Genomic DNA, 120,444 nt, shown 5'->3' with positions numbered 1-120,444 from the left:
ATGGTGTAGGATATATGATTTTGGTTTGTATTGAAAATCTGTATAATATTCAAATGATCTATTTTGAATATTGATACGTATATTTAAGAAAATAATATTTTCATGTTGTTAATTTATTTATAGTACATAATATATTTATACTTATATTAAATTTAAAGTTAGTATATCTTTTAAATATATATATAGGCCCATAATTTATGGTGTATATGTAGGCCCAAAACCAAAAGACTTAAATGCCATTAATGAATTTTAATAATTCTTTGTAAAAATAAAGGTATTTTTGAGAAAAATGCAATCTTATATATTAAAATAGAAGTCATGACTTCTTTTCATGTGTGATTTTTTTAGTTTGGACCATTCCTAGAAAATATCATATTTTACATAAGTTTATTATTATATCTTTTAATTTCTTTATCTTTTTATTTGAAATACAAATGAATATATTTAAAATGTTCTAACAAAATCTTTTTAAATTTACTTTCAAAAATTAGTTAGTTTTAATTTAAATTATCATAAAATATAATTAGAAATTAAAATTAAATATAGTTTTGGTTTATAAACGAAAATTTAAATAAAATGAAATTAATTAATTTCACAAATACATTTACTAATAATTTTTAAATATTTTTTTAGAAATAAATATTTATTTTAATTTTATTTTTTTTTCAAATTTGTTTTCTAATAAAATAAAAATCATGATTTTTTGATGAGTGATATCTTTATTTGGACCATCATTTAAATTTTATATTAAATGTATATCACTAATGATAATATACATAATATTTTTAACTACTTTAATCATAATATCTTTTACCTTTTTTTTAAAAAAACTAAAATTCTAAAAAATCTCTTGAAAAAAATTATAATAAGATCTTAATTGTCATAAATTTAATATAAATATTTTCAACTAATTTTGTAATTAGTAATGAAATTTTACTAAAAGAATAAAATTATATCCTATTTTATCAATTTTATAATAATATCTATCGTTTTAAAATAAAAATGTTATATTGAACAAAATATGATAAAATTATTTTAAATTGATAAGTTAACATATTTTATTTTCATAAATATAAAATATTTATGCTAAAAATATAACATGTTGGTAGAACGGGTTAATATTAGTAAACTATATAATACATGTATAAAAATTTAACTTATCTTAAACTTTTTAATATACAGTAATTTATTATATAAAATTAATAAACATTAAAAAAATTACTAAAAAAATTTAGCGATTTGAATTACGGACCATGATTATAATAAATTAAATACAAAATTGTTGTCATATATGTTGTTTCATGCATTAAAAAATTTAGTTTAGTAATCAAACGCAAATTCAATAAGACAAATATATAATAAACAACATATATATGTGATGATTTTAATTTACAGCATGAAAACTATAAAATTATTATATTTAGCATAATTATACAAACATTTAAATATGTGAGTAACATTAAAATATATAATAATTATGTAAAACAAATATCTATATATATAAATGTGAAAATATATACCCGCACGGTTGTGCGGGTGGAAATCTAGTTTTCATTAATGGTATAATTTGGGAATGATCCTGTTTTAATGGTATTGATGAAACTATTTAGTTGATAAATCAAATATATTTTTTTAATTTGAAACTTTGATTTTTTTTTTTTTTTAGCCCTTTTTCAAAAAAAAATCAAAGTTTCAAATTAAAAAAATATATTTAGTTGATAAGAATAAATGATATGATCGATCAAAATTTCGAATGAATCATATTTAATTGGGGCTACTTTTGAGGGGAAAAAAAATCTATATCTAGCTTCATTGCAAGATTTGTATAACAACTTGACTCAAAGGTACTTATGATTTAGTAATCATAAGTTCGAACATTTTGGATTCGTTGTTGAAGAAATGTATAACTCGGGAAAATGTCGACGGTTTTACTGCAAGTCAAGTCTTAGTATGCATGTGGCCACAACAATCATTAGATATACACAATTATTTGATCAAATTTAATTTACTAATGCACCTCTTTTCATATAACATTATTTTATACATCTAACCCAACCAATCTAGTGATGTCCAATCTTATATATTTACCAAAAAAAATCATTCATCTTTTTTTGTTTGTTTGAACAGATATATATAGAGAAGAAATTGAGTATCAATAGTATATTAAGTATTTTTTGTCAGAGTATGATAAGTTTAGGAGATTATGTTTTGTAGTGTTTTGCTTAATTACAGCGCCAGCTTCTTATAGGCAAAGTTGATACAAAGAAATTACAGAGAAAAAAAGTCGATATATGTTGGGATGAATCGAACTTGGCTTTAAAAATCGTTATGACTTATAAACTGTTATGTCTAGGTTTCAGTGTGATATGTTTCAGTCTAGTTAATCAAGTTGTAATCATTACACTCCTATGTAAACCTATTTTGTGTTCATTGCATACTTTTTGCATAGAGAAACTGGTGATGCAGCTTACTTTTGATAAACCAGTTGCTGTTGTTACAACACAATACTATATGCCTATATTATCCATGGTTTTGTTAATGTAGTATTAAATAAACGTAGTACTAATTGAGGAACATACAATAAAAATCTTACTATTTAACAGCTTCTGGTTTATTTTTGCAAAAAAAAAAACATTCAGATATAACCTGGATTTAATAAATCTTACAAATATCTGTACACTAATGATTTTTTGACAAAAAGAATGGCCAAGAGATTACCCAGCGGTTTAGGGAGTGACAAGAAAATAATCTCTAATGGTTCGTCTTTTGACAGAGGAAGGAGGGTTTAGGACAGACAATGGACTGTCAACCGCGGTTTCTGGTGTTCTCTCGCATGTTTTGTCTTCCTCTGAGGCTGAGAATGACAATGATGATAACGATGTTTTCTTTCTCTGAGTCTCTGGAGTTCTGATGATAGGCATTGACTGATTATCATTATTGTCATCACCATCATCTGATGAATGCTTTTGGGGACTCTCAGGTTCTCTGTTCATCTCAAGTCTCTCTTTGGTTGCTTCAGTATTTGACAATGCAGTTACTCTGCGTTTAACTCTTGACGCTGATGCGTTTGCGGTTGTGCAACGGTTGTTTTCTATGTTCCACAGTCGTACCTGATTAAAAACAGAGGAAGAAGTCAAGCAAATGGAGAAAAACAAAACATAACTTTTTTGTTTCTGATCAACATGTGAAATGTTTTGTTACCGTGAAATCATCTGAAGCTGTTGCTACCTTCCCAATCTCTGACGGAGACCTGCACAAGAGATTTGAGTTTATTATTATCAAATGAAGTAAGAGCGAGGTAAGTATAAAAGACTCGGTGAAGTGGAGTTACCAATCTACTGCGGTTACTTCAGAGTCATGGCCTTTCAAGATTGTAGGATCTACTTGAGGCTTATTGACCTGTAATTGTAGCGGTTCTTTAAGCATCACTGAGTTATTAGAGAAAATGTCAAACTAAGCAACAGAGGATCGAACCTGCCATATGTATGCGTTACCGTCGCTTGAACCGCTTAAAATGTATTCACCATCAGGACTAATCATTGTCTGCAAAGCAAGATTTCAATGAAGAGTGAGCTGGTGAAAATGCTAAGAATCAAATCAGTTGGCAAATTCTGGACAATGCATTATTACCCTTACGAAAAAAGAATCTATTCTGCAACCAGAGAAAGATTGTACAGGTCCTTTGTCAAGCTGCAGTATGTTGTATAGATAGATTCTGCAACAGTTTATTGAAAAGGAGATAACATATTTGATTAGAGTTGGATGTTTTAACAAGGATTTTCTCATAGTACAGGGCAATTACTACGAAAAGTTTGTGTAAATTATTAAAAGTCAAACCTGTTGTCCTTGCATGATGCTGTGAGTAAGGTCCCACTTGAGTCCTGGGACAATGATACTATACCATGTGCTCTCTTTTCCTGAAAGCAAAAATAATAACCAGATTGCAGATTAATCTAGTTTCCATTTGAACAGTTCCGAAATAACATGTGAATGTGTTATATCATCTGAGGAAGATTAGCTTACCTTAGTGTTTGTTGAGTCTGGCTGTGGAGATGCTTGAGCAAAAGGAACTTTCAGCTTTCTTGTATCCCAAAATTTCAATGCGCTAAGAGAACAGAAGAAAAAAAAAGCAAAAAGTATGTAAACAACATTGCTATAAACTTTATGGACTAGCAATACCCTTTACATGAACTCAATTAATGTTGTGCAAGTACCTATCTGGTGCTCCAGATGTGGCAATTGTGATCTCGTCCTTGAGATAAAGCACAGATGTAATGCTTGATGAAGCAGCCTGAAAAACACGAAGCCATTAGCGGAAAAGATAGGATACTTATAAAGTGAAAAGTCGCAAAAATGGATAGTAGTAAAAAACCTTGCTACGTCTGATTCGTTTCGAAAGAGGAGATAGATGAGCTCCTTTAACCATGCCAGTATAGCTGTGCAAAGGCCAAAACAACAATCAAATACGGTTCGAAGAGAACAAAAAAAAAGAAGCAGAGAAAGATCTTGACAACTAAGTTTAGAGAAAATAACTTTACTTGATGCAAAACTCCTCTTTGTGAGAGCTACTTTTGCATCTAAAATCCCATAGCGCAAAACATCCATCTCTGGAGCCAGAGACAAGAAGATCTGCAAACACCAAGAGTTAAGATGGAAAACAAACAAAAAAGAGAAAATTCACAAGAAACAAACCAGAACGTGTTGGATGTGAGCACATTGATTTAACAGTTCCTGTGTGTCCTATAAGGACTCCAGTACATTTATTCTCCTCAACATCCCATACTTTAATCTGCACTCACATCAAAAAAAAGAAGCCTATCTTAACTTCTGTTATTCTCACAAACTAGTCAACTGATAATGTTGTTCTCACTACTTACAGTTTGATCACCAGAAGCAGTCAGAAGACAACTATCTCCCTAAAAAAAAAAAAAAAAATTCACATCAAACAAACTTTCTCTTAACTCCAATAAAAGATTCATGAATATAGATTTCAATGCAGAGCAAACGGCACACCTTGATCCAAGAAATGTCAAACACCGCATTATAATGAGCAACCCAGTCACTAAGCCTGGCATTATCTGAAGCAAACACAATTCAATATTCAACTAAGCCTCCCGCCATAAAAAAAAAGTTAGGGTTTATCAAGGGGAAAGGAGGCAATCAATACATGTATTCTCCTGGTGAGTTGCAGAAGAGTCAAACTTGTGATTCGAATTAAACAAGCTCACATGCCCATCCTCATCTGACACCGCGAATAACTGAGACTTCCTGCTACCCTGTAACGGTAATTAGAGTATATATCTCTTTAAAATTAAACTAAAATTGCAGAAATTAATCAGATATTTTCATCCGAGACTTGAGATTGGATCTAAATATATACCTTACAGAACGAAACGGCCAAGGGAGGAGTCCGATCGCCGTCGTGTTCGACAGCTACGCCGGCTATCTCTCTGCAAACCAGCTCGGAATCTGCGAAGAAGAACGGCCGCTTCCTTACTGAAACCAACAACAACAGCAAAAAGAAGTTTAGTCAAGAGAAGGTTAAACTCGTCAAGTATAGAGGTTACAACTACCTCGAAATCCGTTGAGCTCTCTTAGTCCGATGTCGACGAAGACGGATCTGGATCTGGAGTTTTCCATCGGAGCTTCTCCGCAAATCGAATCGGAGAAAAGAGAGAATGATGGACACGTACGCTGCATCAGAGAAAGATGTTAAAAGGTGTGTAGAGTGGTGGCTCTTTCACGCGGGAAAATTAAAAAACTCGAAATGTTTTGCTTTGACTTCTTAGAACAAAGAAAGCCCGATACATCTTTAAAGCCCATTAATTTTGTAATAAGGCTTTAAATTGTGGCCCATTAAACAGGCTAACGCAGAAAGTGGCGGGAAAGAGAACCGTTGTGAGATAAGATTCTCAACACCATGGCGCCAAAAACAAAATAAAACACGTTATTTAACTTCCTATTTTACCCTTCCCTCTGCTTCCTCTGTAAGCTTTCCTCGTCTTAAAATTCCTGGGGAAGCAAGGCAATTACAAGACGTGTGTCTTTGTAAGTGTGAATCTTTCTCAGACTTTTCACTTATTCCTTCTTCTTCTTCTTCTCCGTACTCTCCTTCCTCCAATCTTTTTCTTCTTTTTGTTTTCGCAACTCCTTGATCGGGACTAATAGAAAAATTATGGGATCTTCGAAGAAATCTCAAGTCGGTAAAGGATTAGACACTGCTGGTGAACAATGGGTCATTGCCGAAATCTCTATTCGGGCTTCTTTGAAACCGGTGAAGACGAAGTTGAGAAAGCCGGAGAGAGAAACAGAAGCAGAAGACGAAGGGTACTGCATCACTCCCACAGCGAAAGGAGACAAGGCCTCTGAGAAACTGAAATGTCCGCCGGCGCCAAGGAAACGCCGACCGGCGTTGAAGTGTCGGAGCAATGTCGGTATAGAGTACTTCGTGCCTCCGGAGGATTTGGAGACGGTGTTTATCCGACGCGGTTAATGTAAAACGATATGTATTCTCAAGACTATAAACTTAGAATAGATTCTTTAATCAGATTATTTATGGGCTTTTAATTTGTCTTTTAACTCTTCAGCAATTTGCTTGCTTTCATGATCAGTTTGGTTTGGTTTTATAAATAAACCAAAATCTAAAAAAAACACTAATGGAATCGAAATCAAATTAGACTGAACACTCTTGAATCATCTCTGCTATGGTGTCTTGTGGGATAAGCTGTCGCTTCTTGAATCAGAATTTGGTTCAAGAACGAAAATTAGTTAAAGGTTCTGAACTTGAGGCTGAGTGCAGAAGATTTACCCAGGGAGTTAGGGATGATTGTTACTTCATGCGGGAAAGAAGATCCTAACGAACGGCCAAAACTTCACTGAGATCATTCAAACGCTCCTCCTTTACCTCTCCACTGTTTCGCCGCCCAAAATAAAAAAATTACGCCGTTGCCGGGGATCGAACCCGGGTCACCCGCGTGACAGGCGGGAATACTTACCACTATACTACAACGACACTGTTGTCCAGGCAATTAATATTAAGTTTATAAATGTTAAATGATCAGAATTGTCTTCTAAAACCCTCAACCCCCCATTACAGTGAGCTCAAGTATTCAAGGGATGGTCTCGAGCTATGTCGACATCGAGAGGAAGGAGTAAAGTGGAGAGTAGGATGCGTAAAGAGTCTGGTAAGACGTTAAGAGAGATTAGAAGAGCTAAAAAATTGATGAAGAAAGACTCATTTACAACCTCAAAAGGGTATATAAGTCTTTTGCCTTTTGGCATATTGTATTTGTTTAAGTTTGAGAGTTTATGTGTGGTTTTGCTTACTGTGAATAGGTTGAGATAGGGTTGAGTTAAAAGTGTGGTTCCTGCAGGATGCCAGGAGCTTTCAGTGTTATTCTGTCGGCATGGAGTTATGTTTCTCATTTGTTTTCTCGAAAATGTTCTTGTGTGTTTGTATTATACAACTTGTATATGTGAATAGGTCGAGTTAAAGTGTGGTTCTGTAGGAACTTTCAATCTTTTTCTTTCGATAAGGAGTGGAATTGCTATTGTTTCTCACTCTTGTGTGTTCTAGGCAAAGAAGAAAATTGCGCTTCTTATTACAAAAGCTCAAGAAATGCGATCTCCCTGAGCTGCCCTCACCAGTGCATGATCCGGAGATTTTCACACCAGAGCAGACCCAAACGCTCTGTATACTGCATCAGGTTCTAGTTTTGTAATGACAGATTAAAAGATGATCTGTATTTTCAGTCAAAATATTCTTTTGGGTTTGATTAGTTAGTTCTCTTTATTAAGTTGTAAAAGTTGACCTGCGAGATTGTAAATGAACTATACGTATTCCACGAGGCTACCGTTAAAAGCAGTTTCATGAATAACAGACACATAACAGATTCCTTCCGAAGAGAGCAAAGTAAAAACTAACTAAACGACTTGTTGGTGTGTTTGGGTTAAGAAGAGAGCAAAGTAGAGAAGCTAACTGCAAAACTGATAGAACTAGGAGTTGATGTTGATAAGCTAAATCTGAAGAAGACGAACACTAAATGTATTGTAAAGATCAAATCCTCTCATCAGGTAAAATCTTAAAAGAATTAGTCTCAACCATATAATCTTCTACCTTCCAACATCTTTAGATTGTTTGAAACATGTTACATTGTTACACATACATATAACACTATGTGATTCGTAAGTTAATGCTGCAGATGTTGTGTTTATTCACATCTTGTTAATACAGTTCGAACACAAGACAGGAATGTACAGAGCAGAGGGTTCAGAACTAAGTGTTTAATCAGCACAAAGCGACGCCATTAGATTCGTCGGTGAGCTCCAAACATCAAGATCAAATAATAACTGCCTCTCTTCTTCTTCTTCCACTCTAGTTATGTTCTCTGCAACTTCGCACATGTTCGAGACATCATTGATTATCACTTCTTGTGCCTCCGTCTGTAAATTCTCAAACAAGTACAGTTAATTTAATGCGTAAGACAAACCATTTCAACATTTTTACTAATTACCACAGAGAGAAGTTCATCGAGGTAAATAGACGCGGAAGAGGAACCATCGTGAAACGACGTCGCTTCGTTAGCGTTTAACCTCTCTTCTTCTCTCTGCGACGTTTGAAACTGAGCAGCTTTCTCTTGCATGGTGTTGAATCTGTTCGACAGAGCTTCCCACTGCTGGATCTCACTCCGGTACTTGCGTCTGAGCTTCGACAGCGTTCTCTTCTTCCGCATCCTTCGATTCCTCTCCTCGGCGGCGGGATCTAGCTCCGGATTCACCGGATTGGATGTTTCTCCGGGGTTTGAGATACGGCTCCGCTTCTCTCGCTTGAAAACGAAGCCGTCGTCGTTGCATAGTTCCCACTCTTCGTCCTCTCTTTCCATCGCGGTGGAGCGAGAGAAGATTCAGTGGGAGTCTGTGGATTTGGTTTAGATCTTAGCAAATAGAAATGTTTTTTTTTTACAGCTCAGCTTCGATACATGGGCCCATAGCTTTGATACATGAGGCCGAGTACATATAATAGGCCCAAAAAAGCCTGCAAAAGGGGAAAAAAGATGGGGCGTTCCGAGAATTGAACTCGGGACCTCTCGCACCCTAAGCGAGAATCATACCACTAGACCAAACGCCCTCTTGTGTTTGTGAGCTTGAGTTAAACTATTAGTCAAATTCTTAACGTTCGACCAGCTCTACAATGGTGTTTTCTGTTGATTTTAGCTAACCTCCAGCTTCATTTTTTTTGGTTTACAATTGATTTCAGAAGGGATTTTTGATAAACAAACTGTTAAGCCAAAAGTAGCCGTTTTTCTTGAGTTAATCAAATTTCCAGCTTAAATTCAGTTAATATCAATCTTTCTATGTCCAAGTGTGGATGACAACGTATTCGGTTGTTCTTTTCATTGTTTCATAAAAGAGCATATCTAGTATTAGATCCATATGCTCTTCTTGGGCACTAGAACCCAATACTTGAAGATGTGGTAATCGTGTTACTTCTGATGTGTTAGCCAACACCTTTCATTGAAGATTTTTTTAATATAGCTCAATTTAAAAAAGTGATATAAGTAAGAAGCGCAGACCAAATATTTATCTATATTTTCCTGCGGGATTCTCATACAATACTATGATTTAACAAAAGAAAATAAAGTTAATGAATGTGCTTAGATATTTCATATTTCGTTAGCAGATAGGATGAAAGAGACTGCTCTTTTCCACAAACACAAAATGAAACCAGCTGAGTGGAACTCAGAAAGAGACAGTTTTTGTCTTTGGTTACCGGTGAGGTCGTGAAGAAGAAGAATTGTTGTGAGCTGATGCTTCAAAGTAAGCTTTCTCTGCCTCATCCAATCTGTCTTGGAACATCGTCCACTCTCTCCTGCACCGTTCCCTCACCTGAGGTAGCAGATCAAAAGTCAAAGAGTTTTTTTTGTCATATCAAAAAAAAAAACACACGATAGAATCTTGCATGGATAGTTACCCCTTCCCATGGCTGTTTCCCTTCCTCTTGTTGTCCCTGTCAGGTTTTAGATTCATCAAGAAAAATGGTTAACTCTGTTCAATGTAGTTTACATCACTCCGCCAGTGATGAAAATATTCAATATACTAATCTTTGTATTGGTTTTGACATTGAGAAATGTGACTACATGATTTATACAGTGGAGAAACTGTGTAATATAGTTTCTAAAGGTAGCCCACAAAATGTAAAATCTTAGTTTAGTAGGCCATAAAATAAATGGAAGAGGAAAGTTGTGAACATACTTGGTTCCCTAGTGATGGAACACCTTGATGAATAATCCACTGAGCATCTACCACTCCAATGTTCTCATGCGCGTTCTATTAATTGCAAGATTATTGAGAAGCATATAAAGAATCCATGACAGAGATATCTAACTATGGATATAAGTGTGTGTCCAAAAGGCATACCTGAACGCATTTTCGAACCGCAAAATCCAGACCCCATCCGTGAACTAAATCGTTCTGCGGTTATAACTTAACAGTTAGAATTTGCTGAAGGGAAACAAAGATGACACGGAGTTAGGTTCCTTTTTGTCATACCTGAATCATATGCCACACACATCGCCATGCTTTACGGGAGAAAACAGGAGCCATGATCTCAACGAATCTGCATGTCATTTACATAAAGATACTCACTAACCATCAGTTAAATTTCTAAAGAAAAAGTTATATTGATATGTGTATAAAGTAGCATACGCTGCACAAGGGGGTAGATTTGGATCACTGCACCACCCATTCCTCTCCTCAGCATGCCTACGAGAACATGCAAAGCCGTTGAATATGATACATTGCAATGGTAAAGAAAGTACTTAAGAACTCACTTGTGGACTTCAGTGTCGTCTCTTTTCTTTGTCATCTCCCATGTGAGACCTTCATATGGTTCCAACCCAGGCTGTGAGATCTCCAACCCATGTTTTTTCACCACCGCCAGATATCTATCATATCATTTTAACTGTTAATAACTTAGCAAAGCCATTAGAAGGAAGTCAAAGCTTTAAAAAACATACTTCTCAGAATCAAAGTGTTCCACGCCAAGATCCTCGTCCCATATGAAGATATAATCATACGGAGCAACTATGTCCGGATGAAGAAACCGCTTGGCGTACCACCTTCATGGAAAATTCATAGTCAGTACATAGAAACTCTTATTAGGAGGAAGATTGGTGATTAGCTCGCTAACCATTTCGTTTGTTTGCGAATGCTCACATGAATGGCTCGCTTGGACCATTCAAACTCTTCCCACTCGCTGGCCCGGCCATCGTAGTGAAACAGCATTATAGTGAAGTTATCTGAGAACTGAGAGATGCAAAAGTTAAGCTATAGAAAGAAGATTACAAAAAAAAGAAACACAAGGAGGCAGTATAGTATACCTTCTTCAACGCAGCGTCTATGTTTTTCCTCTGACCATAACCAACCGTAAACGTTACTAGATACCGCTGCTTGGTTTTCAAATCCTACACGCCATAACCAAACAAAATGTATAACATGATCTTAAAGCCATACAACAAGTCAGTAGATCCAACCTCATTAGGGTCACCCCACAAACGACGGAGGTATAAATCTGATTCGGGTGTGACTATATCTGGAGGCAGCCTCTCAGCGCCACGGGGATTACTAGGAACCCATATCTGCAACACCTCTAAAAAGTTCCATCATTGCATAATAAAAAACATAGAAAGTCTAATAAGATATAGCTGACCCAAACCTTAGTGTCATTATAAGTATAGGGTGGATCAGGGATGTCATTCTTGGGTTTGGAGCTCTTTGTGGAAGACCAAGAGCTAAACAGTCTTTTTCTTGATAAGTCCGAGTATTTATCCTCAATGTATGCCAGATCGATGGAGGGAAACAATGTGGATGGAAGATTCATCTTAACCATTACAAAAAAAAAACAATTACAGTGTAAGCAAAATGACATAATCAAGTTGGATAGAGGTATAGAGATAGAGACATGGTGCCACCAAGAGTTAGCTCTTACCTTAGTTAAGGTGAGAGTTGGAAAAGTAATACCCATAAGGAAACCAACTATAACCCCGAAGAAGGATGCTACAAGTAGCTTCATCATTTGGCTGGGTCTTCTCATGTTTCCCACTGTCCTGATGATATCTACTGTCTATGCAGGTTCAAAGTTGGGCTACAAAGAAGTGCACATGTTCATTACTTCGCTTTCTTCACAATTGCATCCTTCGATTCGATGCATCTAACTACAACAAAAAAAAAAAGAGTAAAGATAAAATGATCAACTTAAGAACAATCCTTGAGGATCTTGAAAGATAAAAGCTTTATAAAAGCCTACACTATATATACTAAGAGAATAGCTTTCCCCCCAGCTATAACACCATATCAATGGATATATAAGTCCTGTTCGTTTGGTTGCCGCAGGTTTTGGCGTCAGCAGCGTCAATGAGAACAGTTGTTGTTCGTTTCGCAGACGCTGCCACATATTATATCGCGACCGCAGGTTTTATCGGCGTTCGGACGCAGCGTCAGACGCAGCTTCCTACGTCAACGAAACGTTGACACAGAATGTCGACGCTGCCGCTGCCGCTGGTACCTGCGGCAACCAAACGAACAGCCCTATACTCTTCTTAGGGTACGCTACTGTAAATCACTACCAGAGAATCTTAAATTGAAATTCCCCAAGGATCACACACCAACACAACAATAATTTTCGAAATTAACAAAGTTTTGAACATAAACGAACCGACAACAATTCCAAAAATAAAATAAAAGGGAAGAACATGCGATCGCATACCGAAACAGAAAGAAAGAAACCAGTTTCCGGTCCTGTCTGATGACTATTGGCGACAGAGACGAAGACAATGAAACTTAGAACTCGTCAAAGCGCCGATCAGAAAGAGCAAAAACGCGGTCTGGTTCAACGTTTGCGAGATCTTCTCTCCTTAAGCTTTGAATCCCACAGCGATGGTCCACGCTTCGACGAAATTACTGCCAAGGGAAGCGGTAAATTCGGCTGCCTTCCTTTCACCTTCGTGTATTGATTATTTAAGGCCCATCAAAAGCCTAATGTATCTTAGCTGGGCCTTTCGTTCAGGCCCATTTAAATTAGGCATGATATGCACACGTGGCAGAGTGTAAAGTAAATCACTGGCAAGGTAACCACGTGGCAGCCAGATGGAGATTCATGGCATGTTTCATGTTTGTAAAGTGTAGCACAAGGGAACTAGGTTTTGTCTGAAAATCTTTCGTTGCTCTTCTTCTTCTACTTCGTTTGTCGTCATCGTCGTCTGCAAGTTCTCAGAATTTGAAGCGTTGTAAGACTCGAATCTCTCTCTCTCGCATTAGAAAAAAAGAGAGCTTTTGAAAAATGAGACTGGTATTGAATAAGGGACATGAACGTCCGTTGACGTTCCTAAGGTACAACATGCTATTCTCCTGCGCTAAGGATCACACTCCCACTCTTTGGTATGCCGATAATGGCGAACGTCTTGGAACTTATACCGTGGTCACAACGGCGCCGTTTGGTGCTGTGATGTCTCACGTAAGCCTCGCTATAGTAACCATTTTTTTTTGCTGCCTTTGGATTGGTTCTTTTAATTTAAAAGCTGGTTTGCAACGACAGTATTGGTTTTGAAAGACGCTGCAATGCAATGAGATGATTGCTTCTTATTTTCCCGGGTATTATTACCTATCTTGTATGTATTTTATTCAAAGCTAAAATAAACCAAGTATCGTATATACCATAAGCAACTATAACATGTGATTGAATATATAATGTAATGTGTACGGGATAGAGAAACAGAGAATTAAACGAATGTTGGCAAACCAGAAAAAAAAATGAGGTTGGAAGAAACTCAGGATGTATTAGAAGGTTATTTATGAAGGGAACATCACATTCTTTTAATTAAGAAGTATGAAAAAAAAAAACAGCACATCCTTTTAGCTTACTTTGAGATTTTCAGACCAGCTTGAAAGTTTTTCGAGTTGTCAGTGCCAAAGTAACGGTCTGCGAATTCTCCAAGGCCTGGAATCACACGCGAGTCCTCATTGAGCGAGGCATCGATTTCAGAAGTCACAATCTTTACCATTGGATGTTTCTTGCACAGCGCGTGAATACCTTGAGGTGCCTGCATTTTTATTCTTGCATCAGTAAATAACACGAATGAGGAAAAGTAGACAAGAGGTTTTGTTTGGTTGGTTGTTTACTGCTATAAGGTTGAGAAAGATGATATGTGATTCTGGAACTCCCTTGCTGATAAGCAAAGATATAGCCTTCACTGCAGAGTTTCCTGTTTAGCACACTCTTAAACGTTAGACATTGAATGTTATAACCTTTGTTTTTGTCTTTTTGTGTGGGTATTACTACGAACCTGAAGCTAGAACAGGGTCAAGGAGGAAGACATGTCTGCTTGCGATGTCTTTTGGTAACTTCTCATATATCAACTGCACGGAAAAATCACTCAAATCATTGGAAGCTGAGATGTGTGAGGAAACGTATTCTCAGAGAAAGGAAACGGACCTGACGACCATCGTTATTCTCTCTGTGGATTAAGATTTTACCGATCTTGATTCCGTTGCAGCAAGCTCTTAGTGCGTTCTCCATGCTTTCTCCACTGTAAAATACCATAAACAACATAGAGCTCTGAACTACAAAGCAGAGAAACTAATGTAATAGATACCTTCTGATCACTGAGACGCCACACAATCTCTTGCAGAAGTCTACTCCAGTGTACACTGATCCTGTTAAGTTTTAAAACATGCAAACACTTAGTACTGCTAATCCCACCCCTTTCTCAAACTTGTTAGTATTTTTTTCTTTTAATCGACATCTTAAAATTATTTTATCCAAAATGGGAATATAGTTCAGTTACAAGCCGACTCTAACAAAATCACCCAAATTAAATGTTTCCTAATCTAGCTTCGACCCATCACTCTTCTTCTAGACCAAATCCAAAAAAATTGGGTAGTTTAGTTACCTGTTGGAGTAGTTATTTGTTTCTCTGTGAAAGGAAGATGACCAAGTCCATGTTCCACAACCTAAACACATACAACACCTACTCTTTAGTTTTGTGAATGTGAAAGCCTATATGTTTTTGGCTTTTACCAGTCGAATCAATCGGTCAGCGTAGAAGACGAAATCATGCTTTGTAGTGTTGACATCGCGGATAAGAGTATGCATTCCTTTGATCTGGAAGGTAGAAGATATGATGAAAATGTTTGAGTATATCTTACAGAGATTGTGTTGGCACAGCTTTGTACGGATATGTTGAACAATGAGATCAATGGCAACATCGTTGTCCCCTCCTCGAGGTATGATTATATCAGCATACTTCATCGATGGCTGGATGAACTCATCAAAGCTCGGCTTCACAAACTTGGTGTACTGTAAAATGAAATAAACATTCACATATATTTTCCATTAAAAAACAAGAGAGAGAGAGAGAGAGAGAGAGTTTGACAAAAAAAAAAAAGAGAGAGAGTGTGTATACTGACTTGCTCAAGCACGTTTTGGATGTTTCTTCCTCTCTGAACGGTATCACGTTGTATCCTCCTCGAGAGACGTACATCAGCATCTGCATCCGTGAATCTTGTCAGCATATAAATATTTTTTTTGGTATGCCCTATCAGATTTCGGTCGGGTCCCAATAACGCACTTATTAGTACAGAGTAGACTAGCTATTACATTGCCTAATCCAAGTTTAGAATGCCTTCGACTAATGTTAGGGTAGCCAAATTATATGTTACTGAACTATCATGTAAACTGCATGGAATTGACCGAACTGGCCATGGATTTACATCGTGCCACAAGTCTTTTCTCTAAGCTACTACTACTTGGTTAAAATAATTCATCTTGAGCTAAGAGGATATACAAACAAACCTGTATCAACAAAGATCTTCATGTTCATGAGGTCACGAACTTGAGGATCATTAAGAACCAATATCCCTTCTAAGATGATTACGTCAGCTGGATTAACCGGACTAGCTGATTCAATGCTCTGGTGGGTTTTGAAATCGTAGCTAGGGATGCTCACTGGTTGGCCAGACCGTAGTTTCTCCATACAAGAAAGCAAAACCTCCGTGTTGAACGCGTCTACGTATACGTAGTTGCATGTTAAAACGTGAATGAAACAAACAAAAAAAACAATCGATTTGATTTACTAGTTATACCAGGATGATCGAAATTGTATTCGTGAACCTTCTTTAGTTTCTCCGCACTAAGCGAATGATAAAACGAATCCTGAAACCAATTTTGTTAATACACATTTTGAAGTTTCCGATAGGATCGTGACAATATGATGGAAATAGAGTATGGTACTTGGTTCACAAGGACGACACGTTGATCGTGTAACTGAGACATGATCATGTCGCAGACCGTTGTCTTCCCGGAGGCGGTTCCACCGGCAACACCTGGATGAGTAGAGATCGGTTAGATCAAAATTCTAACAAAACTGATGGTTAAAAAATGTATTGCGACGGAGATGAAGACGTACCGATCACGAAAGGCTGTTTAAGAGGAGCCGGAGCTGAAGGGAAAATATTGTCAGTGATCGAGCCATTAGATAATTGCTCCATTTTCTTCTTCTCCTCAATCTGATAGTTTAGACTCTATAAACGCTTTACACAGTAATAAATCAAAGAAAAAGAAAACAAATCTGACTTTTTTTTTAATTAGATAAACGGTTTGCTATATATATATAATATGTATCATGTAGGCTGTAGCTTAGGTTTTCACCTGATGTGCATGGTAGGTAAGGCGAGTTTAGAGATATAGCCGGGAACAAAACGACGCCGTATTGTAAGCCATGTTCTTGTAAATTTGGACGCTTCGAGTATCTTTTAGTTAATTTCTTTTTTTTTTTAGATTTTTACCAAATAAACGTGATTTAGAAAACCGGTATAGAGAATTTGTTAAAATAGCCGGTATGTTTTGCTACGGTTTGCATAAACCAATGTTGAATGAATAACTTGCTGAAATAAACAAATCTCTAGGGTCTCATGGGTGCGCTTCCACTGAAATTCTAAGATGGCACAGAGCCACAAGATTCTGAATAATCCAAAAACATTGGTGAAAAGGACAAGACAGATGTCTCACGCACACGCTCTTGGTGGAGATGAATGCAAATGCAGATACTTGAGAGTCATTCATTCTTCCATAGCTTGACCAACTTCTATGATTTCAACTCGCTCCATCAATGGGGTGATCTTGGTGCGAAGAACATCTGTTTCCACAACGGTTGTATTTGGATTTAACTTGAATGTAACGGAACGTAGATCAATTTTTAATCCTAAGTATTTTACCTTGGTCCTGATGAAATTTAACTAATTAGTTAGTACAAAGTCACTACTCTTCAAGCGTTCTCTCTTGAAAGTTGTAATTAGCATCACCACATGCTCTCTCTTTTACTAACAAAAGATGAAACCAATAAAATTTTGTAAGGCTAGTGCCGTTGGACTCGGTCAACCAAAACTTCGGTCAATTCTTCTATAAATTAAAAACCTGCGTCTTGGTTAGTTTTCCTCCATAATCACTCTTTTTCTTCCCTTTTCAAACTTTTTTACGGTTACCATAAACCACACACGAGACAAAAAAAAACAAGAAGTCATTTATTACTCAATTACAACACAAAAGAAACTCACATTAGAGCACCATTAACCCTAAAACTTCATTTGAGATTCTTAACTTTAAAAAAAAAAAAAAATCAATCACGGCCATATCAGTGGAACCCACAAACAGTACAAAAATCCTACCAAACTTGCTTCTTGCAGAAGAGAAAAAAGAGATGGTTTTTAATAAAATTGTGGAACCCACTCCTAAAAACCCTCTTCACATTGAAAATGACAATGACCTTTAGGCTATTGTCTCTAGCCGTCGCTTTATTGGCCGTAACCGCCGTATTCGCGGCCGATCCTCCACCACTTGCCGGCGCGCTGATATCTAATGGCGATAAGAGCTCAACCTCTCCTTCCCCCGCTGCCACCGGTTCACCAAAATCAACCGCATCCGCCCCAACCTCGCCGCCAACGGCTTCTGCTCCGACCACCGCCAAGAAGAACCCCACCACCACTCCCAGCGCTTCCCCGGCTTCAGGTGGTGCAAAGCCTCCTAAATCTTCGTCGCCCAAATCTCCGGCTTCAAGCCCCGACTCAAGCTCAGGCGATAACTCGGAAGGTCCCACCAACTCGTCCGAAGGACCCACTAGCTCATCCGAAGGTCCCACCAGCTCGTCTGACTCACCCTCCACCTCGTCTCCACCAGCTCCGACACCAGACATGTCTCCGTCGTCATCCGCCGACGAAGAAAACACCAGCGAAGGCCCTGAAGCTTCAGCTCCGACGGGAAGAGCCTCCTCGCTCGAGCTCTCAGTCTCCGGATCTGCTCTCGCCGCCGTTGCATGGTTCTGCTTTGTAGGATTGAAAATTTCATATTACGTTATATTCGTGCATAGTACGGAGGTTAGGGTTTGATGTTGTAATAAATGTTTAGTTTGTGTTGTTTATGATTAACTGATCATGTAATCTTAGTCGCTATGTAGTAATTATAACCATTAAATTCTTATGGTTAAAGGAATTGTTTCAGATAGAATGTTGGATATATTTTCATATAAAAATATTTAGAATAATCATATATATAAGGGACATCTAATGTATATATGGTTTTGTGTTGTTTTAGTTATCAGATACGAACAATTGCATATGAAAACATACAACTGGTTAGAAACACCCTAACAAATATTCTAGAAATAGTTTTATAGAGAGAAAAAGAATTAGCTGACATGTACTCACATGGGTAAATATAAAAACAAAAACCGTAACCCTATTCAACTCACCTAATAAACACTTAACCAAATAAGTCCATCTCCCTTGCAAGTTTATTTTTATTTTTTAATTCACCTACAATTCTCCTTGAAGATTTTATCGATCTGCTCTGTGAACCTCACATTCAGTTGGCCATAAGTGAATGAATCCAAATATTTTATATATTACTTATAATATTTTTTTTGTTTTTCTAATTTGAGATTTTTTTATACCATTCCTCGAGATAATGATTTCTTAGTTAATATATTACTTAAAATTCAGTTAGCTCTTATTCTAACTATCTTGATCGAATTAATCATTCTTTGAATCATCAATTAGTAAGACGATCAACAATATTTCCGATCGGATTAATAAGACAGGTTGTGGAACGAATTTGATATCATGTTAAGTTTCCTAAATCCCACAAGATCAGAGGATTAATATCAGCATCTTCAACTATAAACCATGGGAAGCATTTTTCCTTGTGTTTCTTGTCTTGATTCTAACCATCGCTAATGGAAGATTAGCAGCTGATACTGATAAACCTCTTTGTTCCGAAAACAAATCACCAGCAGACAAATCTACAAAGAGCTTGATAGATATAGCCTTGGCCCGTCTCAAGGTTATCCCGATTATGAAATCCCTAAGCAACTTGCAGCGGACGGTGTCGAGATGGTGGGTGATTACGTGCCCATTAGCCCTAGCGGAGGAGTAGCGGTCCTGATATCAAGCATCAGAAGCTTCAGCTTCCGGCCCAGAATAATATCAGTTATTATTCGGCCTTTATTTTTCAAAATTCTTTCATAGCCTGGTAGTATAAGTAGTAGTAATGGTGTCCATGAAGGCTTGAGTTCAAAACCACTCCTCTATAAATCACTTTTATTACCTTTAATATTTTAAACATATTTATTACCGGCTCATAATTTTATTTGGGGCTTCTTGTCCTAATACTTACCGGGCCGGCACTGCGGAGGAGAAGACAATGTTTGCACAACCCGAAGCGGATATGAATGTCAAAACCACGCCATCTAGCTCCACCTCTAGAATTTCTTCAACCGTTTTGTCTGTTGTTGTTGCTGCGGTTGGAGAAGCCGGTTTATTTTTCTTTTGAAACGGTAGAGATCGAAAATGTTGTTGGATTAACCCTATGGCCTATAGAGTGTTGTGGCTTTTTATTTGGTAACAAAAGTTACATATATTGATGGCTACTAATTTTTTAGGAATTCAAACTAGGATTGGGAATTTTAATCAAAACATGTAGGTCCTACCTTGTTTGGCCTGCTGCGGATCGTGTGAGTCAACCTATTTGAAATTTTTGAATTGCGAATACGGATTGAACTTATTTTAAACAGAACAAGTGAAAATCAACCGGATTTGAATTGCGTGCGGGTATATTCCAACCCGTAAATTTAATTAATTTTTAAATATTTTTTAAAATATATATAAAATATTGAAAATATTTATTATATTTTAATTATAAATATATATATTTTATATGATTGTTTTAAAATAATACTATATAATTTAAATATTTATTTTTATCATAAGTAATAATACCATGAGTCCTGAGGGTTTCATGCAAATTTTGATGGATTGGGTGTGGTTATAGTAAGAAACAGAGTTGGACAGGACAAAACTGCCCTTTAAGAAGCACATATATAGATAGACAAGAGATTATTTTGCCATTATTTAATGTTTACCGCAAAATAACTAAGATATGAATTTATTTATTTTCAGTGCGATCATATTTGCCATTTTACCTTTTTTTAATACACAGATAGGCCTGATATAGAAAACAACACCGCTATACTTTTATTAATCAAATTCAAAAGAAACGTTTACAACGAACATAAGAGGAACAATGAAGCAAAAGGGCCATTAAACAAATGAAGCAAAAGGGGAAAGAACTTGCAGATTACACACACAACCCCCATAATACATTGTTGCATGAGAACGTGACGTTCATCATTTTATTCAACCCAAGAAAATCACAAAAGCAATCACTGATTATAAGAAACAAGAAAACTACGCAATAAGTTCAAGACTTTGAAACCATACGATATTTCTGTCCTTTAGGTATGTCTTTATATGTCTGAAGTATTCAATAGACGCAATGGTAAGATGTTGGAGTTGGTCGGCCACAAACATTGAGGAGTACGTTGAGAAAGATGGGAAGGTTAATTGAGGTGATGCCAGGAATGTCAACTTTGAGTGCGCTACAAAGACAGGCTGCAGCCTCAAGGTCAACCAAGCCATGAATGAGTGAGCAGCATGGCGGTACAGATCGGTTTCCCAATGTTAGTTCAACTACATTGAGAACATTAGCGCATAGACTGATCTGCAGGGAATCTTTAGGACAAGAGCCTTGAGCAGAAGTGTAAGTGAAAAAGAGGAGGTTCAGGGAAAGGAAGAGTGCAAGAGAGATTCTTGGAGCCATTTGTTTGTGTACCGGGAAAAACTCTAAAACAAAAGCTCAGGAAGTGGTAGTGTGTTTATATTTTTTGAGAAGGGTGGAGATAACTTATGGGGTTTTAGTGGGTATTTATAGAATTTTCTGTAGGGGGGAAATTAGTTGACTAAATTATTCATATTTATGAATTATGAGTCGACTATATTAAGTAGACTTAACGGTCATTTTCTGAACTAATTATGAGCTACCATTTTTGTGTATAGCTGATCTACAACTCTTGCAAGCGTTGAAGGACAAGGAGGCACGAAACGAGGTGATAGAAAAGTCAAACAAGGACGTTGCGAAGTAAAATGCTGCAATCAAAGCTCAGAAAGAGGAACTTTTAATGATTTAATGATTATCACCATTATTCTAAAGCATTATTGTCTACGCCTAATCTCCCATGACGACAAATTGATGGCTTCGTTTAGCATATATTCATGCCGTATAGGACTAATTTTTTTTTTTTGGTAAAAGTATAGGACTAATTATATCCGCATGTTGTGAATAATATATATTAGTAACTTTCAACGAGAGTAATAATGCAATGAAAGTTACATAAAACATTATTTAATAATCAGTTTTAGGGTTTAAGAACTCGTAGATTAAAGATAAATGGAATAAAAAAAGATCTTTGAGTTTCCAGAGTCGTCGAAATGCCAGGGCTGTCTTGAATTATTAGTTCGTTCTTATGGGTTTGAAATAAAATTTAAAAATATAAGATAGTAACAATTTAAGTTTAGTTTGTCTCTGGTTTTCGAAAGTTTCATATATTTTATGAATACTTGTACGGCCAACTACAACTTCTTTTAGCAATAATATTAATTGTACCAAATGCAAGTTTTGAAAATACAGGCATTAGGCAAGCATGTTCAGTATGATTGATATAGTTTAATAAAAATCGTTAGATCCAATCCTATTATATATAAGGTGTTATATAACGATCAAATTATCGATGTTATTCATCAATACAAAGAAGGCATACTATAATTATTAAACAAAAACTGATTTAACATTCGCACCCATAAAACAGAAACAAAAACTTGTTCCAAAGCTAGAATTCAAAATTATCTCTAAGAAAAAATTTAAACATAAAAAATCTATCTAAAATTAGCCTAAAAAAGGCTTAAATACAATAGATATAAGTGAAAATCACGTTAAAGACAAATTTAAGCAAAACTAAACCAAAAATAAAGAAACAAAACAATTATTTTTCTCGTATTTAACCAGTAGACTGAATAGTATTCAGTGTAACGCTCATAACCTTCAACATAGCCATTTGATCAACCTCAAACTAGTGACATTATAAGTCTAACTCAATTCTCTAACCTATTACATATGAAAGAAATTGAGCTCAGGCACATAATGCGAAGTCTTCAATCCATTTATAAACTTCTAACGTTTTTTTCACAATTCAACACCTTTAATTGCTCAGCTGCACTCAATTCGATATTTTATGTTTCTAATCAGCCTAAAACCTAAGAAGAATCAATAAAAGACTAAAAGACTCTACAAACACACATTGACTCGATAAAAGACTCCAAATAGTTGGAAACCGGTAATTAGATCGTTTATAACTCTTTAAAACTTAAACATTTGTTTGTGCTCGAGTAAAACATCAAGCAAAGTATAAGGAAAAGGTTTGAAAATATGAGAACACATTTATCATTTAGAACATCGCGTTACCATTACAAGTTGCAATTCACATCAAAAACACCAATCTTTGAAGGTACTTCCATGTATTTGACCTCCATTTAGTAATGTAACCATTTTCAACCTACAACTCATAAGAGTTCTCCAAATTCTCCACCAATCTCATCTAAGATTAAGTTGTGCATTATCATCAAGGGAATCTCGATCAAAGGACACATGGATTCTTATTCGGTCAGTTTTCTGATTACACATAGAGTCTTACAATTGGTTTCTTTCCTTTCATTCTTTTTCTCATTTCTCTCAGGCGAGTCTCACTATCTTTCAGAGAGTTAATTTATTTTTTCGATTGAAAGAGTTTGAGAGGCTTCCATGAGACGCGAGCACTGATGAGAATAAGAACCAGATTCTCGGTTCACTTATCTTAATATATAAAAGTCATAATTGTATCCATTTGTTTTGTATTTTTGATTATTAAATTTTAAATAGTTTACATGAAATGAATTTTAATTACACTAAATAAAAAAGAATAAATAACAATAAATATAGTATACTACCGTATAAGTATATTACGATATTTCATAAATATTCACCTAATATATATAAATATACTATGATCTTCTGATATATATTAATTTTATTTTATCTAAGTAACATCCAATTAGTTTATTTTGAATTCTCATAAATAAGTTTGCATCAAATTGATTTATTTAGTATTTTACTTATTTGATTCTAAATACATCTCGAAACATCAAAATTTTATTGTTTTCCAAGAATTTAATTATATTCTCCTTAAAATAGCATTTATATAAATACTTTTTTTTTGCTTATAGAAATATATACTGTTTCATCTTTAATGAAAATTAGGGTCTGTCATGAAACAGTTTATGTACATTCTTTACGTACTTTTCCAACAGCAGTTTTGGTTTGGAGAACGTACGATCAGATTAAACCCGATTAATATACAGCTCAGATAAGTACATGCCATTATTTAATGTTTACCGCAAAATAACTAAGATATGATTTTTTTTTATTTCAGTGCGTCATATTGCCATTTTACCTTTTTTTTTAATACACAGATGGGCCTGATATAGACAACACCGATTGCTATACTTTTATTAATCAAATTCAAAAGAAACGTTTACAACGAAGATAAGAGGAACAATGAAGCAAAGGGCCATTAAAAATGAAGCAAAAGGGGAAATAACTTGCAGATTACACACACAAAACCCCATAATACATTGTTGCATGAGAACATGACGTTCATCATTTTATTCAATCCAAGAAAATCACAGAAGCAATCACTGATTATAAGAAACAAGAAAACTACGCAATAAGTTCAAGACTAATTTGAAACCATACGATATTTCTGTCCTTTAGGTATGTCTTTATATGTCTGAAGTATTCAATAGACGCAATGGTAAGATGTTGGAGTTGGTCGGCCACAAACATTGAGGAGTACGTTGAGAAAGATGGGAAGGTTAATTGAGGTGATGCCAGGAATGTCAACTTTGAGTGCGCTACAAAGACAGGCTGCAGCCTCAAGGTCAACCAAGCCATGAATGAGTGAGCAGCATGGCGGTACAGATGGGTTTCCCAATGTTAGTTCAACTACATTGAGAACATTAGCGCATAGACTGATCTGCAGGGAATCTTTAGGACAAGAGCCTTGAGCAGAAGTGTAAGTGAAGAAGAGGAGGTTCAGGGAAAGGAAGAGTGCAAGAGAGATTCTTGGAGCCATTTGTTTGTGTACCGGGAAAAACTCTAAAACAAAAGCTCAGGAAGTGGTAGTGTGTTTATATTTTTTGAGAAGGGTGGAGATAACTTATGGGGTTTTAGTGGGTATTTATAGAATTTTCTGTAGGGGGGAAATTAGTTGACTAAATTATTCATATTTATGAATTATGAGTCGACTATATTAAGTAGACTTAACGGTCATTTTCTGAACTAATTATGAGCTACCATTTTTGTGTATAGCTGATCTACAACTCTTGCAAGCGTTGAAGGACAAGGAGGCACGAAACGAGGTGATAGAAAAGTCAAACAAGGACGTTGTGAAGTAAAATGCAGCAATCATAGCTCAGAAAGAGGAACTTTTAATGATTTAATGATTATCACCATTATTCTAAAGCATTATTGTCTACTCCTAATCTCCCATGACGACAAATTGATGGCTTCATTTAGCATATATTCATGCCGTATAGGACTAATTATATCCGCATGTTGTGAATAATATATATTAGTAACTTTCAACGAGAGTAATAATGCAATGAAAGTTACATAAAACATTTATTTAATAATCAGTTTTAGGGTTTAAGAACTCGTAGACTAAAATGAAATGGAATAAAAAAAGATCTTTGAGTTTCCGGAGTCGTCGAAATGCCAGGGCTGTCTTGAATTATTAGTTCGTTCTTACGGGTTTGAAATAAAATTTAAAATAAGATAGTAACAATTTAAGTTTAGTTTGTCTCTGTCTTTCGAAAATTTCATAGTATTTTATGAATACTTGTACGGCCAACTACAACTTCTCTCAGCAATAATATTAATTGTACCAGATGCAAGTTTTGAAAATACAGGCATTAGGCATGCATGTTCACTATGATTGATATAGTTAATAAAATGCAATTCTCTCAGATAGCTAATTTTTTAAGTTTTTATCATAAAATAAACTTTAAAAAAATAAAATGATCAAATAGTTCATTTTTATTTTGAAAACATTAATCTTTATTTATATTTTTGAAAATTTAAAATTTTATTCTCAAAACCCCACCCCATAACTGGCAATCCTAAGTCTAGACTAATTAACCATATGGTATAAATGTATTTTTACATTTTAATAAAACTTATTTTGGTCATTTTCCTCATTAAAAATTATTTTTGTGAAAAAAACATAAAAATTTTTCTTAATAAAAATCGTTAGATCCAATCCTATTATATATTAAAGTGTTATAACGATCCAATTATCGATGTTATTCATTGATATAACGAAAGCATACTATAATTATTAAGCAACAACTTATTTAACATTCGTAATCATAAAACATAATTAAACAAAAACTTGTTCCAAAGGTAGAATACAAATTTACCTAAAAAAACTTTTAAACCTAAAAAATCTATTTCAAAAATAAATTTAGCCTAAATTGGCTTAAATACAATAGAAATAAGTCAAAATCATGTTAAAGTCAAACTTAAGCAAAATTAAACCGAAAATAAAGAAACAAAACAATTATTTTCTCATATTTAACCATTACACAGAATAATTGTCTTTAGAGTAACGCGCATAACCTTCAACATAGCCATTTGATGGATCTCAAACCAGTAACATTAAAAGTCTAACTCAGTTCTCTAACCTATGAAAGAAATTGAGCTCATGCACATAATGCGAAGTCTTCAATCCAGTCCTAAATTTCTGACTTATTTGCACAATTCTACACATTTTTGATTGCTCAGTTGCACTCAATTCGATATCTTATGTTTCTAATCAGCCTAAAACCTAAGAAGAATCGTTAAAAGACTAAAAGACCCTACATTTATAAAAGACTCCAAAACGTTGTAAACCGGTAAACTGGTCATTTATAACTCTTTAAAACTTAAACATTTGTCTATGCTCGAGTAAAACATCAATCAAATCAAAGTATAAAGAAATTGTTTGAAAACATGAGAACACATGTATCCTTTAGAACACTGCCTTATCATTACAAGTTGCAATCCATATCAAAGAATACCAACCTTATTATAAGTTACTTCCATATAAAATAATATTTCAGTTTCCGTAGTCGTCGAAATGCGAGGTTGTTTTAAATTATTAGTTGGTTCTTATGAATTTGAAATAAAAATTCAAAATTTGATAGTAACAATTTAAATTTAGTATGTCTCTGTTTTCGAAAATTTCATAGTATTTTATGAATACTTACTTGTCGGACAACTATCTTCTTTTAGCAATAGTATTAATTGTACGAAATGAAAGTTTTGAAAATACAGGCATTAGGCATGCATGTCCAGTATGATTGATATAGTTTATTAAAAAAATTTAGATCCAATCCTATTATATATTAAGGTGTTATAACGATCAAATTATAGATGTTATGTATCGATGTATAGTTCGACGGAACTCTGTGTCGCATCACCCTTGATGGCGGAGGCCTTAGCTGTTCGGGAAGCCCTGCTGCATGCTAAAGCTCGTCACCTCTCCAATATCTGCCTCAAATCAGATAACCAAGTGCTTGTTAAAGCACTAAACTCGAAGCAACATCCGGTGGAGCTCTACGGAATCAACTTGGATATCGAGAAACTATCATCATCTTTTTCTTCCATTATTTTTGCTTATGTTCCTAGGACTCTAAATTCTGCTGCAGATGCCCTAGCTAAAACTGCTTTGTATTACTCGAATGCTTAGCTTCTGATTTTAATGAAATGTTTGGTTGTTCAAAAAAAAAATGTATCGATGTATAGAAGATGAAGAAGCCATACTATAATTAATAAACCAAAACTTATTTAACATTTGCACCAGGGGCGAAGCTAGGAGTTAATTATAGGGGGTGCATAATTCATAAAGGAAAAAAATAAATGGTTGAATAGATGTCGAACCTTGGATGTTTGGGGGTGCACATAAAGAATTTAACCATTTAGATAACTGGAACTTACAACTTTTACATACAAAACTTGTTAATATTGATAAAATTATGGGTGCACTTGCACCCACAACTGTCTTACTAGCTTCGCCCCTGATTTGCACCCAAAAAACAGGAAAAAAAATGGGTTTATAATTTTTTTTTCCAAAGGTAGAATACAATTTTATCTCTCAGAAAACTTTTAAACCTAAAAAAAATATTAAAAATAAATTTAGCCTACAAAGTCTTAAATACAATAGATATAGGTCAAAATCGCGTTAGGGTCAAATTTCAGGGAAAACTAAACCGAATTTGTGGAAATATGTAGGACTTCCATTGTTAAACAAAATATCAAGGATGTTCTTGATATTAGTACTGAAGGAAACGAAATTAGAAAATTATGGTCCTGATTCGAATAGATCATACATAGGTTTAGATCCGAAACTTGGTGGTTAACAGACAAACAAAAGGTTGAAATATTTTTATAGCTTTAACATCATTTAATATAAATTTTAAAATCATCTCGCAAATGTCCAGAGACATAGCAGACGCATTAACATTACGTTGAAAAACTATCATCCCGCAAATGTCTCTTACCATTCATTAGAACATACGAACCATTGCATAAACAATGGTCCTTTAATATATTTTTTCTCTCTTACGATTTCATTATCATCGTGATAGTGAATAATTAACAGTGACCACCTCGTCGACAACTCAGTGCTCCTGCCGTCGTAGTGATGGAACCCACAAGCGATGATGGCCTCGCACTTAGGCTAGAAGCTCTTGCATAAGTCGATGGAGCTCCGGCACCGGATTGTCTGAAATATGCTCCGTTCAACAACATATCCCCTTCAGATCTCCAATTCCAATCTCTCCATTGGCTTTCGGGTGCATCTTCATGTTTTGTAACCTATTATAACGTGAAAACATGTCACATTTTAGGGGTTTTTGTCTTCTAGCATGCAAAATGTACAAAACTAGAATAACCATTAAGCTGAATGCTTGGGTCAACTGTCACATGTTAAATTTCTCAAGCTAAAATTATAAAAAAAAAATCACAACAACATACCTCTTTATTAAACCGAGTATCAGGAGCGAGAAATCTATTGCCTTGGCTGTATATCGTCGGAGAAGCACTTCCTCCGATGGCATACATTTCCCAGTGAGTATAATCATTGTTCACCACATGGAAATATCCATGCCTGCACCTGTTTATTGTAACAAAAACCCTATATATTAGTAACATTCAAGTTTATATGACATATTTAATGAAACAAATATTATGTATAGTGATGTGAACGATCGGTGGTTGTTTAAAAAGTCTCATTCTCCGTTTATTGACTTTTTACATACTTTTTAAGTCAAGCTTTCACATGCAAACTCTTTATGCGCGTGCTTCGCACTTCGAACACAAGCTTCTATGTATCTATACGTGACTATGTGCGTGTGTGTCCGATAAGGGATAATATTGTTACCGTGGCATCCTTTGAACGAGCCCTTCTCCGAAATGGTTAAACGCAATGGTGACTTGCATGTTCTTGTCCTCTGTATAACTATCGCTATGCCCTAAAAGCATGACCTTGTCATGGTGTGTCATGTGGTTGTTCGATATGGTTATAGCCGTCGAACCATGTATGGCGTCAATGAGACCATCATCGCAGTTAGACAATGAACAATGGTCAATCCACACGTTTTTCCCTCCGAATATCGCCACCGCGTCTCCATCTGATGGGATCCACATTCCAGTATGATCTGGGCCATCTCTAATCATGCCACCTATAAACACAAATTAGTATGTTAGCATGTTTTATATAGAAAATTTTGGTTTTATTATATAAAGCATATACTAATTAAGAAACTAGTGTAGATAATTTTTCTCACCAGGTCCTGGTTTGCAGTCATGGATGTTAATGCCATGGATGATGATATTAGTTTTTTCGTGAATTTTTAAGCAAGGGCCATCGGTAATGTGAACGCTTGCGCCTCTACCATCAATGGTCTTGAAAGATGTGATGATGAGTTCTTTTTGAAGTTTAATGACCATATCTCTCTTGAAAATGATCCATAATGGTTCTTCTTGTGTCACCGCATGTCTAAGGGTTCCAGGTATAGGGTTTACTGGATCGTCGTTGCCAGGATCTGTAACCACGTAAATTCGGCCGTCGCGGCCTCCGATGGCGTTTTTGCCAAACCCAATAGCACAATCGGCTAGCCGTTGGCGATTTGTGTCCCAGTTTGGATCGCAACGCCAACAATCATCGATTGGATTTCCGGTTCTACAAGATAGGTAGGCCAGGCTCCTCCGTGACGCATTGAATACACTTCTACAGACAGATAGAATTTAGAAAAATATTCGTAATACTTTTAAAGTACTCATTTAAATGTGAACACATTAGTTTTGGTCGTTGTAGAAAAATGTCGGCAAAACTGGAAAGTAGTTATGAAAGCCCATTATAAACAAATAAATAATAGACATATATATATATAGCTAGATATATTATATAAAATAGATTTTTTTTTTAGAATAATAAAATGGAATTTAACCCCATAAAAAGGAGTAAAATAAAAAAGCAAATATAGAGTGAATAGTTTGCGGAATGTTGACAAAAAGTCCTTTGATGGGAAATACAAATGTGAACCAAAAATAAGTTTAGTTTTTCCGGTTAAGGGTTTTCTTAGCTTTAAAGATTTTTACAAATTTTTTGTTGTTTGGGTTTGTAAATCTGTAAATGTAAGTGAGCCAGAATTGTCTTGTGCCCCTTTTCTCTCTCTCGAGCGTGCAGACAACTATACTCCAACAACCCTAGCTCCGGCCGCCACTGCTAGGCGTCGCCGGAGGCATCCCCTCTCTCTCCCTTTCTCGTTTTTCTCTTTGCTTTCATCCTCCTCGGGCTTCACTTGGTCGATATGCTTGCGATTCTGTGCTGTTGAAGACCTCTCCTAGAGATCTCTTGTGTTCAACGGAGATGGTTTTTGGCTTCCAATGGAGTGACGGCGAGATCAAGGCGAACCGACGGAGATGAAAGTCGGCTTTTAGGGTTGAAAATTTCACAGATCCAGTTTTCCCTTTTTGGGATCTACGGTGGAAGATTCACGACGTCGGCGCGTGACGAGGTGTGACATCTCCTTCATCACAGATCTACATGTCCCTGCGACGGTGAGACTGCTGGAGGAGTGCTGCGACGGGCGGTGGAAAGGGGCTCGTTCTTCGGTTCCCGGAGACGACGTGCGGCATGAACTCTCGACGAAGGACTTGTCAACCGGAGTGGAGGTTTCTGCTTATGAAGCACGGTGGAGCCGTACTTCCCAGCGTCGGTGACATCCCGGCGGTATGAGCTCTGCACCCTTTGAAGCCGCGATTTGGTGATCCTTGCTCGTTTTCCGACGTCAAACCCGCTTTTCATTCCGGGCACTCATGTCCGGTTTATGGCTTACGGTCGGGATGGTGATGCCAGAGGGACAAGAGCTTGGTCGGTATGCGCCAGTGGTGATGGTCCTGTTAGTACATGTGCTGAAGGCTTATCATTAGGAGACTATAGGCGGTTAAAAAATTAGAACCGGTTATGCTTCGAGTCTCTTTGTGTTATCACTGTCTTCGTACTTTGTGGCCAAATTTAGTAGGGTCTAAGGAACGGCCATCTCGTGTCGTGAGTTGGTGTCGTTTCCGAGTGGTGAAAAATGCAGCGACGTTTCAAATCAGGTAGCGTAAGATCCAACTTAGTGATCTTAGGTGTTACTAGATTTCGTCGTTTGTATGTTGGGTTTAACTTGTGTGGTTATAATCCTGTATTCATCGTTGGTTAATGAAAGTTGATGTTGAGCCAAAAAAAAAAAAAAAATGTAAGTGAGCCATGGAAACCATGATTATAAGTGGGTAAACAAAAAATCATAATTTAAGTGAAAATAATGAAAGACGAATAGACGATTATTGAATTAGATGCTACATTTCATACACAAACGATTGTATGACGATTATAGAATTAGATACTACATTTCATACACAAACGATTGTATGACGATGACATTTTATATTTACAAAGCAACATTGTTATAAAAATTTAAAATGTGAATTGATCATATTCTTTTTTTCTAACGTACCTATTGACTTCGTCAACTACTAGCTTCGGATCCTGAGCCTGCGGTGACGAACTCGAAGAGAATGCAATCCTGTTGCCGATTGATAGGAGAAATATAAAAGTGTAAACAAAAGGATTACTAGAATACGAAAACATTATTCTGAACAAAAAATGAGAGAATAATATTAATAAAAGAGAGAAGTTTCTGATATGTTTGTGTTGAAGTTTGATATTGTTGGAAAGTATATAAAGAGGAAGTGTTCCGGGAGTGGAGGCGTGATTTATTTTAAATTATTAGTATGAGATATCTAATCTATTAAAATAGAGTCCTATTTGAAATTACCTTGGCATGTTTTAAGTTTGGTCCTATTGAACAATGTTGTGACAAAATGTAACATGTTTTATATATATTTATTTGATGACCGATATATTTACATTAAACAAACTTTAATCATTAGATTAATATTAAAAATCTATCCAACATCTAGGTCATCTCTAGCGTCGTCATCTTCTCCTCTTTCTATGTTCCACCATCATTACCTCCGACCACTATACACAGATACATTCGCATGAAACGAAGAACAAAGTGAATTAGGGCTGGTGGACTGATTCGATCAAGAGTTTTTGCTTCTTTCAATCATTTAGAGGAAGGAATCTTCAGATATCAGGTCCGGTTGATCCATACAAAAGGCATATAAGTGTATTAGATTTGTTCCATTCGATTTCATGTTCTACCTTTCAATCCTCAATTTTCTTTCTAGAGTTTCACTGAGTAGGCTGAATCATGAACAACAAAAAATCTCTGCAATTTTTTTTTGGGTATACAAAACTTTAAAATAAGGTGCTTGTGAATTGGTGGGCTAAGCACATAAACTCTACAAAGTTGTTATCTTCAAAAACGAAAAAAAAAACTCACAATTGAGGCCATTGCTCAATCATTGCTAAAGGATCAAGACTTACCTAGAAAAATAAGAAATAACAGTCGGGTCCTTAGAAAACTATATGCATTTTGATGGCAAGAAACAAAGATGAGAGCTCAGGTTAGTATCTGTGATTTCTACCCTTGACTGTTGATCATCCCATGAACTCTTTCATGAATTTTCTCTTGAATCAAAGTATCAGATGCTATGTTTTGTTTAATGCAGAGCTCAGGTCAGGCACTATCTGAGTGGAGCGGAGACAAAAGTGAATTCTCGAATCAAGTCCGAAAGGTATTTAGAAGATGTGAAAGCTCCTAAGCAAGCTTTCCCTTCACACGTTTCTGTCATGGTTTTAGAGGTGCTGATCAGGCATTCAAAAGATCAAGGTCATTTGCCTGTTAAATTTACTCAGTTCAGACTTGATCTTCTCAAGAATGTTGAGAGCAATGCTGAGGTGACTTTGGAGCTTTGACTCCATTACTATGTGTTTTATTGGTTTGGCGCATATGTCCAGTTGCTAATTCCCATTTGTGATTTTCAGGTCAAAGTTTTGGATGTTGATGCCCTTTTCATATCACACACCCAAGTGAACCAAGCAGCAAAACATAGGTGGAGGACCTATCGTGTCCTGTAAGAATCCATAGTATGTTCTTCATGATGCTACTCTTTTTTCAACTTTTGTTTCAGTCACAATGTGCTGACTCTCTCTTTATTTTGCTGCTTACATATCAAACACATGCCACATTGAGTTGATTTTGTCAAAGAAGGAAGAGCCTGTGAAGAAATAGGTACGTTATCCATTTCAATGGGTGTATGTAATCCTGATTTTCACCATTTGATCTTTTTCTTCTCACCTTTTTATATATACTCTGCAGCGAAGCCAAAGAAAGGAGCTTCTTCCTGAGCTTTCGTGATCGTTTGTGTTACAACGCTTGATACACTTTGTTTACCTTTTTTTCACTTTGTTTACTTCTCTTTCATTTAGACAAGTAACCGTAATTGTAAAGATATAATGATGATTGGTTTCTGGATTACTCAAGCTTTAAACTCTTTACGCTTTTGAGGTAGATTAACATATACAAAACTTTGAAATAAGGTGCATCTGAGTTGTAATTTCGCCTAAATTTGATTGATGTTTACTAGCTTTTCGTCCAAGTAAAAAAAGATTTAACAACTTAATTATGTTGAGAACATATTTTCCTTATTCATTTATTTTTGAAAACAGAAAGTATTTTTGCTTCCCATTTGTGATTTTCAGGACACATTATTGTGTTGCTTTGCAAATAAATGGGCAATACGATTATGGGTCTTAACCAATTAAAACTAATAGGAGTATTATGGAAGTTGAAATTTAAATAATAAAACATAGTATATAATATATCTACAGATAATATTATAATTAAAAATATATAAAAACTCTATTGTGGAAATATTATTTTTTTAAATGTAATATTGTAATCTCAGTAACAGTTAAAAAGGTTTGTTTAAATAATTTGCTTATAAATTTTGGATCTCAAACATATTAACATTTATATATATGGAATGTTGGAATTTAAAAAAAAAACAGTATATATTATATCCACAAACAATATTATAAACAAAACTATATATAAAAAAAACTATGGTTTTTTTATAAATAATTTTATATATTCTAATCTCGGTAACAATTAGAAAGATTTGTTTAAATAATTTCCGCCCTTGAAAAGGGCGGGTTACTATCTAGTATAAGTATATAACAAAGTGTTTTATTGAAATTATCTATGGGACCTACTTCATCGTAATTTCAGGTGAGATTAAATAAACGGTTAATGCTTTGAAGCCGTTCACTGGGTTTAGTGGTCTAAAGTTCTTGCACAAAGTCAACCTTTTGGACCTTGCTTACGATGCCGTTTTGCGAACTTTCTCCTTTTTTGTTCCCCTCGCATCATTTTTGTGTGTTCAAACGATATGATTTATCTTCTTAGGGTATGACTGGTTTTCCCGCTACCATCCGCAAACGCAGCTTTTGCGGTTGGTAGCAGTTGTTGGCGTTTTGCAACAATCGCTCAAACTGTTCCAAACCGTTTCAAATCGCTCCGAACCTCATAAATTCAAAAGCTGGTTCCAGCTAGCGTTTGCGGTTGCGGAAGGATAAAAAAAATTTCTTTTTTTCCAAAACAATATAAATACAAAAATAAAAATATTCAATAAAAAATTAAATTAGAATTATAAAAATGCTAAAATATATCTATTAAATTTTAATTAATATTATAAAACTTTAAAATAAAAATATTTTCTATATTTTAAAAAAAATTAAACTATAACTTTCTAAATATAACTTTTATATTTATTATAATATTATTATTTTTGATATTTTTATAATTGTATAAAATGTAAATATTGTTAATTTATTATTTAACCGCTGTTGCACTTAGTAGTTAACCAGTCATAAGTATCCCGTAAACGCACCAATTTTTAACCGCAGAACCAGTCGTACAAATCTCTTAAAACCGCTAGAAACCGCAACCACCCGCATCCGCAAACTCCCGTAACCGCAACCGCAACCGCTGCGGTTAAACCAGTCATGCTCTTAATTTGTACGAGTAAAACATAAAACCGTTAATTGAGGATGGTAGTCAAAAGTAATTGCTTAAGGTCAATATTTTTGACACTGAGTGCGACGACGTTTCGTTTTTTTCTTCCGTATCCTGGCCAATACATGAAAAGAACAACTTCTTTTATGACATCATATATAGGTGTTGCTGTGTTGTGAAGTTGTGATGATGAATCTTAGAAGAGAAAATGTGATCGTTGATTAAAAATTTCTTCAAACTCCGAAATCAAAGTATTATTTTAACACAGTAATCCTATTCGAATAAACAATGTTTATAAGGACGCAGACGCATTCTCGTTTGCACCGTTCAACTTGATAAGTTATATACTTATGAATGTCTATATGGTGTGATTTCTACAACTAAGAGCTGACGATTTCGGTGAAGTCAAGTCCTTGTTTCGAGTGTTTTTTTTCTATACCATTTCTAGTTTTTGATATGCAAGTGGTCTTGCCCAACCAAACTTTCAATGGGCTTTTAGGACCCATGATAAGATTTTGCATGGGTATGCTTCACCTTTTTGTGGCCCAACTATTCATTGATAAAATGAGCTAATCTAGTATGTCTAACAATCTTCTGAAACTAATTGCATTTTACCCCCCATATTTCCTAATCTTAAACTGAAAATGACTTTCTAAATAAAACGGCACAAAGTGTTCCTCCTCTCTTTCTAAACGGAACGCGGTTCTTCTCGTAAAGACTTCCAACCCAACAAATCCACGTGTTAGATAATTCGACACTTTTCTCGACACTACCACGCGCCCTGAAAATATCCAGTGCTCTGCTCGCCACGAGTGACCAAAGTCGGTATCCATAACGAACGGTCACAAATCTCCAAGCCTGACTTCTCCAAAAGATCCACGGCTCTTCTACGTAGATGAAGCTAAGCCGCACATCTACAAACATGCACACTTATGTAATCTCGTGTGCGTACGAAAAATATAAATAATTAAATTAATTTTCAGCCATTTTCAATCGCTCCTTCTCGCAGAAAAATGGCGTCCGGTTTAATCGGGAGATTAGTTAGAACCAAACCGGCGAAATTAACCTCAACGGCGAGGTTAATCCCGTCGCGATGTACATCCTCCGCAACGGAATCAAAACCTTCGTCCTCCGGCGGCGGCGGGAGAGGATCGAACCTGAAGACGTTCCAGATCTACCGGTGGAATCCCGATAGCCCCGGGAAGCCTGAGCTCCAAGACTACCAGATCGATCTCAAGGACTGTGGCCCGATGGTTCTCGACGCTCTGATCAAGATAAAAAACGAGATGGATCCGTCGCTCACCTTCCGCCGCTCCTGCCGGGAAGGGATCTGCGGCTCGTGCGCGATGAACATCGACGGGTGCAACGGGCTCGCGTGTCTGACGAAGATCGAAGACGGAGCTAAGGAGACGACGATCACGCCCTTGCCGCATATGTTCGTGATCAAGGATCTGGTGGTGGACATGACGAATTTTTATAATCAGTACAAGAGTATTGAGCCGTGGCTGAAGAGGAAGAGTCCGGCGTCTGAGCCTGGGAAGGAGATTTTGCAGAGTAAGAAGGATAGGGCTAAGCTTGATGGGATGTATGAGTGTATTCTCTGTGCTTGTTGTAGTACCTCGTGTCCTAGTTATTGGTGGAACCCTGAGTCTTACCTTGGCCCTGCCGCTTTGCTTCACGCAAACAGGTGAGTTAAACAATTGGAATGTGGTTCATTCCAAGTCTGTATTGGTGTGGGGAGTTGATTTTAACCGAGTTAATAGTTAAAGTTTTGATTTTTCAGTGTGTTTGTAACAATAATGGTAGAATCTGCTTTGAGAGTTTGCATGAATGGGGTTGAAGATTCGTGTATCTTGTTGTTAGCTACATTGGTTCCACTTATGTGGTTCATTACAAGTCTCTGTTGTGGTGTTGGTGTGGGGAGTTGATTTTAACCGAATTAACAGTTAAAGTTTTGATTTTTCAGTGTGTTTGTAACAATATTGGTAGAATCTGCTTTGAGAGTTTGCATGAATGGGGTTGAAGATTCGTGTATCTTTGTTGTTAGCTGCATTGATTCTACTTATGTGGTTCATTCAAGTCTATTTTGTTGTTGTTTTTTCTAATCTATGTGTTTGTTGTGTTGGGAAGTTGATTTTTAACGGAGTTAGCAGATAAGGTTTTGAATTTTTAGATGTGTTTGTAACTATAATCTTAGAATTTGCTTTGAAAATTAGCTTGAATGGTTGAAGATTCGTGTTTCTGTTCTTAGCTGCATCGCTTCAACTTATGTGGTTCATTCATTCAAGTCTATTTTGTTGTCTTGGTGGTTTCGAATCTGTCTATGTTTTGTCGCGTGTTCAGTGTTTTGGTTTGGGAAGTTGATTTTAACAGAGAATTAGTTAGCAGATAAAGTTTTGATTTTTCGATGTGTTTGTAACTACAATCTTAGAATCTGCTTTCAAAATTAGCATGAATGGTTGAAGATTCGTGTATCTGTTGTTAGCACTTAGCTGCATTGATTTAACTTATGTGGTTGTTGCCTTGGGGGTTTGAATGTATGTCTTTGTCGCGTGTTGGAGGGTTGATTTTAACCGAGTTAGTAGATAAAGTTTTGACTTTTCGATGTGTTTGTAACGGAGATACTTGTTCACGTTGTTGTAGGTGGATAAGCGACAGTCGGGATGAGTACACGAAGGAAAGACTTGAGGCTATTGACGACGAGTTCAAGCTATACCGTTGCCATACAATCTTGAACTGTGCACGTGCCTGTCCAAAGGGTTTGAACCCTGGCAAACAGATCGCACACATCAAGCAACTTCAGCGTTGAACAGCTTCTTTTATGCATTTTTTTTGTGGTACTCGTTGGGAAACTCATCACCCTTTTTAAAGTTTGAAGTTAATAATCTTTCACAAAACTTTTGGCTCTTCTATTGATTCTTGTATTGTTGTTGCCACATATTAGCACCTGAAAGTAGAGGAGCTTTGTGGTGTATCTTGCTGATCTCTCTCTAAGTAATAAAACTCCAGAAAACTTCACATCATCTTAGTCTTTGGTGTTTTATCTCCATAGTCTTAATAAACATGGCATGCACTTGTATCTATGTTGTCTAGAAGGCTGAGTTTAGGTAGCAAATGATCTGTTTGAGCAGCAACACTCCCTTTCGTGATAAATTGCCCTATCTAGGCTGTAATCCTGGTTCATTTTCCTGATCATCACACATTGGAGGCAACATTTCATCCCTCTGAAAAAGATCCTATCTTTGTTAGATCTTCTCAAAAGAGCACTTGCCCACCCTGAAGTTCCTTTCTTCTTGTGTATGTTTCCATTACTCTGGTTTCAGATTACAATTCTGAACATAGGAGAAACCTTATGGGATAGTACTTACTTTTGTAGACACAACTCCTCCCAAGAAGCCGATCAAGGATTTCTCACAAGACTTCTACTCTGCTGGGTTCATTCCTGGAGCTATTCTCTACTTTGCAAACGATCTACCAAAAGGTTAGTTTAGCGTTACTACCTTCACATGATACTAAAGGCTTCTTCTTTCTCTGGGGAACTTATATGCATTGCCATATATATTGGAGTAAGTGAGATTTGTGTGAGAAATCAAGAACTGTCCTTGTGGAATTTTCGAAAAAGCTTGCAAACTTAGCGTAGAATTGGCCCGGTGAATACATAGTGAACAATAATCTTAGAAGACTGGTTAAGTTCGGGTGTGTAAGATAGATTCTATACTGATCTATTATCTTGAATCCGAAAAAATTGAGAGTTTATTTACCACTTGAGAAGTGTTTGTTGGAAAGAGAACTTAACCTCTGAACTTATCTTTACAAATCACTAATGATCTTTTGCAGATGATGCTGCCGTTTCAAGTCCTTATCTTAATGAAGAGATCATGTTTCTGAGAGATGTAGAGGCCATAATCAAAGAAGCGGAACCAGTTGAGCCATCTCCAGAGCCAGTCACGACTGTACCCGTTGACCAAGCGCCTAAACCCACGGAGAAGAAGAAGGCCACAAAGGCTAAGTGGTTTAAAATGTGATTGAACATCGATGACACAGAGGAGAAGAAGCATGTTGCCGTTGAAATGTGACAGTTCCAGTTTGTAAGTAAGTGACACAGTAGCAATCTTATTGTGTCGGTACGAGTTTTAAAACGCTCTGTCTCGTTTTAAAACGCTGTCTCTAAAAAGTAAAGTAAAACAAATACTTTATGCTACGTCGTATGTATGTTTAGATGATGTACATATCTCAGCACGATCATGTTGACTTTTCTTTTCCACGAGATATATCATGGATCAGGGGATGCTCACGCTCAACAACTACGTCCACTACCACTCTCGATTCTCGTAAATCTACCCTCTCCATTTAATTAATTTTGATATAATTCTCTTACGTAATTATTATATCGACAACCATTCATTTCTTAATTAAATAATTAGCACATTTTTTAATCGTGCTCAAAACTGTCTCCACCACTAGACAAAACAATTCTCCCAAACTTGTTAACTATTTTGTCTCCGACTTTTCTCGCGGGCAGCACCTAACGTCTTTCGTCGCAGGTCGAGATCTCTTGTCGTTTTCTTTGTCTTTCTGATCTCTTCTGTTGTTTTTTTTTCCTCCGTTTGTAAGTTGAGTTTGAGCCAAAGCTTTTGTTCTGTGATCTGTTTGATTCTGTGTGACTCTCTACGAAACCCTATCGATGCAATTAATAATCATCGTTTATTATTTTCTATTTTTGGGTTTGATTGTTTATCTTACATAAGTGTTTGGTTCAAGATGATCATGTTCTAAAACTCCGCTCAATTTTGCAGGTTCTTGTGAGAGTGTGACACGTTCTTGCTTCAGAGAAAGATGGATTCTGGGCAGTGGCACGTTGAGAAGAGGTCCACTTTGAGGAACGAATCGTTTCTAAAAGAGTACGGTCCTGTCTCTGAAACTGGTAGCCTCTCCATCGTAGTTCTTGGTGCCTCTGGTGATCTCGCCAAGAAGAAGACTTTTCCTGCTCTTTTCAATCTCTACCACCAGGTTCTAAACTAAGGATTAAAATCTCACACTTGTCTACTTGTTTCATCACCCAACTGTTTTTTTTTATTGTTTCTTTGTTTACGTGTGAGCGTAGGGGTTTCTTAATCCAGATGAAGTTCACATCTTTGGATACGCAAGGAGTAAGATCTCTGATCAGGAGCTGAGAGACAAGATCCGTGGGTTAGATCATCCACCTCTTCTTCTTCTTGTTGCTTCTGAGTTGTCTTCTTTGTATTGATCCCTCTGAGTCAATGAAAGGTTATGTTATTATGTAGATATCTTGTTGATGAGAAGAATGCTTCTGAGAAAGCAGAAGCTTTGTCCAAGTTTCTTCAGCTGGTTAGTCCATAACATTTTAGAGAAATGAATTTTTTTTTTTGGTTAGTGAAAACATAATTGTTGGCTCAATGTGTTATAGATTAAGTATGTGAGTGGCCCTTATGATTCTGAGGACGGGTTCAAAAGGCTAGACAAGGCAATCTCAGAGCACGAAATCTCGAAAAAGACCTCTGAAGGATCTTCCAGGAGATTGTTTTATCTTGCACTCCCTCCCTCTGTATACCCTCCTGTATGCAAGATGATCAAGGCATGGTGCACTAACAAATGTGAGTTTGCTACTACACTGACCTACATCATTAGATAAAAAAGGTTTTAAACTGCATTTAACTCTCACAATCTTCCAGCTGATCTTGGTGGATGGACACGTATTGTTGTTGAGAAGCCATTTGGAAAGGACTTGGAATCTGCAGAGCAGCTTAGTTCCCAGATTGGAGCACTGTTTGATGAACCTCAGATTTACCGTATTGATCACTACCTGGGGAAGGAACTAGTCCAAAACATGGTAACATTAAACACCTATTTGTAAGTAGACAGACAGACAACGATTGTCTTAACCATGCATCATTTGCAGCTGGTCCTTAGGTTTGCCAACCGGTTCTTTCTGCCGCTATGGAACCGTGACAACATAGCTAACGTGCAGGTTAGAGCTTGATCACTTATCACAAAGATCTCAAAAATTTTGGATAGATTTTGTTCACAGAAACGCACTTTCTTGTTGCAGATTGTGTTCAGGGAAGATTTTGGAACTGAAGGCCGTGGTGGATACTTTGATGAATACGGGTAATCTTTTCTCAGTGTTTCCATTGAATGTGATGTACATAAGGCAATGACATAACTGCATTCTAATGAGTTGTGTAATTTCTATTGTCAGAATCATTCGTGATATTATTCAAAACCACTTGCTCCAGGCAAGTAATTATGGGGCTTTGGAGTTTCTCTGTAAACTACAAATGATGCTTTCATATGTTAAACTATGTTTTAGTGTAACTGCAGATTCTTTGCCTTGTTGCCATGGAGAAACCAATCTCTCTTAAACCTGAGCACATCCGTGATGAGAAAGTGAAGGTGCTCCATCACATTTTTAGTCATTCTAATGAGCTTTTTTCAGCCATTTAATTCAAAATGAACCTCAGGTTCTTCAATCAGTGATGCCTATAAAAGATGAAGAGGTGGTTCTTGGACAATACGAAGGTTATAGAGATGATCCAACTGTTCCAAACGACTCGAACACTCCAACCTTTGCTACAACAATTCTTCGCATAGACAATGAAAGATGGGAAGGTATATACAGGTGTTACCTCTCTAATGTTAGAATCTCTTTCTATTGGTAATGGTTAATAATGACTTGTGGATTGATTTTATTCTTTTCAGGTGTTCCATTTATACTGAAAGCTGGAAAGGCAATGAGTTCAAAGAAGGCAGATATTCGCATTCAGTTTAAGGATGTTCCTGGCGACATATTCAAATGTATGTTTCAGATATCAAGTGTGTTGAATACCAAAACGTTTGTTGTTCTAAACTCTCATGCTAATGTTAACAGGTCAAAAGCAAGGGAGGAACGAGTTTGTTATACGCTTGCAACCTTCAGAGGCCATGTACATGAAGCTAACTGTAAGTCCATAAAGAACCAAAGAGATGAAAATAAAACTATTCAACTGATCTGATTTTTTTTTGTTTTTGGGGTTTGTTGCGCAGGTGAAGCAACCGGGTCTGGAGATGCAAACCGTGCAGAGTGAACTAGACCTATCTTACAAGCAACGTTACCAAGATGTCTCGATTCCAGAGGCTTACGAGCGCCTCATTCTTGACACGTGTGAATCTAAATCATATAGTAACACAATACTTCTGTATATCCAAATCTTTATTGACCATATTATGAATCTCTCTGCAGAATCAAAGGTGACCAGCAACACTTTGTTCGCAGAGACGAGCTGAAGGTAGTTAACATTTCTCCTTCTTGATGTTTTTTCCCATCTGAGAGGGTCTTCTTGAAACATAACTATGTTTGTGATGAATCACAAAAACAGGCAGCTTGGGAAATCTTCACTCCACTGCTTCACAGGATAGAGAAGGGAGAAGTGAAATCGATTCCATACAAACCAGGAAGCCGAGGTCCAACGGAAGCAGACCAGCTGCTAGAGAAAGCTGGTTATTTGCAGACTCATGGCTACATTTGGATCCCTCCTACGCTGTAATAAACAAGGAGATGATAATGATTGCACTGCACACGAAATAAGAGCTCCTCTGTTTTTGTTTTCTTGTTTCTTTTCTGAATAAAAAAATCTCTTCAATGAGCTTGTAAGTGAATGACATGTATACTAGTGTTCTTCACTAGGATATTGCTTGTCTTGTGTTTTTTACCCATATTAGCTAAAAAGGGCTTTGTAAGAACACACTATCAAATTAAGAGAACTTTTTTTTTCTTCTTTTCAGTAGAGCCTCAATATTTATATCTTCATTCATCATCAAGTTTTGTGTATTAGCAATTTAGCATCACCAACATGTATATTCACTATCTAACACTAGGATTTTGACTGTTTCTATCACCAATGTTTATATTTGTATTATTTTTTTGGCTACTGATGCCAAATAAATAAAATTGTCATTATTTTTTTTGTTAATTTTTTTAAAAAAAATACTACTAGAAAATATTCACCAAAATCTACAATATTTTCAAAGATTGGATGTAATATTAGTTTTGTCCCCAAATCATTTGATCATATGTGATCTATATACTTTTTTCCAGTTAAGATCCAAGCATTTATCCTAAGACAAATATAACATATTTGATCAATTCTCTTGAATCCATTTACTAGTTTTGTAATCATACTAATTTCAAATATAATGAAAACAAATTTAATTTTTACTAACAAAGAAGTGTTTTAATTTTATACATAATAAATTGTTGGTAACACACTAACTCACTAAATACAAAGTGCAACAAAATTTACAAAAAGAAAGATGGTTACAAAAGAATGTAGATTGTTTAATGTCAAATTAATTACTTAAATATAGGATCACTCATTTAGTAGAGTGACAAAAAGATATTGTTTTCTATTAATTTATTTACTTACTTATTTTATTAAATTTAATAAGAATGATACAGTTAGACACGCGCCAAATTCGCAACAACCACAATCCCTAGTCCCCCTCCCTCTTATTTTTTCTTTTTTGCCGCAAAAAAAAACACTTTCTCTCTCTCTCTCTCTCTCTCTCTCTCTCTGATTCGATCTTCTTCTTCTTCTTCATCATCTTCCGCTCAATGCTTTCTCTCTCTTCCCGCTGATTCTGCGATCCCATTCGTCAGATTAATGATCACGCATCCTTCATTCTTTAGCCGTTCCTTTTTTTTTAATCGTTGGATCTATTTTAGATTCTTTAATCAAATCGATTGCTCTTCTCTACTCTTTTCGATTTCGTCCTCCCTCTTGAGAGAAAGAGAGTTTAACAGCTTAATCCTCTTTCCTTAATCTTCTGTTTTCGATCAGCTTTAGAGTTTTTTTTTTTTTGAAAATAGCTTTTAGAGTATTTTACTACTAGTTTACTTAATTTTCGCGAAAGAATAGGAGATGGAGATCAGTTGCGGCGAGCTCGGAGCTTTTGGTGACGTGGATCGATTACGGGAAGACGATCTCTTCAAAACGGTGTCGTTTTCAGGGTACCAGACTGTTTACGATACAGTAAGCTGGGCTTGGGATGGTGATGATAGCAGCAACGCTTTGTTCAATGATCTGTTGAGCTTCGGTGAAGAGATCAATAGCTTGCCTGAGGATCCCTTCTATATGAATATTAGATCCACTTTGAACTCCTTCTCTGATTGGTTTCATGAGATGGGTGAAGAAGCAGCCACATTGCCTAACGATCCCTTTTCTATGAAGGATCATAAAGCATCGGTTCTTGATGGTGGAGGTGGTGAAGAGCCTCACTCCGCGTTTGATTTGGTCATTCCTTATCTAGAGATGAGAGACACTTTTGCGGTTGAGTCAGTTTGCAGGTCGTTGCGTGATTCCGTTAGAAAAGAGTCTTGTTTCTGGAGAACTGTTGACCTCAGTGACTCCCCTCTTAAGTACAAAGTAACTGATGATTCCCTTCTGAAGCTAACGCGCCGCGCTCAAGGTCATCTTCGGTGTTTGAATCTGGGAGGATGTGTGAGTATCACTGATGATGGTTTGATGCAAGTGCTAGCAAGCAATCCACGTCTCACAAAGGTTAAGTTTTTTTTTCTAAAGAGAATAGATTTGACCATGTAGCATCTGTTTTAACTTTTAACATGTTATTCGAATTATGTTTTGCAGCTGAGTGTATCAGGTTGTCATAGGCTAAGCACAGTAGGATTGTTATCCATTTTAAGGGACTTGAAATCCTCAAACCAACTTGGAGTAAAAAGTCTTGTCACTGGTGGGGCATTATATTTCACGAAGGAGCAATTTAAAGAGCTGAAGTTATTACTTGGAGCAGATGGTGAAGAGGGTTCAAAATCGAGGAGGCGGAGATTGTATACATCATGTAGATCAGACTTCTCTTTAGATGACGAGCGAGGTACTGACATAGAGATATGTCCCTGGTGTGAGAAACCGAGTCTGGTATTTGATTGTGCATCAGAGACATGTCCGCTGAAGGATCATCCTTGTCCTAAACAGTCGTGCAGAGCTTGCGTAGTCTGCATTGAACGTTGCCACGACTGTGGGAGTTGCTTAAATGATTGTGAACACAAGCCGTTCTGTTTTGCATTCAGCTGTGTGATCTGCTATAAGAAGAGGTCTAACCAGTTAGGAGAGTTGCTTTGAAGTGAAAAAGATTAAAGAAATTATCAACCAAAGTCTAAGAGAAGAGCTGGAATAGGAAAAGGAAACATATTAAGAGACTCAGAAGGGCTTTTTTGTATTCTTGGTGCGCACCGTAAGAGATCTGAGCCGAACTTGTTTCTGCAAAGCAGACACAGGTAGAGAGAAGCAAAGACGAGAGCTTTGTTTGAGAGTGAAAGGGCGAAGATCCATATGTGGAATGTACAGGAGGAGAGATAAACACCATTTACATGTTTTTTTTTCTGTTCCTTGCTTCACATCTTTGCCCCACTGGTAATAATAATAGTATGTATCAATACCATTAGCTAAAGCCTGAATGATGGTGCTGATGAATGTGGAACTAAGTTGTAATGAATATATCTGTTACCAAGTCTTAAAAGATTAGATTTAAAGTTTAAAAGTAAAACTGAATTCATAATTCTTTTGAGTTTACTTATATACAATGTAAATATGTAACAAAATAATAGTAACATAATCAACAGTAACATAATCAAGTACCAGCTTTTAATTTACAAAATGGTTTCGTGGTGTAGTTGGTTATCACGTCAGTCTAACACACTGAAGGTCTCCGGTTCGAACCCGGGCGAAGCCATCTATTTTTTCTTTTTCATCACTCCAGGAGTGGTGCTACTAGCCTACTATCCGGCTCCTGATTTCAATATTTGTTTTACTTTTTACCAGCGCAAGTTTTTCTGAAGACCTTTCAAAAACCTTCAGTGTGCTTACATACATCAGAATGGGTCTATTTAGAGAAAGCGAGTTTTAACTATTTGACCAAACAGTCGCCTGCATTTCATAACAACCACCAATTTGAAGAAAGCATAGTTCCTTGAGAACAAAAGGACATGAAGAACTTAGAACCTGTAATCTCCCCCTTACAAGTTGAAGAGATGGATTCTCCTCTCATTAGAAGCACAGAGAGAGAGAGAAATAAAGAGCTTTGAAGCCTGTGTGTAAACAATCTGTTTAGTTTATATTACTGCAGAAGCAATTGCAGTAAGAAAAAAGCTTAGACAAATCCATAGGAGGGAGAGAGGGAACAATGTTATTAAAAAAAAAAGTCAGATTCAAAAGGAAATAACCTAAAAGGCTCATTAGTAGCAACTAAAGTTTCTCTTTTCACATTGTTTATCAGAAAGAAAAGATCAGCACCATTTAACTAAATTCACAACTCCGTTGCTCTTTCTTCACTTAAGCTCTCCTCTCCCCCACCTGCAAATACAATAAGGCCAAACAAGTTACCCAGACTAAACCTGGAATGAAATCAAAAATTCCAAACCAAATCGAGACTTCCCAATGTCAAACCAAACAATAACCGAGCTTAGTTCAACTTAAATGAATAAACTAAAACTCAGTACACAGTATGAAGTTTACTTTAATATAATACCACAAGCTTTTACAATTATACAGAAACTAAAACTGACGATCTTTTCCTAATTTTTCTTAGATTTTCACATCCAAAAGCGAAGCAAAACAAAAACAAATCAGATACTAGCTCGAGTTAGACTTCTCAGAAACCAAAATCTAATCAGTCCATAATCCATTATTCTCCCGTATTCAAAGGAGCAAAAGAGTTTTAAAGGTGCATTTACCAATTGCTTGCTGGCTCAACGACCAGCGTTCAAGTTAAAGAGCATGCTCTGTCCACCGGGCAAGTAAGCCACGTTTGGAGACCTAGCCAGTGTAGCCGCAACCTCCCTCGAAGCCTCAATCCTCCTGAGCTCGATCAATCCCATTCCAGCTTTAGCCGTTGCATCAGATATCAACTGAGCAGCTTCACTCTCACCTTCAGCTCTAATAACCGCGGCTCTCCTCTCCTGATCAGCCTTCATCACCACAAACTTGGACCTCTCCGCTTCCTGCTGAGCCACCTGCTTCGCCTCCACTGCCCTCGAGAACTCCATACCGTACGACAAATGCGTGATGGCCACATCGTCTAGCTCGATGTTGAAGTCCCTGGCACGCTTGATGAGAGAGTCACGCACAAGTGCTGACACTTGAGGACGCTCCGTGAGGAGCTGATCAGCGTTGAATTGAGCGACGACAGCTTTCAAGACCTCGTTTCCAATCGAAGGAAGAACCTTCTCGTCGTACTCCAGACCCAATGTTTGGAATATCGTAGGGAGACGCGAAACCTCCACATTCAAATAACCAAATAAACACGTTAAACTCTCCAAAATCTCATTTAAAATTCAAAATGATTCTAAACCCCAAAGCCTAACAATCAAATAACCAAATAGACACTTTAAACTCTTCAAAATCTCATTTGAAATTTTAAAATGATCCTAAACCCTAACAATCAAATAACCAAATAAACACTTTAAACTCTTCAAAAATCCCATTTGAAACTTCAAAATGATTCTAAACCCTAAACCCTAACAATCAAATAACCAAATAAACGCTTTAAACTCTTCATAATCTCATTTAAAATTTTAAAATGATCCTAAACCCTAACAATCAAATAACCAAATCAACATGTTAAACTCTTCAAAATCCCATTTTAAATTTCAAAATGATTATAAACCCTAAATCCTAACAATCACATAACCAAATAAACACTTTAAACTCTTCAAAATCTCATTAATGATTCTAAATCCTAAATTATCATAAATCTTAAATCATCACAACCCCTAACTCATCATAAACCCTAAATCATTCTAAACCATAGATCGTGTATCCACCAAATCAAACACAATCTCGCGAATCGAATGATAATAAATCGACGGCAATCTACAAGGGAAGAGCATATACCTCAGGGCGAGAGAGAACACGGAGGGTGAGATTAACCATCTGCAGATCCTTGGTTCCAGAGACGGAGGAGAAGGTGTGAGGCTTAGTGCGGATGTCGAAGACGTGAGGCCTCTGGAGAATCGGGATCAGGAAGTGAGTCCCTTCTCCAACAGTCTGATCCAACACTCCCCTGAAACGATCGAACAGCACGGCTCTCTCGCCGCCGTCGACCGTGTAGAGCGACGAGGAAAGTACCGTCGCCGCCGTGCCGAGACCAAACGCCGCCTTGGCAATGTTGGTGAGGAACGAAACCGCTGCTTGGCTTCCCATCGTTACGCCGAGAAGAATCGAGAAAGGGGTTTGTTAGGGTTTATGATTTGACTTTTGAGAGAGGTGAGGGTTTTAATAACAGGGCCAGTATTCGATGGGCTGAAGACTTTAAAAGCCCATTAAGATAAGTAAGGAGGCCCAGTATAGTTTATTTGGGACGAAATGATCAAAGAAACTAATGTACTCGACTGTGATTTTCTATTTTACAAAGACGTTTTATATAAAAACGTTCTATGTTGCTTAAATCCTTTTATGTTTAATTCGATATATGTTTCAGAGAAAATAGTTATATACTTGTTAGATTTTATATAGTTTGAGCAATTGGTCTCATCGTTTTTAATGCCGAACAGGTAACACCTACTACAAGATTATAAACCCTATAGATTTCAACAGATTCTGTGACAGAACGAATGTTTATAAGAGATTGGTGAACAATTGTATATGGAAGGAATCAAGTTATAACCAGCACTTGGGAAATGCTAAGGAAATCTACATACATGCATATAAAATGAAGATGCCAGACGACACACGGTGATCTAAACACGTTGCGGAAATGTTTAAGTTATAAAATGACAAAACAAAAAACTTGTTGTTCAAACAAAAAAAAAGAAGACGAAACAATAAACTCGTTAATATGAACATAGAAACTGATGAAATAGAAACTGTGATAAGACGAATGAATTGAAGTATAATTACAAAATAAAATGAACTCTTCCCATTTTTTATCAAAAATTTGTTGTGAATTTTTTTTTTTTTGGATTTTATATGTTTTTATGAAGTTTGACAAACTATTTATTCAACTGCTTTCAAAGTGACTAAATTATTATTTTTATAAAATGTCGTGGAATAACAAATTCACATATGGATTTACTATTTTTGACAGAATTATTGTTCTATTAGTTTCAAAAACAAAATCTTTAAAAAACATTATAATACAATTCTGATAAAAAAAAAGAATGAGTGATGATTTTCTATATTTCATTTATTTTCGTTTATTTATTTTTATTTTATTATTCTCCAAAATGTTTCCTATCAACAGCCAGTATTGTATTTCTATACAACATTTATGGGTGGACAAAACACAAAAAAAAAATACAACATTTATGAAATAAGTCATTTCACATCATTTTATTTCACAAAATATCAGTTCAGTTACATTATAAATATTCGTCTTCTTAAAAAAGCTGGTGTTTTAACAGGAGTAGTCTAGTCCATTAATGTTTGCTATAGTTCTTTCAACATTTTGACTTGACGAATTGTTTGTACTCATCAATGTCATCCAGATAAGTACGGCAAAGCAGGCAAAAGGCCAAATTTGATTACATATTTTTGTCTTTTGCAAGAGAAAAATATAAAGAACTTGGTATTTCAAAGAAAATTGATATAGCCAAGTTAAAATATTTCATTTTCTTGATCTGTAGTATCCACACGGACCACATCCAATAGTTGACTTGGTTGGAGTTTGGTACTTATGTGCTGGCTAATCTCTTTTCACTGATCTTTTATTGATTAGGGTTTTTTTTTATTAGAGTTTCTTATACAATAATAACACAAGAAACTCAGAAAAAACTTACTTGTTAGTTTAGAAAATCAGAAAACATTATGCGTCACAAACGTATGGACGCAGGATTCTAAAGTTATTATTTCTTTGAACTTTCTTAGAAAACGAAGACCAAAACACATTTAAACTAAACAAAGTGTGGATTAAAAAAAACGAAGTACGCAACAATATATATAACTAAAGTTATTACTATGCATTGTGTGGATGATTAATAGATGTCTGGCTGATTAATAGAGTTTAGTATTTAGACACAAGTGAGCAATATAATTAGTATTTTTATTATTTTAGTGATCAGGCGATATATAAATATGTAATATCAACCAATTTCATGGAAAATGTTAATTTGAATCATACATTTCATTCGCACTTCTGATTATTTAAATATCATAATCTGAAAAGTCTTCATTCGTTTTTGCCATTTGTACATTTCTATGAAACTTCCACCACTCAAAATACTAATTAATTGTTTGTTAAGAGATTTCAATATAAGCTTTTAAAATAGTTTTATTATTAGATCATTCATCGGATAACAATCTTTAGAACTCTTTTTGGACATGATTTTGTTATCTGTATTTACAAATAATATATTGATATCCAAAACAATGATATTTGATGGATACTACTGACTTTGGGGATACGACCTGCCAAACCGAATAACATTCTTGTTATCTTTATAATACAAGAAAATTTACATTTGTCAAAATGGTGTAAATGATATTTAAAGTTTTTACAAAAAAAAAATTAAAAACATCGTGAAATAAAGATTGCAAATATCTACATACTTAATTATTTGTCCTTTATAAACTCTTAAGATTGGAGAGATACACACAACAAGCCAAAATACGACTTATCTTTCTAATAATAGAGGATCTAATTAACAAAATAGCTGACATGAATCCAAGATTCCGAAAAAATGTTGATAAGAAACAAAGTATATTAGGGAGTGATTGGCTAGAGCCGGTTTCCTTTTAGTCAACGCTTCTAATGGTGGGATATGAAAACGCATTTTTCTGCGTTAGCGTTTACAAGTATATAGTCAATATAATTGTACATAGTCTTATAATCGAGCTAATCACGTTATCGTCCCTATCTATGATATTTAAATTATCATTAAAACTTGTCTATGATGTTTCGTTTTTTATCTATGTATATGTGTGGACAGGCAACTAAGACAGTTCATATGCAATCGTGGTGTGAACAAACACATTCTAATAAATTATCTAATCTTTTCTTTTAAAGGTGGCTGCATGTAAATAAATTCTAAGCAATTAATATGTTATACAAGCAAAGTGTACAAAAAGTTACGAGAGCTTTTTCTGTTTGTAAAATCAAATTTAATTGAAAAAAATGAATTTATTTGAAAATACTAGGTCTGGATATTTCAATTTTGAGATGTATTACCCAATATGATCTATATTCTTCTTGAATTTTATGTTCCACCATATCCAATGCATGTTGAAATATTTACAGGTTTGAAATAATTAATTCCAGTGAGAAACGAAATATATCATGTATGACTGAGATAATATCCGATTTTACTGTCCTATGTTTTATTGAGTATACTATGAATATTTTTTTTTAAATATGAATTATTACATTTATGATATCCTTATCTCTCTCATCATATTTGGTGACATTCAGCTATAAATATATAGGTGTGTGGTGTGTGTATATATTATTAAGGTCGTCTTAGCTCTGTGAAACTTGTAAGGTCTCCTCTTTCTCTATCTATCTCCCCTCTTACTCTTTCTGCTATCACCATGGAAACTCAAGCTCCTGCTGAAGATTCATACGATAAACTTGTTAGTTTCTCTATTTTTCCATCTATGTTTTTATTATTATGAATGAGGTATGTTCTATCAAAATTGAAATAATAAAACAAAAATTCCTCAGTATTTTATTTCAGATGATAATTTGTGAATGAAGTTTTTAACCTTTTTTGTTATTGCTATTTAATAGTTGAGTCGTTGAGCTGCAATTACTTTTACAACAAGTTAAACAGAAAGTTTTGGATTTGTTTTGTACCTTGCGCTTCACGACTTAGCCAAAGTTTTTGGAACTTGGACGACGCTTATAAGTTGAGATGTTACTGTTTTGTCCCCTTAAGCAATATCAACTTCAAAGCCTCATGCATACATATATAGACCCAAAAAATGAATATATAATTCAATATTAATGGTGATTTGATCAAATTTATAACAGGTGGAAGAGAAAAGAGCAAGAGAGAAAGAAATCGACGCTTGGCTTCCGATTACATCATCAAGAAATGCAAAGTGGTGGTACTCTGCGTTTCACAATGTCACAGCTATGGTTGGAGCCGGTGTTCTTAGCCTCCCTTATGCCATGGCTCAGCTTGGCTGGTATATAAATATATATCACTTTCTATTCTTTTCGGTTTCAAATTCCAAACAAAATTTTCATAATTAACCTTGGATCGAAAGCTAATTAAGCTCACAAAAAACCAACTCAAAAGGCAATATATCATTTGATCTCCAATATGTATGCATATTTAAACCAAACAGTACCGACCAAATGAATATCGTTAGAGTTTTGCTATAGTTTTATTTGAACCAAACTTTGAGATTGCAAAAATAAACAAATTAGTATTTAATATTTTCCTTTAAAAAAAAGTTTACTCATGAAAATTTATCCTAGAGATTGCAAAATATGGTCTTATACATTCTAAAACGTTAGGTTAACAATCTATTTATCCCTCAAAAGTTTACTATAGTATATACAAAGTTTATGTCACGTTCTGTTTTCTAGTGATATATAATTGATTTAAAGTCAAGGCAAGTTGAAAACTATTACAATTACTGGTTCTCAGAGCTATCTGATCTTAAGCTAATCAAAAATTCCGGTTAACAGGGGACCGGGTGTGGTGATTCTAATTTTATCATGGATCATAACACTATACACACTATGGCAAATGGTGGAGATGCACGAGATGGTTCCAGGAAAACGTTTTGACCGTTACCACGAGCTTGGACAACACGCGTTTGGAGAGAAGCTTGGACTCTACATAGTCGTTCCGCAACAGCTAATCGTGGAAGTCGGCGTTTGCATCGTGTATATGGTCACAGGAGGAAAGTCTTTGAAGAAGTTTCATGATCTCGTCTGCAAGGATTGTAAATCGATTAAACTCACTTACTTCATCATGATCTTTGCATCCGTACACTTCGTCCTGTCTCATCTTCCTAACTTCAACTCTATCTCTGGAGTCTCTCTTGCTGCCGCCGTGATGTCTCTCAGGTGATAAACCGGTTTTTGAATATAATTTTGAGTTGGTTATTAATTGGTTAACTTGACAGCTGGTGCGATTCAACCATGGCTATAAATTATGTTAGATTCCAACACGTTATTAGGAGATGGACGTACCGGTTTGGTTTGGTTTGGTTTTTGTTTGGTTTAGTCTTTATATACACGAAGGAAACCTGGTTTTATTCGGTTCGATTTCTACCTCCATACGACCATGTTAGCATTTAGCTATTAGTATTTTTGGGTTTCGGTTCAACTTCGGTAGGCTTAATTCGAGTTTTATATATGTTTGGGTCATGTTCGATTATAAATACTTTGAGTTCAAATATATTTTATAAGTATGTTTAGCATCCATTTTGAATTCGAACTCATTCTAGTAATTTTTATAAATAGTAATTTTTAGTTTAGATAATAATAATTTGGGAGTACATATATTATCATATAAAAATAACACGTGATGAAATTTTCTAAAAACACTTATTTAGGTTTCAAACATCTATTCGGAATACTAATTTGATCATGTAGGTTTTTTATTTGATTTTTTTTGTTTAGATGTCTCAGTTAGTACCGGTTTTCCAAATTTTATATATTTTCCGTCATATATAATTATAATACTTTAGATTCAAATATTTTTTAAAATTTTTTTGTTTAATATCAACTTTTAGTTCAAACTCATTTTAGATTCGGTTAAAAAAGATTCGAATTTAGTTAATAATAATTTGGGGATATAAATATATTTAGATATCATATAAAATAAATTTGTAATTCATTTTTAAAATACTTACTTCGAATACTAATTTGTCCGGTTGGTTTTTTACTGAATTTTTTGGATTGGATGTCTCAATTAGTACCGGTTTTACCAAAACCGATATCTTGAGTTAACTAACCAATCCAATTCCACTTTTCACATTTTTGTCACTCTAGCTACTCCACAATAGCATGGTCAGCCTCAGCCGCTAAAGGCGTTAAAGAAAACGTTGAGTACGGTTACAAAGCAAAATCCACAGCAGGAACGGTATTCAACTTCTTCAGTGCGTTAGGAGAAGTAGCGTTTGCTTACGCAGGACACAACGTTGTCCTAGAGATCCAAGCCACGATCCCATCAACGCCTGAGAAGCCCTCGAAAGGACCGATGTGGAAAGGAGTCGTGGTTGCTTACATTGTCGTTGCGCTTTGTTACTTCCCCGTCGCACTTGTTGGTTACTGGATGTTCGGTAACTCTGTTGATGACAACATTCTTGAAACACTCGAGAAACCGGCTTGGTTAATCGCAACTGCAAACATGTTCGTTGTGATACATGTCATCGGTAGCTACCAGGTTGGTTTATTTTATTTTTTCTTTAACCGTATTTATTTAAACCGGAGTGTATAAACTGAAGTCAATTTTTTTTTTCAGATATATGCAATGCCTGTTTTTGATATGATGGAGACTCTATTGGTTAAGAAGATGAATTTCAGACCGAGCTGGTATCTCCGGTTCGTTGTCCGTAATTTCTACGTTGGTAAGTGTTAAAGTTTGTTTATTATATACAGCTTCTGTGTTCTATTTATAATTATCAACTAATGAGATTTGATTATGATTCTTCAGCCGCAACAATGTTTGTCGGTATGACGTTTCCGTTTTTTGGCGGCCTATTGGCGTTTTTTGGTGGATTTGCGTTTGCTCCGACAACATATTTCGTAAGTCTGCGTTTGCTTAAACGCTTATAGTCTTTTCTATTTTTTTTAAATTTCAAGAAATAAAGACTAATTAATAAATGTTTTTATTTTGAAAAACAAGCTTCCTTGCGTAATGTGGCTTGCCATATACAAACCAAGGAGATACAGCTTGTCTTGGTGGACCAACTGGGTAAGTACCAGCAACTAAACACAGTATCTTCTTGCGTTTGCGGTTACGTTTTGTAAAGAAACAATTGTTCTTATGTTTGAGTTTTATTGGCGTTTTTGTTTTTGTTTTTGTTTTTAGATATGCATTGCATTTGGCGTTTGCTTGATGGTTCTATCGCCGATTGGAGGGCTAAGGACAATCATTATCCAAGCTAAGGACTACAAGTTCTACTCGTAAATTACAATACAATTTAAATTTGGATCACATATATGGTCTCTGATACATATAAAATGTAGTAGCATTTGAAGCTTTAAAGTTTGTTTACAAAGTTTAAATTACATGTTTGATTTGAATTCTCACAATGTTTGTTTTTTGAGTATTTTTGATTCGTTTCTATTTGAAAAAAAAAAAATTCTCAAAAGACCTTTCATATAAACTTATGACAACATTGGAAAACATCATAAACCTTAGACTAAACCTGCCCTGGCTATTGTTTTTATACAATGTATATATTATCTATATACATTTTTTTTTTCTTTTTCAATCGATTTCACCTTCTTCCACGTCGGTAGCTAGCTTTGGAACAGCACGAGGAGCCTCAGGTTCTTCTTCATCATCATCTTGTTTCATGTACAGCCCGAGCTGCTCAAGAGGGTTAATTCCTCTGAAGTTGAAACTTCCAAGGGCGTCCAAACCTCTCTCGGGGCTGGTTTCATCAACTGAGCTAGGTAATTGCTCTGGTGCACTTGAACTCAGCATCTCTAGGTCCTCTAGGAACCGCGAGTTCTCGTTGATCTCCACAGTTTGCTCCATCTGGTGGCACATTTCAAAACATTTATCCTGATGTAATGTAAAGTCAATATGTTTTGCTATTTTACCTTTAATAAAGCTTGGCGAGCTGCTTCTCTTTCGAGCTCTCTCTTACGCTTAGACTCAGCAGCAGCTTCCGCAGCCGCCTCTGCTTCAGCTTGGCGACGCGCATCTTCAGCAGCCTCTGCCTCAGCTTGTAGCCGTGCTCTCTCTAGCAACATAAATAGATGGTTTTTCAGTTAAAACTTAGAAAGAACATAAAACTAAAAACATGTTCACTGTTAGAAGAGACAAAACAAACCTTTCTTCATCTGCAGTTCGAGTTCTTCTCTTTCCTTACGAAGCTTTTCAGGGTCGCCCTTATTACTATTCTGCCCTCATACAAGATCATATGTAAGCAAACTTCAGTTGGGAGATGTGGCAAGAAGTGTCACCACTTTAAGCCATTAGGCTAAACTAAACCAGACCTGTGGAAGTGTTTTCTCGCGTGCTTTTAGAATGATATCTGCAAACTTGTTCTTCAACAGCGCAGCTCTATATTGCTTCTCAGATGGAGCCGGAGTCTCTAACATGTTCCCTGAAAGCATTACATGGATAAAACTAAACTGTGAGGATACTCTCATTTCATTAAGAAACTCTTTTTTTACTCTGCATCTCTCTCACCATCAGGTTGGCTATCTGATTCATCAGAACTAGGCTTTTGCTGCTCAGCCGCACCAGCAGATTCTGTTAATCCATTACAAACTATAAATACATGTATCCATTAAAAAAAAATTGTAATCCAGTAAGCTGAGTAACAACAAACTCTCAACCTTCAAGAAGATCATCTATTCTCTCATCTTCATCTCTTTGCGCCTCAGCATTTGCAGTTTCAGGCATCTAGAAAGTTACCAGCTGCATGGTTTAGATTCATAACAAATTACATCCCTTGAGAAGCTGACATTGTAGATTTATACCTTGGAAGAACCCTCTCGGATCATGGGCTTAGCGTCATCAGATTGATCTTCAGAGCTACCAGAATCTGAATCTGAAAAGCAACACCCAATTCATTAAACATACAGAATCTATTAACAATAACAGATGCTTACTAAAACAACTAAACACCAATTCCACAACTTTCTACCAAGATTATCGCCAAAAATATTATGGCATACAAAAGGTTCTGATACAAACATGAGACAGTGATATATTGTAACATCCATAGAGAACCAAGAACAAGAAAATGTTTAACGAGTTGAGAAATTTATATGGATTATAACTAACCACTGGAGGTTCCTGAGATTGGAGGTTCGTTCCCACCGACATACTCAACAGCCATTTCATTCACAATCTGACTTCCACCTCGTTGGAGAGACGAATTGCTCGGTCCTGGTCCATCAAAAGGTTCTACATCCGACTGCTTCGCTTCTTTACCTTTGACATATTCATCCATAAGCTTTTGAAGAGTGAGCAGCACTTCATCGCTGAGAACATCAATGTCTATCTCAATCTCATCTTCTTCCGCAACTTCTCCTCCACTTGAGCTGTGTTTCTTCAAAAAGTCAATGATCTGTGAAGGAAGCTCCTCAAGTAGAGACTCGAGTTGTCTCCCCAATCTATGCCTCTCCTCTGCCGTCATAAGGGGCTTCACCGTCTCTCTAACGGGTGAAGCCATCTTCCTCTTCTTCGAGGGAGGGGCAGAGATAGCAGTTCTCCTTTCCACACTGGGTTCCAATGTAACTGCTGGTAACTTCTTCTCTATAGCTTTCCACCGAGATTCGAACAGTTTACTAAGTATATCCGCCATGATGTGAACGTCATGCCCTGGAGGGTTATACGTCATCGCGTTGGCGAACGTGAGCCTCACATCAGAAGCAAACTCGTGAGGTGTTAAGTATACACTAGATGCTAAGTTCTTCTTCACTGTCCCCAAGTCCATGGGGTGTTTGATGACAGTTAGATAGTCAGGTAAGTTCAGTTTCACTACATCGACAGGCGCCTGGAACACCCAAGAATGGGGATGAGACCAGAGCTTCTTCAGCAGCGTGTCGCATTGCTTCATCAGCGCCGTGTCGGGGAGCGACTCAAACTTCCCCGAGGAGCCACGGTTCCATCCACGAGATGTAATAGACCTAACGTTCAACAACTCAGCGTTCTTGAGAACTATCTTTGTCTGCTCCAGCTCCCGTTTGAGACGATGGATCAAGTCTTTTCTCTCGGACTGCGACTTGTTGTACAAGGGAATGACTTGTCTCCGGACACCGTAAGGATCCTCATCGTCGGGGTTCAGATTAATACGCTTTCGTGCAGGAGTGGTTGAGTTCTGAGATGCAGTGACCTCGGTATCAATCTGAGCGGAGCTTCCAGAGCCCTGTGATGATTCATCAGGCGCTTCGAAAGTGTTCCTGTAGTAACCTCCGGGGAAGGCAGCACTTTCAACCATTGCTTCTTTTTTTTGGCAAGAGTTTCCACTAAAAATATTAACGCTTGCTCTCGCTTCTATAATTCACCTTTTGCAAGAGACCTGCATCACATATATTCACTTAACCAACATAAAACTCATACTTCCCTCTCTCTCGAAACTCACAGAGACAGTTCCTACTCCCATTTGAAACATACAAGAAGTTGCAACATTACCACAATATGTCTACACGGGCAAGAAACTTGTTATGACCAAACTCTTTGTTTCCAAAACAAACCAAACCATAGCCAAAACGAAACTCTTTGTTTGCAACTCTAATAATTCGAATTGTGAAAAACACCATAACCAAAATAGATTGAAGTTTTACCATTTGGAGCTCCTATAGCTGGGATCGTCGTCACAAGCCGAGTTTCAAACTCCTCCACGGAAATTAACTTCAGAATCAAACAGGAAGGAGCTTGAACCTCGACCTCAGATGCGAGCTCGAGAGGAAAGAAGCAATCTATAATCTCAAAGGGAAACCTTTTTACCGAAACCCTTGAATCTGGAACTGAGCAACAAGCCCTTGAATCTGGAATTGAGACGACAGACAAACCAGAAACCCTCGAGATCAAATCGTGAGGCAGCAAAACCTTCGTATGATAAATAATTAAATTTCCAAACTTTTCACGTGCGAAAAAAAGCTCGAGACAAAACCAAGTCGGAGACTTTAGAGAGAGAGAGAGAGAGACTTTTTTTACTACCTCCGTTCCCGAAAGTAAGATATTTTAGATTTTTTTCTTGTTCCACAAAAATAGATTTTCTATATTGTTAAGGTACTTTTTTATACTTTTGATGAACATTAATTGAGAATATTTGAATTGATTAAATTTCATTGGTGGAAAGTTATTGGAAATTGTATAATAAAATAAAAAATAAATTAAATTATAGACATTTATTAAATTCTTAATAAGCGTGCATATTTTAGAAAATCTTAGTTTTAGGAACAGAGGGAGTAGTATTTTTAAGACAAAGGCTTTTCTTACACCGACAAAAGCGCCTGTCTCCAATTTTATTCTGATCCGACGGACCATATTGATTGAGGTAAAAGCCGCCGGATCCGTATCCAACGGTCAGTGTGATCTTGTCTGCGGTGAATTAACGTGCGTTTTCTTTACGTGTCCGACATGGCAATTAGTTTAACGGTGGAAAGTTACCGTCACAAACGTGTGACGTAATTAAACAGCGACCGTTGACTTTTTTAAGTAGACTCATGTGTTGTTTCACTCGTCTCTGCTCATGTGAGCTTGCGTGTGGTTTTAAACACTGCCCCTCTCTAGAAGCCACTGCTGAGTGGTGAGTCAGTCCACTAGGCTAGAAGAAAAACGGCCAGGAGTGTTTCCATTGATGGAAAAAACGACATGGAGTTTGTTGTTGGAAAAAAAGTAAACCCAGCTTAATTTATTTATTTTTGTGTTGTAGAAAAATTGGGCTCAAGTAGTTTTACGTTGGCCCATAGGCCCAAAAGAGTTAATACAGTCGTCGTGTGTTAAGCAGCCGCTGTGTCATCGTGGAACACCCATTTTCTCTCGTTTCTCTATTTCTTCTTCGTCCTCGATCGTCTCCGTCGCCGATCTCGTCACTCCATTCCCCGGTGAGACTCCCTCCGTTGGTATATCTCGTATTCGAACCCTTCGATTTCATTATTTTAAACATCTGATTGTTAAGTTATTTATATTTACATATATTCGACGGATCTGTATGTAGACTCGATATCTAGAGCTCGTTCGCTTTTCTCTGTGCAATCGCATTATCACTGCTTCATTATTATGTTTTGATTCCAATTTTTTTTATCATCCAGCGAGTTGATTTGGTACAAAGCGTTAATCAAAAATGGTTGGAGGAGGAGTTTTCCAGCAGATTCTCAGGAGGAAGCTTCACTCCCCATCACTCGTGAGATTTTTTCAGTCTCATTTATCTTTTTTGTTTCTTTGTTTATTATTCTATTTTGATTTGTGTAGTGTTATTACAGCTTGGGATCTGTTGTAACATTTGTTTGGGTTTTGTCGGTAAAAGGCGGCTTCGTGTTTTTTGATTTGTGACAGGGTCTTTTTGATTTGTGCCTAGTTTCTGCTATGCTTTTTTTGTCAGCATATGACTGGTTTGGTTTGCAGCATAGACTTTTTCTCTTAGCATTGGTTTTGTTGTTGTTATTGCAGGCAACTCCTGTCCGGTCGTGGCTTTCTTCGAAGACTGCTCATGTGGAAGCTGGTTCTTCTGGTGTAAGAGCATTTGCCCTCTTGGGTGCTGGTGTTACAGGACTGTTGAGTTTTTCGACAGTAGCGTCTGCTGATGAGGCAGAACACGGGTTGGCTTGTCCAGACTACCCTTGGCCTCATGATGGCATTCTCAGCTCATACGACCATGCTTCGTGAGTGTTATTACTTGCTCTGAAACTTGAGCCTTGTGTTAATTTAACTGATGAAGGTTTGATTTTGTATGAGCAGGATCCGTCGTGGGCATCAAGTTTATCAGCAAGTCTGCGCATCTTGCCATTCAATGTCTCTGATCTCATACCGAGATTTGGTTGGTGTAGCTTACACTGAGGAAGAGGCCAAGGCAATGGCAGCTGAAATTGAGGTGGTTGATGGACCTAATGATGAGGGTGAGATGTTCACCCGTCCTGGTAAACTCAGTGACCGCTTGCCTCAACCATATGCCAATGAGTCAGCTGCAAGGTTTGCTAACGGTGGAGCGTATCCTCCTGATCTTAGTCTTATCACTAAGGTCTGTTTTTTTTTTTTTTGCTTGAGCTGAAGATTTGTAGCTAATTTTGTGTGTTAGTGATCTAAATGGTTTCGGTCTTGTGTCTGCTAGGCACGTCACAACGGTCAAAACTACGTCTTTGCTCTCCTGACGGGTTACCGTGATCCTCCTGCTGGCATTTCAGTAATTTCTATCTCATGTCTTACACTAGCCATCTTCGACTTCGAATTTTCTGATTGTGAAAGAACGCGTGGTGATGTTGCAGATTAGAGAGGGGTTACACTACAATCCTTACTTCCCAGGGGGAGCAATTGCTATGCCGAAAATGCTCAATGATGAAGCTGTTGAGTATGAAGATGGTGTCCCCGCCACAGAGGCACAGGTTAGGTTTCCGCTGTTTAAAATATTTAGGAAAGACGAATCTTGGAGCTTAATGACCATGGCCTTGGTCAGTGTGGTGGTATTAACTTAACTCTTTAAATCACGGTGCAGATGGGTAAGGATGTTGTCTCATTCTTGTCCTGGGCAGCTGAGCCAGAAATGGAAGAGAGGAAGTTGGTAAGTCTTTCTTTTTCTTCTCCTGTGCATATTGCATTTTGCTTAATGTGGCAAACTTACAGTCTAAATAGAGCTTTTTTAGTTATGACCAAACGAGGATTAACGAATTGTTGTTCTTGTACTAAGTATGCTCTGCTAATATAGTTCTTGGTCTGCTACCAACACTAACAGCTAGATATGCTGCTAACACTGTTTACTAATTTTAAAAATCCGTTAGCTTCTAAACCGAACCAAATAAGGGAATTAGCTTTCGTATGTTGACGTTTACTTGGCGATTAATGTTATTGGGTGATTTATTATTTTGCAGATGGGTTTCAAATGGATATTCCTACTATCTCTCGCTCTGCTCCAAGCAGCGTACTACAGGCGACTGAAATGGTCGGTTCTCAAGTCCCGCAAGCTGGTTCTCGACGTGGTGAACTAAAAAGCACTTCGTAGTAAAAGCTTTTGCAGTTGGCTACAGTCCTCTTTTCAACAAAAGTCTCCATTTTATGTCATAAAAATCTTTGATGGGACCAAATCTCATCTTTCTTATTTTTTACTTCTATCTCTAGGGAGTTTTGTTTTATGAGGATAATAACGACAAAAATACTTCTGCCTCGTAAATCAAACATGATTTTGTGGTTTATACATTTTGTTTCTTGTCCATACCGGTACGGTTCACGTTTCCGGTTTGTTTAAATAAAGAATATTTTTGTACTTGGTTTCCTGGTTTACTTTCGGTGTTCTTCCTTTTTGAGTTCGTACTCTCTTTTTGGCTAATATTTTTATATTTTTTTTATTGGATTTAAATTGTTGTAAATCAGTGAAAATTGATCTATTTCTATTAAATTAAATAATAATAGCAATACAAATCTATAGATTTATCTAATTTATTTTGTTGTATATCTAATTTTGGTAATTTATGAAAATGTTTTTAAACTGAACCCAAAAAATAAAATGTCTTACATAAATAAAATATATAAAAATTAAATTAATAAATGCTCAAGCTCGTATAATCCGTCTTGCAAAGCACCTAGTTATTGCCTATAATTTTTTTGAACATTGCTTTTATATCCCTCTTTGTTGCCACTTGCCACATATAAAACATTTAATGTCTTAATTTATATAAGCTACTATATAGATGTAATCGCAAAAAAGGTAAAATTGTAATGGTCAAAATTACAAAATAAAATAAAAACAGTACTGAAAAAGCTTATACAAATGATTTTCTCCAATAGCCTGGTAAATAAATAATCGACATGACTTGATGTGCTTATTCTTCTTGATATAAATGATCACCTCATGACAAACCAATTCTGTATAATTCTATGATCAACGTAAGACTCTTACCATTACGAATCAAACTCTCACCGGCTTTTGCAGAACAGCAGAGAGATTCACCTGCCCATCAGCCTTCTCTCCAATAACCCACTTCAGCTTCTTATACCCAAACCTCTCAATCAAACGCGTCAGCTCCTTCTTCTTCACGTCACTCGCGCAGTAGAAGTTATCCAACCAGAACAAACCCCCGGGCTTCAAAACCCGATCAAGATCAAACATCAAGAACTCCATCTTCTCGGGTTTCCCCTCAACATCCAACCCGCTAGAACCATGAACAAGATCGAACACATTGTCGTGGAATGGGAACCTATGGTCCAAACTCAAGAACAACGGGAAAACCCCTCTCGCAGCTATAAACTCGCTAAACGGCCCGCCGTTATTCAACGCGTTGGTGATCACAGTCACGTTCCTCTCAGCCATTCTCGCTGCAAAAGTCCCTGACCCACCACTAACATCAAACCCGATCCGGATCTTCCCATTGGCTAAACCCAACACATCGTCAACCAAGAAGTCGTTCTTCCCCTTAACCTTCACGAACCGATCTTTCTCGGTCCCTAGATCGAAGCACCCGACGCAATCCGATCCGATCTTCTTACCTTTCAAACAATCAAAGCCTTTGCAGCCAAGCCCGCTCCAGTTAACGCTCTTGTTACTCACAGGCCTCCACAGAGAATCAGGAAAAGGTTTGAGATCTTGCTTGGCGACTGTTTTCGCCAAGCAACGTCTCCTCGGCAGGGGCTCGCATCCGCGGAGGATGAGCTTCTGCCCGAGGCTCCAGTCATCAGGACACCTGTCAAAAACTTTGTAAGACATGTACTGCGACAGCAAATCCGGAGATCTCTCGCAGGAGTGGCCCACGGCGGAGACCATCTCGGTGATCCCGGTCCTCGAGTCTTTACCGAGAGGGAGCTGGTGGCGGTGGAGGAACAGTTTGAGCTCGGGAACGATGTTGGGACGGGATAGGTCGATGGATTCGTATCCGAGGATCTGTTTCTCCATCTGAGCGAGTTTTCGCTGGGAGGAGTCGATCTCTCGGAGGATGAGGGAGAGGTGCTGGGAGACGAGGGAGATGTTGTTGGAGTGGTGGAGCGGGTGGGAGGAGGATTGGGATTGGGAGTGGGAGGAGAAGGCGTATAGGGCGAAGAGGTTGGTGGTGACGACGGAGAAGAGCATGAGGAGGTTCACGGCGGAGGAGCAGACGGATGTTCGTCGGAATCTGGCGGTTCCGTCGCCGATCTTGAGAGAGACAGATCCCATCTTAGCAAGGCTTTTGACGGTTGAGAGAAAGAAGAGATCAAAGTAAAAGTCTCAACAGAGAGTCTTCATCTGTGATTCGATCTGCACAGAGATAGTAACAAGATTCAAATTCTAGAGTACTCCGATGTCAATCATTCAGATCTAGTGAAATTACGATGGGCATGAGCACATAATAATAAGATTGAGATTCGTTGCTGTGAGAAGATTGATGATGGAGCGTACCTGTGATTTCAGCGGGAGAGAGAGTCGGTGGACTTTCTATTACAGTCCCGTTTCTCGGAGCTGATATCGTCGTTACGAGAGTGAAGTGTGTCGCCGACAGGACTCGAGTCAACACGTGACTAATGTATTAAAGTGGTTTTCTTTAATGGGCCGTTATCTTGGGCTTGGCCCATATAATCTTTTTGGGTCGACCAATTTTGAGAAGCAAAAAAAGAATGAAATTGAAAATTGGTGAGATTTTCAGAGATTGCAATAGAGAATGAGAGGTGGAAAGGTCTGGAGGGTCATCAGCTCTGAGCTCTCTTTATCTATCTCAGGTGTAAACTCATTGAAGACTAACTCTTAACTGGTAGCATCATTTTGTCTTACTGGTTGAGTGGTTTCTCTTCATGCAATGGAAGTTCATGGATAGAAAGAAGAAGATGCCTCTTGCTGTGAAATGAGTTGTACAGAAAATATATGAAAGAATGAGAAAAGACATCTCCGAGTAAAAAAAACTCTGGTGATAAAATTTACAAGTGGTGATTCATTCTTGGAATACTTATCATCAGACTAGTTGAAACCTGCTTACTAGCTCTGTTTTTTTTTTTAAATACGAAAAGTGGTTCAAAGTAAAACATAGGGGAGGTATAGGTGAGAGAAGTTATTAACCCACAAACTAAAGCTCTGTTTCCAAACCGGGTTTGTTTGTAACTCTTTCTTGCATGTGAAGGCAACTTCTTCAGCAATTCTGATGCAAATGCTCTACTTGAGCATACACATAAAATAACAAAAAGCAAGTTTTGTTTCTTTTCTTCCTAACTTTGATCTCTTTAAGCAACCAGTTTCATGCATTGTCGTATATATAAGCCAGCCACTAGCTATATGTATCAGCACCTTATCAAAGCGCAAAAGCATGTAACCGAAAGGGTTTAGAAATGCAAGTAACCTATACCAGAAATGCATCTCCTAAAGCTAAGATAAACAATGATTCATCTCCACTGGAGAAAACACCGAACCAAATGGAATAAAATTTTAGTCATTATAAAAAACGATGTCTTAACATTGACAAGAACTCACCACCAGAGGCAAAGTTACACGCATTTGAACTTACAATGTACCGAAGTAATCAAAAGCAAAACCGAACAGGATGGAGATCTATATACTAAAACCGTGTTCAAGAAGGCACATCTCCATCAGGCATCTCCCAGTTATCTTCCTCCTCATCCTTCTTCTTACTCTTGGTCGCTGCTGCTGCTGCTTCTTCCCTAGTCTCTTGAGTAAACTTTGCAAAAGGACGCCTGAAAAACAAAACCATCAAGAACAACAAAACCATAAATACAAACTCAATCCTTCTTCCACATTTCAATTCTTGAAAGTGGTAAATTGTAAAATTTCAAAAACATAATTATGTTTAATTAAATTTTATTGGTTAAAAATTATAGGAACAATTAATAATAATAATTGAAATTTAATATGTTTTCTTAATATATGTAAAAAAATTTACTAAATCACAAGATAAGGAGGTTAAAGACAAAACCGTTTCTTGTTACGCTTAGCAGCATCACGAGTCCTCCGCTTCTTCTCGTCCTGCTTATTCTCAAAGTACCTCCTCCTCTTGCACTCCTGTATAACCCCCGTCCTCATCACCTCCCTCCTAAACCGATTCACCAGCCTCTCCTCCGACTCGTTGTCCTCCACGAACACCTGCACGTTGTACCCCGAGCTGCTGAAGAAGAGCGTGTTCGCGTACGCCAGCGACGGGCATATCACGGACGCGAGCTCCGAGGAAATCGAGGCGTTGGAAGGAGGAGGCTCCTCCACGGCGAGATCGTTTCTCCGTCTGTGGGAGGATGCTGGAGCGGGGAGAGTGAGATTTGGAGGCGGGGTTGGTTTGGTCTGGGATTTGAATGGGGAGATGAAGGAGATGAGGCTCGAGAGTGAGAACGAAGCCGCCATTGAAGTCTCTGCGACGATGACGAAGAAGAAGAGAAGATTGAATTGTGGATAAGAGAATCAAAATCAATTTCTAGGTTAGTGGATCAGTTGCGGGTTAACCCGGTTTCACATACGGGTTCTAAGGCTTGTTATTGGACTTTTTTTGTTATTCACTTATATGGGCTTCCAATACATTAATAAAGGCCCATTATGTAAACAGCACGTATTTTGTATCCAATGGCACGTAGTGTGATCTTTGTCGTCGTCTTCTGAACAAAGTGTAGGTTAGTGGATCAGTTGCGGGTTAACCCGGTTTCACATACAGGTTATAAGGCTTGTTATTGGACTTTTTTTGTTATTCACTTATATGGGCTTCCAATACATTACTTAAGGCCCATTCTATAAACAGCACGTATTTTGTATCCCAATGGCACGTAGTGTGTGATCTCTTTGTCGTCGTCGTCTTCTGAACACAGTCTGGGGTTTGCTGGGAGATTCTGGAAAAAATCCTCCACCATTTGTTGATCTTCTTCGTGATTTGATCGATCGATTCACAACACATGTACGTACAATTTACTCGTATTCGCTTTCTTTTGAATCATTAATCGCGCTAATGGTTTGTTTTTGTTATCTGAGATCAGGAAACACTCGGTGAATCGTCCTCCGACGCCTGACGAAGACGTGAGGGACTCTCCCGAGAGGGACGAGCTCACGCTTGGAGAAATCATCAACATCAAGGTCTGTATGTCTCTTGTTTTTTTTTTATTTGGGGTGAATCTTTGTTTTTTGGACTATTGATGATTTAAAAAAAAGACTTTGTTGTGTATAGTTGGTGGAGAGTGGAGAGAAGGAGAATCTGATGGAGCTCGTGAGAGATAGATTGGTGGAGTCTGGTTGGAAAGATGAGATGAGGATTGCTTGCAGGTGCTGCTGCAGTGTATCATTACTTGAATATAGCTTTTGATTCTGATCAATCTTTTGAAGTTTGTAGATGTTGGCTGGTGATTAAATAGGGTTTAGAAATGTTCAACATCACTTTAACTATAGGGTTTAGCATACTTCTTCAAGTGAACTATCTTTGGTATTAATAGTCCCGGCATCCGAGGCGACGAGGAGAACCTCACCTATTTGTGGTTATCGCCGAGGGTAAAGAACGGGATTTGGTTCCTTAGGATCAAAAACAAGCTAGTGGAACGTGTCGGGTTTAGTGGGTGGGCGAAATTAGTTTTGTAATACATTGATTAGGAAATTTGGTTCAAATCAAGCTTGTAACCGTTTCACAGTTCCCGTCTAATGGGTTGTTTTTTAATTTTTTTTTTTTTTTTAAACTATCTTTGGTATTAGTGGGTATGGTTTTAGCTACATTAGGTTCCGGTTTCAGCTTTTAATGTTTAGCCAAACGGTAGAGATGTTGAACATCACTTTTAAGTATAGGTTTAGCATACTTCTCCAAGTGAGCTATCTTTGGTGTCATGTGTGGTATGGTTTTTAGCTACAATTTGAAGCTCTCTTTTGGATCGCAGGGAGCATGTAAAGAAGAAAGGGAGAAAAGATGTTACAGTCGATGAACTAATACGAGTCATCACTCCCAAAGGCAGAGGTATAAAAAACGGATAGAACAAACGTGAAACCAGTTTTCTATTACTCGTTAATTCAGCTATTAAAAAGCTCGGCTTTGTTTCATGGTGCAGCTTCAGTACCAGATGCTGTCAAGGAAGAGCTGTTGGACAGAATCCATAACTTCATTCGGTCAGCTGCTCTTTGATTCGTCCAAGACCATTTACTATGAAGGATGATGATGGTGGTTTCTACTTGTTGCCAACACTAACCAATGTAATCTTTGCTGTTGTAGAATTAGCTTTTACCTATTTCAACTTTATTATGTACCAAATGAAACAATACCATCCTTAAAAGGTAAAAACTTATCGTTTAGAACATTTGTTTTTTCCCTCATACCACTGGTTTGGCTTTGTTATTTGATCTTTTACTTTCTCTCTACATAAATCATCGTCTCAAAAGGGTTATCAAGACTCTTACAGACACAGACAAACTCACACACTAGACACAACAAGAACTGAGAGTAGTCGCTGCTTATTCGGCAGAGCCTCTTCACTCTTTTTGCTTGCCTCTAAGACGCACACACTCCCTCCCTTCTTAGTAAACCATACATTTTGAACTCAACTCTTAACTAAATCCCAAAAGCTTACGCAATTATGGTAATATGCATATATATTTAGAAAGGTTTCAGACAAATCACACCCCTTAGCAAAGGCTGATCCGGGCTTATGGAGAGCCAGCTTGTTCACAGAGATCTAGAAGATCCAATGTCTGCAACGAAACATCATATAGGTAACACATTATCACTTCACAGTTCCATTGTCCATCTACATCTTAATAGATTCTATATGCAAAATCCAAACTACCTCGGGAACAGTGAGCTCAAGGCGGAACTTTGGACCATCATAATGGTGAAGAACAGGCCTGAAGGAATCCTCTTCCAAGGCTTTGCATATTTTCCTCACTCTGATCCTTACCTGTTATATGATTTGAGACAAAGAAGTCGAATTGGTACAATGTATCAAGATGAAGACAAATGGATGCAACTACTATGATTGTAAATTTCACCTGAGCTGGAAATCTAGACTCTCCTTTGCACTTTTTGTCCTCCCAAGCAGTGGCATCAATGTTAGTACCTCCAAAAGTTGTTGCCTAAACCAAAGGAAAATCAATCTTCAGAGACATTGTTTATAATATGAACTATCAGAAGAAGAAGCAGGAGAACAAACAAACCTCAAAGATACCATGTAACTGGTGAGTGGTGTAATTGTAAAGAAACAGAGGCAGCCCAGGTGTTATTGCCCGGACAGAGTCTCTGTATCTCGGAGGTAAACCTGACAAACGACACAATATTTTAAAATAAAATGCACTGAGGAAGCAAATTGCAAAGAGATAGAGGTATGTTTGAAAAAATTACCAAATAGGTGACGTTTCAAGTCGTCCTGCATAGTATCATTGTTGCAAACAAAGATGTACCCGCCAAGAACTTCATTCCTCGGAAGCGTCTCTGATGCAGGCAGCGTTTTAAACCTCTTGTCAACAACACTATCATTGCTCATCTCTTTGTTAGCAACAACATTGCCACTGTACTTGTTAACTTTCATGTTGCCTCCACTTTTAAATCCATTCATGTTGTTGTAAACATTGCCCTGCATCAGATCCATGTTGAAGTTGAGGTTGTTGTTCTCCTGGAAACTAAACTTGTCGGTAGGCCTGAACTCAGAGTAGCTTTTGGAGAGATCAAGGTTGTTCGTCCTCTCCCCTTTCATCCTAGTCTGCTCAGCTAACTTTGTAGCAACAGTGGACCACTTGTGATCCTCTGATGCTCTTGACTGACCTCGGAGCTCATCACCCAGTTGCCAGAAGCTCTCCATAGTTGCTAAAATCAAGCTGAATCAATATAAACATGGAAACTATAGTGAAACACTTTAAACACTAAAAGTTTCTATCTTTTTGTTGTTTTCGATCATTTTGGAGTCAAAACAAACCAAACCGAAGCTAAACCAGAACAAATTGAATCCGAAACCCTAAATTTTCGTCAAATTTCGAAACTTTCCCAGTGCCCATCATCGAAATTGAGAAACCCAAAGCTCGAAATTGATCGGAAGGACCCAGAGATATCGGAGGAGAATCTTAACGGATAAGCATCAAAAATCGAAAGAAAAAGACGGACCTTTTGCTCTCCACTTCCTCAAAATCCGCCGGACGTCGAGAGAAATTTGATGGAAGAATCAAAATGGTCCTTTCAGTGGTGGGATCTGTAGAGATCTATAAGACTTTTACTCTGACCAGTAAGCCCTTCATTTTCTCCGTTAGTTACGTTAATTACTCTGACCAGTAAGCCCTTCATTATTCCTGTGAATCTGTGATTGTGATGTGTAGTTAGAATTTGGTAACAAAATATTTATCCAACTGGTTATCTAAATTATCGGTAGTTTTGTGTATTTATGTGTTAAGTAGTATTAGACTAGTAGTAGTTTTATCCGTTATTAATCGAACTCTATGCTTGAAATGCACGTTCAGTAATCTGATTTGTATATGTTTCTTTAACCTTTTTTTTTTGTTTCTAGCAAATAATGTTCGAAAGCACTATTTAAAATAATATAAATTAACGCACAACCTATAGTACAAATTACCAACCAAAGTCGATTATTTTTGCAATATGTCACGGTAAAAATTGCCTTTTACAAAACCATGGATCACTTGTGAAAATGTTACTTTTTGATTTTATTTTGTGAAAATCATTATTACTATATCAATTCAGAAACGAATTCCAGGTAATTGAAGTGTTAAACTATGAAATGCGTATGTAAACACATGGAGTATTTTATCAACAAAATAATTTAGATAGGTGGTACCGATCTTTAACTTCGACAAATAAACCGAGCTATCAATGATTAGACCAATACAGTGGATTAGTCTGCCATCATTAAACTCGAACACATGTATACAATTTTGTACAATAGTATGTGACAGCAAAAAAGACCCACTTGATTCATATCTAAAAATACCGCTACTGGCTTAAGTATATACCAAACTGCATTATTAAACTCTTTTTTTTTTGTCAACAAATGGGAGAACATCTTAATCTTGTTTCATGCATCATGTGATGCTCAACCTTTTTGCAAGCTTCTGTTATTCCTGCAATCACAAACACATGTTATTGGGCTTAACCAAGCATATTAGAATAACCCATCCCCTGGCTATACCATTACTGTGTTGATCTTGTCTGAAAGTTTTCTCTAATCACAATTCTTGTCAAAGATCCGCCACAAAAAGTTTCTCATCAACTTCTATAATCCAGCTGTACTAATCAGAACACCGAACACAACTTCCGCCATTCCTATTCCCTATGTCAAATTGTCAATGCCATGGCAAAGAAGCCTATTGGGCTCAGTACTGGGCCTTAGGTCTCTATCAACTTTTATCGAGTCGAATTTGTTTGATTATTCTTAGGCTTGACAACGTAAATCACGTGAAGGCCCGCGTTACCTCACAACAAAGCATGCGAAAGCAGACGTTTTGACAAAATGTCGTTTTTGTCCTTTCGCTTAGCTGGTGCATTTATTAATTATTGGCGCCAAATTTATTATTTCCCTCATTTATTAACCCAAACTTCCCGTGTATATTGACGATAATACTGAGTTTGATAAAAATTAAATCGATAATGACGTAATTAAAATAAAGAAATTCTTATAAACTACTTATGTAAACGGTTGTGATAAGGGGTGTTTTGGTCATTTGATTATTATTGGTGGCATTCTAATTTGTTTAAAGATTTTCGGAAGATAGTGTTTTTTTTTGTGTGTATAATAATGGCGTCGCTGCAAAGCTCAGGGATGTTGACGAAAGAGCAGATGGTTTATCTCTTTGATCGATTCGATTACTTGACCTCGCAATCTGGTAATCAACTTCATTTCTTTCAAGGGTGTCTGAATCAATAATAACGATTGATTCATTGCAAAATCTTTTTTTTTAATCTTATAATAATCTCAGATGTGAAGAAAAGAATCTCCGACGCCGTTGAGGACAAACAGGTGAATGTTTTGTACTGTTTGGTAATGCATTAGTTATTGATTAATGCAGTTAAGAGGATTGTTTGGTTAGACTAATGTCGTTTTCAAAGTGGATGAGAGAGAGATTATGTAATTGACAACTGTGTTGTTGTTTTTTTTTCAGACAAGACTAATGTGGTTTTAAGTATTGATATGTCTGAGAATTTATAATTCTCCAATATCAAATTTTATAGATTGTTTTAGAAAATTTGATCACTGTAATCTGGATTGTTACAAGAAGACTAAACTGCATTTATACATGTGATACATTGTGTTGGGTGCTTGATCTAATGCAGGAAGCTGTAGCGGTTACAACTGCAATTCAAGAAGAGATATTCTTGGAGATGGGAATTGGTAACCTTCTCTTTTTAGCTTTTATCTGTTTTTGATACATATGCTATGTTTCTCAATGAAGGTTTATTACTGAGCAGACCCAGGATTTGGTATTGGATGCTTGGGAAAGCTGAACTCTGCGTTTGAAAACGATAAAGAGTTGATGATTGGTTTCTATAAGTTTCTCGCTAAGTAAGCTCTCTCTTTTTTTCTCTCTTCTAGTCAAGGGAGTCACTGATAACTATAAGGGCTAATACACCAGTTAATAGGGAGGAGATGGCGTGTGAAGAAGCTGAGCTTGGTCCAGATGGGTTTGAACAGAAGATGGAAGCTCAACGACAGTTACATGAACAGGTAATGTCAGCTTTGTTGAAAACCAAACAAAATCTACATGTAAGTTCACTGTCTTACTATTCAAATGTGCTTTAGTGCAGCAACTGGAGATGCTAAAGTATATGCGTAAGTTTCCACTTGACGACCAATCTGCAATCCTTAAAAAGGTAAACAGAAAATAACTGTCTTTACTATGACTTTTTAACTTAATTCAGGAAAAAAAAGCAGAGAGTGTTTCAGCCTTTTGTTTCTGTTTCCAATAGCTCCAGAAGCAACTAGAGAATGCGGATTTCGAGCCTGGGGCATCCCTTTTGTCAGGAGAGCAATTGGAGGAAGCTGGAAGAAGAAGAGTGTCACCAGTTTTTGGAAGCAGATAAGCTTCTTGTTTTTCACATGGCACTCTCCAGTTTGTAATCTGCAGTCTCTTTTGTCTTTTTCTTTTCACTTCCATATACTTCCACCTTTTTACACAATTGTAAACAAACTTCCACCTTTTTACACAATTGTAAACAAATAATTTGGTTGAACTTTTCATTTGGATGAGAAATGTAAAACAAAATATGTAAGGCTCATGCACAGTTGCTTGATAGGCCTAGAGAAGAACATTCGGTGTCTTATGCAAGCCAACTACTTCATACCACTCACATGGACGCTCCAGTTGTGTGAGAAATGTTTATTTTATATATTGTTATTAATATAAGGAGAACAACAAGTTGATATGGCCGAGTTGGTCTAAGGCGCAGGATTAAGGTTCCTGTCCGAAAGGGCGTGGGTTCAAATCCCACTGTCAACAAACTTTTTTTCGGTGTGTGTTTATAATACGCTGGCGTGTCAGAGTGTACTGGCCATAAGTGCTTCCATAGGTCTGATGCTCCCAAACTTTTTTATATTGGTGCTCTTTGTAAAAACATTTTATAAAGCATGAGTTGCAACATTACAAACTTCGTCTCAGATAAAATAGCATTAGATGCCGTAGTTTTTTAATTGTCAAATGGTATGTAGAACACATTCTAACGGATGGATGATATAGAAGAAACAAAGCGGCTTTTTATTATCGAACGATGAATTATTTTCATTGTTTGCATGGTTCATCCATTCCCAGAGGAGAGTTGTTTGGAGCAATCATTGGTAATAAAGCAGACCAATAAATAAAGTGGACTGACGACCGCTTTGCACATATGTTTCCTTTGATACAAAACAAATCCCACGTGAGATCAAATTCTAAAAACACAATGTGAATCACTCGTATGCCTCTCACACAACTTGATGGCGATCGCAATCTCTTGAACCCACTTTCAATCTTTCCATGTCACATGTAAAATCTTTGTCCTTACCTCCCAAAGCACTCTTTCTTCCCACACTAACCAAATAACCAATGGATCACTCTATTCTCTCCACGAAAATGAATCCTAATCTTCTATTCTCAGCTCCCATTATCAACCCACTCTTTATTTTCCCCTCATATAAAATACACACACTCTTATGCATATGCGTCAATCAACTTCCTCTCCAAGATCTATATAGATAGTTACCAAGCGAGGAGCTAGATGAAGTGTTTCTGAAGGATATACACTCGTGAACATTTGATGCATCTAATGATGAATAACTTCATCGTGATCTTCTGAATGAATTTTATGTTTCTGATGACCTGATCGAGGCACAACGCACCAAATAATAATGTTGGAGCTTGGATTCTTCTTCTTTCTCTCTCAAACGTTATCTCACTCCACTCTCACACTCGTTATCTGAAAGTACTTATCGTATTAAAGGGTTAAATAACACGTGAAAGTGAAATGGACCAATATATGTTTCATTAAATGGTTCAATAACAATTCTATCTTCATTTATAATTTTAAATAATGATTTATTAAATATATAAAATAAATAAATATTAAAAAATCCAAAAATAATAAATATATTTATTCATGAAGATCTTCTCAAGTACACATTTAAGAATGTATTTCAAATATATATTTATGAAAGCTTTTCCAAATTTTATGAAGATATTATACATATTTATCAATATCTTACTAAATTTTAGAAATATATTATACTTATTAAGGTAGATCTTCCTAAACTCAAATTGAGAAGGATATTGTGGATAATTGGATAAGCTTTAACTTGTTTCTTTAGCTTTATTTATATCTAAATCATCAAAGTTAACCAATTCTGATGCCACTTTAATTTTAAATAAAAAATTTGCTTTATAAAAATATTTATTTATTTTATATATCTATAGAATATATGTATAATTCTTATTTACTTTTTAATGAAACTTATTTTGGTCAGATCTTTACTAACTATTTTTGTGATAATTTTTTTAAAGACTAATCTAAAGTATTTTTCTAAATTATTTATCAATTAGATTTTACAAAATTAAAAGAAAAGGAAATAAATCCGTGAAGTAAGACCCTAAAGCATAGAGCAGTGTATAAATAATAATAAGAAATGGTCGTGAACAACCCAGCCTACACAAATTAGAGTTTTGAATCTTGATCTAGTTAAGATGGCGCAACAACCGACGTCAGGTTCTTCGTTTCCTAGTGATCTAACCTTAGATATACTCTTACGTCTACCTGCAAAATCTGTTTGGAGGTTTCGTTGCGTGTCGAAGCTTTGGTTATCAATCACTACCGATCCATGTTTCATCAAATCGTTTGGAACTACAAGACCAAGTCTTCTACTCTGTTCAATAAAATGTCACAATTTTTTTGTTACCTCGACTCCGCAACATACTCATCATAGTTCAACCAGGTCTTACTCTTCTTCTCAGACTTTTCATTGTTATCCTATGAAACTTCCAGGAGAAAAATGTTACTTCTCCAATATGGATTCTGTGCATGGCTTGATCTGCATTGAAGATGCAGACTCCAAGAAGCCCGTAGTTTGGAACCCTAGCACGAATCAATTATTACATTTACCCAAACCCAATATGAGCTCGAAACATGCAAACGTGTTCTTAGGATACGATTCAGTCGAAGGCAAACATAAAGTAGTGTGCCTTCCCTATAAAAAAACTTGCTACGTCTGCCGAGTTTTTACTTTGAGATCAGGGCAAGAATCATGGAGGACCGTCAAAACTAACCTTAAGCATAGGTGTATTGGCTATGCTTCTGGCCAATGCATCAAGGGGGTGATATATTATCTAGCCCGTAATAGTCAAACGTATGATACGGTCATAATGAGCTTTGGTGTCCTATCTGAGATATTCCGTATGATAGAACTACCTTCAGGTATTAAACAGGATGTGCTGATATCTTACGAGGGGAGATTAGCTTGTATTGATAGAAATAATAATACAAGATTGTGGATTTTGGAAGATGCAGATAAACACAAGTGGTCCTTTCAAGATTTTTTCTTACCTTTAAATGAGTGGGATATGGGTGTTTCGCGTGAAGAACATAACTGGACTGCGACTCCATATCTAGATAATCGTTTCAAACTAAAAGGTTGCACTCATGCTGGTGAGTTTATTTATGTAACTTCCAGGTTCCATAAATCGTCTTATATTGTATTCTACGATCCGGTGAGAAATAGTTGTAAAATAATCAAATTCGAAGGAATCGTTGATGGGCTCACTATGCATGCTTTCCCGAATCACATTGAAAGTCTTATGTCTTTGTAACAATTTGTGTTGGTTTTTTTTTTTTAATATTGGTATCCTTTGTAGAACATTTTATAAAGAGCATGAGTTGCAACATTACAAACTGCGTCTCGGATAAAATAGCATCCGATACAGTAGTTTTTTTATTGTCAAATGGACTAACAAAGCGAGTTTGATATCCAACGCAATTATTTTCATTGTTTTGTTCATCCATTCCGAGAGGAGAGTAGTTGGGGAGTCATTGGTAATAAAGCAGACCATAAAATAAAGTGGACCGTCAGCCGCTTTGAATAACTGTTTCCTTTGATCCAAAGCAAATCCCACGCGACATCACATTCTAAAAACACAATGTGAATCGTATGTCTCTCACACAACTTGATGGCGATCACAATCTCTTGAAACAACTTTTAATTTTTCCATGTCACAAATATTTGTCCTTGTCCTCCCAAAGCACTCTCTTTCTTCCGACACTAACCAATGGATCACTTTCTTCCCTCCAAGAAAAGGAATCCATCTTCTATTCTCAGCTCCCACATCAGCCCACTTTACATTTTCACCTAATATATATACACACACCCGCACTCTTATGCATTTGCGTCAATCAGTTACTCTCTAATAAGATCTATAGATAGTTACCAAGAGAGGAGCTAGATCGATAAAGATGTCTGATTGGGGACCCGTTTTTGTTGCTCTATACGTGTTGCTAACTCCAGGCCTGCTGATTCGGAAGGAACCGAGTGGTTGAGTTTGGAACATTTCAAACAAGTGGTGTTTCGGTTATTGTTTACACCCTCGTCTACTTCACTCTTGTTTGTACTCTCTTGCTCGCTCTCCAAATTCACATGTACATCGCCTAATCTAATATTACAAATATGCTCTCCATTACTAGTGTATTTTTGAATTTGTTACTTGAATTGTGTGTATGTAACTGTTTTATAAAGAAACAAAGTGGTTTCATAACTACTAGTAGTAGTCTAGTTACTATTCTATAGACATCTCTGTGCATGTACTATGTAGAAATGCGTGAGATTTTATCTGTAAACATACATCATACTTCCAAGAGTTCCATTCATATCACATTGAACTCTAGCTTGGACTTAAAGAAGCAGCAGCATAAAGAGGCCTGGGCCTTACCCAACACTAATCTTATGCCTAAAACAAAATTTAGCTAAATTATCCCAAGAAGATAAAATAATAAATTAGATGGAATTATTACGTCAGCTAATCTAAACACGAGGAGGAACAGAGAAAACAACAAAAACTACATTTAACACGCTTCGTATCAATCCATTCAACCAGAAAAAAAATTATCGTTTCGATGTAACAGTAACGTAACTGAATCCAAAAACCACGTGGCATCCTCCTATTCGACCTTCTTAACTACCATTGCGTCTAATCTCGAGATTCAGCACGATATTTTTTCCCTAACTAACTTCTCAAATTCGTCAACCTCGCATTTCCTCTTCAGAGATCCACATTGAGAAGAAGCACATGGGGACGGAGATCCCAACGTCGCCGGAGATATCCGAGGCCTTGCTGTTACCGGAGCCTAACAAGACCGCGACGGTGATTCTAGATCAAGACGAGCACGTGCCGGAGTGGAAGGAGCAGATAACGATCCGCGGATTAGTCGTTAGCGCGTTGCTGGGGACGTTGTTCTGCATCATCACTCACAAGCTGAATCTCACTGTAGGCATCATCCCTTCGCTGAACGTCGCCGCCGGTTTGCTCGGGTTCTTCTTCGTCAAATCGTGGACCGGTTTCTTGTCGAAGCTTGGATTCACGGTTAAGCCGTTCACCAAGCAGGAGAACACGGTGATTCAGACTTGCGTCGTCGCGTGCTACGGCCTCGCCTTTAGCGGTAACAGATTCGCGAAATCGATGAAGAATCTGATTGATTGATTGATTGATTTTGAGTTTTTTTTCAGGAGGATTTGGATCGTATTTGATTGCTATGGATGAGAAGACGTACAAGCTCATTGGTGCTGACTATCCTGGGAATCACGCGGAGGATGTTATCAATCCAGGGCTGTGGTGGATGATTGGCTTTTTGTTTGTTGTCAGCTTCTTGGGGCTCTTTAGTCTCGTTCCCTTACGCAAGGTAGCATCTCTATCACATGGATCTTATGGGCCGGTCCTGAGATTTTGGGGCCTTTATCAGAGCCGGTCTTGAGATTTTGGGAGTCTCGGACGATTTAATAAAGATTTCAATAATCCGGGAGTCTAATTTATTTATTTTTTTCAAATTTGAGGGTCTATGAATATAAAAAAATTTCAATATATATGGGCCGGTCGTCCTGAGATTTTGGGGACCTCGGACGATTTAATAAAGATTTAATAAAGATTTTGGGGGCCTTAGGCGAATGTTTCGTTAGGCTTGGCCTGGAACTTATACAGAGAAATGCACAGCTTCCTTTACTCTTTAGTATCTCAATTGCATTGGTAATGTATGTGGTGTGGTCACGTGCAGAGCAGGTGCTTGATTCCTTACTCATACGTTTTTTTATGTTTCAGGTGATGGTTTTGGACTACAAGCTTACATATCCTAGTGGGACCGCTACAGCTATGCTGATTAACAGCTTCCACACCAACAGTGGAGCTGAGCTTGCAGCGTAAAAATTTTTAAATCTCGCTTTCTGCGAACTATATCTTGCGTTTTTTTTTTTCAACTTGTTCACGTGATATTGTTTTAACTACAGGAACCAGGTCAAATGTCTTGGAAAATACCTGAGTCTTAGCTTGGTTTGGAGTTGTTTCAAGTGGTTCTTCAGTGGTGTTGGAGATGCATGTGGATTTGATAACTTCCCAACTCTTGGTTTGACACTATTCAAGAACACGTAAGTAGTTCATATTAACAAGTTCAGCTGGAATGTGTTTGTCTGCTACTTTTTTATTTAAGTTTGCGCAGTTTTTGATGAGTCCCAACTTTCTCCCCCGCAGGTTTTACTTCGACTTCAGTCCGACGTACGTTGGATGTGGTCTTATATGCCCTCATATAGTGAACTGCTCGGTTCTTCTTGGTGCGATCATCTCTTGGGGGTTTCTGTGGCCATTTGTATCACAACATGCCGGCGATTGGTATCCAGCTGACCTTGGATCCAACGATTTCAAAGGTCTCTATGGATATAAGGTACAGTACAAGCTGATCAATTAGGAACCTTTTCATAAAAGCACATTTCCATGTCAAAAGGGTGATAAATAGAAACACTGATGCTTCTGTGTTCTTCATAACTTTAAGGTCTTTATTGCCATTGCCATTATCCTTGGAGACGGTCTCTACAATCTTGTCAAGATCATTGCTGTCACTGTGAAGGAATTATGCAGCAATAGCTCTAGACACCTCAATCTACCCGTTGTTACCAACGTTGTAGGTGAGAGCATATTAGATCCTTACTCATCTCTCACATGCTCTTGTAATACCAATATCTTGTAATAACCTTTGAAACTGTGTGTTTTCCGATTCTATAATTCAGATGACGAAGCCTCTGAGATACTGTTGGTAAAGAAGAAGAGAGATGAAGTGTTTTTGAAGGACCGGATCCCTCTTGGATTTGCGGTTTCTGGCTATGTGGGTCTTGCAGCCATCTCAACCGCAACAATCCCTTTGATATTTCCACCTTTGAAATGGTACTTTGTCCTGTGTTCTTACTTCATTGCACCTGCTTTGGCCTTCTGCAACTCTTACGGAACCGGGCTCACGGACTGGAGTCTAGCGTCAACCTACGGGAAGATCGGTCTTTTCATAATCGCCTCCGTAGTGGGAACTGATGGTGGTGTCATTGCCGGTTTAGCTGCATGTGGTGTTATGATGTCAATCGTCTCTACAGCAGCTGATCTAATGCAAGACTTCAAAACAGGGTACCTCACTTTATCATCAGCAAAATCCATGTTCGTAAGCCAGCTCGTGGGAACTGCAATGGGCTGCATTATCGCTCCCCTCACGTTTTATCTGTTCTGGTCTGCTTTCGACATTGGAGACCCCAACGGTCCGTACAAAGCACCTTACGCAGTGATCTTCCGTGAGATGGCTATTCTCGGTATCGAGGGGTTCGCAGAACTGCCTAAGCATTGTCTGGCTCTTTGCTACGGGTTTTTCGTTGCGGCTCTGATAGTGAATCTCTTGAGGGACATTACACCGCCTAAGATCTCTCAGTTTATCCCTATCCCAATGGCGATGGCTGTCCCGTTCTACATTGGAGCTTACTTCGCCATCGACATGTTCGTTGGGACTGTGATACTGTTCGTGTGGGAACGGATCAACAGGAAAGATGCAGACGACTATGCGGGTGCAGTAGCATCAGGTCTGATCTGTGGAGATGGGATATGGACAATTCCATCTGCAATCCTATCGATCTTGAGGATCAATCCGCCCATCTGTATGTACTTTAAACCGGCTTTGGCTAGTTAAAAGATGTCATTGTCTCATGGCCGCAAGAACTGGAAGTAATTGTCTTCATACGTTGTGTATATATGTTTCGAAATCTCAATTCCCAGGAGAAACAGAAAATGTTGTCGCAAAATCTCTTTATATGTTTTTTAGACGATGTTGTTGTTTAAGGGACGTTGTCCCTGAATGCTTTCACTTTTAGATATTCACAAGCTCAAGAAAAGTTTGAGACCATTTGCCTTTTGTTCAATCATCGTAAGGAGTGTATGATCCAGATATGTTGAAGTGATATCGTTCACAATTAGTGCTACAAATTTGGTTTAAATTGTGTTATTCTGTTAAACGTGATTATGAGGGCCATTTAGATGAGATTCATGCCTTTAATTATAAAGAGTAGTTAACTCAATCAAGGTTAATTGAACTCCAAGACTTATGAGTAGTTATGAATGATGATGATACGGGAGGTGCAAGTAATAAAAGAGATACCATGATGTTGTCTGTCCATAAATGATGGATTTATCTTTAGGTCCTGCCCTACAAGCGAACCAAATCCTATATGGAACAGCCAAATGTCAAGATCCCATTGATCTATTTGAAAGATTAGCTACTTCCTTCTCTAAGAAGATGTTGACTTTGACTAAAGTCTTAGCTATATTATGTAAAATGTTTTTTTTTTGGTTGCTTAGGGGATTAGTAATGAGGGTATTTGTGAAGCATATGTGTATTTTAAAACATGATTAAAGGTATGGTTCTCTTTTACTGTGTTTGTGTAATCATATGGTTAAGCAAAACTGTGTAAGATATACTTGTCAAAGACTCAAAATTACTAATGAGCTACAACCTATAGATCTTCCTTTAATCATGTATTATTATAAATACATATCTAACGGAGTACTTTGATTTTAGAAAATCAAATCAACATGATGTTTGAAAAATAGTTAGTAGATTATTGATTGGATGAGAATCTTAATCACTACGTGTATATACAGTATACCATTTTTTATACTGATAATGTCGCAACATTATCAGTTACAATAGTGCTTACATTAAAATTAACTTTTCACCTGTTCTTCGACTGTGCATACAGCTCGGAAGTGTGGGCGTATTTCTGTTCTTGTACCCGTGTACATCCTCCCGTCCTGTTTGAAGAGTGTCTTAGGTGGCTAAAGACCTCTTCAACAGACACAAATATTCTCCTTATTGTTAAGCTCATATTCCAAGTTGTGCTCTATATGATTTGGAAGGAGAGAAACGCCCGCTTACATTCATCTGTGAGCAGGCCCACACAAGCTATTGTTCAAGAAGTTAAGCAGATTATTCGGTCAAAGCTTGATCCTCTATCTCGAAACATGAGAATCACAGACAGCACCTCTCTTACTTACTTAGGTTCTTGGTTAAGTATTTTCTAAGGGCATTGTTAAGTCCCTTGGAGATTTTTTGAGTAAGGTAGGTTTGTTAGTCCTTGTAATCCGGTTTTGCAAAATAAATAAAGAAGTTTAAAAAAAAAAAAAAAAAATTAACTTTTCACTAAAAACAAATCCTGTGACAAACTGACAGGCAGTTGAAAAAGAAAGAGAAAACGTACAATTTTTTTTTACTGAACTGGGCAAAGTCATTGACTGTATCTACTAGTGGGACGTGAAGTGGCATTCCCTAGATTCTCATTAACTTTGATCTAAGGAGTAAATGTGAAACGGTCACTCCTTTTTTCATTAGGGTTTTACATTTTTTTTTTTTTTTTTTTTGAACACACATTTGGGTTTTACATGTTTGTTCACTTTGCTGTAATAAAAAAAACGAAAAAGACAAAACTAAAGTCTCATACTTTCTACTGTTTTCTCATTTCTTTGTACTGTACTTTTCACTTTATTGTTCTCAATTCTGCATCGGGATCTTATTGGATTCCTAAAAAACACAAAATTTCAATTTAAAAAACACTGCTTTTACAAAAAACCCTTTAATTGAAATCCGAGAAAGAGAATAAATGTTCGATTAATTCTGAAGTCTGGACCCTGAAGTCCCCACACAGCTTCGATGGATCCCAAGAACCCAAATCAATATCAAGTATCAAACTTCTTGATCCCACCACCACAACCGAGAGATGCTTCCGATGACAACAAAGACGACAATCATCATCACAACAGTCCAGCTGAAGTAAAGGATTTTCAGATCGTGGTCGCTTCCGACAAAGAACCGAACAACAACAGTAAGAAGCAGCTTGCCCCCAAGAGAAGCTCAAACAAAGACAGACACACCAAAGTGGAAGGTCGCGGTCGGAGAATCAGGATGCCTGCTCTCTGCGCGGCAAGGATTTTTCAACTGACCAGAGAATTAGGTCACAAATCAGACGGTGAAACAATCCAGTGGCTGCTTCAACAAGCTGAACCGTCGCTTATCGCAGCCACCGGTTCAGGAACTGTACCGGCCTCTGCTTTAGCCTCAGCTGCTTCTGCTGTAGTCTCTAACCAAGGTGGGTCTCTCACTGCTGGTTTAATGATCAGTCATCATGACTTAGACTGTGGTGGGTCTAGTAGTGGTAGACCAAGTTGGGGAGAAGGAGGAGGAGAAGTATGGCCAAATGGAGCTGGTTACAGAATTGGGTTTCCCGGGTTTGATTTTCCTGGTGGAGCTATGAGTTTTGCTTCCATTTTTGGTGCTGGTGGTGGTGGTAATGGTAATCAGATGCTGGAACTTGAGTTAGGGTTGTCTCAGGAAGGGAATGTTGGGGTCTTGAATCAACAGATTTATCAACAGATGGCTCAAGCTCAGGCTCAGGGTAGAGTTCTTCACCATACTCTTCATCATAATCCAGGACATGAAGATCATCAGCAAGAGAGCTGTGGGAGAGATGAATCTCAAGGCTCATTTTGAATATTGGTTTTTTGTCTTGTGGATTTGAAAAGGTTATGGCCTTTTGTTTTGTTATATTATTGTTGTAATTTGTACTAGTAGCATGGAGAAGGAAAGAAAGGTTTAATGCTGAGTGAGAGTGCATATATATATGCTTATTGAAACTACTTTCAGAGGGATGATAATGATGATACAAAAGAGAGAGTCAGATTGTCTGTTCATTTTTTGAAGCTTTGGAGTTTAAATTTAATAGAGAGAAGAATGTTTTACTTATGATGTGTGTTTGTTCAAAAAAAAGAAAAACTTATGATGTGTGTTTTATCTTCTTTCGGATATCAAGAAATCGATTTTTTGATCCTAGGTACAATAGTAATGTATACTTTCTTTCCATTACATTTGTATAGTGGAGATAACAGTTAATTACAAAGATGAAAGAAACTAGTATAGCTTCTTTTTCACATAGTGCGCTTTTATAGCATTTTCATAGACTTTGTTGCATGTTCTGATTCAGTGTCTTTGAGCTTCAGTATGTTGTGTTCTGTAACTCTTAAAATCTCCTTTTCTTATTTTTGACTTGGCTGAAACAAGAGAAAGAGGAGATTGAATTAGTCCATCATCCATGCAAAAGCGATAGAGAGATACTGACTAACTCATGCTAAGAAAAGGCTACCCACCATGAAGATTTTTCATCTATAGCTCAAAACGAGACGCCGTTTATCTATTAACCATTTGCACTACTTCACGTTTTTTACACAAAGTAAACGACGCACATTCTTATATAGAAATGAGGAAACGGCATTGAGCTGGTTTGTTGAAGGATCGACGACGAGTGACCGGTCAGAGCAAAGCAGAAGAAAGCAGAGAACAGTGATTCTTCTTCGCTTCGATTCCAAGACAAGTCTTCATCTTTATTAGATCGACGATATCTATCTCACGTAATTAGATAGAAAGCTGAGATTTTTAAAGCAACAAGCATTCAAATCGGAGAAGATGGACAACAAAAACGTCGTCGTTTGCGACAACGGCACCGGCGTAAGCTTCCGCTATATCATCTCTCTTCTGTTCTTTCATACTCCGATCGTTTGATCCCACGAGCCCTTTTGTTAAATCTCATCAAACATTACACTTTCTTGCTGGGTTTCATTAAAAAAAAAATCTCACCTTTCTGATCTTAATTGTCTGAAAGTTAGCAAAAAACTGAAACTTTGAGCTTCTTCTGATGCGTTACGTTTTGGGTTTTGCCTGGGAAGACCAACTTTATACTCTTGAGTCTTTAATGTCTGAATGTTTCTGTTAATTTATCAGTATGTGAAATGTGGATTTGCTGGAGAGAACTTCCCAACATCTGTGTTCCCTTGTGTCGTGGGAAGACCTTTGCTTCGGTACGAAGAGTCACTCATGGAGCAGCAAGTGAAGGTATGTGCACTTTCCTCTTATAAAGTTTAGATCTTTGCTTACTTAACATCTGAGATCCTTTGACTGAGCTGTGTTCCATAATTTGATTTGGTATACTTTGTTTTGGATTTGTTTCATTTTTTTTAGGATATAGTTGTGGGGGAGACATGCGCTGAGCTCAGGCATCAGCTGGATATAAACTACCCTGTCCACAATGGTATTGTTCAGAATTGGGAAGATATGGAACATGTTTGGGATCATGCTTTCTACAACGAGTTGAAAGTAAGCACTTTTGTTTCTTTCATTTGCTTGAAATGATTATTGAAAAACCCTTTTTGTTATTGTTCAGATCAATCCATCAGATTGTAAGATACTTCTCACGGATCCACCACTTAACCCCTCCAAGAACCGAGAAAAAATGGTATGATATATATATTGTCAAACTCTTGGTGGTTTGTTGTTGGAGTAGTGAAACTGAAACAAGTTGGTTGAAAACAGATTGAGACAATGTTCGAGAAGTACAATTTCGCAGGCGTTTTCATCCAAATCCAAGCTGTTTTGACTCTGTATGCTCAAGGTGCTTATTGGAGATTCTTCTTGAAGGTTTATATATAGTCAGTCACCTGGAAAAATAATTTATACACCTGTTTTTTATTTTAGTATATATATATATATATATATATATTTTAATATTGAATTCTTTATTTTCAGGTTTGCTGACTGGTTTGGTTATTGATTCTGGTGATGGTGTTACTCATGTGGTAAGTAAAGTTACATAGATCTGTGATTTTTCTGCTTATAAAGTAGTACTTTAACAGTGGTCATCTCACAACTTAGGTTCCAGTGGTTGATGGCTATTCGTTTCCTCATCTTACAAAAAGAATGAATGTTGCTGGCAGACACATCACAGCATATCTTGTTGATCTCCTTTCTCGAAGAGGGTGAGAAATATGATTCAAATGTTGGAGGTTGATTAACATTTTGATGATATATGAGATGTTTGTGTGTGTTAACAGATATGCGATGAATAAAACGGCTGACTTTGAGACGGTTAGGGAAATCAAAGAGAAGCTCTGCTATATTAGGTATGCTAAGACTTTCTTCATAGTCTGAGTTACATATGCTTTAAAAGTGTGCCTTTCTCTTCTTTGTTGCCAGTTATGACTACAAGAGAGAGTATCAGCTTGGTCTTGAGACAACCATTCTTGTTAAGAATTATACTGTAAGTACTCTATTCTTGTATAAACGTTTTAGGAGTGAAAATTTGGGAAATTCTAAGAATGTAGAGGCAGGAAGCAGAAACTAGGTTAGAGTGAGCTAAATAGGAATCTAAAGTTTTGATCAGAAACAAGATACTTGAGTCCCTTGAGGTAGTTGAAGATTATTGCTACCTTTCTTTGTTTTCATTGGTCCTTTAGTCTATGGTTTGTAATATCATCTTCATAAGATATATAGTTTCATACTTTTTGTTGTCATTGCAAGCCTAAAAACTAATCTGTTGTGTGTTTCTGTACTGTGATAAGCTTCCAGATGGGAGGGTCATCAAAGTAGGCACTGAAAGGTTCCAAGCACCTGAAGCACTTTTTACACCGGTAAACCTTGTGCACGTCCTCTGCTAGTTTCTCTTTCTAAATCAGTTCCAAATCTGTAAAGAATCATTAACTTTGGTTGCAGGAACTCATTGATGTTGAAGGTGATGGAATGGCAGACATGGTGTTCCGCTGTATTCAAGAAATGGATATTGATAACCGCATGATGGTACTTGCCCATCTCATGCTTTTTTGCTTAACGATCCAAAACAAGAATAATATATTTTCTCAAACCCATTTTTTAATCACAGCTCTACCAACACATAGTTTTAAGTGGAGGAAGCACCATGTACCCTGGATTACCTAGCCGGTTTGTATTTTTTTTTGGTTATTTGTACTCCAACAAGAAGCTTGATGGTTTGGGTTTAATGTTTTATGTGCTCTCTTTGTTTCAGTCTTGAGAAAGAGATCCAGGATCGGTATCTTGATACAGTTCTCAAAGGAAACAAAGATGGTTTGAAGGTAGAGTATCCATTTAAGTTTACGATCACTGTCATTGTCAAGTTCTTAACATTTCTTTTTTGTTTTTTTCTTGTCAATCAGAAACTTAGGTTGCGGATTGAGGATCCACCTAGAAGGAAACACATGGTATACCTCGGAGGCGCTGTTCTTGCAGGAATCATGAAGGTAAAAAACAAGCTCAATGCTTTCTCTTTCGCAACACTGAACCCTATATGGTTGTTGAATTGTTGAATGGTTTAATGTTGCAGGACGCACCAGAGTTCTGGATCAATAGAGAGGACTATATGGAAGAAGGAATTGGTTGCTTGAATAAGATGAGCCAAGCTTGATTGATTGACACTCTTAAACATCAAATTTTAAGTCTGTGATGTGTGTTTGTAGCATTCACCAACACTTAAGGATGTTTTAGTTGGATTCTCTAAGTCCTTGTTTTCTTTGTTCTTTAGCACAAACACATTTTCATTTCTTGATTAAATAAAAACCTTAATTCTTGCCACACAAGGCAAGATTCCTCTTGAACGGTCTGAAGTTCAAACCATTGAATCCATAGATACAGAGATTAGACCGTTTAGACTTAAACACGACTTGATCCGTAGTGCTTCTGTAACCAGGTACGTTGCAGGAAGAATCAGAGGAGCCTCTTCTTCCCACCAAACTCGCTTGACAAGAAGTGGCGAGACTGTCCACGTCAACGCTGTCTAGAGATGTTATGGCTACCTCGTAGAGTCCAAACTCGTTAGTGGTTCTGTTTGCAGAGAATGTTATCATCTCGTTTGTTGTCGACGAAGCTGATTTGAGTCTGCAGTCTATTCTCACTTCCACGCCTGTGGCCAAGAAAACGTTAGTAACAGAGTTTTTAAAAGAGATTTTGTTAATGGTGTTTTTTTTAGTTACCGGACATGAAGTAACTGTGTTTGGAGAAGCTGTTGTTGGAGCAGACATCGCAGTAAACAAAACCCATTACATTTATTTCTGCAGCTGGCTTGGCTGATGGATGTTTTGGAGAAAGAGAGTTTACCAACAGAAGTTGCAGAAGAACAAACAAAAACATTATCTTCTTCATATTGACAATAAGTAGTTTGCTTTTTGTTTTATGTGGTTGATGTAAGGAAGGGTATGGAACAATGTTAACAAATGAAACTAGTTCCAGACAAGAAGAGATGGGAGGTCCACTGAACTAGCTCTCAAGCTTCTGTTATATTCCTTTATATAGACAGACTTATACAGACGTGGCTCTTAGCATTAATTTTGAGGGAGTGGAGGGGGGAACAAAAAGAGGCGCATTGGGAGTGAAGATTATAAATGAGAGGAGAGGACCAGAATTTAAGGCAAGAAGAGCTGAGAAGATAGTGGAAAGACACTGAATGAAAGTGAAGGTTATAAATGAAAGAAATAAAGAGGAAGATAGTGAAGTTAGGTGAGAGGACATTGATTGAGATCTCATGCTCTTTGTTTCTTTTGGAGTTTTGTATCTAAATCCCAAAAACTGGCTATCTGTAAAGGAGAAAGTGATGAGAAAGGTAATGCCATTTATATCTTATGCATGGACCATATACATATCAATGTGTTTGTACCGGTTTGTTACTGGTTTTTGGGTTAGTTAAGGACCGGATAAAGATATTTTGATACTACTAGTCTAGAGACAAAAAAAATCACAATAAAACATGTTAAAAGAGTTCTAAATGTAAATGAGAACTCTTCTATATATAAGAAAGACTTTTCATCACAATGTAAAAGAGAACTCTTCTTTATAAAGCCACTGATGAAGTACTTTCTTTGAACTTGTGATGAATACAGAATATGAACTTATTATCACATTATGGTACATGAGCAAAAGCTTCTCTGTGGGGCTTCTTCCTCTTCAATTTTCTTCTCTGCAACAGAAACCAATGATATTAGGATTTTTTGTTCCCATTTATATTTCAAGAACTCACAAAGCATTGATTCCACAAAACAAAGATGTAATAAGAAACCAAGAGAACAAGACCTGATCTTGCTTTTGTTGGAGACGGCTGCACGACAACATGCATTGTGATGACTGATTTGGGGAGATCATCGAATGGAGCTTTACACTGCGCAACAGTTTTACCATTCTCCAAAATCTTACCAGCGTTTATCAACTTGATGTCATTAGCAGTTCTTGGAACAATCTTCTTGTCTGAAAAACAACACATTTCCATTATTAGACTCAATAGATATAACAAGAAATAAAAAGTATGTTTGATAAATGCATCTGAAGCAATCAAGAGCATTTGTACTAGCTCTCACCTTTAGGCCATTCGGAGAGGATTCTCTCCTTGAGCATTGAGACTGTGGCGGTTGGAGAGTAGTGAAACGGGCCAACATCTGAACCGTCATATAACCGGAACTTAAGTTCTACCAAATCTTCTTCAGGCATTTGATTTTTCTTTTTTTTCTCCCAAAAGAACAAAAACTCTCAGATGATCTCAGCAGAACTAATCCACCCAAAATGAGACCTCAAACTATACACAACGTCTCCTGTAATAAGAGCAAAGAGAGATGTTCAAATATGAAGACATCAGTTACAAAAATGAACTTCAGTTATTGTCTCAAAATCAAGAACCTTGGACCAATTTAATACAAAGAAAGATTGTGTCCAACAAAAATCAAAACTTAGAACTCATCACTTATGTCCTAAACCTTCAGACAAAACACATTTACATCAAGATCCAATAAAAAGGAGGAGAAGGGTACACTAAACCTTAGATGATAGAGAGAGAGATAACTTCAATAAGCAGCTATGGTATAGGCAAATACTTTTGGGGTTTGGTTCACTAGGGTTTACGTCTTGAGACTGAGAGATCGAGAAAAAGCCCTTTAAAAAGGGTTTATAAGACCGCCTAGTCTTGGAAGTTTTGGACGTATTGCTCTCTACTTCTCTGTTATTTCGTCATGATGCCGCGTTACAGGGAATCCCTGACGAGTGGAAGAAAGATAAAGACAAGAAAATGTGGAAAAGTATGCTTCTTTTTATTATTTTATTAGTCAAAGTTAAAACCTTGTCGGCGTTTTGACCAGTCTTGAAAAGAAGAGCCAAAACGAATCTTCCTAAGTTTCGGACAGAAAGTCTATTGAATCTTCACAATAAAAGAAATGTTTTTCTTTTTTTGCTTAAAAGTTTACAGATAAAATCACAGAAGAAGCATATGGTTAGACTTGCACATTCCAAATCCTATTCAAACACCCATTAGTACTGTACTTTTAACAACACCAAAGAAGTGAGCTTTTTGCTCTCTTAACACTACTACTGCCGAGTAACAGGTGCCATAGAGGACGGTGAGTTACTAGTTCCATAGAAACCATCTTGCCCCTGAAACTTTTGGTATGAATTATTATCTGATGGAGCAGAGGTTGTTGAAAGCGAGGTGAGTCCAGGAATCCAAGGACCTTGCTGTTGTTGTTGAGTGGTTGTTGCTATGGTGTGGCTGAATGGCGTGTGGTTTACAGGACCAGGAGGCTGTAAAGGCTGCAAGAACTGAGGCTGAAGCTGGAATGCTGGTGGCGGCGGAGGTGGTGGACTGGTGGTGGTGGCTGTGGATGTGTTCTGTTGAAGCTTGGGCCTTTTCTCTGGCGGGTGAGTTTCTGTTGCAGCGGGTGGGTTGTTTTCAGAGGCAAAGGAGGAGAGAACGTAGGAGAGCATCTCGGCTGAGGAGGTTGACGCGGTTAGCTTAGCTACCATTGCTGCGGCTTCGGTTTTTCTCGGGTCTGCTACTACCACTGGCTGAGTCGGTGGGTTTGAAGCAAACATAACCGGTGCAGATGCAGTGAATGAAACTTTGATGACTTCGTCAGGAGGCTGTGAGCTACTACTAAGCTGTTTGCAGAGATCACCTGTTCTGTCTGATTGAAACCGAGCGATCTGAAGGTGGTTACGGACTTGCTCCAGCTTGTGTTCCTGTAACAAACGAATGATCAAAGGTGAGGTTTTTGGCAGGAGAAGCAATCAGAGATGGTGGAAAATGAGAAACCTGTTCTTGTAAAGCCTCTCTCAAATGAGAGATAAGACTTGTTCTGGATGTTTCCATTGCCACTAGCTGTTCAATGCAGTCTCTCAGTATTGTATGTTGTCCCTGCACCTCCTTTACAACCGCGGCGCCTGGGGTGTGTCCTGTTAAAAGGCAACATTCAGCAAAGTAAGATAGTAAAAGAGCTTCACAAATTAGATTCTAAAAAGAAGCAAAGCAGTGTAGCAGCCAATGGATGGTGATATACCTGAACTAACATCTCTCTCAACCTCCTGAGCTGCTTTCTCAAGGTAACCCACAACATTAGTACATTTTCCAACAACATCATCCAAATTAATCTGACCACCGTGTAGAGCTTCAACAGCAGAGACTACTCTCTCCAGCGGAATTGCATTTGCCTGCTTCTGTTGAACAGACTTATCATGTTGCTAACTTAGAATAACCTTATTGACAAATGAACTCACTACTTACAAGGTTAAGTGGCACGACCCCTCCATCAGACACCTTTCTAAGAATCTCTTCTTTGAGAATCTGTCCACTAGATCCAAAAACCTTCCTTTCTTCCCATATATTAACCTTAAAGCAAAAAAAAACACTTATGTTTCAACCTCAAGACACTTGAGATAACATTCACAGAAAGTGGTTTGACTTTTTCACGTACCAACCGAAGTGCAGACTTTCTTTCAGAGTCATCACCATTTTCAATCACATCACGAAGAGCATCCGGGAGCACACTCCAGAACTCGCCAACAAACTCCGAACCTCTTCGCCTACTGTTCTGCAAGATATCATTCGCAAGGTACAGGTACGCCAACCGTTGCTCGCGCGGGGAGCAGTGAAACTGCCTCCCCCATGTCTCCACAACATGTTTCGCCTTGTTCATGTGAAAGATACACCAATGCGATAAAGCTGAATAATAACACTGTCAAGGATACATACATACACAATGCAAAGCATTGAAAGTAGAGAGCTTTATTCACAACCAAAGGATACTCTCTATGCTTGCTTGAGAACTGTTGAGCTTGGCGAGCTTCTCAGCTAGTACCTGAGCGTTAAACGAACTACCCATTGTTCCCACCACCTCAAAGACAGCTCCTTTACGAGTCTAAAGAAGATTAAAACAACAACGAAGAAACAAGTTAGAAACCCTAAATTTATTTACTTTTTTAAGCATAATCGAGACAATAAATATCATTAAAAAACACACATTAACATTGTCTGAACAACAGAGAATCCATAAGGAGGAGCAGACACAGAGATAGAAAGTGTGTTCAGACATTAAAACTGGTCTAAAACCCTAATGTCCGAGAGATGAAATTAAGAGGAATTACAGAGAGGAGGAGCAGGAAGAGACTATCGTTGCGAAGAGGCTCGCGTAGAAGTTAGAGGAATTACAAACGGCGCCGTTTCTGTCTGATGACGCCTCCCAAAAACCGCCGGAGAAGTTGAGCAGTTGGAAAAAAAAGAAACTCGGAAACGACCACCGTGGGATTTTTCTACTCGGCTTAGGTGCCATTATTGGGCCTAAGCCCATGTATTTGAAGGAAACAATTGTGTATGATGTCTAATGGGCTACTGATTAGTTATAGATAAGCCCAGTATATTATACGACGACGTTGAAAGTAGAGTTAACTGTCAGGAGTTAAAGATAAAACAAAGAACATTGCCTAGTCTATAAATAGTATTATTTGATTCCTGATTTGTGAGACTTTAATATATTACGAATTTACGACGATTGCAGATTCTTCAACAGTTCTTTTAGTCGTACGAAAGTTGCTAAAATTGCAAGGTAGGGGGTTTAGCATAGAGTTTAAAGTGGACAAAACAAATTACTCATATGTAAAGTTGAAACTAAGACTATATAATGCTTCTTCTGTTTCACAATACATGATGTTTTGACTCATATTGCACAAAGATTAAGAATTTTTTTTTCCAAAAAGTAACTTTACAAATATAATTTAAAAACCATTCAACTAATTAAAAAAATGACTGCAAAATCTAATTGATTACACAGTTTTCAGTAAAATTAAAAATAATATAAATATATCAAAATTTCATCTATTTTAAAACAATAAACATCTTTGAAAACATCAACTATTATGAAACGGAATGAGTAGATTAGTAGATTAGATAACCCGCTACTCAGACTCCAGCGGGAATGAAACATTCGCTTATTGTCTCCAATTTTTTTGAGAAAAGCTGTAAAGATATAGACTCCTAAATTTGTAAGAAAAATTTGTTGTTGAAACTTTTACAGAATCACTGCTAGATAGGTGTTTAGCGGATAGTTTAAAATGAATTTTTTTTTTTGATTGATGATACCTTTGAAGATTGTGGCAATGGTGATCAAACTCTGGTTGCGGAGAACATTGTCCCCCCGCTTCCATAAGTGATAAGTGGTTACTCAGCACTTTAGCAGTTGCTGATTGTTTTCCAAAATACACTTCTATTTGATGATTGTTTCCCAAAATAGACTATGGAGTATTCCTATATATATTTGAACATAAAATATAGCTAAGCTTTCATCCAAAAACCTGGACAGATCCGCTAAACTTCATAAGTTGGAAGTGGAAGCTACGAACAAAACTTTAAACCTATAAAATTAGTGTATCTTTTAAAAATGTAACATGCATCACATGCACATATCTAACATCCCTCCTTTCCTTTAGAAATAGTAACTTACTCAATTTGTTATTTCTTTCTCTAAACTATTGGTATATCTAGGGTCGGGCCTTAACATGAGATTGAAATAACCATCGATACTATTTTTTAGATATTAGTTGGGCTTTCAGCGTTAAAAAAAAGATATTTGGGCTTCGGCCCATACATTCCCGATCAGCTGAACATCATCGTAGATTCGAGACCATCCTAGAAGATTACGTGGATTCCGGTCCACATACCATATACTATCAAACTAAATATGGTAGGATATCTCACTCTCAAATCTATTTAGTACAATGTATATGGTGCATTGTACTGTTGAAACGTGTCATTCCTTCCCGATGGAAATAATCTTCGAACCTCCAAATTTTTCTTTATATATTGGCATCATCTGATTCACATAAAATATCATAGTTTTCACAGTGACATCAAACTTAAAACAAAATCATATCGTGATTCAGAGAGATGGTCCTTTGCTCGGGTCTATGGATGACATTGAAGCGCAAGGTGATGCAGAAACCGAAGCGAAACGGCATTCCCAACCAGAGATCCAGACGTGAGAAAGCATCGTTTTCTGGTTCCTCTATGTTCATTTTCTTTCATTTTTTATATCTTCATATATCCAAAATGTTTCTTCGGTAAACCTTGTTTAGGAGTCTCCCTTTTTCCGAACTGCATCTAAAATCATTTGTGTTATTCAATCATGTATTTTAATAGAGTTTAAATCTAAGTAAAATTCACTATTTATTCGAATGATGATTCTAAATTCTATTTTAAAATCTAGTGTTATTGGATATGATATTTATAAATCTAATTTAAAATGTGGTTATTCAATGAATGATTTAAATCCAGTTTTTAAAATCTAGTGTTATTCAACTTCAAAGGATTTAAAAGTTTTTGTATATTTAAAATTGATTTCAAATCATTTATGGTGGATTCTCATGAAGAAATGAATGAAATCAAAATTCAAGGTGCACTGCAGAAGTTGTAGAATTCATTAACTGAAAACTATGTTTAGATTTAAAATTTTAATTGATTACAAACTTTGACAATTGATTTTAAATCACTGACTGAATAACACCCTTAGTCTTTGACAATGTATGGATCATATAAATCTCTGATAAGAGTTTGTGTTTTATGTTCTATAAGTGAAAGTTTTGTTTTATATTTGGGTTAACCAAAGGCTCTTCAGTCTACTTGATCCTAGTAACATGTTATCAGAGCTGGATTTAAAAATTTATCAACATTTTAAGAATTTTTGTAAAAAGATTCAAAATTTACAAGTGTATACCTATGTAAAAAAATGTTTAAAATTTTTGGAAACTAAGGCTAATGTTTCATTGGCCATGACACAAATCTGGCCATGCATGTGATGTAGACTCTCATCGTGTTGTTTTGTTCCACTTGTAGCCAATCCAGCAAGAGTTTTGCCAGAATCAGAAATACTACATCCTTGGGAGCTATTTAAAGAATTCACGTACCAAGAAATCGCTACCGCAACAAACGACTTCAGCCCGGAATCTTTGATCGGACAAGGTAGATTCGGTGCTGTCTACAAAGGGAGGTTAGAAAGAATTGGACAGGTAACTCTAAAGGTCTTGAATCGAAATAAATCAAATGAAAAAAAAAACAATCTCTTAAATTTCTCTTGTTGTTTCCTTTGTTGTTGGTCTAAAATTCAAGAATGTGACTATTAAGAAGTTCGATCCGCATGGCCAGGAAGGAAATAGAGAGTTTCTTCTTGAAAGAGTAATGCTCGCGATTTTATGCCACGAAAACATAGCGCAACTGTTTGGATATTGCGTTGAAGGCGGTCGCATAATCCTCGTCTATGCACATATGCATCTTAGATCGTTAGAAGATCATATCCATTGTAACAAAACTCTACTTTATTCTCATATAACGACTCATTGAGGTATAAAATTATAAATCATGAGTTTTTTTTTTGTTGTTGTTGTCAGACTTCACATCCGAGGAAAAGGCTTTAGATTGGAGCATAAGGATGCAGATAGCTGTAGGAGTGGCTAAAGGGTTAAAGTATCTTCACTGTGTAACAAACCCTCCTGTGATCCACAGCGATTTGAAAACTGCACACATATTGCTAGACCATGACTTTAAACCAAAGATCTCTGGTTTTGGGCTTGCCAAGTTTGGTCCGGTTGCTGATATGCGTTTTCATGACTCTACGAGTCTTGTAACTAACGGGTACTGGGCACCAGAGTATGTTAACAACGGGGATGAGCTGACACTGAAATATGATATTTATAGCTTTGGAGTTGTGATGTTGGAGCTTATCACTGGATGCAAACCTATTGAGGACTCATCATTGGGTCCACAACGTACGCTTGTGGAAAGGGTAATGCTCTGAAAAATATTATCTTTTTTGGGGACTCATCAACATTTTAACAGTTTTGCTTCTTTTTGACAGACACTGCCATTGTTCAAGGACGACAACATGAGGAAGATTTTAGATCCGAAGTTAATAATAGAAAATCGTGGCATGGAAGAAACTGTCAGAAAAGCAGTTGTATTGGCGTTTAAGTGTCTCAGAGAAGAACCAAACGCTAGGCCAACGATTAGTCAGGTTGTTGATGCTCTAGATGACTTAGTCAAGTTCATGGCTATAGAGAAGAGAAAGAGCAGTCAAAATGGATGAGAAGAAGATGATAAAGATTATGATAGAAAAAGAGGGTTGAAATTGAAACAAATGTTTTAAATGTTTTTTCTTAAACAATAATAAGAGTTTTGATGTCGAAAAAACTCACATTCTGCGTTGGTTGAATGTAATATTGGCGTTAACTAGTATTTAATATCTATAAAAATTTGTTAGATCAATTACTTCATGAAAGAAATTAAACAAAGGTTTTAATATTATTATTTATGAAATATTTTTTTCGCTATGAACCCTCATGTTAAAATTTGAAGCGCTAAAATCATTGATAGTTTTAATAAGTAAATAAATTTATCATTATATTATATTAGTAGAAATTAATTATAATAATGAAATTTTCATTATCTGTTTCTTTATAATAAAATGTTCAAATTTATGAAATAGTAAGATATATTTGTTACATATATTTTCAAGTAAGAAAAAGAAATAGATAATTATTCTGAGATTTTGTTTTTATAAAGGACCAGAGCAACTAAATACTAACTAAGGTGGAGGGGTTTATTCGGAGATGAATTTGTGTAAAGTTTGTGAATTTTAAGAGTTGATAGATTTTAAAAGTTATGTAAATTATAAAAATTTATATACATTGACTTATGAAATTTTATCATAACTTTTTAGATTAGTATAGATTTTCATGAATTTGTATTAACTATTTTCTATCATTTTTTTGTAAAGTAAATATACAATTTACAAACGATTAAAATTAACCCGCGACAAAACAGTCAAATTAAAATTGGCTAAACTATTTTGTTCAAATTAAAGCGATAATAAATTAAGATTAATAATTTTATATTTATTTATTAGTTTACATAACTGACTATAAACTAATACAATAAAAATAGATAAAAGATAAAAAAGAAGTATTCTAAAAAATAAATAAGATAATTCATATATATAGTATGTTGTTATCCGAAAGCCATATTTTAAATCATAATAGATAAAAATAAGAAATAAAATGGTAATTAAATATTAAACAACCATATGTTTATATATCTTGATGTAAAATTGGTCATATATAAATAAACTGATTTCCAACTTATTTTTTGTGAAAATAAACAATAATTTATCATACTCATCTTTAAATTTATAATGCATGTATTAATAATTAATCGTAAGAAAAAATACCCGCATGTGAGAGATAAACATCAAGTATTTTGATAATTAGACACTTAAAGCAATTTACAAAATTAAATTAAATGACATATTATAATATCGAATGATAAAAAGTTGTCATTTAAATTGAAAATGGTCCAACTAAAATTGAAATATATCACAAATCGTAACTGTAATAATAAAAGACCAACTAATCTAACCAACTCGACATCATAATAGAAACAAACCAATATGGTTGGTATATATTTGAGTTATAATATAGTTTTCATAAATTTTATATCAACTTAATAGAGTAGATTTGAAATGAAATTTTATTTCAGTTTGTTTACTCCCAACAATTTATGTACTGGTTTCATAGATAACCGGTTTGAAATGATACTAAACCAGAAATGTTATAAACTTATGTATATAATTGCGATTTGTACATTGATATACACTACAAAATCACATTGGATCCACCCAAAATTGGATATTAACCATTTTAATCCTTTACAAATTAATAACCCAACAACCAAATCTGAAGATAATAATTTTTTTACATTATTCTTAATATCCTATATTTTTAATACTCAAATATTAAAAGGTATCTAGATATATTCCAGACATTGTTTATTATAATCCAAATTTATAATTTATAAATATTTTGTACACATATTTATAAATAACTTGATATATTAATTGCATATTAAAAATCAAAAGTTTCTACGCTCAGCACGAATTAAAATTCTAGCTTGTATTAAAACAACATTCATAATAATATCTAATACAATGAAGGTTGTTAATAAAAGATAAACTGCAAGTCAGATTGGTTTTTGGTATTGTCCTTCTATAATTGAAAATCTTATGGAATTTTTATGCTTCTTTTTCATATATGTAAAAAAGTAAAACAATACAATTAGCAAAACCATTATAAATATACTTAACAATGTAATGAAGTAGTTTTTAAATTTAATAGTTCTATTTACATGTAATGTTTCTTTAGAAATTATAAACTTAAAATTTAATAATATATCTGAAATTTAAAGTTTAAAACCATAATTTATATATTTATTATTGAAATTTTTAACTCTGAATCATGTTCAACTATTCCATTTGTATGTGCCATTAGACGACTCTGACAATTAGATATTACAAAGATAAAAGTAGTTAGGCTGATTAAATTCTGAAAATTGAATATCATGTTAACCCGGAGTCGGATTAATTTTTGGTTTTATCCCTCTAGAAGATTACTTGGATTGTATACATGCATGCGTCAACATCATAGTAATCCGGAGTCGGATTAGTCTTTGGTGTTATCCTTATGACTTATGAGATTAGTTGGATTTGGTCCTACATACACGCTGTCATTCATATTGAATATAGTAAGATATCTCACTCAAGAGAATGTATCTAATACAGATTATTTCCACAAATAATTGATCTTTTACCATTTTGGTACACCCATGCACTCAACCTTAGAATCCCCCTACCACCTGCATAAGTACCATTCTTTTCTTATAAAAGCAGAGTGTTTGTGTAGCTGTTTCCACAGTGACAAAGGAGTCCTCTTCCTCCTTAACGCTCTCAAACCCTCAGCCCATTTAATAGCCTCAGAAAACAGCTCTTTTTCTATAAAATCTTCAATCTTCTTCTTCATTTTCTACTCCTCGTCCATATCGAATGCTCTTTTTTCTTCTCTTTTCTTGTCATGAACTCAACTAAGACCTCCAGAGCATCCACTACTTGGCTGATCGTTGTCCTAGTATTTGCTTCTTCTCTCAGACATATAGACGCCAATACAAGCGCTCTTCTCACAGCTTCATCCATGCACCCGAGTATGCTAATAACGGGTAACCCATGCTAAAATCTGATATTAATAGCTTTGTAAACTTATTAGGGACGCATCATTGGGTCCACAACGTATACTTGTACAATGGGTAATTCATTGAATACTATTAGCTTTTTTATATCATCAACATTCTAACATTTTTGTTTTTTTTTTGTACAGAGACTATCATTGATCAAGGACTACAATATGATGAAGATTTTAGATCTGATGTTAACAATACAAGGTCTTGGCATGGAAGAAGCTGTGAGAAGAGCTCTTATATTGGCGTTTATGTGTATGGGAGAAGAAACAATCTCTAGACCAATAATCAGCAAAGTACTGGACGCTCTGGAGGACCTAGTTAAGTGGCGAGAAAAGAGAAGAAAAAGAGCATTCGGTATGGACGATGAGTAGAAAAAGCTTGAGAAGAAAATGTAATTGAATGTTATTAAGAAGAAAATAAAGATTGCGATATAGAAAAAGCTGTTGCTGAGGCTATGTAATGGGCAGAGGGGCGTTAAGGAGGAAGAGCAATGAGCCGCCAGCGCCAGCGCCTTAAATACAGAATTGAAGTTGAACAAATGTTTTATATGTATTTACTTATTAGTAATGTTTTTTTTTGTTAAAAAAGCTTTACTTGTTTGTTATGTTGCTTGGCTATAATAAGAGTTTCATGTCGAGAAAACTCACATTCGGCATTGGTTAAATGTAATATTGGCGTTTCATTGTTGAAGATAACTATTCAATAGCTATAAAAATTAATTAATTAATAAACTATTCTTTGGAAAAAAACTAATCAAAAGTATATTTTGATAACTAGACACTTAAATCTGTCTATAAAGAATTAAATGATAAACATATCATAACAATTTGTAAGAAAATCTAATACAATGAATGTTATTTGATCAACAGAGTAAAAATACAAGTGAATGATTTTTTTTTTTGGGATAAATCTATTTCAAAGGTATCATTCCATTTCATCAAAAATTTACCAGTTACAATGGATTTTTTTTTTGACAGAGGGAAATAAATCAAACTTTTAAATTAATTCCACATATTCCATTTTCTTTATGAATAAATAAATTCTTTGTTAATTTTATGAATAAATGAATTATTTGTAAATTTTATAAATAAAAATTTCTTTGTAAATTTTAATTTTAATTTTTTTATTTTTTAAAAATTTGAAACCATATCTTCAAAACTTCACCTCTTAACTCTAAACCATAAGGTAAAAATACATATTTTGGCCATTTTTACCTTTTAATAAAACTTAATTTGATCAATTTCTTCATTAAGAGCTATTTTTGTGACAAAAACTCAAAAATAGCTATCATATGGAATTTCTCAATTATCATTATACTCTTTAGTTAATAATAAATTTATTAATAAGTAATTATAAAATGTTTATGCCTACCTCCACAGACAAAAATTGTGTGTTTACAAAATTTGTTAAAATATTATGATGGACATAATTTTAGGCCCACTTGATATAATTCAGATTACAAGGCTCATCACATATATTGTAAAATGTTTGTTTAGAAGGTGAGTAAAACCCAAATGCATGCATATGATCTGTTGTTGGCTACCATCATTGTTTTTATTTTCCACCTTTTCTCTTTTGTTAAAGAAAAAATAATTTTTTATTTTACTTTCATAATTAATCACTATTAGCATATATAATAATATTATATAGTACTAAATCCAACAAAAGCTTTTTTAGAGGAGGTTATTGGTAGACCAATTCTAGATGAGTTACAGAATTTTGAGATTTTATGGTTATTGGTTTATCAAATTTTAAAATTTTAGTAAAATTCATTGCTATTAGTTTGAAATTCCTAAAATTCCATTCAAATATTTTATTATTTAAAAAGTTTAGTTGCTATTGATTTTGTAATTCTATTAAATTTTATTGTTATTAAGATGTAATTTTTATATATTTTATCGTAAAACTAGATTTTGAAAATATCATGTTTATTCATAAGATTTTTAAAATGCATGTAATAAAAACATACTCACATACGAACATCTCTCACTCCTCTGTTATCATGTTTATTCACAAGATTTTAAAAATCCGTGTAATAAAAATATACTCACATACCAACATCTCTCACTCCTCTCTTCTCATCTCTCAATGATGACACCTTAAGAAGTATTGATGTTGAGATTTTTTTTTTATATACATTATGAAATTGTTTCTCTTCTTCTACTTTCGTTAGTCTTTGAATGTGTTATTATAGATATATAACATGAAAGAAGATGATGCTGGTGAGGTTTCGTGTTGTGATACATACATAGCAATGTGTTATATATATAGATATAAGATTTGGAAATTTTCTAAAAAAAACTTGTATATTTAAGATTTTTCTTTGAGAAAAAATATATATAAAATCTATGATAGTCAATAACAATAAATGAGAGTCAATACAGAATATTTGATAAAATTCATACAATATCTTTTAAATCTATTTGGCTTTTAAAAATCTATCAACTTATAGAAGGATTAAATTCCACATAAATTTTGGTCTCAATAAACTCTCTCTATATATTTCTTTCTTTTAGCGAAGGCAGCATGAGACACCACCGAGGCATTGACATACATTATGCTAATTAACGCACCATTAGCCTAATGACACGTCATTACTTGTTCGGCTGTCAAAATAAAAAGAAAAGACTAAAACGACGGTGACAGTAGAGAACCGTCACAGTTAATATAACCGTCCCAATTAAAAAAAAAAAAACCCTTATTTTTCGCTGGCTTACTTCGCCGGACGGAATCTGAAGAATCTATTCGCCGGAGACTATCATTCCTCAACGGGTTTGAAGCTCACAGCTCGTGGCGACGCCTTCGAGAGAATTGAAATTTGAGGATTGAGGAGATGTATGTAGTGCCTCCTCCTGAGCGATCCGATTCTGGATCCAACGGTGATTTAAGGGTTTATCAAACTTGGAAAGGCAGCAACGTTAGTTTTTTCTTCTTACTTTCTGTAAAGTTTTGATTTTTTTTTTTTTTAATTTAGTCTTGAGCTACTTCACTCTTTACTAGTGTTGGTTATTAGTTGCTTGTTTGCTCTGTCTCAGTTTCAATCTAGTTCAGATTGGAACCTGAGTTGCTTGTAAAGGTTTTTTTCTCTTTGGTGGCATTAGCTTTTGAGGTGATTGCTCTTTTATTTGGGTTTTAAAGCTCAACATTACATTTTAACTTTTATCTTAATATATGATTTAACCACTGAGTTTGTATTAGTTTTGCCTGTTTGCTTATTCTGTTTAGCAGTGAACTTCTCAGTTACTGGAACTCAGATTAGTTCTGTCCCTATTTCAACTTAATTCTAATTGGTACCTTGATGAGTAGTGTGATATCTCAATGATAAATTGAGATACTTTGGATAAACAGGCTTCCAGTTTGAGATTATATATATATATATATATAGCTGATTCCTATTTATAGTGATTTTACTGAACAGTCTTCTCTTTTTTTGTACACTCCTTATAGGACTAAAGACTCTGAATACTTCTTAAATGTTCTCACCTGCGAGTTGACTCACTCTAGTAGACTTCTATCGTTTTCATATTGATTCTTGTTATTGGAACATAGCTCTAAGGGACATGCTTCTTCCAGTATTTGATGAGCTCTACTTTTTTTTTTCAGATATTCTTTCTTCAGGGAAGATTTGTATTCGGACCAGACGTAAGATCATTGGCGCTGACAATATGTCTCATTGCCGTCCCTGTCACTATTTTCTGCATCTTCGTCGCAAGAAATCTAATGGACGACTTCTCTGATAACTGGGGAGTATCTATAGTAGCTGTCGCCGTCATCTTCACCATTTATGTAAGTACACTTCTCTCGCTTTTGCAGATGTTACAATGGCCTGAGGCATGTCCATAATGTTTAATTGGAGTCATTGCCTTTTGTACACTCAGGATATAATCCTTCTACTGCTTACATCCGGAAGAGATCCAGGAATCATCCCTAGAAACGCTCATCCTCCAGAGCCTGAACCCCTCGACATCAACATGGACGCAGGAGCTGGCCAGACTCCGCAGCTGCGGCTCCCTCGCATCAAAGAAGTAGAGCTGAATGGAGTCATATTCAAGGTCAAGTACTGCGACACCTGCATGCTCTACAGGCCGCCTCGCTGTTCCCACTGCTCTATCTGCAACAACTGCGTTGAAAAGTTTGACCATCACTGCCCTTGGGTTGGCCAATGTATTGGTCTGGTAAGTCACAAAAACATCCACATAAAACTATAATTTTCAAATAACCATCTTATATTCATTCTCATGGTGTGTTGCAGAGGAACTACAGATTCTTCTTCATGTTTATCTTCTCAACGACGCTTCTCTGTGTATATGTGTTTGCCTTCTGCTGGGTTTACATAAGGAAGATCATGGAGTCAGAGCATACAACTATTTGGAAGGCAATGCTCAAAACTCCTGCCTCCATTGTTCTGATAGTTTACACATTCATAGCCATGTGGTTTGTGGCTGGCTTAACAGCTTTCCATCTTTATCTCATCAGCACAAACCAGGTAATATTATTTCTAACCAATTCAATCCTCTTATCATCTCTTTAGTAATCTTTTTTGATAAGTTGATTTTATTGTCTTTTGCAGACTACATATGAGAATTTTCGTTACAGATATGATCGGAGAAGCAACCCACATAACAAGGGAGTGGTTAATAACTTTATAGAAACATTTTCATCAGCTATCCCTCCTTCAAAAAATGACTTTAGAGCTATGGTCCACCGTGAAGGTCCGTTGCCTCCAAGATCTGTAGCAGGCGGGTTCATGAGTCCGAACATGGGTAAAGCCAATGATGACATTGAAATGGGGAGGAAAGCTGTTTGGGCAGACATGGGTTCAGAGCATGGTGACGCCAAAAATGGTAACGACGAACGGTTACATGTTAGGGACGGTGAGTTAGGTGAGCTGTCTCCGGACGTTAGGACAACGGTTGATGAACAAAGTGATAGGCCTGGTACGAGGCGGTCAAGCTGGGGAAGGAAAAGCGGAAGCTGGGATATGTCACCTGAAGTTATGGCGTTAGCAGCCAGAGTAGTGGAACAGAACCAGAACGGTGGAGGAAGCAGCAGTGGAAGCGGTTTAGTGACTGAGAACCGGCCTACATAGTCAGATACACACGGTTTAGCACGGAAGAAAGACAGAACAGAGATGAAGTTCAGGGATGGTGGATACATGGTTTAGAGGGAAGTCTGAGAGGTGGTTTTCTTCTTTTTTTTTTATAATCTTCAAATGCTTTTTTTAGTGTTGGATTATTCAGATTAAAATCAGTTATTGCAAGGTTGTGGTTTGTGGAGGAGAAGAGTTTATGTTGGGTTTGTTGTAGTAAACAAAAAGGTTGAATTGGTGTGTTGTTTTACTTCTTGGTATGAGTGAACTTCTGGAATTTTCAGACAGTTCTTTTTTAGTTGTGTTCATACATTTATGATTTAACTATATATATGATTTATTGCTAGACAAAAAGTTTCTCTGTTATCATCAAGAAGCTGAAACTGAATTATAAGCATGGCTCTGCAATTAATGCATAAGAAGCCTAATGCTTTGATAAGACAAGGTTGCATAAGAAGAGTGTTGAGGTCTCTGCTGAGTTGTAGATAGTCAATAAAAAGTCCAAAACTCCAAATGAATTATGGAGATTAAATTAAATTTTCATATTTGGAGAGAAACCGTGGGAAGCAATGTTTGATTCTTGTTTAGAATGTTGTCGCTTTTCTAATTTTCTCTGCCTTGTTGTATAAGGCATCGTCCTCTAGGGAGGTTTTTCATTTTCTTGAAGTGATTCAATTCAGACGAAAAAAAAATTAAATTTTCATGAAAATGAAAGTAAAATCTAAGCTTTCAATACAAACATCAGATCATAAAGACAGGATATTTAAAGAGAGACAATAAGATTTGCATGTGGTATTGACACATGACATATATATGTACATAGTATACAATATAAAATGGACCATAGTTCAATCGAAATGTCACTATTATCATTTAGTAGCCTCTTTATTAGGGACGTTTTATTTGATATGGAGCCACCATGTGAGTGAGGAGAGAGCTGCTCTAAAACCTCTGAAACCATTCTTTTCATCTTTTATCTCTCTTGTCATCTAAATTTCACTTTTAACACTGCAGAGACTTAACTCCATCACATGAGAGAGAGACAAGCTCTTCTGTTCATTTATAAAGAGACACACCAAATCTTAAATACTAATTTTGAGGTTTGATTTTGAGTTTTCCTCTTCTTCTCAAGACCAAGAAATGTATAAGAATCAGTTGCAAGAGCTAGCACAGAGAAGCTGTTTCAACCTCCCATCATATACTTGCACAAGAGAAGGACCAGACCATGCTCCAAGGTTCAAAGCTTGTGTAAACTTCAACAGTGAAATGTTTGAAAGCCCCACTTATTGTTCTACACTCAGACAAGCTGAGCACTCAGCTGCTGAAGTTGCTCTCATTGCTCTCTCTTCAAAGGGTCCTTCAAAGTCTCTAACTGCTAGAGTTCTTGTAAGTAGTGTCTTTCCCTCAAAAACATGCACTGTTCTTCTCTCCATCTCCATCTCTCATCTCATTTGATTTGTTCTCTCTAAGGATGAGACTGGGATCTACAAGAACCTGCTTCAAGAGACAGCGCATAGAGCTGGTCTTGATCTACCGGTTTACACAAGTGTGAGATCAGGACCAGGTCACATCCCAACGTTCTCTTGCACTGTGGAGCTTGCTGGAATGAGTTTTATTGGAGAATCAGCAAAGACTAAGAAGCAAGCTGAGAAGAATGCTGCTATTGCAGCTTGGTTCTCCTTGAGAAGAAGTGAACTAATATACTCAAAAACTTTTTTTAAAATCAATTTGATAATTAATAAATATTCAATGTTGTTAATGTCTATCCACACAGTGCCAAGCTTGGACTCTCTGGTGGAGAAGAGAGGTGAAGGAGAGAAAGAAAGAGAGGTGGTTGCAAGAGTCCTCTCAAGGTTTAGACCCAAAGAAGTGAGAAGAAGAGAACAACATCACTCAAGAAGAAGAGCAATCCGACAAGAAACGACAACCACGAGAGAGTTTTTGTCTGAGAAGCTCAGATTGATCAATCCGTACACCAACGTACCTTCATCATCATCATTGAAACACCACCAAACACTACCATCAAGATTGAATCTCCAACAACAACAATCCAAAGTCAAATCATTGCTAGAGAAGTCTCAAGGACATGCAGGGATAATATCGTCTTCATCAATGGAGAGAACAAACTGTTACAGCAAGCTTCTGCCATTTCCAGAAATGTTTGCAGGAGGAAGAGGGTTTCAGAAACTAGCTCCAGCTGTTCATATTAGATCAGTGATCCCAGTTTGTTCAGCTCCTCCACCGAAACTTAGTCCTTCTTCTGCTCCAAGCTCACTGGGAAGTGGAGACCAAGAGAAGAAGCCTCTGAGATTAGAATCGAACCCATGTATAAAGATCGTATCTTTAGATCAACCCATGTTATGATTAGAGAAAATAGGTTCTGTATGCTCGTCGTGTTCCTTGACTTTGTTTAAAAAAAATTAACGGTCTGACTCTGACATTCACTTCAATGCTCTGTATTGCACATAGAACAGAGGAAAAAACAGAGTCAGAGAGTGAAAGAGAGAGAGCAATAAATGTTAGACGAAGAGAGGATAAGAAGATGAAACAAAAAAAAACATTTAATGGCATTTGTTTTTCGCTATGCGTCTCTAAAGGCTCAGTTTTTCAAAATAATTTGTTTTCGTCGTTTTTAAAAATACACGGTTAAACGGCTACGTACACAGAAATTATTGACTTTTTTGTTGACCGGTTTGATTCTTTTTTTTATCACAAAACCATACCAACCTCCCAATCAGTAATAGGGCTGGGATTTAAAACCCGAATTGGAACCTACGTAAAATGGACCTTTTTGGATCGCTTCGGTTATAGGCTATTAACTTGATCGGTGATTGCTATAGAGAACTGGATAGCGGTTCAGTTCCGGTAATTACACAAAACCAATTGGAAATTCGTTTTAACTGAAACCTATATTTTTTCAAAAGACAAGTTTGACATCTTCAAATTCGAATCCGGGTTAGAAAGGCAAATTTACATCTGCAACATTACTAGACCACCTTAACTTATTTGTAACTACTTTTACATTATAAATACATATATAACTTTTGTTAAAAAAATAAAATAAAATATATTTGGGGTTAATATTGGTATTTTATAATCGAACCGACCCAGAATTGGTAGGAACTGGTCGACATTTGAACCGAAACAACGGTCCTAGGTAGATACAAAATCACTATACCCGATTTACCTGAAACCGAACGATTCTTACCCATAACTGGAATATTCGAAAGCCATGTCATAATCAATAGATTCTAGATCCAGGTTTATACGGTGATGTGTTGCTATATTTTAATCATCTGAATAGCCTTATATACGCTAGGTATCTAAGAGCATGATTAACCCGGGTTCTTAATTTGAGGTTTTTAACTCATGATTTTGACACTTTTTTCTTTACATTTTTCGGTTAAGAGCCGGCTCTTAAATCTCTTATTTAAAAGATAGTTCTTAACTTTTTTTAGTTAAAAGCTAAGAAACGGTTCTTAGCTTCGGTTTTTAGTTAAAAGCTAAGAACCCATCCTAAGAACCCGGATTAATCATGGTTTAACATTGTTCTGGCTCAAGCATCTTAATTAGAGCAAAAACACTTGAAAAACTTCTATTCTTTTTTACTGAAACCTATCTTGTAACGATGATGAATTAATGGTCTTGGTATGGAATGATTTAGAAGATATAACCAACTTTGCTAAAAAAGAAAGTTCTACTTTAGTTTTCTTATTTTAGTTAAGAGGATTCAAAGGATATGAATCTCCCATGAAATCTGTGGTTCTTTTGTTGTGTTAGGTGAAAAGAAAAACCATTTGACTTTCTTTCCCCTAGTGTCAATGGATGTAATCTTCCTTTAGCTTTTTTTCTTTTTCTCATCAACTATTATTTTTTTACCCATGCTCCGGCTTTTACAACGACATGGGTTGTGTTGTTTCAAGGCCTGAGACAAATGAAGGAGGAGATTATAAACTGATAACTCGCCGAGGATCTATCGGTAAAGATAGTGAAATTTCTGAGAGCATCACATTAGATCAAGAATTGTCTACACATAGCAAAAGGTCCAAAACTGGTGGTGAAAAGGCATGTAAGGAGGAGGAAGACGTACGTGAAAATGCACAAGAAGAGAAAGGAGACGAGCACAAACTTTCACCATCTCCTAGTTTTCGTATTTATTGTGTTTTCCCTCGTGATCCTAATGATGACAGTTAAGTTCGTTTATTTACTATGTTTCTTAGTCAAATATAGGCTTTTCTGTGGTAGAAACTAAACTACGTTTTGATTATTATATGTGTAGACGTCGTTGATGATCTGCCACGGAACAAGAACACATCAGAAGTAAACAAGGTGGAATCTGCGAAAGAAAAAGCACACACAAAATTTGCATGTTTAAAAGGTTGCGTTAAGTAACTCCAGAGGGGAAAATTTGTCTTAGATCTTCAATGTTTATAAAACCAGTTTGAAAATCGGAAACGCTAACATACTCGGTTAGAAACTTCACATGCATGCAGTATTTTCTTTTTGGGGTTTGGATATCAAATAGCTTTACTATACATGTAATCAGAGCTGTCCTGAGGGCAAGCATGCCAAGGATGTGCTTAAGCCTTCCATATAATACATAAATATTTGGCCATTTTTTTCAAAATTATCCTTTAGAAGAGTTGATTATATATGCTAGGCCTGGGCATTCGGGGTCCCAATCAGATTTCGGTTTTATCCAATCGGGTTTCGGTTTTTTGGGTTTATCAAAATCAGCCCCATTCGGATTATATGAAAGTTCGGTTTGGGACCGCTTCGGGTTCTATCGGGTTCGGGTCGGGGTTAGTAAATCTTCAAAGAACCGGTACAACCCAATATACTTTCGGGTTCGTGTCCCAATCGGTTTTTCGGTTTAAAAGTACCTGATTTTTACCTATTTTATAACCAAAACATGAGTAAAATCGGTTCTTCAGTTTTAAAATACATGATTTGTACCTATTTTGTAACCAAAACTTAAGTAAAATCGATTCAAAAATAAGGAACATCAACCGTGATCATTCAAAATCAAACGAAAAGTACACATATTTACTGATAAAAAGAAAACCAAATAAATAAAAGCATAAAACGAAAACAAAATTCTCATGAGATGAGAAACATTGTTTAACGAAAACAAAATCAAAATCTAAATACTTCAAGATTCAACGGCCATCTTTAACCATCAACCTTCATGTAATAGAAACACCAACCTTCATGTAATAGATAAGTATTTTAGATGTTCAATATTTCTTAGTGTATTTTGGATACATATTAGGAATTGAGATCATGTTTGGTACAAGATTTTTTCGAGGTTTTGAATGTTTCGGGTTCTATCGGATATCCATTTAGATTCGGGTTCGGTTCGGATAATATCCATAACCCAAAATACCACAAAACAAGACCCATTCGGTATTTACGTCGGGTTCGGATCGGTTCGGATTCATTTTTATCGGATCGGATTCGGTTCGGATTTTCGGATTCGGTTTATTTGCCCAGCCCTAATATATGCATATGGAATGAAACGGCTGCGAATTCCAGTATCCTTTTTCACTTGTTTTAAATGCACCAATTTACAGGTGTAGTTTTTTTTAGCTTACGCCCCCATGTAATATCAGGGCTGGCGTTGTTATAATCATAAATTTAATTACAATTATAAACTAGAACAATAATACATTCTAATTAAAAAGTAATAAACACCAATAGAAACTATTAGGTTACATGTGACAACAACGGCTCCTATGAATTAGATATGACGTCCTTTATGGAGTTTCATCTAAAAAATACATTTTCTCCACCAAATCGATTCAGAGATCTTTTGGTCTAGTAGTTAGTGGTCAGAAGCTTTCACTGCTTCTCTGTTTTTACCGTTCATAATTAGTTTTTTTACTCATCAAATTTGTTTCCAGACTTTTGTTCAGAATGCCAACAAGCTTGTATTTGTGCTGCCATTACTCTGACCACACCCGTTTTTTTCATCTTCATCTTTACTCATCGAATCCTACAAGCCTACAAGCCTACAATTCATCAACATTCAACATATACTTATCTTATTAAAACATGAACATATAGTATGAAATTAACCTTTGTCTACCATATGATTTGGAATTTATGCCATTAGATTCTTAAAAAAATTCATAGCAATTTTATAGTGGTTAGTCCAATGATTTAGGGATTATTTACAGTTTTGCTAAATTAATTGATAAAAAATTAGAACGATGACCATGTACCATGAAAAGAAGTTTATAATAAATTAATACAAATGTATAATGTGGTTATAAATTTTAAAACGAATTAAAAGATTATAGGCTTCATATATAGAGCATTTACCGAAAACTCGCTATTTTCGTGGGAGGGGGGGGGGGGGGGTACACATTAATTTTGAGAAAAATTCAAAAAATTTGACAATACTGTTTTAATACATATTTGAATCATGTAATAACATATGATGAAGTTCAAAGAGGTTTGGAACCTTTGTTGTCTCCGTTTCTCTAGGGAATAGCAATTTTATAGTGGTTAGTCCAATGATTTAGGGAATATTTGCAGTTTTGCTAAATTAATTGATAAAAAATTAGAACGATGTCCATGTACCATGAAAAGGAGTTTATCATAAATTAATACAAATGTATAATGTGGTTATAAATTTTAAAACGAATTAAATGATTATATGCTTCACATATAGATCATTTACCGAAAACTCACTATTTTCGTAGGGGTACACATAGATTTTGAGAAAAATTCAAAAAATTTGAGAATACTGTTTAATACATATTTGAATCATGTAATAAAATATGATGAAGTTCAAAGAGGTTTGGAACCTTTGTTGTCTCCGTTTCTCTAAGGAATAGCAATTTTATAGTGGTTAGTCCAATGATTTAGGGAGTATTTACAGTTTTGCTAAATTAATTGATAAAAAATTAGAACGATGTCCATGTACCATGAAAAGAAGTTTATCATAAATTAATACAACTGTATAATGTGGTTATAAATTTTAAAACGAATTAAATGATTATATGCTTCATATATAGATCATTTACAGAAAACTCACTATTTTCGTAGGGGGGGATACACATAGATTTAGAGAAAAATTCAAAAAATTTGAGAATACTGTTTTAATACATATTTGAATCATGTAATAAAATATGATGAAGTTCAAAGAGGTTTGGAACCTTTGTTGTCTTCGTTTCTCTAAGGAATAGCAATTTTATAGTGGTTAGTCCAATGATTTAGGGAGTATTTACAGTTTTGCTAAATTAATTGATAAAAAATTAGAACGATGTCCATGTACCATGAAAAGAAGTTTATCATAAATTAATACAAATGTATAATGTGGTTATAAATTTTAAAACGAATTAAAATATTATAGGCTTCATATATAGAGCATTTACCAAAAACTCACTATTTTCGTAGGGGTACACATAGATTTTGAGAAAAATTCAAAAAATTTGAAAATACTGTTTTAATACATATTTGAATCATGTAATAAAATTTGATGAAGTTCAAAGAGGTTTGAAACCTTTGTTGTCTCCGTTTCTCTAAGGAATAGCAATTTTATAGTGGTTAGTCCAATTATTTAGGGAGTATTTACTGTTTTGCTAAATTAATTGATAAAAAATTAGAACGATGTCCATGTACCATGAAAAGAAGTTTATCATAAATTAATACAAATGTATAATGTGGTTATAAATTTTAAAACGAATTAAAAGATTATAGGCTTCATATATAGATCATTTACCGAAAACTCACTATTTTCGTAGGGGGTACACATAGATTTTGAGAAAAATTCAAAAAATTTGAGAATACTGTTTTAATACATATTTGAATCATGTAATAAAATATGATGAAGTTCAAAGAGGTTTGGAACCTTTGTTGTTTCCGTTTCTCTAAGGAATAGCAATTTTATAGTGGTTAGTCCAATGATTTAGGGAGTATTTACAGTTTTGCTAAATTAATTGATAAAAAATTAGAACGATGTCCATGTACCATGAAAAGAAGTTTATCATAAATTAATACAAATGTATAATGTGGTTATAAATTTTAAAACGAATTAAAAGATTATAGGCTTCATATATAGAGCATTTACCGAAAACTCACTATTTTCGTAGGGGGGTACACATAGATTTTGAGAAAAATTCAAAAAATTTGACAATACTGTTTTAATGCATAGTTGAATCATTTAATAACATATGATGAAGTTCAAAGAGGTTTGGAACCTTTGTTGTCTCCGTTTCTCTAGGGAATAGCAATTTTATAGTGGTTAGTCCAATGATTTAGGGAGTATTTGCAGTTTTGCTAAATTAATGGATAAAAAATTAGAACGATGTCCATGTACCATGAAAAGGAGTTTATCATAAATTAATACAAATGTATAATGTGGTTATAAATTTTAAAACGAATTAAAAGATTATATGCTTCATATATAGATCATTTACCGAAACTCACTATTTTCGTAGGGGGATACACATAGATTTTGAGAAAAATTCAAAAAATTTGAGAATACTGTTTTAATACATATTTGAATCATGTAATAAAATATGATGAAGTTCAAAGAGGTTTGGAACCTTTGTTGTCTCCGTTTCTCTAAGGAATAGCAATTTTATAGTGGTTAGTCCAATGATTTAGGGAGTATTTACAGTTTTGCTAAATTAATTGATAAAAAATTAGAACGATGTCCATGTACCATGAAAAGAAGTTTATCATAAATTAATACAAATGTATAATGTGGTTATAAATTTTAAAACGAATTAAAAGATTATAGGCTTCATATATAGAGCATTTACCGAAAACTCACTATTTTCGTAGGGGGGGTACACATAGATTTTGAGAAAAATTCAAAAAATTTGACAATACTGTTTTAATGCATAGTTGAATCATTTAATAACATATGATGAAGTTCAAAGAGGTTTGAAACCTTTGTTGTCTCCGTTTCTCTAGGGAATAGCAATTTTATAGTGGTTAGTCCAATGATTTAGGGAGTATTTGCAGTTTTGCTAAATTAATGGATAAAAAATTAGAACGATGTCCATGTACCATGAAAAGGAGTTTATCATAAATTAATACAAATGTATAATGTGGTTACAAATTTTAAAACGAATTAAAAGATTATATGCTTCATATATAGATCATTTACCGAAAACTCACTATTTTCGTAGGGGATACATATAGATTTTGAGAAAAATTCAAAAAATTCAAGAATACTGTTTTAATACATATTTGAATCATGTAATAAAATATGAAGTTCAAAGAGGTTTGGAACCTTTGTTGTCTCCGTTTCTCTAAAGAATATCAATTTTATAGTGCTTAGTCCAATGATTTAGGGAGTATTTATAGTTTTGCTAAATTAATTGATAAAAAATTAAAACGATGTCCATGTACCATGAAAAGAAGTTTATCATAAATTAATACAAATGTATAATGTGGTTATAAATTTAAAAACGAATTAAAAGATTATAGGCTTCATATATAGAGCATTTACCGAAAACTCACTATTTTCGTAGGGGGGGGGTACACTTAGATTTTGAGAAAATTCAAAAAATTTGACAATACTGTTTTAATGCATAGTTGAATCATTTAATAACATATGATGAAGTTCAAAGAGGTTTGGAACCTTTGTTGTCTCCGTTTCTTTAAAGAATAGCAATTTTATAGTGGTTAGTCCAATGATTTAGGGAGTATTTGCAGTTTTGCTAAATTAATGGATAAAAAATTAGAACGATGTCCATGTATGTACCATGAAAAGGAGTTTATCATAAATTAATACAAATGTAAAATGTGGTTATAAATTTTAAAACGAATTAAAAGATTATAGGCTTCATATATAGAGCATTTACCGAAAACTCACTATTTTCGTAGGGGGGTACACATAGATTTTGAGAAAAATTCAAAAAATTTAAGAATACTGTTTTAATACATATTTGAATCATGTAATAAAATATGATGAAGTTCAAAGAGGTTTGGAACCTTTGTTGTCTCCGTTTCTCTAGGGAATAGCAATTTTATAGTGGTTAGTCTAATGATTTAGGGAGTATTTGCAGTTTTGCTAAATTAATGGATAAAAAATTAGAACGATGTCCATGTACCATGAAAAGAAGTTTATCATAAATTAATACAAATGTATAATGTGGTTATAAATTTTAAAACGAATTAAAAGATTATAGGCTTCATATATAGAACATTTACCGAAAACTCACTATTTTCATAGGGGGAGGGGGGTACACATAGATTTTGAGAAAAATTCAAAAAATTTGAGAATACTGTTTTAAAACATATTTGAATCATGTAATAAAATATGATGAAGTTCAAAGAGGTTTGGAACCTTTGTTGTCTATGTTTCTCTAGGGAATATCAATTTTATAGTGGTTAGTCCAATGATTTAGGGAGTATTTACAGTTTTAATAAATTAATGGATAAAAAATTAGAACGAAGTCAATGTACCATGAAAATGAGTTTATCAGAAATTAATACAAATGTATAATGTGGTTATAAATTTTAAAACGAATTAAAAGATTATAGGCTTCATATATAGATCATTTACCGAATACTCACTATTTTCGTAGGGGGGTAGACATAGATTTTGAGAAAAATTCAAAAAAATTGACAATACTGTTTTAATGCATAGTTGAATCATTTAATAACATATGAGAAATTTCAAAGAGGTTTGGAACCTTTGTTGTCTCCGTTTCTCTAGGGAATTGCAATTTTATAGTGGTTAATCCAATAATTTAGAGAGTATTTGCAGTTTTGCTAAATTAATGGATAAAAAATTAGAACGATGTCCATGTACCATGAAAAGGAGTTTATCATAAATTAATACAAATGTGTAATGTGGTTATAAATTTTAAAACGAATTAAAAGATTATAGGCTTCATATATAGAGCATTTATCGAAAACACACTATTTTCGTAGGGGGGGGGGGTACACATTGATTTTGAGAAAAATTCAAATATCTTGAGAATACTGTTTTAATACATATTTGAATCATGTAATAAAATATGATGAAGTTCAAAGAGGTTTGGAACCTTTGTTGTCTCCGTTTCTCTAGGGAATAGCAATTTTATAGTGGTTAGTCTAATGATTTAGGGAGTATTTGCAGTTTTGCTAAATTAATGGATAAAAAATTAAATCAATGTCCATGTACCATGAAAAGGAGTTTATCATAAATTAATACAAATGTATAATGTGGTTATAAATTTTAAAACGAATTAAAAGATTATAGGCTTCATATATAGAGCATTTACCGAAAACTCACTATTTTCGTAGGGGGGACATATAGATTTTGAGAAAAAAATCAAAAAATTCGACAATACTGTTTTAATGCATAGTTGAATCATTTAATAACATATGATGAAGTTCAAAGAGGTTTAGAACCTTTGTTGTCTCCGTTTCTCTACGGAATAGCAATTTTATAGTGGTTAGTCTAATGATTTAGAGAGTATTTGCAGTTTTGCTAAATTAATGGATAAAAAATTAGAACGATGTCCATGTACCATGAAAAGGAGTTTATGATAAATTAATACAAATGTATAATGTGGTTATAAATTTTAAAACGAATTAAAAGATTATAGGCTTCATATATAGATCATTTACCGAAAACTCACTATTTTCGTAGGGGGGTACACATAGATTTTGAGAAAAATTCAAAAAATTTGACAATATTGTATTAATGCATAGTTGAATCATTTAATAACATATGAGGAATTTCAAAGAGGTTTGGAACCTTTGTTGTCTCCGTTTCTCTCGGGAATAGCAATTTTATAGTGGTTAATCCAATAATTTAGAGAGTATTTGTAGTTTTGCTAAATTAATGGATAAAAAATTAGAACGATGTCCATGTACCATGCAAAGGAGTTTATCATAAATTAATACAAATGTATAATGTGGTTATAAATTTTAAAACGAACTAAAAGATTATAGGCTTCATATATAGATCATTTACCGAAAACTCACTATTTTCGTAGGGGGGAGGGGGTACACATAGATTTTGAGAAAAATTCAAAAAATATAAGAATACCGTTTTAATACATATTTGAATCATGCAATAAAATATGATGAAGTTCAAAGAGGTTTGGAACCTTTGTTGTCTCCGTTTCTCTAGGGAATAGCAATTTTATAGTGGTTAGTCTAATGATTTAGGGAGTATTTGCAGTTTTGCTAAATTAATGGATAAAAAATTAGAACGATGTCCATATACCATGAAAAGGAGTTTAACATAAATTAATACAAATGTATAATGTGGTTATAAATTTTAAAACGAATTAAAAGATTATAGGCTTCATATATAGATCATTTACCGAAAACTCACAATTTTCGTAGGGGGGTACACATAGATTTTGAGAAAAATTCAAAAAATTTGACAATACTTTTTTAATGCATAGTTGAATCATTTAATAACATATGATGAAGTTGAAAGAGGTTTGGAACCTTTGTTGTCTACGTTTCTCTAGGGAATAGCAATTTTATAGTGGTTAGTCCAATAATTTAAGGAGCATTTGCAGTTTTGCTAAATTAATGGATAAAAAATTAGAACGATGTCCATGTACCATGAAAAGGAGTTTATCATAAATTAATACAAATGTATAATGTGGTTATAAATTTAAAAACGAATTAAAAGATTATAGGCTTCATATATAGATCATTTACCGAAAACTCACTATTTTCGTAGGGGGGTACACATAGATTTTGAGAAAAATTCAAAAAATTTGACAATACTGTTTTAATGCATAGTTGAATCATTTAATAACATATGATGAAGTTCAAAGAGGTTTGGAACCTTTGTTGTCTCCGTTTCTCTAGGGAATAGCAATTTTATAGTGGTTAGTCTAATGATTTAGGGAGTATTTGCAGTTTTGCTAAATTAATAGATAAAAAATTAGAACGGTGTCCATGTACCATGAAAAAGAGTTTAACATAAATTAATACAAATGTATAATGTGGTTATAAATTTTAAAACGAATTAAAAGATTATAGGCTTCATATATAGATCATTTACCGAAAATCACTATTTTCGTAGGGGGTACACATAGATTTTGAGAAAAATTCAAAAAATTTGACAATACTGTTTTAATGCATATTTGAATCATTTAATAACATATGAGGAATTTCAAAGAGGTTTGGAACCTTTGTTGTCTCCGTTTCTCTAGGGAATAGCAATTTTATAGTGGTTAGTCCAATAATATAGAGAGTATTTGCAGTTTTGCTAAATTAATGGATAAAAAATTAGAACGATGTCCATGTCCCATGAAAAGGAGTTTAGCATAAATTAATACAAATGTGTAATGTGGTTATAAATTTTAAAACGAATTAAAAGATTATAGGCTTCATATATAGAGCATTTATCGAAAACACACTATTTTCGTTGGGGGGATACACATAGATTTTGAGAAAAATTCAAAAAATTTGAGGATACTGTTTTAATACATATTTGAATCATGTAATAAAATATGATGAAATTCAAAGAGGTTTAGAACCTTTGTTGTCTCTGTTTCTCTAAGGAATAGAAATTTTATAGTGGTTAGTCCAATGATTTAGGGAGTATTTACATTTTTGCTAAATTAATGGATAAAAAATTAGAACGATTTCCATGTACCATGAAAAGAAGTTTATCATAAATTAATACAAATGTATAATGTGGTTATAAATTTTAAAACGAATTAAAAGATTATAAGCTTCATATATAGATCATTTACCGAAAACTCACTATTTTCGTAGGGGGGTACACATAGATTTTGAGAAAAATTCAAAAAATTTGACAATACTGTTTTAATGCATATTTGAATCATGTAATAAAATATGATGAAGTTCAAAGAGGTTTGGAACCTTTGTTGTCTCCGTTTCTCTAGGGAATAGCAATTTTATAGTGGTTAGTCCAATGATTTAGGGAGTATTTGCAGTTTTGCTAAATTAATTGATAAATATTAGAACGATGTCCATGTACCATGAAAAGAAGTTTATCATAAATTAATACAAATGTATAATGTGGTTATAAATTTTAAAACGAATTAAAAGATTATAGGCTTCATATATAGATCATTTACCGAAAACTCACTATTTTCGTAGGGGGGGGTACACATAGATTTTGAGAAAAATTCAAAAATTTGACAATACTGTTTTAATACATATTTGAATCATTAATAAAATATGATGAAGTTCAAAGAGGTTTGGAACCTTTGTTGTCTCCGTTTCTCTAGGGAATAGCAATTTTATAGTGGTTAGTCCAATGATTTAGGGAGTATTTGCAGTTTTGCTAAATTAATGTAAAAAATTAGAACGATGTCCATGTACCATGAAAAGAGTTTATCATAAATTAATACAAATGTATAATGTGGTTATAAATTTTAAAACGAATTAAAAGATTATAGGCTTCATATATAGATCATTTACCGAAAACTCACTATTTTCGTAGGGGGGTACACATAGATTTTGAGAAAAATTCAAAAAATTTGACAATACTGTTTTAATGCATAGTTGAATCATTTAATAACATATGAGGAATTTCAAAGAGGTTTGGAACCTTTGTTGTCTCCGTTTCTCTAGGGAATAGCAATTTTATAGTGGTTAGTCCAATGATTTAGGGAGTATTTGCAGTTTTGCTAAATTAATGGATAAAAAATTAGAACGATGTCCATGTACCATGAAAAGGAGTTTATCATAAATTAATACAAATGTATAATGTGGTTATAAATTTTAAAACGAATTAAAAGATTATAGGCTTCATATATAGAGCATTTACCGAAAACTCACTATTTTCGTAGGGGGGTAACATAGATTTTGAGAAAAATTCAAAAATTTGACAATACTGTTTTAATACATATTTGAATCATGTAATAAATATGATGAAGTTCAAAGAGGTTTGGAACCTTTGTTGTTTCCGTTTCTCTAAGGAATAGCAATTTTATAGTGGTTAGTCCAATGATTTAGGGAGTATTTACAGTTTTGCTAAATTAATTGATAAAAAATTAGAACGATGTCCATGTACCATGAAAAAAGTTTATCATAAATTAATACAAATGTATAATGTGGTTATAAATTTTAAAATGAATTAAAAGATTATATGCTTCATATATAGATCATTTACCGAAAACTCACTATTTTCGTAGGGGGGTACACATAGATTTTGAGAAAAATTCAAAAAATTTGACAATACTGTTTTAATGCATAGTTGAATCATTTAATAACATATGAGGAATTTCAAGAGGTTTGGAACCTTTGTTGTCTCCGTTTCTCTCGGGAATAACAATTTTATAGTGGTTAATCCAATAATTTAGAGAGTATTTGCAGTTTTGCTAAATTAATGGATAAAAAATTAGAACGATGTCCATGTACCATGAAAAGGAGTTTATCATAAATTAATACAAATGTATAATGTGGTTATATTTTAAACGAATTAAAGATTATAGGCTTCATATATAGATCATTTACCGAAAACTCACTATTTTCGTAGGGGGTACACATAGATTTTGAGAAAAATTCAAAAAATTTGACAATACTGTTTTAATGCATAGTTGAATCATTTAATAACATATGATGAAGTTCAAAGAGGTTTGGAACCTTTGTTGTCTCCGTTTCTCTAGGGAATAGCAATTTTATAGTGGTTAGTCCAATAATTTAGAGAGTATTTGCAGTTTTGCTAAATTAATGGATAAAAAATTAGAACGATGTCCATGTACCATGAAAAGGAGTTTATCATAAATTAATACAAATGTATAATGTGGTTATAAATTTTAAAACGAATTAAAAGATTATAGGCTTCATATATAGATCATTTACCGAAAACTCACTATTTTCGTAGGGGGTACACATAGATTTTGAGAAAAATTCAAAAAATTTGACAATACTGTTTTAATGCATAGTTGAATCATTTATTAACATATGATGAAGTTCAAAGAGGTTTGGAACCTTTGTTGTCTCCGTTTCTCTAGGGAATAGCAATTTTATAGTGATTAGTCCAATGATTTAGGGAGTATTTGCAGTTTTGCTAAATTAATTGATAAAAATTAGAACGATGTCCATGTACCATGAAAAGAAGTTAATCATAAATTTAATACAAATGTATAATGTGGTTATAAATTTTAAAACGAATTAAAAGATTATAGGCTTCATATATAGATCATTTACCGAAAACTCACTATTTTCGTAGGGGGGTACACATAGATTTTGAGAAAAATTCAAAAATTTGACAATACTGTTTTAATGCATAGTTGAATCATTTAATACATATGATGAAGTTCAAAGAGGTTTGGAACCTTTGTTGTCTCCGTTTCTCTAGGGAATAGCAATTTTATAGTGGTTAGTCCAATGATTTAGGGAGTATTTGCAGTTTTGCTAAATTAATGGATAAAAAATTAGAACGATGTCCATGTACCATGAAAGGAGTTTA

At 35.7% G+C, this 120,444-nt stretch overlaps 32 protein-coding genes, 1 long non-coding RNA gene, 4 other non-coding genes and 2 pseudogenes across 49 annotated transcripts; 22 read left to right on the top strand and 17 right to left on the bottom strand.

Annotated features, from left to right (window-relative positions):
* Positions 1-2,530: 2,530 nt before the first annotated feature.
* LOC103836999 (denticleless protein homolog) lies at positions 2,531-6,158 on the bottom strand. 2 transcript variants are annotated; one of them, XM_009113331.3, is made up of 16 exons: positions 5,574-6,158; positions 5,381-5,496; positions 5,168-5,276; positions 5,014-5,078; positions 4,878-4,916; positions 4,693-4,789; positions 4,539-4,629; positions 4,373-4,436; positions 4,215-4,291; positions 4,024-4,105; positions 3,838-3,917; positions 3,631-3,715; positions 3,475-3,543; positions 3,332-3,399; positions 3,202-3,250; positions 2,531-3,110 (listed from the first exon to the last, which is right to left on the bottom strand). In XM_009113331.3, the coding sequence occupies exons 1-16, from the start codon at positions 5,698-5,700 to the stop codon at positions 2,727-2,729; spliced, it is 1,602 nt and encodes a 533-aa protein (XP_009111579.3). In that variant the 5' UTR covers positions 5,701-6,158; the 3' UTR covers positions 2,531-2,726. The 2 variants fall into 2 exon arrangements, with proteins under 2 accessions (XP_009111579.3, XP_018510106.2); XM_018654590.2 differs by having other exon boundaries at positions 5,571-5,691.
* Positions 6,159-6,165: 7 nt separating this feature from the next.
* LOC103836998 (cyclin-dependent protein kinase inhibitor SMR7) lies at positions 6,166-6,696 on the top strand. The gene has a single exon (XM_009113330.3). The coding sequence runs from the start codon at positions 6,176-6,178 to the stop codon at positions 6,491-6,493; it is 318 nt and encodes a 105-aa protein (XP_009111578.1). The 5' UTR covers positions 6,166-6,175; the 3' UTR covers positions 6,494-6,696.
* Positions 6,697-6,940: 244 nt separating this feature from the next.
* TRNAD-GUC lies at positions 6,941-7,012 on the bottom strand. The gene has a single exon. It is a non-coding gene; the product is annotated as a tRNA-Asp (tRNA).
* A 1,067-nt stretch (positions 7,013-8,079) lies between these two features.
* Positions 8,080-8,943, bottom strand: LOC103836997. Its single transcript, XM_009113329.3, has 2 exons — positions 8,514-8,943; positions 8,080-8,442 (listed from the first exon to the last, which is right to left on the bottom strand). Exons 1-2 carry the CDS (start codon positions 8,880-8,882, stop codon positions 8,284-8,286), a joined length of 528 nt encoding a protein of 175 aa, XP_009111577.1. The 5' UTR covers positions 8,883-8,943; the 3' UTR covers positions 8,080-8,283.
* Positions 8,944-9,055: 112 nt separating this feature from the next.
* Positions 9,056-9,127, bottom strand: TRNAP-AGG. Its single transcript has one exon. It is a non-coding gene; the product is annotated as a tRNA-Pro (tRNA).
* A 427-nt stretch (positions 9,128-9,554) lies between these two features.
* On the bottom strand, positions 9,555-12,999 carry LOC103836996. Of its 2 annotated transcripts, none has more exons than XM_009113326.3 (14): positions 12,764-12,999; positions 11,987-12,212; positions 11,714-11,878; positions 11,532-11,636; positions 11,379-11,462; positions 11,189-11,304; positions 11,016-11,117; positions 10,830-10,943; positions 10,705-10,761; positions 10,549-10,615; positions 10,417-10,470; positions 10,252-10,326; positions 9,971-10,006; positions 9,555-9,885 (listed from the first exon to the last, which is right to left on the bottom strand). In XM_009113326.3, the coding sequence occupies exons 2-14, from the start codon at positions 12,089-12,091 to the stop codon at positions 9,766-9,768; spliced, it is 1,200 nt and encodes a 399-aa protein (XP_009111574.1). In that variant the 5' UTR covers positions 12,092-12,212; positions 12,764-12,999; the 3' UTR covers positions 9,555-9,765. The 2 variants fall into 2 exon arrangements, with proteins under 2 accessions (XP_009111574.1, XP_009111575.1); XM_009113327.3 differs by having other exon boundaries at positions 11,987-12,208; positions 12,764-12,996.
* A 685-nt stretch (positions 13,000-13,684) lies between these two features.
* Positions 13,685-16,602, bottom strand: LOC103836995 (uridine kinase-like protein 5). The gene is made up of 12 exons (XM_009113325.3): positions 16,461-16,602; positions 16,286-16,377; positions 16,138-16,207; positions 15,848-16,060; positions 15,463-15,542; positions 15,074-15,352; positions 14,946-15,006; positions 14,649-14,709; positions 14,489-14,582; positions 14,340-14,412; positions 14,176-14,258; positions 13,685-14,096 (listed from the first exon to the last, which is right to left on the bottom strand). Exons 1-12 carry the CDS (start codon positions 16,540-16,542, stop codon positions 13,914-13,916), a joined length of 1,371 nt encoding a protein of 456 aa, XP_009111573.1. The 5' UTR covers positions 16,543-16,602; the 3' UTR covers positions 13,685-13,913.
* A 1,155-nt stretch (positions 16,603-17,757) lies between these two features.
* LOC117128075 (classical arabinogalactan protein 6) lies at positions 17,758-23,918 on the top strand. Its single transcript, XM_033279587.1, has one exon. It carries the CDS (start codon positions 17,806-17,808, stop codon positions 18,433-18,435), a length of 630 nt encoding a protein of 209 aa, XP_033135478.1. The 5' UTR covers positions 17,758-17,805; the 3' UTR covers positions 18,436-23,918.
* Positions 20,628-21,202, bottom strand: LOC117128076 (putative lipid-binding protein AIR1B). The gene has a single exon (XM_033279588.1). It carries the CDS (start codon positions 21,200-21,202, stop codon positions 20,867-20,869), a length of 336 nt encoding a protein of 111 aa, XP_033135479.1. The 3' UTR covers positions 20,628-20,866.
* On the bottom strand, positions 20,653-24,659 carry LOC117128077 (putative lipid-binding protein AIR1B). Its single transcript, XM_033279589.1, has one exon. It carries the CDS (start codon positions 24,603-24,605, stop codon positions 24,270-24,272), a length of 336 nt encoding a protein of 111 aa, XP_033135480.1. The 5' UTR covers positions 24,606-24,659; the 3' UTR covers positions 20,653-24,269.
* Positions 20,653-31,805, bottom strand: LOC103836991 (putative pectate lyase 11). The gene is made up of 5 exons (XM_009113322.3): positions 31,576-31,805; positions 29,359-29,801; positions 28,953-29,253; positions 28,547-28,685; positions 20,653-28,387 (listed from the first exon to the last, which is right to left on the bottom strand). Exons 1-5 carry the CDS (start codon positions 31,707-31,709, stop codon positions 28,166-28,168), a joined length of 1,239 nt encoding a protein of 412 aa, XP_009111570.1. The 5' UTR covers positions 31,710-31,805; the 3' UTR covers positions 20,653-28,165.
* A 252-nt stretch (positions 31,806-32,057) lies between these two features.
* LOC103836990 lies at positions 32,058-34,699 on the top strand. 2 transcript variants are annotated; one of them, XR_001956234.2, is made up of 4 exons: positions 32,058-32,221; positions 32,699-32,927; positions 33,015-33,261; positions 33,349-34,699. It is a non-coding gene; the product is annotated as an uncharacterized LOC103836990 (long non-coding RNA). The 2 variants fall into 2 exon arrangements; XR_001956235.2 differs by lacking the exon at positions 32,058-32,221 and adding an exon at positions 32,458-32,593.
* A 1,319-nt stretch (positions 34,700-36,018) lies between these two features.
* Positions 36,019-38,069, top strand: LOC103836989 (succinate dehydrogenase [ubiquinone] iron-sulfur subunit 1, mitochondrial). Its single transcript, XM_009113321.3, has 2 exons — positions 36,019-36,733; positions 37,690-38,069. The coding sequence occupies exons 1-2, from the start codon at positions 36,060-36,062 to the stop codon at positions 37,853-37,855; spliced, it is 840 nt and encodes a 279-aa protein (XP_009111569.1). The 5' UTR covers positions 36,019-36,059; the 3' UTR covers positions 37,856-38,069.
* A 40-nt stretch (positions 38,070-38,109) lies between these two features.
* Positions 38,110-39,350, top strand: LOC103837046 (annotated as a pseudogene).
* On the top strand, positions 39,351-42,827 carry LOC103836988 (glucose-6-phosphate 1-dehydrogenase 5, cytoplasmic). 3 transcript variants are annotated; one of them, XM_009113319.3, is made up of 16 exons: positions 39,351-39,590; positions 39,843-40,056; positions 40,151-40,236; positions 40,332-40,395; positions 40,475-40,661; positions 40,740-40,897; positions 40,967-41,035; positions 41,117-41,175; positions 41,267-41,303; positions 41,389-41,460; positions 41,529-41,676; positions 41,767-41,862; positions 41,936-42,006; positions 42,091-42,206; positions 42,287-42,332; positions 42,423-42,827. In XM_009113319.3, the coding sequence occupies exons 2-16, from the start codon at positions 39,883-39,885 to the stop codon at positions 42,588-42,590; spliced, it is 1,551 nt and encodes a 516-aa protein (XP_009111567.1). In that variant the 5' UTR covers positions 39,351-39,590; positions 39,843-39,882; the 3' UTR covers positions 42,591-42,827. The 3 variants fall into 3 exon arrangements, with proteins under 3 accessions (XP_009111567.1, XP_033136075.1, XP_009111568.1); XM_033280184.1 differs by having other exon boundaries at positions 39,508-39,591; positions 39,836-40,056; XM_009113320.3 differs by lacking the exon at positions 39,351-39,590 and adding an exon at positions 39,670-39,704.
* A 244-nt stretch (positions 42,828-43,071) lies between these two features.
* LOC103836987 (F-box protein At3g27290) lies at positions 43,072-45,605 on the top strand. The gene is made up of 2 exons (XM_009113318.3): positions 43,072-44,603; positions 44,691-45,605. Exons 1-2 carry the CDS (start codon positions 43,965-43,967, stop codon positions 45,180-45,182), a joined length of 1,131 nt encoding a protein of 376 aa, XP_009111566.1. The 5' UTR covers positions 43,072-43,964; the 3' UTR covers positions 45,183-45,605.
* Positions 45,606-45,718: 113 nt separating this feature from the next.
* Positions 45,719-45,792, top strand: TRNAV-AAC. The gene has a single exon. It is a non-coding gene; the product is annotated as a tRNA-Val (tRNA).
* Positions 45,793-46,129: 337 nt separating this feature from the next.
* LOC103836986 (prohibitin-4, mitochondrial) lies at positions 46,130-48,315 on the bottom strand. The gene is made up of 3 exons (XM_009113315.3): positions 47,952-48,315; positions 46,793-47,335; positions 46,130-46,412 (listed from the first exon to the last, which is right to left on the bottom strand). The coding sequence occupies exons 1-2, from the start codon at positions 48,258-48,260 to the stop codon at positions 46,808-46,810; spliced, it is 837 nt and encodes a 278-aa protein (XP_009111563.1). The 5' UTR covers positions 48,261-48,315; the 3' UTR covers positions 46,130-46,412; positions 46,793-46,807.
* A 251-nt stretch (positions 48,316-48,566) lies between these two features.
* Positions 48,567-55,334, top strand: LOC103836984 (lysine histidine transporter 1). Its single transcript, XM_009113313.2, has 8 exons — positions 48,567-51,623; positions 52,024-52,181; positions 52,690-53,073; positions 54,004-54,397; positions 54,476-54,581; positions 54,668-54,759; positions 54,860-54,928; positions 55,046-55,334. The coding sequence occupies exons 1-8, from the start codon at positions 51,582-51,584 to the stop codon at positions 55,142-55,144; spliced, it is 1,344 nt and encodes a 447-aa protein (XP_009111561.1). The 5' UTR covers positions 48,567-51,581; the 3' UTR covers positions 55,145-55,334.
* Positions 55,308-59,325, bottom strand: LOC103836985 (transcription factor GTE8). 2 transcript variants are annotated; one of them, XM_033280183.1, is made up of 11 exons: positions 59,129-59,325; positions 58,641-58,848; positions 58,486-58,552; positions 56,981-58,220; positions 56,674-56,744; positions 56,530-56,596; positions 56,381-56,443; positions 56,185-56,294; positions 56,019-56,088; positions 55,786-55,928; positions 55,308-55,720 (listed from the first exon to the last, which is right to left on the bottom strand). In XM_033280183.1, the coding sequence occupies exons 4-11, from the start codon at positions 58,137-58,139 to the stop codon at positions 55,448-55,450; spliced, it is 1,956 nt and encodes a 651-aa protein (XP_033136074.1). In that variant the 5' UTR covers positions 58,140-58,220; positions 58,486-58,552; positions 58,641-58,848; positions 59,129-59,325; the 3' UTR covers positions 55,308-55,447. The 2 variants fall into 2 exon arrangements, with proteins under 2 accessions (XP_033136074.1, XP_018509567.1); XM_018654051.2 differs by having other exon boundaries at positions 56,674-56,738; positions 58,486-58,848.
* Positions 59,326-59,547: 222 nt separating this feature from the next.
* On the top strand, positions 59,548-62,154 carry LOC103836983 (cytochrome c1 1, heme protein, mitochondrial). Of its 2 annotated transcripts, none has more exons than XM_009113311.3 (8): positions 59,548-59,751; positions 59,959-60,050; positions 60,317-60,528; positions 60,605-60,884; positions 60,975-61,046; positions 61,129-61,245; positions 61,356-61,421; positions 61,729-62,154. In XM_009113311.3, exons 2-8 carry the CDS (start codon positions 59,991-59,993, stop codon positions 61,843-61,845), a joined length of 924 nt encoding a protein of 307 aa, XP_009111559.1. In that variant the 5' UTR covers positions 59,548-59,751; positions 59,959-59,990; the 3' UTR covers positions 61,846-62,154. The 2 variants fall into 2 exon arrangements, with proteins under 2 accessions (XP_009111559.1, XP_009111560.1); XM_009113312.3 differs by having other exon boundaries at positions 59,652-59,769; positions 61,729-62,137.
* Positions 62,155-62,503: 349 nt separating this feature from the next.
* On the bottom strand, positions 62,504-64,434 carry LOC103836982. The gene is made up of 2 exons (XM_009113310.2): positions 64,224-64,434; positions 62,504-64,082 (listed from the first exon to the last, which is right to left on the bottom strand). Exon 2 carries the CDS (start codon positions 63,999-64,001, stop codon positions 62,763-62,765), a length of 1,239 nt encoding a protein of 412 aa, XP_009111558.1. The 5' UTR covers positions 64,002-64,082; positions 64,224-64,434; the 3' UTR covers positions 62,504-62,762.
* A 791-nt stretch (positions 64,435-65,225) lies between these two features.
* LOC103836981 (30S ribosomal protein S21, chloroplastic) lies at positions 65,226-66,220 on the bottom strand. The gene is made up of 2 exons (XM_009113309.1): positions 65,743-66,220; positions 65,226-65,503 (listed from the first exon to the last, which is right to left on the bottom strand). The coding sequence occupies exons 1-2, from the start codon at positions 66,159-66,161 to the stop codon at positions 65,380-65,382; spliced, it is 543 nt and encodes a 180-aa protein (XP_009111557.1). The 5' UTR covers positions 66,162-66,220; the 3' UTR covers positions 65,226-65,379.
* A 302-nt stretch (positions 66,221-66,522) lies between these two features.
* LOC103836979 (transcription and mRNA export factor ENY2) lies at positions 66,523-68,093 on the top strand. The gene is made up of 5 exons (XM_009113306.3): positions 66,523-66,702; positions 66,782-66,878; positions 66,970-67,064; positions 67,664-67,740; positions 67,832-68,093. Coding segments are annotated over exons 1-5 (345 nt in total). The 5' UTR covers positions 66,523-66,700; the 3' UTR covers positions 67,906-68,093.
* Positions 68,032-70,081, bottom strand: LOC103836980 (B2 protein). 2 transcript variants are annotated; one of them, XR_004451474.1, is made up of 7 exons: positions 69,871-70,081; positions 69,115-69,587; positions 68,931-69,031; positions 68,766-68,849; positions 68,564-68,674; positions 68,291-68,468; positions 68,032-68,227 (listed from the first exon to the last, which is right to left on the bottom strand). XR_004451474.1 is itself a non-coding variant. In XM_009113307.3 (6 exons), the coding sequence occupies exons 2-6, from the start codon at positions 69,569-69,571 to the stop codon at positions 68,424-68,426; spliced, it is 798 nt and encodes a 265-aa protein (XP_009111555.1). In that variant the 5' UTR covers positions 69,572-69,587; positions 69,871-70,081; the 3' UTR covers positions 68,089-68,423. The 2 variants fall into 2 exon arrangements, 1 of the variants encoding a protein (XP_009111555.1); XM_009113307.3 differs by having other exon boundaries at positions 68,089-68,468.
* A 1,292-nt stretch (positions 70,082-71,373) lies between these two features.
* Positions 71,374-72,990, top strand: LOC103836978. Its single transcript, XM_009113305.3, has 7 exons — positions 71,374-71,600; positions 71,694-71,734; positions 72,049-72,106; positions 72,184-72,277; positions 72,355-72,439; positions 72,520-72,585; positions 72,682-72,990. The coding sequence occupies exons 1-7, from the start codon at positions 71,513-71,515 to the stop codon at positions 72,793-72,795; spliced, it is 546 nt and encodes a 181-aa protein (XP_009111553.1). The 5' UTR covers positions 71,374-71,512; the 3' UTR covers positions 72,796-72,990.
* A 140-nt stretch (positions 72,991-73,130) lies between these two features.
* TRNAL-AAG lies at positions 73,131-73,211 on the top strand. The gene has a single exon. It is a non-coding gene; the product is annotated as a tRNA-Leu (tRNA).
* An 18-nt stretch (positions 73,212-73,229) lies between these two features.
* LOC117128225 (putative F-box protein At3g10240) lies at positions 73,230-76,882 on the top strand. The gene has a single exon (XM_033280190.1). It carries the CDS (start codon positions 74,925-74,927, stop codon positions 76,041-76,043), a length of 1,119 nt encoding a protein of 372 aa, XP_033136081.1. The 5' UTR covers positions 73,230-74,924; the 3' UTR covers positions 76,044-76,882.
* On the top strand, positions 76,665-76,901 carry LOC103837043 (annotated as a pseudogene).
* Positions 76,902-77,454: 553 nt separating this feature from the next.
* Positions 77,455-80,643, top strand: LOC103836976 (probable metal-nicotianamine transporter YSL6). Its single transcript, XM_009113304.3, has 7 exons — positions 77,455-77,883; positions 77,951-78,123; positions 78,537-78,634; positions 78,722-78,859; positions 78,963-79,152; positions 79,261-79,393; positions 79,496-80,643. The coding sequence occupies exons 1-7, from the start codon at positions 77,514-77,516 to the stop codon at positions 80,428-80,430; spliced, it is 2,037 nt and encodes a 678-aa protein (XP_009111552.1). The 5' UTR covers positions 77,455-77,513; the 3' UTR covers positions 80,431-80,643.
* A 228-nt stretch (positions 80,644-80,871) lies between these two features.
* On the top strand, positions 80,872-83,532 carry LOC103836975 (transcription factor TCP20). Of its 2 annotated transcripts, XM_033280192.1 has the most exons (2): positions 80,872-82,530; positions 82,561-83,532. In XM_033280192.1, exons 1-2 carry the CDS (start codon positions 82,444-82,446, stop codon positions 83,278-83,280), a joined length of 807 nt encoding a protein of 268 aa, XP_033136083.1. In that variant the 5' UTR covers positions 80,872-82,443; the 3' UTR covers positions 83,281-83,532. The 2 variants fall into 2 exon arrangements, with proteins under 2 accessions (XP_033136083.1, XP_009111551.1); XM_009113303.2 differs by having other exon boundaries at positions 80,872-83,532.
* A 475-nt stretch (positions 83,533-84,007) lies between these two features.
* On the top strand, positions 84,008-87,224 carry LOC103836973 (actin-related protein 2). The gene is made up of 15 exons (XM_009113301.3): positions 84,008-84,291; positions 84,565-84,675; positions 84,802-84,936; positions 85,004-85,075; positions 85,153-85,231; positions 85,366-85,415; positions 85,492-85,595; positions 85,671-85,739; positions 85,813-85,876; positions 86,178-86,246; positions 86,329-86,412; positions 86,495-86,553; positions 86,639-86,705; positions 86,787-86,870; positions 86,954-87,224. The coding sequence occupies exons 1-15, from the start codon at positions 84,250-84,252 to the stop codon at positions 87,032-87,034; spliced, it is 1,170 nt and encodes a 389-aa protein (XP_009111549.1). The 5' UTR covers positions 84,008-84,249; the 3' UTR covers positions 87,035-87,224.
* LOC103836974 (pollen allergen Che a 1) lies at positions 87,144-87,964 on the bottom strand. The gene is made up of 2 exons (XM_009113302.2): positions 87,600-87,964; positions 87,144-87,529 (listed from the first exon to the last, which is right to left on the bottom strand). Exons 1-2 carry the CDS (start codon positions 87,766-87,768, stop codon positions 87,189-87,191), a joined length of 510 nt encoding a protein of 169 aa, XP_009111550.1. The 5' UTR covers positions 87,769-87,964; the 3' UTR covers positions 87,144-87,188.
* Positions 87,965-88,310: 346 nt separating this feature from the next.
* LOC103836972 (membrane-anchored ubiquitin-fold protein 4) lies at positions 88,311-89,608 on the bottom strand. Its single transcript, XM_009113300.3, has 4 exons — positions 89,428-89,608; positions 88,974-89,204; positions 88,693-88,863; positions 88,311-88,579 (listed from the first exon to the last, which is right to left on the bottom strand). The coding sequence occupies exons 2-4, from the start codon at positions 89,101-89,103 to the stop codon at positions 88,518-88,520; spliced, it is 363 nt and encodes a 120-aa protein (XP_009111548.1). The 5' UTR covers positions 89,104-89,204; positions 89,428-89,608; the 3' UTR covers positions 88,311-88,517.
* Positions 89,124-92,148, bottom strand: LOC103836971 (regulation of nuclear pre-mRNA domain-containing protein 1B). Of its 3 annotated transcripts, none has more exons than XM_033280188.1 (8): positions 92,023-92,148; positions 91,685-91,796; positions 91,353-91,600; positions 91,163-91,267; positions 90,939-91,119; positions 90,695-90,834; positions 89,428-90,621; positions 89,124-89,204 (listed from the first exon to the last, which is right to left on the bottom strand). In XM_033280188.1, exons 2-7 carry the CDS (start codon positions 91,758-91,760, stop codon positions 89,971-89,973), a joined length of 1,401 nt encoding a protein of 466 aa, XP_033136079.1. In that variant the 5' UTR covers positions 91,761-91,796; positions 92,023-92,148; the 3' UTR covers positions 89,124-89,204; positions 89,428-89,970. The 3 variants fall into 3 exon arrangements, with proteins under 3 accessions (XP_033136079.1, XP_033136076.1, XP_033136078.1); XM_033280185.1 differs by having other exon boundaries at positions 91,899-92,047; XM_033280187.1 differs by having other exon boundaries at positions 90,939-91,095; positions 91,899-92,047.
* A 1,622-nt stretch (positions 92,149-93,770) lies between these two features.
* On the top strand, positions 93,771-99,691 carry LOC103836970 (serine/threonine-protein kinase CDG1). The gene is made up of 6 exons (XM_009113297.2): positions 93,771-93,908; positions 94,763-94,935; positions 95,036-95,225; positions 95,314-95,708; positions 95,781-98,965; positions 99,124-99,691. Exons 1-5 carry the CDS (start codon positions 93,818-93,820, stop codon positions 96,006-96,008), a joined length of 1,077 nt encoding a protein of 358 aa, XP_009111545.1. The 5' UTR covers positions 93,771-93,817; the 3' UTR covers positions 96,009-98,965; positions 99,124-99,691.
* A 1,639-nt stretch (positions 99,692-101,330) lies between these two features.
* LOC103836968 (probable protein S-acyltransferase 7) lies at positions 101,331-104,366 on the top strand. Its single transcript, XM_009113295.3, has 5 exons — positions 101,331-101,903; positions 102,590-102,772; positions 102,865-103,161; positions 103,239-103,472; positions 103,557-104,366. Exons 1-5 carry the CDS (start codon positions 101,820-101,822, stop codon positions 104,073-104,075), a joined length of 1,317 nt encoding a protein of 438 aa, XP_009111543.1. The 5' UTR covers positions 101,331-101,819; the 3' UTR covers positions 104,076-104,366.
* Positions 104,367-104,650: 284 nt separating this feature from the next.
* LOC103836966 (double-stranded RNA-binding protein 3) lies at positions 104,651-106,659 on the top strand. 2 transcript variants are annotated; one of them, XM_009113293.3, is made up of 3 exons: positions 104,651-105,461; positions 105,546-105,765; positions 105,850-106,659. In XM_009113293.3, exons 1-3 carry the CDS (start codon positions 105,216-105,218, stop codon positions 106,437-106,439), a joined length of 1,056 nt encoding a protein of 351 aa, XP_009111541.1. In that variant the 5' UTR covers positions 104,651-105,215; the 3' UTR covers positions 106,440-106,659. The 2 variants fall into 2 exon arrangements, with proteins under 2 accessions (XP_009111541.1, XP_009111540.1); XM_009113292.3 differs by having other exon boundaries at positions 105,546-106,659.
* Positions 106,660-106,890: 231 nt separating this feature from the next.
* On the top strand, positions 106,891-108,694 carry LOC103836965. Its single transcript, XM_009113291.3, has 2 exons — positions 106,891-108,264; positions 108,355-108,694. The coding sequence occupies exons 1-2, from the start codon at positions 107,979-107,981 to the stop codon at positions 108,465-108,467; spliced, it is 399 nt and encodes a 132-aa protein (XP_009111539.1). The 5' UTR covers positions 106,891-107,978; the 3' UTR covers positions 108,468-108,694.
* Positions 108,695-120,444: the final 11,750 nt, after the last annotated feature.

The sequence above is a fragment of the Brassica rapa genome, chromosome A09, assembly GCF_000309985.2.
Source record: "Brassica rapa cultivar Chiifu-401-42 chromosome A09, CAAS_Brap_v3.01, whole genome shotgun sequence".
Classification (NCBI taxonomy): domain Eukaryota; kingdom Viridiplantae; phylum Streptophyta; class Magnoliopsida; order Brassicales; family Brassicaceae; genus Brassica; species Brassica rapa.
This window is presented reverse-complemented; position numbering and strand designations above follow the sequence as displayed.

Bases quoted from the DNA above. Each gene is read 5' to 3' on its own strand.
- LOC103836999 (XM_009113331.3), bottom strand. From the start codon at position 5,700: ATGCAGCGTACGTGTCCATCATTCTCTCTTTTCTCCGATTCGATTTGC. The intron at 4,630-4,692 runs GTTTGTTTCTTG...TGGTGTTTGCAG, and splicing joins CTCACATCCAACACGTTCTG to ATCTTCTTGTCTCTGGCTCC. The intron at 4,437-4,538 runs GTAAAGTTATTT...GCCTTTGCACAG, and splicing joins AAAGAGGAGTTTTGCATCAA to CTATACTGGCATGGTTAAAG.
- LOC103836998 (XM_009113330.3), top strand. From the start codon at position 6,176: ATGGGATCTTCGAAGAAATCTCAAGTCGGTAAAGGATTAGACACTGCT.
- LOC103836997 (XM_009113329.3), bottom strand. From the start codon at position 8,882: ATGGAAAGAGAGGACGAAGAGTGGGAACTATGCAACGACGACGGCTTC. The intron at 8,443-8,513 runs GTAATTAGTAAA...GAGAATTTACAG, and splicing joins TCGATGAACTTCTCTCTGTG to ACGGAGGCACAAGAAGTGAT.
- LOC103836996 (XM_009113326.3), bottom strand. From the start codon at position 12,091: ATGAGAAGACCCAGCCAAATGATGAAGCTACTTGTAGCATCCTTCTTC. The intron at 10,762-10,829 runs GTGAGTTCTTAA...ATGTTCTCGTAG, and splicing joins GACGACACTGAAGTCCACAA to GCATGCTGAGGAGAGGAATG. The intron at 10,616-10,704 runs GTATGCTACTTT...AATGACATGCAG, and splicing joins AATCTACCCCCTTGTGCAGC to ATTCGTTGAGATCATGGCTC.
- LOC103836995 (XM_009113325.3), bottom strand. From the start codon at position 16,542: ATGGAGCAATTATCTAATGGCTCGATCACTGACAATATTTTCCCTTCA. The intron at 16,378-16,460 runs GTACGTCTTCAT...CTACTCATCCAG, and splicing joins TAAACAGCCTTTCGTGATCG to GTGTTGCCGGTGGAACCGCC. The intron at 14,583-14,648 runs GTATCTATTACA...GGTATTTTACAG, and splicing joins GGCGTCTCAGTGATCAGAAG to TGGAGAAAGCATGGAGAACG.
- LOC117128075 (XM_033279587.1), top strand. From the start codon at position 17,806: ATGACAATGACCTTTAGGCTATTGTCTCTAGCCGTCGCTTTATTGGCC.
- LOC117128076 (XM_033279588.1), bottom strand. From the start codon at position 21,202: ATGGCTCCAAGAATCTCTCTTGCACTCTTCCTTTCCCTGAACCTCCTC.
- LOC117128077 (XM_033279589.1), bottom strand. From the start codon at position 24,605: ATGGCTCCAAGAATCTCTCTTGCACTCTTCCTTTCCCTGAACCTCCTC.
- LOC103836991 (XM_009113322.3), bottom strand. From the start codon at position 31,709: ATGTTTTCGTATTCTAGTAATCCTTTTGTTTACACTTTTATATTTCTC. The intron at 29,254-29,358 runs GTGAGAAAAATT...TTGTGTTTATAG, and splicing joins TGACTGCAAACCAGGACCTG to GTGGCATGATTAGAGATGGC. The intron at 28,686-28,952 runs GTAACAATATTA...TACAATAAACAG, and splicing joins CTCGTTCAAAGGATGCCACG to GTGCAGGCATGGATATTTCC.
- LOC103836989 (XM_009113321.3), top strand. From the start codon at position 36,060: ATGGCGTCCGGTTTAATCGGGAGATTAGTTAGAACCAAACCGGCGAAA. The intron at 36,734-37,689 runs GTGAGTTAAACA...ACGTTGTTGTAG, and splicing joins GCTTTGCTTCACGCAAACAG to GTGGATAAGCGACAGTCGGG.
- LOC103836988 (XM_009113319.3), top strand. From the start codon at position 39,883: ATGGATTCTGGGCAGTGGCACGTTGAGAAGAGGTCCACTTTGAGGAAC. The intron at 41,677-41,766 runs GTATATACAGGT...TATTCTTTTCAG, and splicing joins AGACAATGAAAGATGGGAAG to GTGTTCCATTTATACTGAAA. The intron at 42,007-42,090 runs GTAAGTCCATAA...TTTGTTGCGCAG, and splicing joins CCATGTACATGAAGCTAACT to GTGAAGCAACCGGGTCTGGA.
- LOC103836987 (XM_009113318.3), top strand. From the start codon at position 43,965: ATGGAGATCAGTTGCGGCGAGCTCGGAGCTTTTGGTGACGTGGATCGA. The intron at 44,604-44,690 runs GTTAAGTTTTTT...TATGTTTTGCAG, and splicing joins GCAATCCACGTCTCACAAAG to CTGAGTGTATCAGGTTGTCA.
- LOC103836986 (XM_009113315.3), bottom strand. From the start codon at position 48,260: ATGGGAAGCCAAGCAGCGGTTTCGTTCCTCACCAACATTGCCAAGGCG. The intron at 47,336-47,951 runs GTATATGCTCTT...TTGAATGTGGAG, and splicing joins GTGTTCTCTCTCGCCCTGAG to GTTTCGCGTCTCCCTACGAT.
- LOC103836984 (XM_009113313.2), top strand. From the start codon at position 51,582: ATGGAAACTCAAGCTCCTGCTGAAGATTCATACGATAAACTT. The intron at 54,582-54,667 runs GTAAGTGTTAAA...ATGATTCTTCAG, and splicing joins TGTCCGTAATTTCTACGTTG to CCGCAACAATGTTTGTCGGT. The intron at 54,760-54,859 runs GTAAGTCTGCGT...TTGAAAAACAAG, and splicing joins TTGCTCCGACAACATATTTC to CTTCCTTGCGTAATGTGGCT.
- LOC103836985 (XM_033280183.1), bottom strand. From the start codon at position 58,139: ATGGTTGAAAGTGCTGCCTTCCCCGGAGGTTACTACAGGAACACTTTC. The intron at 56,745-56,980 runs GTTAGTTATAAT...GTTGCTTTTCAG, and splicing joins AATCTCAGGAACCTCCAGTG to ATTCAGATTCTGGTAGCTCT. The intron at 56,444-56,529 runs GTTGAGAGTTTG...ATGGATTAACAG, and splicing joins AATAGATGATCTTCTTGAAG to AATCTGCTGGTGCGGCTGAG.
- LOC103836983 (XM_009113311.3), top strand. From the start codon at position 59,991: ATGGTTGGAGGAGGAGTTTTCCAGCAGATTCTCAGGAGGAAGCTTCAC. The intron at 60,051-60,316 runs GTGAGATTTTTT...TTGTTATTGCAG, and splicing joins AGCTTCACTCCCCATCACTC to GCAACTCCTGTCCGGTCGTG. The intron at 60,885-60,974 runs GTCTGTTTTTTT...TGTGTCTGCTAG, and splicing joins ATCTTAGTCTTATCACTAAG to GCACGTCACAACGGTCAAAA.
- LOC103836982 (XM_009113310.2), bottom strand. From the start codon at position 64,001: ATGGGATCTGTCTCTCTCAAGATCGGCGACGGAACCGCCAGATTCCGA.
- LOC103836981 (XM_009113309.1), bottom strand. From the start codon at position 66,161: ATGGCGGCTTCGTTCTCACTCTCGAGCCTCATCTCCTTCATCTCCCCA. The intron at 65,504-65,742 runs GTTTTGTCTTTA...TTTGTTTTTCAG, and splicing joins GCTAAGCGTAACAAGAAACG to GCGTCCTTTTGCAAAGTTTA.
- LOC103836979 (XM_009113306.3), top strand. The intron at 66,879-66,969 runs GTCTGTATGTCT...TGTTGTGTATAG, and splicing joins GAGAAATCATCAACATCAAG to TTGGTGGAGAGTGGAGAGAA. The intron at 67,065-67,663 runs GTGCTGCTGCAG...TTTGGATCGCAG, and splicing joins GAGATGAGGATTGCTTGCAG to GGAGCATGTAAAGAAGAAAG.
- LOC103836980 (XM_009113307.3), bottom strand. From the start codon at position 69,571: ATGGAGAGCTTCTGGCAACTGGGTGATGAGCTCCGAGGTCAGTCAAGA. The intron at 68,850-68,930 runs GTTTGTTTGTTC...CCTTTGGTTTAG, and splicing joins AGTTACATGGTATCTTTGAG to GCAACAACTTTTGGAGGTAC. The intron at 68,469-68,563 runs GTAGTTTGGATT...GTTTCGTTGCAG, and splicing joins TTGAGCTCACTGTTCCCGAG to ACATTGGATCTTCTAGATCT.
- LOC103836978 (XM_009113305.3), top strand. From the start codon at position 71,513: ATGGCGTCGCTGCAAAGCTCAGGGATGTTGACGAAAGAGCAGATGGTT. The intron at 71,735-72,048 runs GTGAATGTTTTG...GATCTAATGCAG, and splicing joins ACGCCGTTGAGGACAAACAG to GAAGCTGTAGCGGTTACAAC. The intron at 72,440-72,519 runs GTAATGTCAGCT...GCTTTAGTGCAG, and splicing joins AACGACAGTTACATGAACAG to CAACTGGAGATGCTAAAGTA.
- LOC117128225 (XM_033280190.1), top strand. From the start codon at position 74,925: ATGGCGCAACAACCGACGTCAGGTTCTTCGTTTCCTAGTGATCTAACC.
- LOC103836976 (XM_009113304.3), top strand. From the start codon at position 77,514: ATGGGGACGGAGATCCCAACGTCGCCGGAGATATCCGAGGCCTTGCTG. The intron at 78,124-78,536 runs GTAGCATCTCTA...TTTATGTTTCAG, and splicing joins GTCTCGTTCCCTTACGCAAG to GTGATGGTTTTGGACTACAA. The intron at 78,860-78,962 runs GTAAGTAGTTCA...TCTCCCCCGCAG, and splicing joins TTGACACTATTCAAGAACAC to GTTTTACTTCGACTTCAGTC.
- LOC103836975 (XM_009113303.2), top strand. From the start codon at position 82,444: ATGGATCCCAAGAACCCAAATCAATATCAAGTATCAAACTTCTTGATC.
- LOC103836973 (XM_009113301.3), top strand. From the start codon at position 84,250: ATGGACAACAAAAACGTCGTCGTTTGCGACAACGGCACCGGC. The intron at 86,413-86,494 runs GTACTTGCCCAT...TTTTAATCACAG, and splicing joins ATATTGATAACCGCATGATG to CTCTACCAACACATAGTTTT. The intron at 86,706-86,786 runs GTAGAGTATCCA...CTTGTCAATCAG, and splicing joins GAAACAAAGATGGTTTGAAG to AAACTTAGGTTGCGGATTGA.
- LOC103836974 (XM_009113302.2), bottom strand. From the start codon at position 87,768: ATGAAGAAGATAATGTTTTTGTTTGTTCTTCTGCAACTTCTGTTGGTA. The intron at 87,530-87,599 runs GTAACTAAAAAA...TCTTGGCCACAG, and splicing joins ACACAGTTACTTCATGTCCG to GCGTGGAAGTGAGAATAGAC.
- LOC103836972 (XM_009113300.3), bottom strand. From the start codon at position 89,103: ATGCCTGAAGAAGATTTGGTAGAACTTAAGTTCCGGTTATATGACGGT. The intron at 88,864-88,973 runs GTGAGAGCTAGT...GTTGTTTTTCAG, and splicing joins CCTCTCCGAATGGCCTAAAG to ACAAGAAGATTGTTCCAAGA. The intron at 88,580-88,692 runs GTCTTGTTCTCT...TTTCTGTTGCAG, and splicing joins TCCAACAAAAGCAAGATCAG to AGAAGAAAATTGAAGAGGAA.
- LOC103836971 (XM_033280185.1), bottom strand. From the start codon at position 91,970: ATGTCTGAACACACTTTCTATCTCTGTGTCTGCTCCTCCTTATGGATT. The intron at 91,601-91,684 runs GTATCCTTTGGT...GTTATTATTCAG, and splicing joins TTCTCAAGCAAGCATAGAGA to CTTTATCGCATTGGTGTATC. The intron at 90,622-90,694 runs GTTTCTCATTTT...CGTTTGTTACAG, and splicing joins GAGAGGCTTTACAAGAACAG to GAACACAAGCTGGAGCAAGT.
- LOC103836970 (XM_009113297.2), top strand. From the start codon at position 93,818: ATGGTCCTTTGCTCGGGTCTATGGATGACATTGAAGCGCAAGGTGATG. The intron at 93,909-94,762 runs GTGAGAAAGCAT...TTCCACTTGTAG, and splicing joins TCCCAACCAGAGATCCAGAC to CCAATCCAGCAAGAGTTTTG. The intron at 94,936-95,035 runs GTAACTCTAAAG...CTAAAATTCAAG, and splicing joins GGTTAGAAAGAATTGGACAG to AATGTGACTATTAAGAAGTT.
- LOC103836968 (XM_009113295.3), top strand. From the start codon at position 101,820: ATGTATGTAGTGCCTCCTCCTGAGCGATCCGATTCTGGATCCAACGGT. The intron at 101,904-102,589 runs GTTAGTTTTTTC...TTTTTTTTTCAG, and splicing joins AAACTTGGAAAGGCAGCAAC to ATATTCTTTCTTCAGGGAAG. The intron at 103,162-103,238 runs GTAAGTCACAAA...GGTGTGTTGCAG, and splicing joins TTGGCCAATGTATTGGTCTG to AGGAACTACAGATTCTTCTT.
- LOC103836966 (XM_009113292.3), top strand. From the start codon at position 105,216: ATGTATAAGAATCAGTTGCAAGAGCTAGCACAGAGAAGCTGTTTCAAC. The intron at 105,462-105,545 runs GTAAGTAGTGTC...GTTCTCTCTAAG, and splicing joins CTCTAACTGCTAGAGTTCTT to GATGAGACTGGGATCTACAA.
- LOC103836965 (XM_009113291.3), top strand. From the start codon at position 107,979: ATGGGTTGTGTTGTTTCAAGGCCTGAGACAAATGAAGGAGGAGATTAT. The intron at 108,265-108,354 runs GTTAAGTTCGTT...TTATATGTGTAG, and splicing joins TCGTGATCCTAATGATGACA to ACGTCGTTGATGATCTGCCA.